The sequence below is a fragment of the Anabas testudineus genome, chromosome 6 (assembly GCF_900324465.2).
Source record: "Anabas testudineus chromosome 6, fAnaTes1.2, whole genome shotgun sequence".
Lineage (NCBI taxonomy): Eukaryota > Metazoa > Chordata > Actinopteri > Anabantiformes > Anabantidae > Anabas > Anabas testudineus.
Window position 1 is genome coordinate 1,739,174 of NC_046615.1, and position 102,578 is coordinate 1,841,751.

A 102,578-nucleotide genomic window follows, 5' to 3' on the forward strand; every position below is an offset into this window, starting at 1 on the left:
AAAGTTTTCACCAGACATGATTCTTCAGTTACGTTATTAAAATCACAAATATCCTCATCTCTGTTTGAAGATTTCAAACTCTCTGAATATGCAAATCTTTCGTTTCACTTAAAAGTCCAATTCCAGACAGCAGAAACTAAAGGCTGAATTCATCTCATACATCAGCACCGTGACAATTCAACCTGGGTCCATTCTGGTCTTAATTCACTGCCAGCTGAACTTTAAAACCTAATCCGGACTAATCCTCATCCAAACATGTGGTGTACTGGTGACATCTTGTGGACAAATAGAAAATCACTTCACACTAGTGAGCAACTTTATAAGATCCACTACAATCCAGCCCAGCAGCTCTGCTCTGCCATGAATTCTACTTTTACACAGTTAGAACTTCCCAGTTTTTGTTGAAACTGTCGGAAAGTTAAATATTTGTTGAGACACACTGAAGTGCATGATGTTAACAGGTGATTCTAATGTGTAGGCCCTCATTTATGTAATAAGGGTCTTCTTCACTTGTTTCAGTGGAATATGACAGTATGTCCTAAATACAGAGCCTGGCTCCAACCAGTGATGATGAAGAGGGAAGAGTAAAGGTAGGACTACAAACTACCACAGTGTAGTAGTACTCAGTTACAAGTAATGGTCTTGAATTCAAAGTATTACCTCCAAACATATTTCTCATTGTCATCATCAATATTCACAGTTATTATCACATATCAAATGCTCATTTTAAAATAATTACTGAATTATAGGTACTGATGAGTTGTTGCATTCCTCCCTCATCACAGCTGGTAACAATAGAGCTTAGTTTAACAACTTATCTAATAATTATCATTTGAATTACTCCATGTACAGCTGCGAGGATTGTGACCTTAACACTGGGCTCGATTTTGTCAAAAGATTTGTGATTTTACTGTATTTTGGAATAAATACAGCCACTAGTAACTATCAATGCTGTAAACGCAGTGTAAAAGTAAAAGAACGATATCTGCTACTAACTGTAATGAAGTCAAAGTATGAAGTAGAAGAAAACGTCAAACTTGTACATAACACAGTACTCAAGTGTCCAAGAATTCTGCTTTAGTTAAAGTCACAGAACGTTTCTTATTTACACCAGACCAGCATAACATTTTACAGTGAACATGTCCCAATACAAAATTACAGAATCACTGATTTTGAACTTGCTTCCCATGGTTAGTTTTGGATACCATATATACTGCCGTGTATTACATTTCTCTGTGGTTTGAGCTGAAGCTTAAAACTCCTCCTGACAACATCATCTGGAGGAGTGTTTTCAGATAAGATGTCTCCTAAATGATGACCAAGATGACAAACTTCCATAGTATGATCAACCATGATGTCATCAGAAGCAAAGACTCTTCTGTAAGAAACAGAGATATTTTCATATTCTTATATTTATGTGCTCCCCAAACTCAAACCTAAGATGGAAGTTGCAAATCAGTAAAATCACCCTTTAAGAAAAAACAAAACAGATTCAAGTACACTGAGCTGCTCCTAAGCATGACTCAGACCAAACTGTAGCAACAGAAACAACAACTGGTACAACAAGAGACCCGTGTAATGAACGTGGAGTTAAGTGACCTCGTTCCTGGCTGACGATGTCTGATCGGAGCTTGCTGACGTGTCATGAAAACTTTCTATTTGCTTTGGAGCAACAAGAGCCCTGACGGCCCACTGCAGCCACGATTCCTCAACTCTGAATCGACTGAGGTCCTGCAGATTCTGTCCAGACACCTGGTAGGAGTAGGAGAAGGGACTGCCATCGCTGTGCACTGTGGACGTCTTTCTTGAGATGGCACCTGAAGTTTGATCCCAACTATGACCGCTGTCATCTCTGGCCCCACGCCATGCCTGAGTGTCAAAGAGCCAAGACGGAGGGCTCCCACTGACCTGAGCGTCCTCCTCCCCTGACGGGGTGAGTTGTTCTGGCGTGGTCTCACTTCTCTTTCTCTTTCTCTTTGTCTTACTGTGAGCTCCCTCAAAAATCTCCTCCATGTCCTTCACCAGCGTCTCACTTTCTCGTTTCAAAGCTGGCACACTTTGTTCTGCTGCACGGGTGCGGTGTTCATCCGTGGATGATGATGGAGCAGCAGTTGCACGGGGGCTAGTTGAATCTGGCGGTTTCTGGTACGGTGGAAGGAAGCTCTGCTCTGATGGCTGCTGGACCTCTTTTGAGCTGTGGACAGGAAGTTGCGTGCTGGTTAAGACTGCAGCTTGATCAAGCTTGGGTGTAGCAGCGGAGGGCTTCTCCGGAGAGTGAGCTGGTGATGCTTTGGGGGAAGAATCAGAGGAGGAGGAGGTTTCACATGGTGGAGGAAAAATGTCCCAAGGGTTTGCTAAAGGCCTGATGTCGCTGTCAAGCATCCCTACGACCATGTCCTCGTATAGCGTACAGTCCTCTACAAGAGGAGCTGAGTCCAATTTGCAGCCTCTCTCTGCGACTGCTGGCATGGCTATTTGCCACTCTGCATCATCAACAGATGGCTGTGTGCTGCTTAAAGATTTGCAGACTTGAGGTAAAACTGTCTGTCTGTCCTCAGAGGCAGCACAAAGTCCACTTGGTGTCCTGCTTCCGACATTAGGTGATGCTTGCAGCTGCACAGCTTCTTCCTCTGGCATGACAAGACACTTTATGGGGACACTAAAACTTTTGTCTCCTTTGTATCTGACTCTGTCGACATCCCATCTTGTGACTGCAACTGGGTGGGCTAGTGCTGGGGTGAAAGTTGATGTGGAGGGTTGTGGGCTCATGGCACGGCTCCTCTTTACCATCAGCCTCTCCTGAACATCCTGCAGTACAGCCTGCAGACAGTCGTGCTGCCACTCACCCAGCAGCTCTGACAGATCAAACCCACACTGGCTCTTCTGAGAGTCCTCTGCCCCCAGCAGGGCCCTCCACGCCTCAACGATCTTCAGCCTGACTGAGGGCAACGTTGTGCAGCAAGGGGTGCTGCTTTTAACTGGACCGGCTGCAGTCGTAGCCAGTTCTCCAACTGATAAAAAGAATCTGCATTTCGTCTGTTCGGGGGCCATGCTGAACTGCAGCCGGTAGTCCTGAATGCAAACCGTGGTGTTCACCAGGCTGGTGAAACACTCGCGGTCCTCCTGCTCCTGAAGATGCTCCCAGGCTGATGCAGTGAGAACGGCGGGGATCTGGAGGACGCCGTCGGACAGGAAGAGGATCCCTGTGGGGCCCTCGGAGCTCTGAGCCTGGGATTGAGACATCTGACCCACCCCGATGATATGAGCCTTCAGCCGGCCGCTGCTGCTGTTCCCCTCCTGACCGTCATAGTTCAGGATCAGCTGCTCGATCCAGGGAGACAGTTTGTTTCGAGGGGGTCGAGGCATATTTGTAGTTTTTAAACTGTGCGTCTTTAGCTTTGTTCCGACAGGCAAACATTGACTTAGCTCTGTGGTTCCTCCATCACAACACCACCAAGAGAGCTGAAAAACAAACGTCACATGAGTTACAGATCTTTAGAAAACTCTACCGATGTAACATGACATTATTGTTACATGTTACATGGAAACTTTGCTAAAACTCGCACATTGTTGATTTTTCTACTAACGTTACGCAGATCGAGCAACTTTTCGTTCTTAGCGAGCGATAGTTAGCATAGACGTAATGTAGCGTTCCGTATAATATGTAACCGTGAATTAGCATGAAATCAGCCCAGTCTATGTTAGAAATCAATGAAATGACCTTGATGTAATGTTGCACAGAGCAGATTAATATTTCTCCTCGTTCAAAGTTATGGCGGCAACAGTGAAGCTACTTCAAGTTAGCGACAGATAACCAACCACGAACAGAATGAAGCGAGGCTTCCTGCAAATTAGAATCGTCTTAGTCTGGTATGACAATTATTACATACGCTGAAAAAAAGACTTGCTCATTCATCATCACATGCTCCTGCTATTGGGTCAGTGTATATTACTAAAAACATTTAATCATTCCATTTGATTAAAGTGAAGTAATTACCGTTAGCTGTTGCTCATACCGGAAATACTGTTCACTCGTATTCTTGATCGCTTTACATTGGCAGGTTGGTTCTGCCTCGTTCCACTTCGCTTTTCATCTGACTTGTTCTTGGACTTGTTTGTTCTGTTTTCAAATAATGAAAATCTAAAGAAGAGAAATTCGTTTACTTTGCAAATAAATGTTACATCAATCGTTTAAATAGTCAATTCATCTGGTTTGTAGTAATTTATACTCAATTCTGTAAAGGCACAGGTCGCTAACAAAGTAATAGGACGCTATTTATCGCTTCGCTAATGCTACATTCAGGTGCCAGATGAACTCCACGGTAAAAACGGCTCTGAAAACAAATTACGTGTTGAAGCTATTTTATTAATCTATTGTATTGGTTATTGGTGAGTGTTGCTCACAGACTGTCATCTTACGTAAAGGAATATATTTATTGATAATTTGCATCTGGATATTAAACCCATATAACTATCACATTTAAATAGGAAGTCGTCGTCACTATATTTCCTGAATGCAGCACGGTTCATGTTTTCACGTTGACTTGCTACATTCTCGCTGCTCTAAATGTTGCTCATTAGGTTCAAGCTGTGCACATAAAGAAAGACAAGCGCATTTTGTAGTGTCAAGGTAAGGCATAAAATAAATCAAGTTGAACTGGTAACTGGAGAAACACGGCATCACTTTGAACCTTTGTAAACACAGTGCAGAGCTCACGCCTATGTGACTGTTTAGGGAACATTAGCTGTCTCAGTTTGGAAGTGATTTCAAACAAACAACAACAAACGACCACATCGTTAGCAATCTTTGAAGCTCGCCACCGCCATTAGAACGCATTTTTATAGGGAATGTCGACATGTCGCTTGTTTTGCTAGGAGTCCACCCTTTACTGGACACTATCACCCGCTGCTTCGCCAAACCTAATATAGAAATCTGCTAATTTAAGAAGTTTCCATCCGGTGCGGTTCTGTAAGCAGCTGTCACAAGGCGAGTGATTCGTCCTACGAATCTTCAGGTTCCCACCATGTTCGGCACACAAGCGATTCAGTAAACAGAGGAATTCAGCTGTATGTAGTTAATTGTCCATTACAGGGTGGGTGTGATTCTCTGGGTGAATCTGTTTTCCTGTCAGTATGTGTGTGACCCCAGCCTCCCCGAGTGGCAGCATTTGTTCTACTGGACTGACCTTGGCTCACTCAAAGAGTGTTGTTGTAGATGACTAAAAATGTTTTCTGATCATTTATGTTAAGTCTTAACATGTTCTGTTCCCAATGTGTCAGTGAGCCCGGAGGGATTTTAAGGAGTGAGAAGCCCTTGATCGGGCTGTCACAAGCCTAGACATGCCCTATTCTGGATCAAGTGAACCTGGTTCCAAGGTTTCGGACCCACAGCATTCACAGAAACTCCTCAGGGTCCTTCGCACCTTCTGGCAGGAGCACAGTTTCCATGATGCACTGCTGGTGGTGGATGGAGAGGAACTTCCTGTCCAGAAAAACATCCTGGCTGCTGCTAGCCCTTACATCAGGTCAGTGAGGCCGGCAGTGTCCATCATTTGCCCGTGGACCTTTAGAAATCTGACCAGCTGTTGTCTTTGGCTGGTTTTCAAGTTTTAATATTCATGTTCTGTCATATTCAGTTGTGTTAATGATTTTGCGTTAGGACCAAGCTGAACTATAATCCTCCAAAACAAGACGGATCTATGTACAGAATTGAGCTGCAGGGAGTTTCTATGGCCATCATGAGACAGATCCTGGACTACATCTTTAGCGGTGAGGTGAGTGTGGAGGCTTTAAAAAGCAAAGCTTAGGTTTTAGGTGTGGTACCCATATGTAATTGTTTCCTGCTTATCCTAGTACATTGTTGTGTCCCTACCTGCATTTGTGTGTGTCTCTGCCCTTCAAACACAGATCACTTTGAGTGAAGAGACCATCCAGGACATGGTGCAGGCGTCCGACCTGCTCCTCATTACTGACCTCAAGTCCCTGTGCTGCCAGTTCTTAGAGAGCTGCATCACTGCAGAGAACTGCATTGGCATCCGCCTCTTCTCTCTGCACTACTGCCTTTACCACGTCCACTATGCTGCCACCGAGTTCTTGCAGACACACTTTCGAGATGTGGCGCTCACCGAGGAGTTCAGGGAGCTGCCCCCCGACAGGCTCTGCGAGGTGCTTTCCACAGAGAAGCTGAACGTTGGCAACGAAAAGCATGTGCTGGAGGCTGTAGTCCGATGGTTTGCACATGACCCAGAGGATCGCAGGGTGGGTAACGCTTCATTCAGGTTCAGTGAGGGCAAAAGAGAGATTATAAGAAGGACTATTCACCTGAACTGGTCTAATTTAATCACATTTAATTAGTATTGTAGCTGAGTTCAAAGTAAATGTGGAGCTTTTTAAGTCAAAGTTAATAAAGGGTAGATCCACACTTTGGTTTGGTATCACAACACTGTGTATGATAATGTGTCAGTCAGTCAGTCCATGTTTAATTATTTACACTCTTTTCTGTTGTGTGTAAACCTGCAGCCACTAGATGGCAGTGTTGTACAGGAAGTTACCTTTTTTGCTCATACTCATATTATGCACATTGTGGCAGTGTGTTCTTTATATTACTTTTTTAAATTTTCATAAAATTAAAAAACGTTTTCAAGGATTTAAAAAAGCTTAAATCCAGTCCTATTAGCAGCTACAAAACTGGCATAGAGTGAGACAGAACCAAGGGAAGTGAATGATATTGTTGCATTTGCTGAATGGAGAGAGCACTACAAATAAATGCTAGTGTGTCTAGATTTCTGGTGGATGTGTAAACGAGCAAACTTTTCCCAACTTGTTCACTAAATGACTGTAATAATGTTTCAGTGTTGTGTTTGTGTTAGGTGACTCTTCTGTCCTCTGTATTTGCAGGTGCACATGAAAGAAGTGATGTCTGCAGTATGGCTGCAGGGCCTGGACACGAGTTACCTGAGAGAGCAGGTAGTGAAGTTCTCTCCATTTAGATGTCGGCCTTTGGTACCTAATTTAGATTAAGTTGTAGTCTTTTTAAAAAAAAAAAAAAAAGAATTTAGTTTGTTTGTAGTCAACAAAACTATACAGTAATACATTTGAATGCGTTTTTTATAAATGTATATATTGTTCTATAATGCTGTAATAAAATATTTGACTATTTCAGAACTAAACCGTACATAAAACAAAGGCAACCGTAGCAAACACTACAAAGCAAATTTGAAATGAAAATAAAAATGTGATAAAACCAACAGGACCTGTGAGGGAAAAGTCCCCTTAGTTACTATACCCACAGATCCACCAAACTGCACTGCAAACTACTGTTTCATTGTAAATAAATGTTCGCCAATAAATATTTTTTGTTGTACTGTCAGTAGCTAACATAGTGGCTGGACAGTGTAGTGGTAACATCGCCACCCTGCATGCCTTATGTCTTCCTTGAGTGTCAATTTGGACTTCTGCTAAAAATGACTAAAAGTAAATGGAATCTTGGTGTGTGTTGCGTGCTATCCCATCAGGCCATGGGGGAGCCACTGATGAGAGAGGTGATCAGAGAGTACTGTCAGCCCGTGCTGGGTGATGGTCAGTTACAGGGTGCTGCTCTTCTCGCTGCCTTCAAACCCAGAGGTTACTCAGAGTGTATTGTTATTGCTGGAGGAGAGGATCGCAAGTGAGTCCACCATCTCCAGTTTTTTCAGTTGATATTCTGTTTGGACTTTATGTCAGGCCCTGCGTTTATGATTGACTTTGAAACTGCAAAGAGGCTTTTCTGTCATTAGTTTAAATTTAATTTATGTTATGAGGAATTGCCTTTATAAAGGAACTTGATCTCTTTTTGTTATGTGTGTGTGTTTGAATGAATGAGGCTCAAGACAGTTTTGTCCTTCAGTGACAATGTGAAATGTCACATTTAGAGGAAGAGGTTCAGTTAGTGCTGAGTTCACCTAAATCACACCAGCGACTCACATCCTGCGTGGTCTGATGGTTTTCATCCTGCACAGAACCAGGAAGCCGACTGCTGAGACCCGCTGCATGTGTCCGCTCTACGACAGCAACAGACAAGCCTGGATCAAGCTGCAGCCTATGAGTGTTGCTCGTGTCAGCCACGGGGTGGTCGCTGCCGGTCAGTGTCGGGCTCCGGCCAGGAAACTCATGCACCCTGTGTCATGAATGATTTGAACAATGATTCTTTCATCAAGTTCAACTTAAGAGAGTTCCTCTTTAGTAAAGCAGTGAAAATGACAAGTCAAGCTCATGCTTAAGTCACTGCTGACAATATGTTTCCTGTCTGTTAGAGGGTTTTCTTTTTGTGATGGGAGGAACAGATGAGCACAACACAGTCCTGGACAGTGGGGAGAAATACGACCCTGATTCTAACACTTGGAGCCCCATACCCCCAATGCTTCAGGTATACTCACCTCTACCCACAACCACACTACTCCTGAGGTTTTTCAGCAGTCTATAAACAGCTGAGTGATCATTTCACTTTGTCTCTTTTTTCCCCTCATATTTTATTAGCAGTTAAACCTCACCAGCAGTTCTGTCTATTAAATAGAAACTGAAGATATGACAAGTTGTTTCTCCAGCCATGTTACAGTAAATGTTGTCACTTCCTTTGGATAATTTCCCTTCTTAAACAGTAGGTGTCATTAGTGCTGCAACACAGGTTCAGTCTCAGCCCTTGTTAACACCAACAGATTTGATACCAACTCCCAGTCACATTCTCTAGAGAGAGAAGTGATGTAATTTACATTTACAGTTGAGTAAATGTGTATATGTATTGTTGAGCACTGTAAACTGTGCTAATATATTAACATCTGACTTCAACATGTTATTCATCCATGCATGAGCTACACTCCCCTCGTATTGTGAACATGTATTGGAACAGTGAGGCCAGTTCCTTTATTTTTGCAGTAGACTGAAAGTATTTGGATTTGACTTCAAGAGATTAATAATAATAATGTTCAGCTTTTATTTCAGGTGGTTAGGTCTGGATCTGATACAACTTAGACGATTGCACCTTTTGTTTGAACCCATGCGTCTTTTCATATGAGCAAATGTATTGAAACAGATTAAAAGAGATTAAAGTAAATACCACTTAATATTTAGTTGTAAATCCTTTGCTTGCAATAAGTGCATCAAGCCTGTGATCCACTGACATAACCAAACTTTTGCATTCTTCTTTTTCCATGCAGAAAGAACTTTGCAGACTGATTTTAATCCAACCGAGTGCAGCTGTTGTAAGAGTGTTAATGTTATGATAGTTTATAAGATGGTATAAAATATAGTCATCTTGAATATCAGAAACAGTGTCAGAGACAGAGAAGCAAAAGGGAGAGTCACAAACTGAAATGAAGGTGTTCCACCTTCAGTTTCTGGGACTGTTTTGATTATCACACCACTATTGTGCACAGGCTCGTCAGAACTTTGGTGTGGTGGAGCTGGATGGTCTGATCTATGTACTCGGAGGAGAGAATGAAGTAACAGAGCTGATCACTGTTGAAGTGTTTGACCCTCACTTCAGTACCTGGAAAATGCAGACCAGTATGACCATGATCCGCAAGGTAACAACAAGCGTCCATATAATAATCACAGGACGGCAGAAGATGTTAGAAAGTAGACAACTGGGACGATGCATCAGTAAACTTTATTGATCAGTTTAATGTTGTAGATTACATTTATGGTATGATTGTGTAAAAGGGCTGTAGAATCATTGTTGTTAATAATGTGGAGAGCTCTTGTTGAAGCCTAGTGTGAACCACTCACATTGAACAGTGTGGCAGCATCCCCCTCTTAAAGCGTTTGAGCAAGGCTCATCCTTCAAACCGTTTAGAAAAGGCCAATGCCACAGGGCTGGGCGCAGTAGAGGACTGTAGATTGACTTTGTGTCTCACGCTGCTGCTAGCTGGATTCCCGAAACCTGTATGTGAGTATGTTGTTGGGTAACATGTATTAACATGAGTTATTATTACACATTATGAGTTGTCGTTTCCTTCAGGTCGGGTGCTACGCCTCCATGAACAAGAAGATCTATGCCTTAGGGGGGGGGCTCCTACGGGAAACTGTTTGACTCTGTTGAATCCTTTGACCCCAAAACCCAGCAGTGGACTGGCCTCTGTCCTCTAAAAGAGAGAAGGTACTATAGACACATCCTGTGACGGTATCAACTGTTGTGGTCTGAGCAGAATGAAAGAAAGAGGAGCGAGTTTATGATTTGATCAGCCGACATACAAGCTGCTAAAGTTTTATTTTTCTCACATTATGATGTTATCTTTTCTCATTACATTTAACTTCAACCAGTGTTTCACAACAGGAAATGAAACATGCATATATGGTCATGGTTACCCTCCTGTCAGTTTCAGTTTTATTTTGACATCCCTCTGACAGCACAGTCATATGGACATGTCATGACGCCACTCAGGAGACTGAAGTAGCTCTAACTGAGGAATTAAGTAACTTTTGTCTTTCAGTTGCTGTATCTCTTTATTGTACCATTTTGACACTATGACACTATGGAAAATACGTTGAAATCCAGCCAGTGTGTCTGCTGAGTCCTTATCATACAGCAGTTCTGTTTTGACAGCACCTTCAAACTAAATGGCAACTTGTAACACTACCTTTTGATTTTATTCCTAAAGCATATGAGTTTTTTTTTTTTTTGTTAAATCCCATACAGAGATCTAAACCAGAAATGACTTGTATCTATTCATCACGTAGCATGTTTTAATCCTCAACCTGAGTTTTGTACTATAGAGATTTAAAGCTCTTGAATGTAGCTTCTTAATGACCATGTTTGTCTTTTCTGAATTAGCCATTTCTTGTCAGTACTGGCCTCCTCATTGTCAGATAACAGCTTATACGTCCATACGATGTTGCGTACGTCACATACATACTTCCGCTTATGTGATATGGCAGGAACAGCACAACATCAGGATGTTATTCGTATTACTCACACCTATCTCTTAAAATCCCTCTTATTTTTCTATTGAGGTTTGGGTCAGTGGCATGTGGTGTTGGCCAGGAGCTCTACGTGTTTGGTGGAGTCAGAAGCCAAGAGAATGACAACCCCGAGCAAAGACACATGACGACCTGCAAGTCTGAGTTTTACCATGATGAGATGAGGAGGTCTGACTGGAATTATTGCTTACCACGTACTGTGGAATTTACCACATAGCATTTCCTTCATTAGCAGCTGGATTGTGTAAAAGCTGTTTTTCAAAGAGAGTCCTCTTTGATATAAAATGTTAAATACAGTTGCCTGAAAAAGTATGTGAACCTTTTTTTTGCATTATTTGTCATAAAATGTGATCTAATATTCATCTAAGTTGAGATATATTAACAAATATGTGTGTCTAAAATAATAACGTAAAAAATGACCTTTCATCTCTTTATTGGAAACAGCCATAAAAATCTTATAGTGCTAGTGAAAAAAGTATGTGACGCTTTAGCGCCATATTCTGTGGATGTTCTTTTTAATAAGCAACGGCCTTCTTCATGGTGTCCTGCTATAGACACACTGCTTGTTCAATGTTTTACATGCTGTAGACTTATGAACACAGATGTTAGCCAGTTCCAATGATCCCTTCAAATCTTTAGCTGTCACTCTTTGTTGTTTCTTTACCTCATGAATTAATACCTTTATTTGACTGGTCACCCACTTCTTGGTAGAGTAGCCACAGTCCCAAAGTGTTTGTTAATATTCTTATACGACGAAGATCAGATCACTTTTTTTTGCCAAATTAATGCAAAAAACTATGAAGTTCACATACTTTTTCTTGCCACTACCTGTTTTCAGATTAAATAGATTAAAGGACAGTGGGGGTGTGTTTTTCATTCCAAACGTCATTTGGTAGAGATTCTCCAAAGTGGAAACAAAATGTTCAAACATTTGTCTTCAGCATATTCTAAAATCTGAGAATCAAGAAACTATTAATAATACTAAACATACAGAAGTGCTGTGTGTGTTTTTGTCTGAGATCATGTATGTGGTATGATGGATGCAGGTGGATGTTCCTGGATGACCAGAATCTGTGTATCCAGACCAGCTCGTCCTTCGTCTATGGTGCTGTGCCAATCGGAGCCAGCATCTATGTGGTGGGAGACCTGGACACGGGTCTGTAAAAAGAACCATTCAAAAGAGATGTTATGGTGTTACAGCAGTGTTCGTATTTAAATGTGTAATGCTGCTGTTTCCTGTGTACAGGCACGAGCTTCGACTACATCCGGGAGTTTCGCCGCAGCACTGGGACATGGCATCGCACAAGACCTATGTTATCCAGTGACCTCTCCAAAACCGCTTGCGCCGCCCTACGTATTGCCAACTGTCGACTCTTCCGTCTTCAGTTGAACCAGGGCATGTTTCCAATCAGAGTCTGACTTCAGGACACCAGTGAGCCTGTGTCAGCACCATACTCCTTCATGTTTGCACACTGGTACTGTACCTCTGTAAGTCTGGGTTTAGGGATTTTATTAGCAGCAAGTATTATAACCGCTAGGTGTTGAGGATTGTTGCTTTCCGTTCAGGGTTTTACACTCCAGACCCTTTTTCACAGACATACAGTTTAAAGTCAGAAGATTTTTTTAACATTATAGGTTTTATGACTATTTTATTATTAACTTTAATATTTTTTCTTTTAGAGTGGGAACTGATTGTTTTTTGCCTTTTAATTTTATTGGACATTTTTCATTTATAATGTTCACAGGTGATCTGCTGTTTGGTGAGGGGTTTAACTCTAATAATTTAACTAACATATTATTCACCACATGAGGAATTATGAAAACGTTACCAAAACGATTGTGGTGCAGTTTGCCTCTTGGGATCTATTATACTGTTTGGTGGTGTGTTCTTTGTTGTTCGCGCTTATGGCCCAATGTAAACAACATCAACTTTTGTCCACATATGTGCAGCAGCTGTAGGAGAGGTGAAGGGTAGTAATTCTTTCAGTTATCTAAATCTTAGGTGGGAAGTCTCTCTTAGAATGCAAGAGCAAAAGGATGTTTTTCTCAACTAGTGACAGTCTCGGTCGAGACCAGAACACAAGATAAGACATACCGTCACGCAAAATCAGTGATCTCACATGTACAGAAAGTCGTGTGAGGCTGTCATAGAGCCATACAGCCCACAGAGGGACGAGGAAGTCAGGGTGGATGAATGCTTGAAATCCTGTGACTTCTAACACGAGACACTGTTACTGTTTCCTGCTGATGTACAGAGTTTGTTTCTTTTACCTGGGACCATGCTGCTTAGCCTCTGATAACCAAGAAATCACTTTTTTAACCATGACAATGAAGGTCACCTTCCGCTTTAGGAATATAATCATTTAAGCCCCAGCCATGGTCTTTCCTCAACCCAAATCAGAAAAAGGGTTTGGATTATATTTGTTATATTATATAGACCATTACACATGGCCTGTGTTGTTTGATTTGGAGGAGTGTCACAATAGCAGCTGCCAGAGCTCTAAATCAGTCATTAACGGACAAAATTAACCACATTTTTCCTTTTTTCTTGTCACTTTTGTCCTGAACAATCCAAAAACACAGTGTGTGGGGATCATAGCTATAACTGGGAACACTCCAACCTACAGATTCAAACCTGCAGCTATACGGCACATCATGTATTCACATTCATTTATTTTTTTAAGATCATTTTTGGCAGAGATTGACAGTGGAGAAGCAGTTAGAATACATGGACAGCAAGCACACTAACTATAAGGCTACCAGTGGGCTTCAAACTGTTGAGGAGGAATGTTGAGGAAAATGGTTACATTAAAAAAACATAATATTTGTATTGATCAGAGGATGGATTCTCCACAAAAGCTATAACACTAGTAAGAAACAGTCACTGCGGAACCTGTTTTCTGCATTAAGTCCTTTACTGATAACCGCCCAGGACACAACTTGCACATTTCCAAAACTGAATGTTTGTTCATCTGAGCACAAACACTTTCCTTGATTTTCAACTTTTCTGGCTGACTGAGCTGTCTGGGTTCAGCCTGTTCACAAACAGACGTTGCAGTGAGTTACAGTCTTGAGTTGCTGGATGAGTGTCTGCCTGCGTGACTTCTGACCTGACTTTCCTGTTAGTACAGTTTTGGCCCCTTTTGGCCCTTGACCCCATTTGTTCTGTGTGAGTTACAGCTGCTGCAGCTCAGGGGCAGCACACTTAAAGTAGACCCAAACATATGGAGAGCCATCATACATCACACAGAGACAACCCAAAGTTGAAACGTGGGGTTGGCTGGTAGAGTAAAGTAAAAGTACACTAAATTAAATTGAAAATGAAAAACAGAGAAAATGGCTCCATTAGAGTCAGTGTAATACACCTCCTCTATAACAAATGTGAAGACACCATTACCAAACAGCCCTCCTCACCAAAGTTAAAACTGTTCAACTTAGAGAGACAGCATCTTGTTGCTGAAGTTTTGTCACCATCAGTATGAACTAATACACTGGCTCAGCACAAAACTCTTTTTTGTACTTGGATTATAATTATAACTTATGAGTTGACTGTGATCCAGAACTGTTTGTTGTCTGGGGAGAGTTATTTATAGAAGGTAAGAGACATACAGTAAACTGGTCAATTCAAATAGACAAAGTTGTGCATGCTATCACAAAGGGCCTGACGACCTAGCAAACATCAGGCCCTTTCTCTTTTTCACGAACCTGACAGCATCTGAATGTGTCGGCTTCATGTTCAACTGAGCACTCCTGTAAACTCATTGTAAATGTAGCTACAGCGATCTAGTAACATTTCTGCATAAAATTTCAAAACCGCACAAATCTGAATCATAGCTGTAATATAGGATCTGGATACGAGCTTAAAACACTGGCCCTAAGTCATCTGATGGTTGCTCAGTGGTGCATAGGACAACAGTAGTTCTCATTCTTCTGGATCCCAGTCTTATAAATTACTTGGATGGATCTCTCCATCAACATTGCGGTTATGTTAAAGAGGGGACATGAGTGGCATTAAAGAATGACTTCACATTTTTTAAAGTGTTAAAATCTTGAAACAACAGCCAGGTGCCCTTATAAACACTGAAACAGGTTTTACTTGCTGTAATCATTCCCCCTGTTAGTGCAGGCCTTTAAGAGATCCCTCCAAAACAAAAACTATCTAGTGTGTGTATGTAACAGGACCAAAATCCACTAAAAAGGCTTTAAAATGTTAATCTAAAGACAAAATCAGGCAGATATCCACCTGTTTTGGTTAGACCGCCATAAAAACTCTTGAAGAGTTCAAAGTAGCCTGAACCCCAGTTTGTTTGTATCATTACTGTATGAAAATAGTTCATTCTCCTCATTTGCCGTTACTAATCATCCCAGCTGAAGCTCAGCTATCAAGACAAACTTAACACAGCTGACGGTGTTAACATTAGGTAACAACAGGCTTCAAGTTCTTCTTTTTCCTGCTGTAAAGGCTTTGTTTTTATATTATGTGAAACAGTGAAAGGTCAGTATTGCCATTGTTTCACACAATTTCATGAAGCTCATCATCACTGTCAGAACCCTAAAATCCATCCTGACTGTGAACACTCAGCTTCCTTGTTTCTGGGTAGACACTCGACATTTCATTGGGTCTTATCTTTCACAGTAAATACTACATAAGGTTTGCGAGCTGCTACGTGCTTGGTTCTCACACTTTAAAACCTTCTATGTCACTTGAACACTTTGTAAGGACAGCAGTCTCAACTAACACAGATTTTATCAAATCATGTGATGAAAGATGGGGAGTAAAACAGTTGATTCAGTTTGTACTTGTCTAGCTCATATGTGAGGAAGTTTTGTAAGATGTTGCACATGAGTGTCATTCATTTACGTCAAAGCAATTAAAACACCAGAGTGGTCAACTATATATCCTCCTTTATTTGTGTGTATTATTTGTTTGGATGTTTGAAGTGCTTATTCTGAAAACCAAGGGTTTTAACTTAAAATCTCTTAGTCATTGTCTTACTGCCCGATTTATATTGGATGATGCAGAAAAATGCTAAACGCTAAAAACATTCGGAACCACTGTTAATATTAATATTTTTTATATGTTGTTTCATATACACTGTTTATAAAAGCTTAATGTAACAGAGGGGGTTGTTAATCTGATTGTGTAAAATTAACAACAGGTGAACTAGAGGGGCAACAATGAGACAACCCCCAACACAGGAATGGTTTTACAGGTAATTACACTACAACACCGGACAGGAACGTCAGGATGTCGAAGACGTTACATGAAACTTTTCAAACTATTTTTATGGCAGTAGGAGATTAGATGGTGGTAAAGTAGCATGTTTATCTGACACCATTATAACTTAGGGACGCTCAATTGTGTCTGCTGCTACCACAGAAGCTCCAGAAGGACATAATACACTGTGTGCACAATTATTAGGCAAGTTGTATTTTTGAGGATATTTTTTTGTTATTGAACAAATACAGTGCTCTCGGTCAATCCAAAATGTTAACAAACCTCATACCTGAATATTTAAGGAAATAAAAGTGAGGTTTTGGCTTTCTTATAATATCTATGTGTGCACTATCCAACTAAATAAAAATAAAAAAAAAATGTCCCATGTCACTTGTTTATTTCCATCTCTTGAAATTTTGAAAACCATAAACAACTCAAAATGTACAAATAAACATTGCTAACATTGAAAGTCAGGGACCAATATAGCCGCCTTTCTTTTAAATAACAACCATAAGCCTTCCTGTCGGTAGGAGTCTGTGTAGCCTCCCAGACACTGTTCAGAGAGGTGTATTGTTTTCCTTCATGGTAAATTGCTCGTTTAATACGGGGCCACAGGTTCTCAATAGGTTTTAGGCCAGGTGAGGAAGGGGGCCATGTCATTACTCTTTCATCTTTAAGGCCTTTACTGGCTAGCCACACAGTGGAATACTTTGACGCATGCAAAGGAGCATTGTCCTGCATAAAAATCATGGTCTTGATGCTGAATTTTCTTGTATTGAACTACTGCTTGAAGAAGGTGTTTCCTAAAAACTGTCAGTGGGTTTGGAAGTTGAGTTTGAGTCTATCTTCAATGCCAAAAGGTCCAACTAGCTGATCTTTGATAATACCTGCCCATACCAGTACCCCACCTCCACCTTGCTGGAGTCGAAGTGGAGCTCTGTGCTCATTACTGATCCAACCCTGGGCCCATCCATCAGGCCCATCAAGAGTCACTCTCATCTCATCAGTCCATAAAATCTTTGAAGGAGATTCACATATTACTTAGCCCAGTCTTGAGGTTTCAGCTTATGTGTCTTGTTCAGTGGTGGTTTCAGGTTTCATCTATTAATTTGCTTCTAAATACAGTGACTGGATGCTAAATGCTTTATGTGTAGTTCTTAAATGTGAACATGCTAAAAAGCCAAATTTAGCTCCGAGTAGTGTGTTGGTCAGGGCTTTATATATCTAAAAAGTCTAGACAAGGGATTTACAAAACAAGAATTCCTAGTATCACCATGTTGGAGGTTAAGCAGCTCATATGACCACTCCCAGAAATCCAGCTAACCTAAGTCCTGTGATTAATGTGGGGGTTGGGGAGCACATGGTACTTTGGAATTTACTGTGGAACGTGGTTTACGTTGAGGTACTGCATGTGGTGACAACCAGCTGGATGGTGCCATGCAGAAATCCATCATATGATGATGAATGTTTCTTACCGGACACAACACAAAAACCTCATGTGTCATAGTTTAGGTGACAATATGGTCAATTTTATAAATGAAACTGAAAAAAAAAAAGAAAATGAAATAAACTACTAAAAGTTGAATAAAAATGTAGTGGTATTCTTTTTTCAAATGGCTTAACACATTTTCAAAAGCTTTTCTAAAAAATATATATTTTTTATAAAAGATTTAGGAGTATGAAAAGGTGAAATACAATAAAAGTATGGTAAAATGGTTTGTATACTAATTAGTGATGGTACACAATATACAAAAAATGTCAACAAAGTTACGTTAAAAAGTAGTTAATTAAGTAAGTAAAAAATATAACAAAAAATATACAACTGGTAATTATGATTGTTCAGGATGTTTAACCCTGATTTATTGTTGTCAGATATTTCAGACAATCTTTACAGTATTGCCAAATCATTTAATTAGTCTAGTTCAATGACACATTATATTCTTAGTGCATAGATTTGTTTCCCCTTTAGCTTTTACAGACTCTTAACGCAACAGCGGATTTGCTTGGCATGTTGCAGCTTGCCTCCAAAACAGACCTGGCTGCAGTGCCATCGGCGCTGCAGCAGGAAGACCTCTGCTGATTGGGGATTGCTGGCAGAATGGAAAAAAAGACGAACCTTGAGAAGAACTGTGGGACATCCCAGTGCGAACATGTGAAAACCTCTGAGGTGACGCTGAGGTGGTTGTTGTTGCGAGTTGGGACCCTTGAGATAGGAAGTTGTGAAGCACCTGTTCCCTGGCACTTTTGTTCAGTACGGGCTGCTGCACCAAGCTCCTCCATCCCACTCATCCATGTCTCAACTTCACTCCCTTGGGCTCAGTCTTCGGGAGTTTCATCATGCAGGTTTTGTTCCACTTGCATTAAACAGATAATAGCATGTCCCATGAAGAAGAAGCTAAGATAAGCCATGTTTGACCAAAAGGCCAATGGAAATGGTGAGTTCCCAAATTTGTAAGTAACAACCAGGCAGGTTTTAAAATAACTACTTTAACTACTAACAACTGAGGTAACTACTTTATCGTCTCTCAGTTACTGCTCATCAGCCTGTACCCTTGTTTTACTGTATGCATATGAAAATGGACTTACTGGAAGGTGAGGTAGCTACGAATGCTATGTCAAAGGTCTAATAATATTGCATATTCATCAAAGTCTTTCTGGGGTTTTAACAAATGCATATTTGTTTTCTAAATAAAACAACAATGATCACTTGTATCTCACTTAGTTTAATTAAATTCTGTTTATATATCACCCAATTACAATACAAATCATCTCAAGGCACTTATAATTTAACCATATACTGAATTATATAAAAAAACCAACAACACCACTTGAGCAGCACTAGGCGACAGTGGAGAGGAAGAACTCCCTTTGGAGGTAGCATTCAGATTTGAGCCCACACCAGTTTTCCTTCTTTATGGAGGCAGGCTTGTTAAGCTGCTACTCCCATGTCCACCATTAATACTAGTTAATGATAAAATATTGCTCTATCATAAGAGGAATATTTTGTTCTCATGTAAGCTAAGTGAAGGACTATTTTAAGACCACTTCTCTGTCGTGCTTAAGGAAATTAGGGAGTGAGCTCTCATCTGCTCTGTGTTTAGCCGGGGGTCAGGGTTGAGCTCCTCTGCCACACACACTCAGCTGGCAGCAGGCCAGGGGGCCCGGGAGGAGAGAGGGGAGGGCCCGGGAGGAGAGAGGGGAGCCGCATGGATACATTTTCTCACGTTGACGACAACTACGCTGTGCAACAAACCTTAATGAGCAAAAAGGTCGTACCTACAATCGAGGTGATTGAACTGGGGGGAATGAGCGGAAGCTGTTTCGAACAGTAAGAGAAGCAAAGCTAAGTGTTAACAAACATCATTAGGCATTTCTATTGCAGTGTAATGAGGAATCCTTCAGAAAAACCACAGACTTGCCACTTAGTCAGAGGGAGATTACACATAATTGCAGTCGTCACCACCTCCCACCTGTGTTTGTGGGCCCTCTGTGTAGACATATGCACGGATGGATTTCTTCAATGTGCAATGTTTACATGCTGACAGGAACAATTACTAATACTAATACTAATAATTAAAAATTAGTCTTTAGGGACTTTTGGTGACTGTGTTGTTAGACACTCATTACCATGGATCCAGGGTTGTTTGGACAGCTATGAGCATCAGCTGTTATCACTGCAAAACACAGGGCTGCTGCCAGGGTAGAGGGCAGGAGTGAAGCGTTTCCTCATCTGCCTTATATCATTATTATTTCACAATGACAGCAGGAAGTAAACAGCATACTGCATTCTGGGATAGAATTATTAAAATTAGAGCTGCAACATCTATTAGCATTATGGCTAACATTAAGCTGTTCATCCTGTTTTGTACGTAGCCGACGCGGTTTCAGTGTGTAACCCTCAGCTGTTTGTCTCGTCTTTAGCCTGTTTACTTTCACCTGCCGTTGCAGCACGTTTTCTGTTCCTGCTTTGTGGGACGAACCTGTAGAACCCTCAGTAAGACGTGTTGATCTCAGTCGATGAAGCCTTTCAGATGGAGGCGGACATGTCTTCCAGAACTTAAAGCTACTCCAGTTGATGCTGAACGGCACCTTCAGGAATTAAGTTTCTCTACAGCATCTGAAGGTCGAGTCATGGAAACTAGACTTCTTTCTTGTTAAAAAGTCCAGTTACTGTGACTTAACTTCCAGATAACTTCATCTGGATGACTGAGAATCTTCACCTACATTTCTCTACAGTAATGAACAATTGATCTGACCATGGAAGCCACGTGATACATAACTGGGAGGAAGATATACTAAGATCAGATATACTGCCAAAGCAGATCAAGACTTTGAAAGCAAGGAAAAGGAATATTCTTCAATGGTCATGTTAGTTGCTTGATCTCAACTCAGTGTTTCACTTATTGAATTAAAGAGGGACCCAGAAAGGAGCTACAGTGAAGGGCTGGCAAAGCACCTCCAGGGAGGGAACTCCGAATTTGCTGATGTCCATGGGCTCCAGGCTGCAAAGTGTAAAAAATTGTGGTAATACTTAAAACTATATCACTCTGTCCAAATACTATGAACTTAAAACAAAGCTGAAAGTCTAATGAAAATCGGAATTTGAACTACCAACATATTGTCCATGTATATAAAGATATCTGAATCGAGTATTTTGTCTAGAATATGACTGAATCTGTTGCATTTCAGCAGTATCCAACATATATGGTGGGATATGATACTAAATAACACTAGAACACTAAAAGATGTATTGAAGCAGATTTTCTACTTCTATTGACTCATATCTCTACAGAGACTAACAAAGGCACTGTGTCCTGCAGAATACTGAGTGCATTAAGTATTTAACTCAAAATCTATCAGTATGAACTTGAACTTGTGACCTTACATGTTCATAGTCTTGCAATTTGCAGTACAAATCCTAATTCCTGCTTCGTGTCTGTTACTCTCTCATCTAATTTCTTATGCCTCTGTGACAGTGACATCTGTGGCAAGACACATTATGTTTGCAGGTTCTCAGCAACACCTTGAGGAAATGTCTTGTAAATCTGAACAATGTCCACTTGACCTCAAGGATGAACTGATTAGACTGTGGTGGGTCATAGGTCAAAGTCACTGTGACCTGTCCAACTCAGTATAACTATATCTCTGGGATACCTTGAGGGAATGTCTTTAAATTTAGCACAACTATCATCCTCAAGAATGGACTAGATATTATTGGTCAAAGGTCAAGATAACTGTGACCTTGTCCCATTCTCTTAAACACAATTTTGTTTAAGAGTTTGTACAAATGTGCATGTCAGCTCCAGGTTGATGGGTCCACAGATGCAAACAACAACAATGAGGCTGTGACAATATACAGTAACCTGAAATTGACATGTAAATGCACGCTCAAAGCTCACCATGCATATTTTTTTTTAGGAGAAATTCCCATCAAATCAAAAGATGTTCTTATCCAACATTTTAAAGCTACATAAAACATGGTCTGAAATTAGTTATGTATATTCCATATGGTCCAATTAAACTCCATCTTTGTTTTCCAGCTAGATTTTGAATATATTTCACTATTTCTTGTGGTTATTTTTGTGTGGGTTTCAGCAGTGACTTGGTCGTAGCTGTTAACACTGAAAATGAAGGGAAGAAAAAAAAGCATTATTTTTACATTAACGCAACAGTCTTTGTGTCTGTTCATCTGTTCCACTGAAGCGTATGCTTTATGACCAGATGTGACAGTCAGTGCTTTAGAAAACCCACAGAGTTAACACTTCCTCAGAGATTCCGCATGATAAATATAAATAAACCCCCTAATGTCTGTGTTTAGTGTATCTAACTCACTTTATACGATGATGCTTTTGACAGAAGGATATACAAGCTACATCAATATGATGGAAATAGGAAAAATGAATTCAAAATACAGAGTCTTACAGTGAACTCAGTCAGTGATGCAGTTTAAACAGCCTGCTAATATTCTGAGGAGATAGGAACACGAGTGTTGCCTGATTCATACGTTTTAGGTGTGGTTCTTTAAGATGAAGGCATGACTTCAGAACTGTGTTCAACAAACACAGCGTCAAAGTATCCATGACAAAGACAATAAATCTCTATCAAGGTGTGGCTGTACTGCAGCACATCATCATGAAAAGCAGCTAACACCCCCTACACCCCCAGAAGCTGTAATATCCATTATACACTCCAATATAAATATGCTGCTGTTCATCCTACATTTACATAGATGCACTTGAAATACAAACTCTAATGCATTATCACATGTCATGTATTTAGTGTTTAAATTCTCTGGAGGGCATGAATGTGCTTTGTACAATCACAATTGCCCATTTGATTTGGTTGGTTTTGTGGATAAATGATGATATAAATGATTTAGGAAGAAATCATCATAAGGTTTGTTTATAGGGAACATATTTGGGACATTTCTGAAACACACACATGTAAACACAGTGGAAATAAGCATCAATTATAAGTTTCTGTACTGTGGACTTGTATTGAATATTATCCTTTATAAGCTGATTCCAGCACTGTTTCTAAAAACCCAAGCTATGGTCTCCACAGAGACACAACTGAAAGTCTTAGTGGAACAGGTGACATTATATCAATACTGATATCCAGCACTGACAGAGGTGTTGTGAAAATTAAGAAAGTACAGGCCACTGATCAGTAGTAAACATAAGGAAGGTGATTAGATCGAATCAGTCTTCTATTAATCTGCATGTTTCATCTTAGAAATCCATCCAGTCTCGTTTGATAATAACGCACTAAGTGACCATGAATTCTAAGCCTGCACTTTAATATCATACCCACGAGGGTATAGCGCTTCTTGGAAAATGCTGAGGATATCTCCAAGCTGCATCATTTCCAGTGAAAGGAAAAAAGAGGCGGATTCCCGTGAAGTCCCTGCGCCCTCCTCCATTTTTCGTGTAGAGGGAGGGAGGGGAAAGAGAGGGTGTGTTTAAGCGAGAAGGGGGGGGGGGGGGGGGGTGCGTGCGTGCGCCCTCGGCAGACAGTCAAGCGCAAAAGACACAAGGCTCATCCGCTCGCCTCCCCATTGACGTCAGTCCGGTATCACATGAACGAGCAGCAACCAATCGGCGCTGCGCTGTCGGAGAGCGCTGGCTCCTGTACGCCAAGATAGGGGAAAAGACTGAATAAAAGGAAACCGTGCCAGTGAGCTTGTAATGACCACAAAAGCCCGTGGAGGAGCCTAGAGCCGCCGCCATTGGATATTTCGGGACTTTTCTGATGAATCTCATGCCCTCGTCGCTTTGGATTATTCTGTTTGGCACCGGGGCGATCGGAATGGATAAGGCCATGGCCCTAACATATTGAATAGCTCGTTGGTGGTGGGGGGGGAGGCGAGACGCGCACCGTGGAGACAATTCATGGGGCATTGTGCGGGGAGGAAAATGGTGGATTATTTGCTCTGTATCATAAAAACCTTCCCCCGTGTGGATACCCTGCCTTAAGACACAGCTTGGTGGCTTTTCTGCGCCTGTCTTTGCCGAGCCTACTGTATCTGAGGTCGTGTTATAGCGGTTGGTAGGTAGGTACCCCCCCCCCCCCGTCAGCTCGATCCGAACGACCTTATCTATTTCTATTTTTCCTATAGGCCTACATGTAGGATCCTTGTGTCGCTGCGACGCGCTCGCCCTCCCCACCCCTAAAGTAACATTTGGAAACAAGGAATTGTTGGATTACTGAACTATGGATTTCAACAGCGGCAGCGGCGGCGGAGGCAACGAGCTGCACAACAACCAGTTTTATCAGTGCGAGGAGAACAAGCCCCTGCTGGGAGAAATGTCGGAAGGGAATAATAACACCAAGCTGGGCGCAGGGCCGTGCAAGAGGTCCCTGCACCACTGCAGCAGCAGCGGGATGCGATACAAGCTGCTCCACGAGGGGGACATCCAGGTGTGCGTGGTCAAGCACCCCCGCACCTTCCTCAGCAAGATCCTCACCTCCAAGTTCCTGCGGAGGTGGGAGCCTCACCACCTCACGCTCACAGACAGCAGCCTGACCTCGGCCACCGTGAGTTGCTTTTTTGGCTTCGCGTGTGTGTGTGTGTGTGTGTGTGTGTGTGTGTGTGCGTGTGTGTGTGGGGGGGAGAGACAATATATAGTTCTGGGTTTCACATTCCACAGGCAGCTTTGGTGTTTGTCTTTTCTTGTCTGGACGCAGCAGACGCGCATCGAGATTACGCACAGTCTGTTGTTGACGCAGTTTACGAGACGGCGGCGTGTCACTGGTTTTCACGGCCCGTTCAGCTTCTAATGTCGACAGTGCTGTAGCCGTGGCCTGCACCCTTTCACCCCCCCCCACATCCCATCTTTGCCCATCACGCACCTGAGACCGCAGCCTTCTGAGGACAGTGGAAGTCTCCGCAGTCTGGATGAGTGCATGTGGGACATATGTGCACGCATGTGCGTTTTCGTCTCCTTTATGGGTCACTGTGTGGCCGCAGGAGGCTTTAAGCAGAATTCTAACACTCCTAACTAAATAATTTACAAGAAGGATCTGCTCTTAATATTCCATGGGGATAAAAACCCATCAGCTGGGGAGGAGGGGGGGGGGGGGGGGTTCTTGGCCAGTTAGGCATGACATGAAACCAGTTCAGAGCCCCTCCTGCAGATGTGTGGATCAACACAACAAACAGGTGTTCGTGTTTCTTCTGGCTTGTCAAACAGCAGGTTTGCATACAGGAGGGATAGGATGCCATGGTGATAATACTGGTTTTACTGCAGTTCTCATCATCTTACATGTCAGTTTTGGCTGTTGATTACCTGCTAGGCCTGTTCAGTGTATCAGTCTGATGGTGGAGTGACAAACACAACACAACACAACACAACACAACACACAGTGAGAGAGACTAAAACTGCTACTTAACCATCCAGACAGTGGCACAGCAATTCAGCATAACATCCGACACAGTCACGAGTGTGGATACTGTTATTTGAACACATTTACTACGTGTATATATGCCCCGGGCATCAGAGACAACATGTAATTGTTACCCACAGCTGGAGTCGTGTCTATCAAATGTCAGCAGAATAATGCAGAACTAATAGAAGCCTTCATCTCGCCTGCTGTTATTATCAACACTTTTCACTAACATTTTCCACAGCGCCACAGCCCATTGTTTTATCAAAACACCTTGGTAGAGGCTTTTTGGATGTCTGCCTATCACAGCCACACTAGAGGAGTGTGTGATGAAGTTCCCACTGCAATGTTGTTATTGCAGAACAGACCTGGGGATGTGGTTTTGGTTTAACCTACCTGAACTTAGTTGACCTGCTAGTTTTACTGGAGCCTTCTGCCTTTTTGTGGTCCGCTACAGTGTCTCAGTAGTGTCAGCCTATTTCATTTCCTTGTGAAAGGATATCTGTAGGCCCTATCTGTCATTATGGTTTATATTGGCCCTTCATGCTAATCACTGAGCGGAGGTCATAGTTTAGCCTTCTTGTCATTTCCCACCAACACTGATTACTTTTTGATTCCTCTTGTGCATTAACTTGTTGTGGGTGTAACTTTATGATGATAAGTCAATGACGCATTCAAAGGATATTTAGTTTGAATCGAAGAAACATGCGGGGCTAGATAAGGCTTGATGATGCAGCAAGGCGGCTGCCTCCTGGCGACCAAATAACACAGCAATCTCACACTGCTTACTAGAAAATCAGCGAACAAGTTGCTGCTGGCTTTTTGTTGTCACCTTCCTCCTTCTGATCAACTCTATGTTTTCAGACCTGCTTTGTTAAAGTACACTGCCACAATCCAACTTGCTGATTAGCAGTGTTACTGATGGGATAATATTTTAAAGTAGTAGTTTAGTAAATGTATACATCAGTGAAGAATCCTCAAAGAAAAACCATACGAGGGGGGGATTTCCTTTTTACTATCCAGGACTGCAAAAGGCGAGGGTTGACGGTTCTGGTCCTCAAGATCCACTGTCCATGATTTTCAGCTACTTCACTGTCTGTGGTTGTATGACACCACCACCATATGACACCATATAATGTTATTTTATAAGTTGTATGTGTGCTCAGTGAGTGCCTGCTCCCGTTGCATTGTTTCCAATTAGACATAATGTTTTAACATTGAGTTACAATAAAGCTGAGTCACATATTTAGCTTTTAAATGGAGGCAGACAGAAAAGAAGAAGAGCTTTGGAAGAAGAGGAAGGAGAATAAAGGTGAACAAAACAAGCATCCACATCATTTGAGTGGTGGATGTGCAGTCAGTGCACCTTAAGTGGACCCAGGTTTGTGCATCCACACGGACCTTCACACATGATGATATTTATGTCACACATACCCATGTGACATTGTGATAGACAGGCAACCCGTCCAGGGCCTCTCAGTGGCTCATGGGTTTGGCTCCAGTACACCCGGACCCTTAATAGGATAAGTGGTTTGGATTATGGATTGACTGACCCATATGGATTCATGGGCACAGAAATCATGAATTGGCCTTTGGAGTCTTGTTTTGGTGACAGTAGCCGTGAACAAACACTGTTTCTATTGATGTCCAGTGAAATAACTACTTGTCGGGGGGGCTTGCTGTATTGTTCTGATCACATTTTCTAGATGTGGTTCGAAGTGGCGTGCTGTGATCTCCATTGTCAGTGATTCTTCATCGATTGTGGTTGCAGTGGGAAATGGGATCAGCCTTCAAACTCTGGCCAGTCAGCATTAGCCCTCAGCAACAACCAGGAAGTCGTCTGTGTGAGCAGGAATTAGGCACTGTTGCTACTTCCCAGGGATCTCTGGTCACTCAGACAATGAAGGGTGTATTTTTTTCCTGGAATTTTATCTGTTGCTATCGCTTATCTTCTGTATTTGGTACTAGACTCCATGATTTACAAGCAGCTAATAATAATGCTTACATGACATCGATGTAAGTTGAATCACTTTATGTCCAGTTTTTGCTGTTTTTGCTGACACTGTCAGAGAGGTGTTAATTCACCTGGAGTACATGGTAATTATTGAGGTTGTAGTTAGTGCTGTTGTAAGCACTTTGTAACGTATGATTAGAAAAGTGCTCTATAAGTAAATTAATTTATTTTTTATTTATTCCTTGATTTCCAGCCCCAGTATTGTTGAGGAATTATGTCCATAGTGTATCAGATGATTCTGCCCATCACATTTACAGTAGGTCCAGTGACAGCATTCAGCATCAGTGTAGAACATATGTCAGTTTGTTTCCAACTCCCTAAAGCTGTCTTCTAAAATATGCTTAAACACTCACAAACACTATTGTCTGACTGCCCTCTGTAAAGCAAGTGAGACTACATCATTTCCTGTTGCCAAGAACCTGTCAACCACGAGAAACGGAATAAAATGACACTTTTCCAGAAGACAAGCAGATCCTGTTCGACTCCCACCACCTAAAAGAGTCGAGGAATTCCTTCAGAATCTGGGTGAATACTATAAAACCGTGTTAGAAACAGTGTGAGTGTTACTTTAAATGACTTATGTTGCCATGTGCTGTCGTCCTTCTCAAGCTGATCTCACATGATCACTGCAGGTGATTTATTGTTCTTGTTTTAACATCTCATAAATCACTCAAGAAAATAGGAAATGTTGTTCTCTGAGGTAAAAACGCATCGGAGTGCTTGGAAGCCCACAAACGCATTCACACTGCACCACTTGTTGACATAGTAGAAAATATGAACACTACTCAGAATTGTTATTTATCATAAGCTGCCCTGTGGTGAACCATAGCCTGCTTCGTGTGCATGATGGTAAACTGATGGAAAAGAAACAGAAAGTCTAATGCTAATTTTTGGTTCTGATTCCAGTCATGTGAGGTCACTTGTGTGTTTGACAATCACACATATTCACACATTCTTCACACTGTACAGCCTGAAACATGAGGAAGAGGGTTTTATTCAGGCCCAAGCATGAATGTGCATTTCCTGAGTGGAGCCGTTGTTGTGCTTGTCGTCGAACACAGCGCCTATGTGGGCAGAAGAACAATGCTGACCCGTTTGCTCTTGCAGAGAGACTACTTCCAACAAGGAGGCAAAGAGCGTTGACTCTGAGTCTCCAACAACATCCCCACGCACGGCGAATAGCTGGGATGACAGAGAGAAGAGAGCTTTGTGAAACACAGCATAACTGCCAAGAGGGCTTCATTAGATCCCGTAACAATATTCACATGAGTCCTGTTTAAGTTGAAGCAGTGTCCATTGTCTTATTCTGAAAGTTTGGAGTTATCATCAACTCGTAGTTTCTTAGTCAAGGTAATAACATATGCAGTGTGATATGAATGGAGTCTGTGTGAGAGCGAGAGAGAAAGCGATGCATGTGGACAAGAGGAGAAAGCTGTGACGCACGCCTTCTTTTGACAGACCTGCCCGCCGCTGTGACTGCAGTCAGAAACCCAACCTGCATAATATTTGTGTAAGAATGGTGCTGGTGCGAGCTACTACTTCCTGTGTTGTGCCTCGCTTACAAAAGACCCGAGATGAAAGAAATCTGGTGAGCGCAGGGGGCACATTACACTGTATGTAGCAAGGTGAGAGGTGGGGGGCCTTTTAGAAATCAATTAGCACGGCTGGAGTGGCTTCTGGTCGTGTATGGGGTCTGAAGTGTCTTATAATTAAGCAAGAAGCAGGGGTGGGCCCCGTTTTAAGCCATATCTCCAGTTTACTGAAGTGATGTCACTTAGGGTTTGTGTGATCCTCTATGTTACCTTCACTTTCACTCAAGATCTTTAATTAGCAGAACTAATCAAACATCTCCCAAAGGTTAGTCACGGTTAACACTTTATTTGGTAATAATATGTTCCGCGCACACAGTTCGTTCTGATTTCCTTGCTCGTCTTTTGCTGCCCTCAACTGCTGCAAGTAAATTCTTTTGGCTTCAGTGGTGATAAATATGGCATGTCATTCACTGTGTGTGTGTGTGTTTAAACTCACAGTAGGCGTTCTCTGTTTATGTAAAAACAACTTGCATTTCATTTACTGGACATTGGGGATTGACCTGTATCTAGTGGTAAAACAAACCTGTGGAGATACACAGTGGGGGCAAACTATTAGTTAGGATTTGTTATTAAATGCATATGACACTGGGCTTTAAGGGCAACTTTACCAACTTGCTTCCTGTGGTTAAACATCTGTTTGTCTTCTATATATATTTAAATATCTCTTCTGCTTATAGCAAAAAAAAAAAAAAAAACCCTCCAGATACCAAAACTTATGAAAATTGGTGAAGTGGAGTAATTACACACAACTTTGCACTTTACATGCATTTTCAATATACACATCTCATGTTACCACAAATTCTCATTCATTGTCTCGATGAACCCAAAACATACATGAACCATGTTGGGGTCAATGTCATTTAACCGCTGTGGTTCCATATACTGCATGAACAAATGCTGCACCTCTGTACACCCACAGCGCGTGCTGGTAACCAGCAGATTTTGAAAATTCCCATGGGAAATGGCCCAAAGATCCACTTCACTATGTGAAGGGAGCTTAATCACAGTGGACATATTATCATAGAGGTCTCTGGCTTCAGCATCACACGCTGCAAAGCTGGAGGCTGCACTGTGTGTAAGGTAAACACCAGCAGTAAATAAAAGTGTTGAAGTGAGGCCGCTGAGCGCTGCTAACATTTACAGGAAAATGATAAAAAGCTAAACACAGCGTAACAGCAACGTAAGCGGAGTACATTAAGAAAGAATGAGTAATGGCTGTTTCACAGCAGTATCTATCTCAAGTTTTCTAACATTAGTTACTATAAGCTACTTGGCACAGTTCCCCAAATAAGGCTGTAGCAGCAGAACCCAAGAGCAAGAGTGCTTTTTATCACTTATGAAATAAAGTCTTCATCTGTGAGAGGAAGAATATTTTGTAGTTTGACACAGCGCTAATAAGAGTCCCTTTACACTTTGTGGCATTAACTCCCCCACAGCTATAAAAAAAAGTATAGCAAGTATATACAACTCAGCTTCCTGATGTGGTTGGATAGTGCGTCATACAACCTTGTTCTCTCTTTAAGTAGGCCTACACTCTGAGTATGGTCCAAGTTGTAATCTCAGCCATCTCTGGGCTAGGCATGAACTCAATAGTTTGATTGGTGCCCAGTAGTCACCACATATCATTGCATTTCATATATATATATATATAGATGCATGGGTGCAATCTGGAATTGTTTCTGCATTGTTAATTGTCATTAACTTATGTCTACAGGACTGTTGTTGTTGTTTGTTAAAATCGAAAAGCTCTTCAGAACAGTGAAGGGTGTGTGCATATGTGACTGTCAAAAAAAAAAAAAAAGAGTAGACATCCAGATCAGCTGGTCACACTGCTCGTCAAAGCAGAAGCAGCACAGTATAACTGGACTGCAAGATCTGGGTGGTGGTGCTGTTTTAATGCAAAATAAAAGGGAAGAGAAACAAAAGCAGTGACTACAACATATGAGCACACACACACACACACACACACACAAAGCTTTGGACGGCACTGGGCTGGCCTGCGGCACAGGCTCCAGTGCATGTTCATATATCAAATACTGGATCCTCCCTGTTCTGTTTGAACAATGCAGCCATAAAACAATGATATGAGTTATAGTTGGGAATGATAGCAATGTGTGCCATATGAATTTATGATATTTAGAATAGGTTGGAATTGGACTTGTTGGAATTCTACCTAATGTATGCCTCTAAATACTGGATCATTTAAAAGAAAGAAGAGCAAAGAAGAGTGGGAGGAGTGAACTCTGGACAGGGAATAGAGGCTGCTGCCCTGCTGCAGCGGTCAGTCATAGCTTGTTTTTAACTGGGCTGAAAAAAGTTAGATTCAGCCAGGGCACTGGGAAGACACACACACACCACTTGTTTAAAGCTGGGTGCTATGACTCTGTGCATGAATTTACAATTCAAGTCTTATAGTTCAATGAAATAATTTCATGGGCACCTCTTCTTCTCATTTTATATATAATATTTTGTCAGAGACTTTCTGTTCAATAAATGTCACTAAACACCAGTGATGACTGCTTGATGACTCTGGACACAGAGAGATGACAGACGGTGTTGGATATAAACCTAAAACCAGTGGAGTGATTGTTCTGAAATTGTGCAGAGGCCAAATTGAAATGTATTTCTTGGGCTGAAGAAGGAAGTCACTGCAAACAGCAAAGAAATAGTTCAGCACATATTGTGCTGTAAAACCACAACTTAAGCAAATCAGATTTAAATCAAAGTCAGTTAGTGGTCTCTAGAGATGCTAAGAGGGTAACCTTATTACCTTTGGAGAAGAGACCGCTGTTTCCCAACAGTTATTTTGCCTAATATTATTGCAGTGTCTGTACGGCTGCTGAGTCAATTCAACTGAGTGGAACCATCAGAGCTGTTGTGGTCTGCACCTCCAGAAGTCGCCGTGGCGTGACTTCTGGAGAGCTTTACGTCAGTGTACAATGCAGGGTGCAGACCCACTTACAGTACATGAAGAGAAGTTACAGCACTAAACTGTGGTCTGATGAACTTGTTAGATTATTCTCCTTCAAAGTGTTGGTAGCGTTTTGCAAACAAGCAATTCTTACTAGTAGGCATGGTTTAAATCAGCAGATCATTCTTGTGAACGGCAAACTCAGGACATTGGGGTGTTTTAATGTATCGAAGTAGCTCTTACCATACATCCAGTCACATTTCATTGATTGGGCTCCAGGTTTGCCAGCTCCAAACAGCTTTTATTAAAACCAGTAGCCTAGGGGCTCACTTACAGTTTCACCACCCTGTGCATGTGATTTTGGAACAGGGTTTAGAGGTTAAGTTGTTTTTAACTTTAATGTGATTCCACAGATTAGTGGAAATTAGTCAAATTAGTCCAACAAGCAAAGGCACAAAATGCTGATTTAAAAAAGGACTAGATAGGATGTGGTGGAGGAAGAGTCCAGCCGGTAATGAGACGATGACATGATGATAATCATATAAAAACAAAGAGTCAAGGAAAGCATAAATGATATTCAGTCTCCGACGTCATGGGAACCAGAGCTAGATCATGGGAACCCTCAGTTTATGATATATGACACATTAAAACCATCACATGAAGTCAACGTTGGCCTTGTCATTGGCTCTGTTTAAAATAGTCTGTAAATATCTTTGGTGGAAGCATTGACACTCAGCAGACCCTGTTGATAGTCCAGAGGCTCAGCTCTACATACTCCGCTAATCAGAGAGATCCAGGGTCTGTTTGAATGATGAGCCGGCGTGCTGGAGCAACACAGCGCCCTCGTGTAGTTTGGAGCTTTGGTTGGTTGGTTGGTTGGACAACATCAGAATTTAACAAATACACTAGATGCAATCCTCCGTATTACCAGCAGGGCATCGACTGATGAGCTAGTGTAAGGCACATATCTACTGAGGTTTTATTGAGAGTAGTTGAACAAAGTACAACACTGGAACTTGTAGAAAAATACACTGTATGTACGTGTCAGTAATGGGCAGCATTACTTGATATTCACTGTCAAACTCGTTCATTTGTCTCTTTGCCACAAACATTGAGAAGTGAAACCCACAATAGTAAGAGCCACCTTCTAACTATCTGAGGGACTGAATCAGACTCCTAACATGTACTTTATTAAATGTATGTTTTCGTAAGCCCCACTCTTAAGCTGTATTTTATGCAAAAACATTTATTAGTTTAGAGGAAGGAATGCAAATGTGCCAGGACTCTGCAGTCAGTCTAACTGTTAAAATGCAAAAATGACCATCAGTCTGCATGAATGAAATGACGTACACTGGCAGACCAATGCAAAATAACTTTAGGGCCCTGTTCATCACACTGACAGTGTGAAGCAGAAGGGCTGTGTGGGCGTTATATTTGTTATTTTGCTTCAGGTAGATGCAACAGTGCAAAGTGCAGAAGGTCCGGCCGAGGTAAAATCGAAATCAGAGGGCGTGGTGGTTAAAACATTTCGCCACTTTGAAAACAAACATGAAGTTTTAGATATTGAGAAGTGGAGTTAGTTAGTGTTAGACATTTTCCTCGCTCGGTACAGAGACAGTTGTATTTAAATAGCTGAGCAGTAAAACGATATTTAGGTGTGTTCACTTATTTAACTGTGTGATTGTGCACATGTAGTGCCATGTGTCGCAATACTGTTGACCTACTGCTGCTGCTCTACTGTTTATTTTCTACTGGAGCCGTCCTCGTTCATCAGAACCACACGACACTCTTCACAGTAGGATTTTTGCCTCCGTTTGGGTTAACATTATATTTGGAGGGTGGAGGTAGTTATCATTTTCCAAAGGTTCCCCTCCCTTTTGCTGCTGAGGTATATAATCATGAACGCGTTTGCTGCCTCCATTTGAAACATTGCTCATATCCACAGTTTCTAGCTAGAAGTCATCGTCATCAGGACTGAATGTACCTTAATGCTACATTTCTTCAAACCATTTAAAAAGTCATGTATGGAGATATTTATTGAGTCAAATGATCAAAGCCAGTCTGAGAACTCCACCCTGAATAAGCATCTAAAGACACACATCCAGATCCATACAAAGAATTCAAGGTGAGAGGGTTTAACCTCCGTTACGTTGGTTAAATAAATCATATCTTGAAATGTTCCTGTTTAGAGTTTGTGTTCAAATAAATACATTTAATTTGTTTATTTTTTTTGTCCTGGTATCAACATTAGTATTGAGTATCATGGACTTTCTGTGGTATTGGTATCGACTCTCAGATTTCTAGTACAACTTCACACATCCTTGTGCAGGTGCAAAAATATAGTTCCATCGTGCTACTAGTGGTTCAAACGTCAACAAAATTAAGATTGTGCATTCTTGCTAAATAATTTGTGTTTAACCAAAACCAGTGGGGCCCCACCTTCAGATTTAACCCTGGGGCACCTCAGCTAGTGAGTCCGGCCGTATGTTTTAGATGCAGAAACAACTAAACGTTACTAGAAAATGTGCTTGAACAATTGTGGCAACACTTTCAGAAAGTAAATCCCAGCTAACTTGACAAAGTGCTCCCCATCGTCTGCTCTGTGAAGACCTGCTGCAGCTCACCGGTGTGTTTCCATCTTCCACATTTACCAGCAGCAATTTGGCAGTTTTTTAGTAAATGGAGAAGTAGGGCTGCTCATCATTCAGGGAAGTAACTCTTCGTGCACACGCGCAGCAAACACACAAGTCCAGCAGCTCGACACGAGTTCCACAGCGTGACCAAGTCCCTACAGAGAGCGTATGACATGTATATGTTGTTCAACGATCAATCTGCTCTATGTGTTTCGCTCTGAGAACTGCTGTCATGTGATTATTGGTAAATATGAAACCGGGGGAAACACAGGATGTGAAAAGATAATGTTGGCTTGATGACGGGAACAGGAAGAAATGTGCACTCAGTGGTTTCTTATCCACACAGTACAGTATTTGTCTTCACAGAGGACAGCTGTGGTTGTCACTGAAGGACAGTATGAAGCTTTCACTTTGTTACATGCGTCTGTCATAGCTGGAGAAAATGGGGATGAGCAGTGAAAGACGATGAGGAAATAGGTAAAGGAGAGAGAGCAGTGTTGGGAGAGAGGTGCAGGATAAAGGACGGTAGAAGTAAAAGATGAGTAGAGGAAGAAAATGTATCATTTAGTGATTCATCTGAAGCTGTACAACTCAACAATCCTGTCACAACATCACTAATGCTGTCTCTAGGATTGCGTGTGCATGTCGAGGACTGACCTTTTAAAATGGCTGCTTAGTGTTTTCAGTGCACCGATCCAGGCAGCAGGAGCTCAGTGCCAGAAAGGTGTCTCGTTCAAACGTGCTGCTGCTGCCGCTGCAGCTCAGGCGGACTCCGTCAGTCAGCTGTCTCAGGCCTCACTCTTCCTCCATTGCCCGTTTTCACTTTCTCTTTCTTCTTTCCTGTCTTCCACTCTGTCTTTCTCTCTTTCTCTCCCTATCTGGCTTGTCGATGTGTTTCCTGTTCTGAGTCATCAGAGTCAGAGTTGGAAAGTTTTCCCTGCCCTGCAGCGCTCAGTGAACACAACATATCAGGGAGCTGATAGTGTTGTTGATCAATGACTTTGCGTTTCACATGCACTTAAATCCTTCTTTACACTTATATTTTTCTCTGCGCTTAAAAAAAACTGCACTTATACCCCATGAAACTGAAACAGCTCTTTCTAGAGCACTTTATTTTAAGGTTCTCCTCAGCTTAGATATTTGCGTCCGTACCTCACTTGTAAGTCGCTTTGGATAAAAGCATCTGCCAAATAATTAAAAGTAAATGTAAATGGAGATGTAAATGCCGACACTTCATGTTTTGCAAAGACACACTACACCTGAAAGTTTAAAGAGAAGGCAGCCTTGTTTCTAGGTTGCACACTTGCACGTGGTAGAAATTAAATGGTATGAAAATAAAACATAATAATTATTAGTAGTATCAGAATATTGTGAAAATGTTCAAATAATACACAAACTGCAATCATATAACAAGGACATATTTAATGTATTATTAGTCTCTCACACACTAACTTCTGTGTTGCATTTGAGTACATATGAAACTAGCTTTGGCTAGTTTATAGCAAATGCAAGTTTCCCTCAGCTCTCTTAGAAAAAAACAAAATGCAAACGCACGTCCGACTCAGTCCTCTTAGTCTTTGTAGGAGGTGGAATGATCTCCTGAGCACTGTCGCTGCCTTCACTGACACCAGAACAAGTCCACGTTGCTCCGCTGGACTGTATTTTACCAAAGTGTGGTAATCAACCACAGGTTTAATGGTAACTAACATTTGAAAGAGTAACACCTAACCATCTAATTAACTGAATTTTATTATGGTTTACCGTGAAACCAGTTACTGCGTCATTCCTACTCTGTGGAATCCCAAACCAAAGGCTTCCTACTGAAGATGTGTTGTTAAGTGTCACAGTTAGTTTTTTTTTGTTTTTTAAAGAAGAATCTATACAAATGTTAATTGTGGAATGTTTGCAGACTGTTTCGTTATTTTGCACATTTAGATTATTAATACAACTTAGAATAAGGTCATACGTGTTTGTGTATTATCATGGTTGAAGCAGCTGTCAGTACTTGTAATGGTTAAAAGCAGCTCCACCTTTACCAGCTGCTGTTTTTGTCCTTTTTTTTGTTTGCCATGTCATGGGTTTTCATATTTTGTCTTCCACCTATTAATGATAGCACCAATGTGAAATTAGAATACAATAAATAAGACATTCACTGGTGTTTAATCCCCAACATTTTCTTTCTAAGTAACGGTTACTTAGGAATAGAAGCAGGTGTGGCGGCTGATGGGTGGCCATGGGTTAGACACATTAGATTGCCCACTGGTGCCAACTTTGCCATCTTGGTATTATAAATGATTGACATGGAATTTCAGACTGAAATACCACATAACATTATACAGACTCTTGTATGTATGTAGTAAATAATACCTCTAATTCTAATGTAGTACTTTCTTAGGAAAGTAATGGCACTTTTACTTGAGTACTGAGTTTGTGTACTTCTACTATCTCAGATGTTTTTTTTTCATCTTTTTATTAGATTTGTTGAGCATAAAAAAGAATTTCACCAGTCATACAGTATGTTGTAATTTACAACCTCATATTCAGTGCTACAGTACTACTGCATTAGTATTTTCTGCTATATGTTTTTACACCTTTCAGTCCTACCATTGTTTTTCATTCTTAGGGTATGATGGCAATAAACACAGACATAATGTTAACAGTCATGATTCAGCATAAAAAAAATGTAAAGTTGCTGAAGTGTATTTTCTCACCCTAGTGAGATGAATGGAAGCCAGTGCACTGGTTAAACAGGACACTTTTAAACATCTTGCAAACTAAAAGCTGCACCTTGTAAATGGTTTACGTGATTTATGTGATAGCAAATTGAATTTGTAGTAATTGTTTTAAATCTCAAGAAATACAGATCTGATTCTTGACACTGATACAGTGAAGTAACATATTCTAAATGTCTTGTATTTTCAAAGGAAGACGATTACACTCACTGTGGTAACGTTTTGATACCATAAACTCTACTTTCTTTCTTCTTACTTACATCATTGGTCTCTGTCTGCTTCTCTTTCAAACATATATCTCCATCACCCTGTTTCTATAGCAACACAGCAGTGAAGAGACAAGAGGAGCTGTAGCCTCCTCCAGCCCTCCTCCGCAATGAAAAGCACAACAAAAAGAGAAAGAATGAGTGGGGGGAAAAGGAGGAAAAACAGACGACTGGCAGCAGGAAAACAGAGTTAAACTGAAGAAAGAGAAAGAAATGCATACATTTAGAGGAGGGGGGAGGCAATCGGTGTGTGCTCTCGAGCAGGATGCAGTATCTATGGTAACCTCGGCTGGTTATCAGGAAATTGAAGCTCTTTCTGTTTGTCTCTATTCTTCCCTGGCTCTGTCCATTCAAAAACACAACAGCATTCATTTTATTCTTCAGCCAACAGTTTCATACGTTGCCCTTTATTTTGCCCAACTTGATCAAAAACACTGTTTGGCAGCTTAAGCACAGACAGACTGAAAGACAGACAGATGCAGTGACTGATGTTTACTCTTCCAAGGAAATGAGACATCTCACCCAGATCCAATATTTGCCATGGATGTCATCACTAATGAAAATCCTGTACACATACAGTTTCACAACAGATGTGTATGTACAGTATGTGTGTGTGGAGGGGGTGAGCCAGCTCACTCTATCAGCCGTAGAGGGTGGTGTAAATAAAGGAATAGTGTGTTTGTTCTTCGGTGACGGGAGGGCAGTGGAGGAGCTGCAGAAAGAGTCTTTTGTTTGCTCTGTGGAGAGATGGATGCAAATAGAGAGGAACACCTATCTGCTTGACTCCGCTGCAGAGGGCAACTTAGGCAGAAGCGGGTGTTTGCTGCGGCTGCTTCAGCGTAGCTACTCTGATGTTTTTGTGGTGAGTGGAGCCATAACTGTCTATGTGCCAGAGGAGGCTAGAGACAGGCTGTTTATCTGTCTGGAAGATGCAGCAGGAGCAGCAGCAGAAGAAGAAGCAGGGAGGTGGTGGAGTGATACCAGAACAGCATGTGGAGGCCTGTTTTCCTGATACTCGCTATAGCTTGGCAGCCATGGTTCATTCACATTATAATCATGGTAATTATTTGGACATCTTCCCGTGGTCTGATGAGAGCTATATATTTACATTTGTATAAACAGGTTGCAGTGAGACATCCTGTTTCAATGCTCAAAGTATAAATCATCATACAAATTTGCAATATCCTAATCATCAGAAGTTCATTACAATGTTTTCCTGTCCAGCAACAATTGAAGATGGACAATGCACTGTAAAATCATAAGATGTTAATATTATTAACCTCAGTTAAAAGGGGCAGGGAGATAGTTTGATATTTTTACCTCAAACTCTGTTTTTCAAGAGTCACAGGACTACACAAGTAGCTCAACAGTTGTCCCGTTGATGTGGATGGGGTCATGCGTGCCTCCGTTCTCCCTCCTGAAGTCCACAATGAGCTCCTTAGTCCTGGTGGAATTAAGGAGCAGGTTATTGGCAGTGCACCACACAACCAGGTGCTGTACCTCCTCCCTGTAGGCTGTCTCGCCGTTGTCACTGATGAAGTCGACACCTTAGTGTTTTCTGCAAACTTGATGATGAAGTTTGAGCCATGCACACATCTGCAGTCATGAGTGAAGAGGGATTAGAGGAACAGACTAGTCATTCAGGCACTTCCCGGTGGAGTGTTTTGGTAGTGGCACAATGAAGGTGGATTTAAAGCATGTCGGCACAACTGCTTGGGAAAGAGACAGGTGGAAAATGTCTGTTTAAACCTTAGCAAGCTGGCTAGCACCAACCCTAAGCACGTGTCCAGAAAAAGCCATCAGGGCCAGTGGCGTTTCCTGCATTAGTCCGGGTCAGTGCAGCATAGACTGATCTGTGGAGGTGAGTGTAGGGGTGCTGGTGGTCTGCTGAGGGCGTTGTCTTGGTTGCTGTCTCCTTGTTGTCCCTGTGCATAATAGTGATTGAGCTCATTGAGGAAAGAGACATCTGTGGCTGTCAGGATGGAGTTGCTGGGCTTGTAGTCGGTGATGGCCTGGATGCCCTGCCACGTACGCCGGGGGTCAGAGTTAGTGAGTTGTTCCTCTACCTTCAACTTATAACAGTTTATATTCAGTTTTCAGTTTGCTCTGGATCTACTGTAGACCTGTGTGTCACCTGATCTGAAGGCAGTGTCAAGAGCCTCACCCCCTCGTTCATCCATGCCTTCTGATTTGCGTCTTTGGGCTCTCCGTTAAAGGGGGTGTTTCCTCTCCATTGTCGCCTCGTGCTTGCTCAAGTGGGATTGTTAGGTTTTCTATGTAATTCTGTATACATTTATATTTTGTATGATCTTAAACCTGTAAAATACTTTGAGATGAGATCTGTTTTTGATTTGGATCTATACAAATAAAATTGAATTGAACAAATTTTTGCTCTGAAGAGTCAAAAATGTGATTGGGTTGAGGCACCAAGACATCTATGTTAGATTTATGCACAATACAAACTTGGTTATGGTTGGATAAAATATCATATGTGTACTTGAAAAATTACTACTTCCTTAACTTCACATGATCATCATTGTATGGCATACATCACATGTCTGCTTACAGTAACAGCATCAGCTGTTTCTGAAACTCCAGTCTCTCTCCTGGGAAACTGCGGTGTGTCATTGACCCATCTGTTCACCCAAATCGCCTCGTGACAAATGCTTTTGGATCGAAATACAAGGCAACTCTGTAATGTTCTCTCCAGCCACTAGACAACCTCAAACAATAATATGTACAAATTGGTTGTTTTTGGCTGCTGGTAGTAGGCATCTATTTAACTGTACTTTACAGGAGGACGATCCGGTTACCGAAACAGACAAAATGCCAATTGGTGGTAATTTAACAAGGTGATCTAGAGAAACTGATGACTAATTCCCATTTTTAGACTCAGCTTACCATCAGCAACATGTAATCAGCTACTTTGATGACTGTCATTAGTTAGTTGTCACTACACACGCAATAGTCCCCGAACGCAGGTCAATTACATCCCAATTTGGGAGGTGCCAGTAGATTGCCTATTTAAATATGGAGGGGCGTCGAAAGGTTATCTCACTATACCTGTCGCTTGGTTTCACATTCAACTCATAATACTGAGTCACACCTTCTATGTATGATGATATGGAACAGTACTATGTAGTAAAGTGTTTCTTTCACAAGTACATTTATGAAGAATTCGACCTCCTTACATTACTGCGTCGTGTTAGAAACGGACGGCTCCTCTCCGCTGAAGCGTTCCCGCGTCACTCAGCTGCTGAGAAAGTTTACTTTTCTAACCTCCAACTCGAGCCACGCTCTGTGTGAGCACCCAGTGTTTTAGAAGGAAAATAGCCCCCGAAAATGACAAGTAAAAGAAGAAAAATGCTCATAAATGCCAGAAAGTATTTGTGCCTAATGAGGGCGCAGCAGCAGCAGCAGCAGCAGCAGCCGCTGCAGATGACGTCTGCAGGGCCCATTTGTGTGAATATACAGTTAGTCTCCCATCTACTATAATTGCCTCTAGGTCATGCAGTGACGCTAATGTCTGGGAAATCAACTGGTGATTCACTTACTTCCATTTCTGCGTTGCTGACAGACATGTGTCTCATTGTAGACACACCGTGGCATTAAACATTTCTTTTCAAACTTGTCAGTGTGGGCTCGGTTTCCTTGTGGCTTTGACTTGGCCTCGTTATTTTAATCTGTTTAGGTTCTTTCTCTTTCTTTTTTTTTTTTTTTTTTCTCCTCCCCCATTTTCTCTCTCTCTAAAGATTCTTCTGTTCCTGAGTCCGGAAACTTGTGGTCATTTGTCAGCGTTTCTGTAATCGTTGTGAGACTAGCAAACAGGTTGTGGCCTGTTACTCAGTTGCATCTGCTTCCAGAGTCTCACAATGGTGAGACAGGGATAGCAGCTCTGCTCTGCTGTGTGTGTGTGTGTGTGTGTGTGTGTGTGTGTGTGTGTGTGTGTGTGTGTGTTTACTCTGAAGCTACAAGTCTTTCTTGGTGATGTTTGTGTGTTTCTGTGATTAATGGATTTTGCTAAATTGATTTTCCACTTTGTTTCTCCGTTCACTTGGAACTATATCAAGTGTCTGCACAGCTGATAAACTCTGTGTACTGTATAACAACGTGAGCCAGTCTGCTGTATTTGGAGGTTGTGTTTGGCCTCGGTGTTTACCCAGGGCAGGTTAGCCTAGGATATGTTTCTTTTTGTCTTTCCAGCTGACTGCCAGTAAAAATAAATGCCTTTCTCTTCTTCCTCTGTTTAAATATACAGTATGTAGTGTAAATGTTAGACAGTGGCAGCCTGATATCCTCTTGCTCTCTCTCTCCTCTCCTCTCCAGCCCACCGGTTACATGGAGACGTCATTGTCCTACAGCGCCATAGAAGACCTGCAGCTCCTCTCGTGGGACAATGCTCCAAAGTATTGTGTGCAACTCAGCTTCCCTGGTGGCACCGTCCTGCTGCAGGTAATGCAAACGTCTTTGGTTGTCCTAAAAAGACCTTTTACTTAAAGATCATAGCGCACAACAACAGGAATGAAATAAATATAGTGACTATTTAATTCATGCGTAAAAAAAAATGAGATATATAAGAACCAAACTACTGCTGTTGCTCTGCTAACATGCACATTTCTCCATGGGCGCCATGTTTATTTACTGCTCTGAGGGCTCAGTGGCCTGTATCACCACTTAAAGTGTGATCACCGTCACAGGTACAGAAGAGCCCACACTGAGCTTTGTTTTTTTTTTTTTTTTACCAGGGACACATGTTTGTGTCCCTGGTTTGGGTGCATATTAATGCAGACACAATAATCTTTTGCGTCAGCATGCGAGTGTGAGCTGCATCTGGGTCATAACGCTGATCAAATCAGTAACAACGCTGTAACCTGACTGTTTCAGTAGAAGGGGAAGGACTAAAACTGCTTGGGCGTTGATGTGTCTCAGTGGGTTTGGCCCTTCACATCACCAATTATTCACCTAGTTATATGCCAAAACTGGTTGATGATTTAATGTGATGTGTCTCATCACACCGTTCTCCGTTTGTATCAGCAGTGCAAAGGTGCAAACACATGATCTCAGCCTGAAACATCAGTGTAATCCGGTGCACAGTCACCAGTTCATAAAACCCATTCTAATATCACATCAACCACAACTTTTCTACACACTTGTATAAACACATGAAATGTGTGGGGACAAAGCACCGGCTGATAACAGACCAGATTAGTCTTTGGTCTCATGAATCAGCAGCTTGAATTTAAAGCCATGAGTGTAATGGGAACTTTGGTTCTGACTGCTCCCTGTTGGGATGCATTCAGGGATGCACAATTTGCGGTGAATGTGGTCCAGGGAGCAATTTTCATTCTTTCAAATGACACGAACAAAAAAGGGCCTTATTGGAATGTCTAGACCTATGTAGACTCGGGACAGCAGCAGAGCCTGTGTACCTGCTGAACCCTGCGAGACTGCTTTGAATTCCTGGGGGAAAGCACTCGTTCCCACGTCGACCTGAGCCATTCACTGAGCACATTTGTTTCTGTTGCCCATTAGCCCAGTTACCTCTGATGCACAATCAAAGCCATTAAGGGTGTTAGGGGTCAACAGTGTATACCCACCTCTTTGGTTGTGTTTGCTTACACCTGATGCCAGCTGTTTGGACTGCTGCCACATGGATTCACTTTGTGCTTTGAAGGAAAAGCTCCACTGGTTCACATCCACAAACTAATCTGGCGTTGTAGTGTTCTGGAAACCTGAGGAGGTTTAAAGATTAAGGTATTAAGTCAAGCTGACATCCTTCAACAGAGTGAACACTCAAAGACCACTGGGCCAACATGCTGGTTTGGGCTACAACAAGCTGTTACTCATCAGCACTAGATATTGATAAGTGTGACTAGACTACTGAGGGAATATGAATATTTTCTGCTGCTATAAATGAATATAGGTCAGGTCATCATTATAGACTCTCATCTGAATTGCAGCATCACTTTGTAAAGAAATAAATTACTCTCTACTGTTTAATGTTGGGTCATTGATGTCAGGTATATTTGACCATGTGGTGACTGAAGTGATTCAGAAAATCTCCAGTCAGTTATTCTAGAATTACGGATCCTGCTCTTGAGTGTTGGTTTGATATGGAGATGTCAGCAAGGGTTGTGTCATCTTTTTAATCTTAATCTAACACCAAAATGACAACACTAAGTTTCAGCACATCCTGACTTCATCTCTAAGACAGTTATCTTATAACCAACAAAGTCTTCTGCAGCTGAAATGAATCTTTTGTCTGATGTCTGGCTGAAATCTGCACATACTGTACAGGACACTTTGTTTCTTCTAAACCCAACTACGACACGCACGACAGACGTACTTCCACTAAACACACACCACACCTAGACTAGTCTGTTCCTTAAAGCCATTTACATTTTGCTGGGGATCAATTAATTTTGCATTTAAAAACATTTGGACAGGTAGTAAAAACAAAAAAAGAGCAAACATACAAGAAGCATGTGGGACAAGTGGGAGAAATATTTCCTGGTTTTGAAGTTGAAGTTCATGTTTAAAGTCTTGCTACAGGTTACACATGTCTTTATTTGTGGCATCATAGAAGTCAGAATATCATTTTTGAACAATGCCAGTTAATTTATTTAAAGTTTTTATTAATTTTGTTCCAACTCCACTAATATCTAAGTCTGTGCTTCTCCTACCTCAAATATATAATAACATAACATAACATAACATGATTGAACAACTAATAGCATAGTGATACTATAATGACATGGATGACCTCCAATAAATGCCAGTGTCAGAGACGGTGCAGTGTCTGTTTTATCCTGTGTTTAAGGCTAATTCATAAATAAATTTAATTTGCCCATAGTCTAGTAGATTGGTTACATGAAAATAGGGGACCGGGTGTCTGACAAGGTTACTCCAGTCCACTTATGACTGTTTCTCATAGGGTTATGGGTAGAAATAACTACACAGCAATCAGCTTTTGTACTGCTGACCGACGCTGATTCAAAAACTAAATGTTTAACATGTTTGTAAAAGGTGTTTTGTGTCTTTAGCGATGTAGTTCACTGTGTGTGGATTTGCTTTCTGTTACGTGAGATCACATTTAAAAATGTGTTTGTCTCTCTCTCTCTCTCTCTCCCTCATTCTGCATGGGTGTGTGATTATGTGTGTTTGTGTGTGTGCGTGCATTGCTACAGGCGGCAAACGGCTACTTAAGGGACCAGTGGTTTCACTCCCTGCAGTGGAAGGTACAGTTACAGTTTGTCTTTTAACTATTAATTGATTTGTTTCATCAGCCTCATTAAAGCATTAATCTGAGGCTTTGTACCAGTCTCCCCTCCAGACACACATGAACTGAGGGAGCTTTTGTACTGTATTTCAGTTTTATTTGTGTGTATTGTTATAAATACTACCCCACATATTGAAATTTATTACAGCATGATTCTGCGAAAACACCAAAAATAGAGTTTTGTTGTATTGCAGATGTTCTCACAGTCTGACACACCGTTCTATAGCACTTAGGAGAGCTTTAGGAGAATCAAACCTGTCAGCACCAGAACCCTGCTGTGTTCACTGAGTTAAATACAGCTATACAAGGAAGTATGCCTGGAGTGGTTTGCTGGTAGAGGCCACAGTAACTCCATGCAATTTAAAATAATCTGTTGTCTTTGGGTTTAATTTCCTCCACACTCAAGATTGTTTCTCAAGCAGTAATGAAAAGCTGTCGCGCAGAAAGCACTGCCCGTATATACAAAGGTGTCATCATAGGGAGACTTTACACAGCTCTGATTGTTCATTTCCTGTTTGTGTGTTTCACTGCACTGTGTTGAATAAAAAAAACTTTCCATCAGTAAGCAGATGAGAAATGACGACATGAACGAGGCTCAAAGGAGAAACAAAAATCACTCTTTGGGGAAATAGAAATGTGCTAATTTTAAACTACAAGGCTAATGATGAGGATGGTCGTGTTCCAAATGCTTGCTTGGTAGTCACTTCAATATTTCCTTCAGAAAAAGATCTACAAGTACCGTAAGGTTCTGAACAACCCAAGTCGCTGGGACGTAGTGCTGAAGGAGATCAGAGCACTGGTGGACATGGCTCTGACTTCACCGCTGCAAGACGAGTCCATCCACCAGGCTCCGCTGCACATCATCTCCACCCTGCTGGCTGAGGTAGCAACACCAAAACACACACACACACACACATTTCTATTCTTTGCAGAGAATTATTCAATATATAAATAAATAATATAGTTCTTCTTAAGCGAGGCAATAAGACCCAGTGTTTAAAATAAAACTTGTTGTGTGCCTCCGCTATTCAGTGAACTTGTAGTTTACACACGTCAGTCTAGACTTATATTATAGTCTAGTTATTATTATTTATTATATTTATATGAGTAAGTGCAGAGTTCAAGCAGTTTTGAATCTAAATAATATAAACTCGTAAAATTACGTACCCTCTTTTCAAGACATGTGATTACAGTGTGACACACACACACACACTTACAGACACGCCATAATCTATTCAGTTCTTCATTTTTTTTCCCTTTGCTCTCCACAGAACTCCAATCTGAGCACCCAGGATCATGAGAACATCATTGTGGTGAGTATGAACTCCTCTGTTACAAGCTGATATTTGATACCAGGCTGAGGTTAATCATTAACACCCATGAAGCCAGGTGCTTGTTGTTTTAGTCTTTGAAACAGAGGAAATATATAGATTCTCCTCGTGTGTTTGTTCATGTTACAACTGTGTGTGTGTGTGTCTCTGTGTGTTTTCAACTGTTGTGGTCGATGCCAGAATGTTGGCGTCTGGGCACAACAGAAGAGCTCAATGCTGAGAGAGGTGGTGGTGTTTGTGTAGCTCACGTGTAGGCTGCTTTTACAAGGCTCCTGCATCTGACAGGCCAGATCTATAATACTGGCTTCCCGCCAGGATAAATAAAAGATAGGATATGGAAATATTTATCTGTGTGTGTGTGTGTGTGTGTGTACAGGCCATTGCTCCTCTTCTGGAAAACAACCACCCACCACCTGACCTGTGTGAGTTCTTCTGTAAGGTAAGATCATGTGCTGCAGTTAAAAGCTGTGTCTGCACATTTGAATTGTCTATAAGTACACACGAGTGCTCCCTGTTGACTGCTGTTTCTGTGTGTTGCAGCATTGTCGGGAGCGGCCGCGGTCAATGGTCGTGATAGAAGTGTTCACTCCCGTGGTCCAGAGAATCCTCAAACATAACATGGTGAGAAGGGCTGCGTTCAGGAGCAGTAGTAGCAATGAGAACTTTGACACCTGTTTGTTGCATAAGCTGCAAGCCTTTTATTTTGTAGAAGAACAAACACTAATTCCATTTGCGGAAAGGACCTTTTCTAAAATGGAATAAGAACTGAAATCTGTGATTTATTTTCACTGAGCAACTGGACTGTACTTGGACTGGACTGTATATAGAAGCTAATTTAGCATCAGAAAGGACAGTTCATCACTGCAATGTCCATCTGGAAGTTTTTTATAAGGAAGGTTGCTGTTGAATCATATTGTGCTTGTTTGACACTTAGAGGAAGAGGCCAAACTTCATCATTTGAGTAATTTGGGTAAAAAGTAGTAACACAGTAAAATTTGAACATCGACAGCTCTAAAAATTATTTAAGTAACACCATCAAGGAATATTCCAAAATGAATTAATTTGATTTAATCCACCAAAGGCTAAATGTTCTTAAGGGTCTTTCACCCTCTTCAGTTCATAATGATGTGATTCAACGGGATCTGGGAAAACCCCAGTGTGGAAAGGCCACAGTGTGTGAGACCTTCGGGCCCTCAGGCAGCGCTGCATGAGAAACCTTCATGCAACCATGATGAATGTAGTCGCATGTCATAGTCTGCCACTGCACCCAGAAACCTGCAACCTGAAACTCTTATCTTGGTGGGGTTCTCTGTCCCCTCAATGTGTTGAAATTGTTAAATTACAAACTGTAGCCTTTACCATCCTATCAGTTTTTGTTTGGCAGTCACGTAAATTACCAGCAGTGGGGAAACCTTAACATATCTGAATGTTGTCCTCAAAATCTTATTTTATTTTTCTCCGTCGTCTTGTTTATATATTTTAAACCCTGTTCTTATTTTTGTGTGTCTCTTAAACTGCAGGATTTCGGGAAATGCCCTCGACTGCGCCTCTTCACTCAGGAGTACATCCTGGCTCTCAACGAGCTAAATGGTGGGATGGAGGTCGTTAAGAAGTTCGTCCACAGGTGAGACACTATCAAGCGTGTGCCAACGGGTCGTATGAAGCAAACGTAGACTAATTCGATTTTGACAGGTGTGCACTGAATGGTATCTAAGGTGTGCCTATGTGTGTTTCAGCATGCACGGGCCAACAGGGCAGTGCCCTCACCCTCGTGTCCTGCCAAACCTAGTGGCAGTGTGTCTCGCTGCGATATATTCCTGTTATGAGGAGTTTATCAACAGGTCAGTCTCTCTCACTCTCTCTCCACCCTCGACTTGTCATTTTTATTTTCAACCTCTCCCTCAGCTTACCCACTTGATTTCTCTTTAGACATCTTGTTTGTCTGACCACTGCACTTTGAGTAGCTCAGGTCTGTCGGGCCTGAAGGTCAGCAGCATGGAAAGCTAGACAAGCTACAGCTCCCCGGGGGCTCCATGCTGCTATACTGCTTGTATACAAAATGGCTACCTGAGTGCTCTTCCAATCACTTAATGGCAATGTTTGCACATTACATGACTGTTTCAGTGTTCCACTTTAGAGAGATGCTGATTCAGTGTTAAAGTCATTTTGGAAGCTCATGTTTGTGCGTAAGCGTCATATTGGAGTGTATTTTTGTGGTAAAGTAATAATCAATTGGTGGCGGCTGGACAGTGTAGTGGTAGGAACGCTGCCCTTCATGCGGGAGACTGGAGTCCATATACCGGCTGTGGCCTACCTCCAGTAGGGGTCCTTAGGCAAGACCTCCTTACGCTTTCCGTGCCTTTGCCTTATACCTTGTATGTCGCTTTGGATAAAAGCGTCTGTCAGACGACTAATCTAAATGGAAATTGGCATCTGGCTGTAAGTAAATATTCTTGAACTGGTAATTATCAAGGTTTTAATGTTTCTGGACACCTCTGATTTCCACCATGAGGAATTATTGAATCAGTAAAGATCATGAGCAGATCATTTCCTCCCTCACGCTATGAATTTTGAACCACTTTGGTAAAGTCTAATCTGAGTCTCATCCCTTCACAAAGTCTAGAAAACCTGGATGAGACGTTTGACTGTATGTCATTCATCTCCTCTGCTCTGTGGAGGTTGTTGGTGATGTCACTGAGTGATTTGGGTTTTTTTTTTTTTTCACAGCTCTCTCAATGCTTCTGTCATCGGCTGGCCTGGTTTTTCTTGCTAAATTATGTCTACGTCACTCAGTGGTTTCTTTCTTTTTCGAGACGTTCCAAATTGTCCTACTGGCCCTGCCCAATGTTTGTGTAATGCCTGAATGATTATTTTTACAAAAGTTTACAAAAGGCATATTAGCTGGCGTGTCAAGAAGCTTTGCCACAGCAGCAATTGTTTTATAACAGAGCCTGTTTGTTCAGTTGTTATGGTAGTAGGGCCATTTCTTTCTTGCCTCTATCCATTTTTTCATTGATTATACAAACATGTGATCGGGAATTTCCCACATCTTATCAGATTAATATAAAGGAAACAGTATGAACAGTAATTTGCTGATGTTACCAGGAAAGCAGGCTATAACTGTACTGTCATCTGACCACATTGTACCATTTATAACCCTAAACTAATTTCCAATTTCCCATCATGGCATTTATTAAAAAAGAAATGATGCTTCTATCATATAATTACAAAGTCTTGAACAAACATACAGAGTAAAACATGAACTATATACAGAAATATTATAGGTGACACAACTTGAACATGTCCAATTTCCAAACTCTGCTGAAATTGACAAAAACCGCTGCTGCAAGTCAGTGCGCGCAGAGGCGACTGTGAATCAGTCATTGTGAAACAGTAGAATTTCTCATTGCTCAGCATCTGGGGTTTCATTCTTGTCAACACATTCATATCTTGTTACATTAGTGAATCAAACCGGTTGAAGGCAGTTTTTTCATTACCAGAACAAATTGTCTAATTTATTTATATTATATTAAAATGTTCATGTTTCTCTTCAGTGTGTTCCACAGGGGCCTGTTGTTGGTGTGTAACACGGTCTATCTTGACTCATTAGTGTCATCTCCTTAGCTTCGTTCGCCCCACAGAGGAACACTTCTTAGCAAATTTTTCCAAAACTCCAGCACACAAAGGAGTCATCACTGTGGTGCCCATGTCTCCTGGTCCTGACTGGATCCGTTTTCCCTTTTAGTTGTTACACTTTGTTATTCTTAAGTCATTATTCCCAGTTACATAAGCACACTGCTGCTGTACTGTAAGTTAACTTAACTTTAAGTTAAATCTTGTATGTGCTCTGATCACCTTTCCCTCTTCTCCCTCTTTGCAGTCGTGACAACTCCCCCAGCCTGAAGGAGATCAGGAACGGGTGCCAGCAGCAGAACGACCGTAAACCGCCAATGCCACTCCGCCTGCTGCGCCCCGAGCCTCCTACGCCGCCTCCTGCCACCCTCCTCCCCCTCTCCCCCAACCCCAGTCCTCTTCAGCCACCTCCCTCCACCCCCTCAAACCCTGCCCCATCCATCCCTATCTCCTCCCCGCCACCCTCACTACCGCTGTCTCCACCTCCCTCCGTTGTCAACTCCAGCGAGATCCTGGTGGAGCTGGAGCGAAACAACTCGGCCAACGCCAGGCGGAAGGGTGGCCCGTCGGGGGGCGACAGCGAACCCAACCTCATTGACTGTTTGCTTGTCAGCCCGGCCCTCAATACTCTGTCCATCCAGCTGCCTGCGCAGGCCGACCGAGTGCTGGGCTGCTTTGCTCTCATCCTCAAGATGCTGTGAGTTTGCACACAAAGCTACACTATAAAGAAGTGTCCTACATTCTGGATACACTTTTTTATCCACAGCCAGATAAGAAGATCAATTCAATTCAAGGTTCTATGCACAAGTCAAACATGACTTAGATTCCAGTCTTTGTGTTAAGCTACACTTAGCGTGCTCTGACCCGCTCCAGCACTACATTCATATTATTAGTATTATTAGTATTTCATATTACACTATTGGAAACACACTAATATCAAAAAAATATCTTTTCTACAATGTGGCCTATCATCTGTCTCCTAGCCCCAGTTTTTGCCCCTGGTAACTCCCTGGATACTCCAGAGAGCAGTGCACAGCAACCCTTTCTGACTTTGTAGAGTGGTTTTTACAACATTCAGTCAATTTCTTCATTTATTTCCTGGATTTTCATAGACTTTTAGTGTGTTCTGAGTCAAAAACAGTCAGTTTAAGTCCTGGAAAAGTAGAATTTGAGTTTCTTCTCCACAAGAACAAAAAAGGCAACGGTTCAGTCTGTCTGTCTTGACTCATTAGTGTCATCTCCTTAGCTTCGTTCACCCCAGAGAGGAACACTTGTCAGCTAATTCTTCCACAACTCCAGCACACAAAGGAGCCATCTCCCTGATAACAATCTCTCTTGGCCCTCATTTTCCCTTTTGTCACTGCGTTTGCTTTACCAGGAGCAGACAATAGCGTCTGTAAGTGTTCTGTGTTTTAAGGCAATGATCATATTGACAACATAAAGTTATAGATAAAAAATAAAGACTAATGTAAATAATAAAGATTTCCCTTTTTGAATGATGGCATCGTTTCCTGTTGCCATCTTTGTTTTTTGTGGAGATGAAACTGACATTCCAGAGAGACGGATGTTTTGAAAATGACTACAGAATCAGGAGCAGTCACTGTGTACTGCTTTACCGGGTATTGGGAGAGTCGGCACTGAGACTCAAATGTATGTAATACATGAGAGGCCATGCACACAGCAAATAGAAATGTATCCCCTCACCTCATGGATAGAGAAGACACACAGTCTCTGCATCAAAGTCTTGTGCTGCTTGTGGTTATGAAAATGGCTTTCCGCAAAGTGTCTCTGTAAACTTACATAAACTCTAAACCAGTTTGAAAAGAAAGAAACAACATGTTCACAAAGTGTCCTAATTTGTGAAGGTTACATTACGTGACTGTATTTTTGTAAAACTAACCAGTAGAAATGGGTGAAACAACCGTGAGCGAGTGAGTGAATGTGTGAGCTCCTGTGCTGATTACACAGTGTGAAAGTGGAGCAGCAGTTACGAGTGTGTGTGTGTGTGTGTGTGTGTGTGCTTATCATTGTGAGGACCAGTATGAATTTTCAACCATTGGACTGAGGACATTTTAGCCAGCCCTCACAATAAGAAGGGTGTTTAAAGAGCAATTTGTGGGTTAAATTGGGGTTTTAGGGTTAGAATTAGTTTTGGTTGGGGTTAGGGTAAAGTTTAGGGTGAGGCAGTACACATGATAAATGATGCAGGGCTAGGGGAAGCATTATGTCAATGAGTGTGTGTGTGTTTGTCCTGTCAGGGTGGATGTACATCAGCCACACAGGATGGCCTAAAAAGTGATAGTACCCGTGTGTTTGTAGCATTTGTAACAAAGCCCATGTTACTTAACTCACAGTAATGTGATGCTGCTCTAGCCTCTGTTAAATCAACAGTGTCATCCTGGCTACTCATGTTTCATCTGCTGCTCTGTGTTTTTGTTCACCAGCCTTACTTATCCAGGCTACACCCTGCTCTTTACACTGGGAACCTGACTCACATCACCTCTGTTTTCTCTGCTTCTCTTTTTGTGGCTGTCTGTCTCTGTCAGGTCTGACTATGATGACTGGAGACCTGCTCTGGCCAGCCTGCTGCAGCCCATCCCCTTCCCCAAAGAGTGAGTGTCCACACGTGCACAGCTCAGCCCACATAAAGCAGTTCTATTTCACTAATTCATAAATATCTGATTGCAGCTGTTTTAAAAAAAACACAGGTAGGAGAGGTAGCAGCAGATAATAACTGTTAGTATATAATAGTACTGTTAACACATACATAACGTGGTGCTGGAAAATATGAGAATCATTAAGAGTTTAATGTTTCTGTATGAATATGACATAAAACATGACCAGATTCAAAAAGCGAGATAAAGGGAAGACGATTAAAGGGATGAGACAAAGAAATTGAACATCTTCAGCAAGAGAACCATATGCACATTTAGGAGGTTCTGTCTTATATAAAGAGAATCGATGTCTGATTTGAGTTTGGACTCCATCAGCTGACTGTCAGTGTCTCCAGGGGTCTGTTTCTAACAGGGTCCTGATGGGACCCGGCTGCTGACATAGGTGAGGTTACCTCACCACGCCTCCCGGGGAGCCATGAACTGGAGGGGTGGCTCTCCTGTCCCCAGGGGGGGCCGCGCTCTAATTGGCTTCAGGCAGCTGTGAGCCCTTATATTGTAATAGGCTGATCCAGAGCTTCATTAGCGTTGACTGGTGGATGACTTGTTTGTCCAAAACCGCGATACACCTGTTGCTCACCTGCGCCGCTGTTGCCTGGTCGATGGCTTCGGGCGTCATTAGGAAAGGCAACAATACTCCCAGCACCACATAGCTGAAATATAATGAGTCATCACATGAATTTGGAGACACACACACAAACATGGACGGATAACTTCCTGCGCACACACGCAGAACACTAATTATTGTTACATCTCTTGGCGTTACAGTAGGTTACACACAGCAACGCTGTTTACATCAGGCTGTGTTGATGTGAGCTCCATGAAGTTGAAATCTAAAGGAAAAAACGTCCTTAAATGGATTTAGATTCAGACTTCGAAGTTATTTCTTTACTCTGCGATCAGAAATGAATTTATATTCCACACGCTGCAGATGACCTCTAACAGCTCCTGCTAAAACATCTACGTACTGATTCCCCAGAGGGATCATTAAAATATGATCTAAAGTAACAAACAATCCCTAAGTTCAGGTGCTGAACGCGTCACAATGAGCCCTGAACTCCCTCTGAATCTTATCTCATCATGTTGACTGTATGCAGTAACGTCATGCCACTGTATAATCAGCTGTAGGAGGTTATCAAGAACCAGCTTTTCTGCTGGAAAAGCATCACACTGAACGTTGTTTTGTGTTGTAGTATCTTTAGCAGTATCTCACATCTCTCTTTGTCCTCTCTCTCTCTCTCCAGGGCCCTTGCACATGCCAAATTCACAAAGTAAGTAGCTCAGACATCTTCTGTTCATCATGCTCAAACTGTTCTTTGCAAATTGGATTAGATTCCAATTGGAAAACAACCTGACATTTGTGCCTCAATGTGTTTCTTTGTTTAAACAGGGAACTGAAATATGTTATTCAGAGGTTTGCAGAGGACCCGAGGCAGGAGGTGAGTGTGTTTGTGCGTGTGTGTTTGCCACTCTTCCAACCTTGTATAGTGAAGATTTCTTTTTGATTGACTGTAAAGAATATCTGAGTGAGTGTATGTGTGTGTGTGTGTTTTCCAGGTCCATTCCTGCCTGCTCAGTGTGCGTTCGGGTAAAGACGGCTGGTTCCAGCTCTACAGTCCGGGAGGTGTAGCCTGTGATGACGATGGAGAGCTGTTTGCCAGTATGGTAAGTGTGTATACACACACACACACACACCACACAGATCACACACATACACATATACAAAGTGATCATCCTCTGCTCTTCCCCTCCTTCAGGTTCACATCTTAATGGGCTCGTGCTATAAGACCAAGAAATTCCTCCTGTCTTTGGCTGAAAACAAGTTGGGTCCCTGCATGCTGCTGGCTCTGCGTGGAAACCAAACCATGGTGGAGGTGTGTCTATGGAAAATACATGACTAGTAGAACGATGTGTTGTTCAGTAGTGAGTAACAGTGTCAGTAGCAATGATAGTAACAGTGAAAATAACCACAGTACAAGGTCATTTTCATTGTTGATTTTTCAGCCCATTACCTTCTCACTTAACTGGTTTTTAGAATGGAGGAACAATGACTCTAACGACCAGATACATATTCACATTTAACACAGTTTGCTTTGAAAATGACTGGATGTAATTATTGAAATAGTTGCCCATTCATTTTCTGTTGGTTCATCTAATAACTGGTGCCGTATTAGTTGTAGCACTGCGTCTAATTTAAGGGTGGTAACATTGATTGAATTAAAGGGTTAGTCAAGTGAACCAGTGCTGATCAAAATTAATGCAGCAGAGGCAGATTATAAGTCAGGCTTCCAAAGTGCTCCATCCTACATTTCCCATGATGCTGATAACCCCAGTGACATCACTACAGCATCTTCTGGGATCACATTTTCAGTTTTCCTTAAGCTTCTCCAGAGCCACAGAAAGACGTACAGCAGACCAACCAGTTCTCATCACAACTCTCATACTGATCATTGGCATATAACAATTGGTGGACCGCCCCTTTAAAAGCTTGTTCACATTTATGCGTATGTGTGTCCAGATCCTGTGTCTGATGCTGGAGTACAATATCATCGACAACAAAGACACCCAGCTGCAGATCATCTCCACCCTGGAGAGCACTCAGGTGGGCCTGCGCATGTACGAGCAGCTCTGCGACCGACAGAGAGAACTCAAAGAACTGGTGAGTACACACACACACACACACACACACACACAGGTACACTGAAGTCTGAAGTTAACAGCCTCCTGAACGCTTTGATGTCCATCTGAACTAAGACTAACTAAAGACCACTGCAGAGAAAATAAGTTTCTCATCACAAATGAATTCTTCTTTTAAGAGTTGTCAAGGTCTACTCAACTGGATTTGTGAAAAAGTTACTAATATATAATCAGTCCTTGAATGTTACATGTAAATTTCAACGGTATGGCGTCAAAACCAGGCCGTCATATATACCTGAACTTTGACAGACTGCTGGGATTGTCTCGTACAGTATCAGGATAAGTGTTACTGCACTCCCATAGGGTTCATTGTTCATCCCATGTGGTACTCTTCCTCATTTTTCACCAAAATCAGTTTGAAATTCTCGCCTCAACTTGTCCTAAAGGGTCACTGGGAGGCTGGAGCCACCCCCTGCTGTCACTGACGCTCATTCCAGCATCGGCTCTCTAATATTTCAAGTTAATGGTAGATGGATCCAGTCTATGTGTGCTTCTCAAACACTATTTTATCATGATTGCCCTGTAATGTTACATGTAACTGAAGGAAAGAACCAGTCTAGTGAAATCAGTGGACTAAAGCACCAACACTGTCTCTGTCTACAATAGGAGGAACTCTAATCTCATATGTTTTGAATATGTAATTATCTATAAATATGGACTTGAATATCATGTTCCTAGAAGCATCTTGAAACTAAGATGCTTTGCAGTTGTTTGATAGCCTCTGTGATAGTGCAGCCCCGCTGATACAGTATGTCGCCATCATCAGCAGACTGTCCTGACAAGACAGGAAGGAGCCATAGATGAGCATTACTCACTGTCACCATCATGTCACAGTTGAGCAATGACAATTATCTGTAAAAAAACATACCCCTATGTCCTGTGTGGTAGTAGTTATTTATATTACTGGATGCATTTTAGGCCTTTACAATAATAACAATAAATACAAATGATCATTTCTGACCTAATTGTTCTAATGAGTTTTTAAACTGTGCATAAGGTGACAATTCTATTTATGTCAGTGCAGTTCAAATACCCTTTGGAGAAATCTTTCCAAAAATCTATCAATGAAGAACATATGTTTCTTCAAATCCACAGTCACATCATGAGTAAATAAAACATGTATTAAAAATAGCTCTGTTCTGTCCCATTTTCTCAGTATGACATGAATGCAGCGTGCCTGCAGCTGCTAACAAACACCACCTACTGTCTGAAATGTTTCCTGCAGGGCCTTGAACTCGGATATAATTTTTTCCCTGTCTGTTTTCTCCTCAGCAAAGAAAAGGAGGCCCCACCCGACTGACTCTGCCCTCAAAGTCCACGGTGAGATAACGCCCACCCCCCAACTATAAGGTTTTTTCTGTCTCGGTCAACGATCAGTTACGAGGCAGTGCATCAGAAATGCTTCACTGCTTTTACCGTTCAAGTACTGAATGATTTTTTTTATCTTAATATGTCATAGGATGCAGACCTGGCCCGCCTGTTGAGTTCAGGTTCTTTTGGGAATTTGGAGAATCTGAGCCTGGCCTTCACCAATGTCACCAGTGCCTGTGCCGAGCAGCTGATCAAGCTGCCTTCACTCAAGCAGCTCAACCTCTGGTCCACACAGGTAAACACAGCCACGATAAAGTAATGCCACCACAAGCAGCCACAGTGTGTAACTTTTACATTTTTTCCCCCCACGTCACAGTTTGGCGACGCAGGGTTGAGGCTGTTGTCAGAGCATCTGGCCTGCCTTCAGGTTCTGAACCTGTGTGAGACCCCTGTCACCGATGCTGGCCTGCTCGCTCTCAGTTGTAAGAAAACACTCACAAAGTCACTGTATTGACTTATGTATTGTAAAAAAAAAAACACATGTAGTTTGTAAGTGTGTGAGCTACCTGTGGCTAACTGTAACTGTCTGCCTGTTTCAGCCATGAAGAGCCTGTGCAGTCTGAATATGAACAGCACCAAGCTGACAGCGGACACATATGAGGACCTCAAGGTAACGTTGCAGAACAGCTCCAGAAAAGGATGTTTGCTTGTTGTCTGTTATCCTGAGTTGCAAAAATGTATGTTGCTTCTATTCATCATGCTACTGAAATTATTTCAGACCAATTATTTCAGACATCAACATGAGAGGTCAAAACACAGACAGGCAGCCAGAAAGATCATCCATTTTAATGTAAATGCCAGGCTTTGGAATAGCTAGTGACAGGAAGAGACACGTGCTTCCCAAAGTTTCAAGCTGATCATTAGTGTTTGTCTCACTGTGTTGACTCAGTTTCCATTTGTCTGTGTGTTCCCCTGCAGGCCAAACTGCCCAACCTGAAAGACGTCGATGTTCGATACACAGAAGCCTGGTGATCGCCCCCACCCTCCACTCGCACCGCTCTCATACATATCCCGACACACACACAGGCACACAAGATGTGCGCACACACACCGGCTCAGAAACATGACACGAAAACAGTGTGGTGGTGTCGCCTCTATCGTTGCCATCATTAGATCAGGAACTGACATCGACCCAGCACAGCGATCACCGCTGTGACCACCTCTCACACATTAACAGCAGAGCAGGAGCCTTCATCGGCTTCAGACATCATCACCGACCCCTGTAGCCGCGCTATGACCAGGACATTTAATGAGATATCTTTATGAGCCTCTTCGCTCCCCTTACTTCTGTCACTGATGTTTTTTCTCCTGCGAGGACCCGCTGTTATATACAGAGACCCCGTCTTTTTCTCTGCCCCGTTTTGCCATATATAGTCTCTTAGTTTCCAGACTCGTCGGCATCCCACCTCTGTGCTGCGAGGACACCCAGAATCAGCCCCTTCCCCCATCAGAATCTTCTCCCGTCTCCCTGCCCTCGTGCAGGAGGGGACAAGCTGGACAGACACAGCAGCTCACATTCCAGCTCTCTAACCTGATCCGAAGATGATGTAGCTCTCCAGACGGACGCAACCTCGCACTCTCTGGCTTCAGTTTCTCGGGTCACATCCCAACATTTTCAAGTCTTTCGTTGGGAGAAAAATGAGGTGCTACCTCCGAGAAAGAAGAGTTGCAAGACTGTGCCTATTCCTCATATGACACATTCTCACACACACAGACACACACACACACAGACAAATAAGAAAAGGAGAAAAAAAAGTTTTTATGAACTTGAATGAACATATTTTTCCAGACATCAGTGCTTTCATATATTGTGTGTTTCTATATAAAACGTGTATATGAAGACAGACCTGGTGATGACATTTCACAAACAGGAAAGTTCAACAGCGATGGCGACACTTGTTCCTTTCTCATTTCTCCCGTCTCCTGTGTACATGCTGATGCTCTCCCATCACTATTTAATGGAACAGTAGTGTAGCAGTAGCTGGGCGGTCTGGGACTGCCTCATATTTATAAGTTGTATCCTCCTCTACTCGGTTGCTCCTGGATTCCGTCCGAACTGAAATGAAGTACAAGAAGCCAACACAGAGCCCCCCCCCCCCGGATGGATGTCTCTTGACCACACCGTGGTGGTAATCTGTAAAGCAGACTGCAGTGATTCGAACATGGACCCCTCACCAGCTGAGAGTTGTATATTTTCATATCCACTGCTCTTGTTCTTTTTTTTCTGTTGTACAGTCAGTTTGGGAAAAGGACACTTGCCAAACATTAAACTCAGTTGGTTTTTTGTTGTTTTTTATTTTTCTCCTCCTGCACACTCAGTTCACCAGGCCGTCGTAATGAGCGTGGTTTCACTGCTGATCAGCATGAGTGGAACCTGTTACAACCTGTCTGTGGACAGACGCTGTTTGCGTCTCTGCCCCCACCCCACACCCTCTGCTGAGGTCAGACTGAAGGACCACGGTGCCTCTAGTGGAACTGTGGATGACTTGCCTGTTGGTTAGCTTTTAATCTTTTTGTCACACCACCTGTTTTAAATTCTGCTGTATTTATACTACGCCATATTACATGGGTGACTTTTTTAGGCTGTGTGAATGAATCGTCAGAGGATACAAACCTTCTTGTACATATTCTGTCACAGTGGGCTGTAGGGGACAAAATGATCTAGGAAAATCGGCCATATCTGCCTGTCTACATTCCCTTAAAATGTCGTCTGTTTGTTGTGGCTCCACTTGCTGAGATGTGCTAACGGCCCTGACACTGCACGGATGTGAGAATCTCTAACTGTGGTCTGGGGTGATGTGTCCTGTAAGAGTAGATGAGTCAGGTTTCCACCGCTTCTCTCAGTCAGCTTCGCTCTGACTGCATCCATCCATTTTATTTATTTGCGTCGACCTCCAGAGTGCTCTGGACATGTGTCGAATCGAGGCACAAGCTGCAGCAGAGGACAGGATGCCGTCCACTACCAGATGATTTGTTTCCTATTTATTGGGTGCCATGTTTGGCCTGTAGACTCAGTTTGTGTATGGCCATTTTTGGGTCTGGATTTAGGACCTTGTGCTCTTTCATATCCTCTATGATGTATATACAAGTGTATATAACTGTCTCCTTTCCTCTCTTTGAGCCCTTTTTGAATCCTTCCCCCTTGTTCTTCATCCCTTCTCTGCATTTCTTTCAGCCTCCTGTCATCAGTAGGCTGGTGTTGCCTTCATCTTAATGTATGTGGTTGTTTCATTACATTTGTTTTCTCACATAAAGTGCACTGTAATCTAAAAATGTTTTAAATGCATAATATCTTTTTAGTTTCCAATGTCTTTGATTTGATCACATTAATCTAACATTTGTTTCCTGTTTTTCGTGTTTCTTTGTTTATTTGCATGTACATGTTGCTGCGTCTTTTTTTTTATTTTTTTTTTAATGTAATTTAGTTTTATAAAAGGTTTGAATTCTGATAAAGGGTCTGATCACTATCTCACTGAGGGTGAATGACTGAAATGGAGAGATCCCGTCTAACTATTTTCTGATTGCTCATTTCCAGGATCTACCCATGAGCCTTTACAGAGCCAGGATCAATCCTGGTACTTTTAGACTGATGCTGCCCGTAGCTGAGATCTCACAATAATAGTTTGACTTTTTTCATATCAAAATGCTAATATTTTTCTAACCCTCGTAAACATATCAGAAGTGGACTGGACTCACTGGCCGTATTCGTTTTTAAATAAAGTTGCTGTTTCCACACATGAGGAAGTCAATAATTTGACTTCGATCTATTATTCCTATTTATTCCTATTGGGTTTTAAGTCTGAAAGTTTTAAAGGGATAGTTTGAAATTTTGGGAAATATGACAGCGAATCGGTTGCATGGTGGTGTTCATCCAGCCAGTGTTAGGTTAGCTTAGCAAAAAGACTGGGCTAAACAGCCAGCTGGTCATATAGCATCTGATGTCTTGATGCTGAGCTAACTGACCACTAACATACAAACATTAAACTTTTAGTTTGTTTGTTAGTTTTCGTCATGTCATTAAAGCACATATTTCCTTAAATGTGAAACTGTCTCTTTAAATAAGTGGCCAGTATTAAAGAAATCCTGCCACTGAACTCATCCCTCAGTTTTTAGGCCCTAATGAGCTGCCACTGTGTTCATGGCAGGGTTTATTTATATATATATATATATATATATATATATATATATATATATATAAAATAATATTTTACTGTAGAAAATTGTGGTTTAATAGAAACACCTGTTCTGTTCTCTCATGTCTCATTGTCCTGTGGAGCTCACTGTGCTTTGCTTTTCCCATACTGATTCTTCTGTCTGTTTTCTCTCCAATGTTTATTGTTCCATTCAAACTGTAAAGAGTTTCTACCATTTTTCAAGTTGTGTACAGCTGTGCTTGAGTCTTAACACTTGCTATAGAAGGAACAGGGTCAGGTGTGGCACAGCCTGATTAATCTGACTGAAAAAAAGACTCTATTTCCCATGATTCCTTGTAGTAAAGTCCTTTTTGGCAGCTGAAAAAGGGGCGCCCATCATGTTTCTCTCTCTTTTTCAGTCTTTCTCCGCATTGATCTGCTTCTCCTGCTGGGTTATTATTATTGCTGCTGCTGCTGCTCCGTGGCTGTTGTAATAAAAATACAAAAGATCGTCAACAGGAAAAATAACAACTATGATGTTAAATAATTTCAATCAAAAATAAATTGTCTGTGAATATGTTTCAGCTGTGTGTGGCCATGTGTCCTTTTTTATCTTCTTACAACATAACAATTATCCACATCTACTAACTGTGACTGGTGCATGGTGTGTGACCTCATTATGATGTCACCAGTTCACGATGTTCTCACCTTTTGTTCGATGGGAGTCTGCTAAGAAGGTTTTGCGAGGCAGCATAATTTAAAACTCATCTCAACTCAAAAAAAGTTATCAGTCAGAATTCGAGAATAGAAAATAAAATCAATAGAGAGAGTGCCTACACTGCTTCCTCACAGGATAACATCATGAATGAGTTGAGAAAACTAAGATTGGAAATAAGTGGTAATAATTCAGAGGAAAACTCTTCAAGTACAAGGACAGTGCTTTCAGCGAATTCTTAGCCAATCAATTAATAAACAATAAGGAAAGACAAACTATCCATTCAATAACTAACAAAAAAGATAGCATTACCCATGACTCCTACGAAATAAATAATACTTATATATCAAATGTATAAACATCACAAATAGATCCACCTGTTTTAGCAATAGAATCTTTACTTAATAAGTTAGAATTACCTAAATTAGATGACAAACAAACTCCAACTCTGGGTCTATCACTCTCCTTGGTCAAACTCCATGAAACCCTACAGCAGAGGGCAAACAATGACGCCCAGGGGCCAGATAGTTTCCCAGCTGAGTTTCATAAAGAATTCTGGATCCATGCTGGCACCAAATTTTTACAAAATGATAGTCCAAGTTAAACAACAAGGTATGTTACCCCCAAACATGAATTCAGCTTCCATTCTGATCAAACAGGGTTCATTAAAGGTAGACAGTCAACTTAATTGATTATGCTACCACCCATGAGCTAGAGTCAACCATTGCCTCTTCAAATGCAGAAAAAGCTTTACACAGAGTAAACTGGACATTTGTGTTAGCCACACTACATAAATCTGGCTTTGGAAACTCCCTCATAGACTGGATTCAGATACTATACAGTTCTGCAAATGCAGCAGATCTGACACAAGTAAATAATTCCCCATCATTAAAGGCAATACAGGGTGATCTCAAACGATGGCAGTCCTTGCCCATAGCACTCATGGGAAGAATTGCCACTGTAAAAATGACTGGCTCTCTGCTTGCTATTTTAGGCAGAAAATAGATAGTAGATGTAGATAGTGAATGAATGCATACTGAAACAAATAGATACATCAATAAATAAAATAGTATATACATCAAATATGCTAAATTAAAAGCAGAAATACACATATGAATTAATAGAATGAATGTATTACTTTGTTGAAGTACATCTACAAGTATTAGTTTAGTCTGCATTTCCTCTTTGACGTCTACATATATTTCTGTATTTATGTGTGTGAATACTAATATTGCTTCTAATGTTTAGACTCCCTCACTCAGTTTAAATATTGTTACCAAAACGTTATAAATGCCTCTAAATATAAAGCACTCCAGTAGGACTCCTCCAGCTGTTTGTACAATGACTTCCTGTCAGTTTATCTAACACCTCACTCAGTAAAAGGATCTTGACTTGATCCCGACTTGCTCTGACGCCACAGTGACCTTGTTGTGTTGTGATTTTACAACCAGGTGCTGCAGAAGCTCTACAGCGACCACATCTAAGGGCAGGATGGGAAACGCCTGGCTCTCAACTTATCTAAGATCTGTTTGGTTCAGGTGTTGTATCAACAACACTGCTCATTATAGAAAGATTTCCTCTTTTACTTCCTTTGAAAAGTTTTACTTTTATTAATCACTGTGAAGATTGATACTTTTACAGAATAAATGTCACTAGATAATTGTTACTAAATTAACATCTGCACAGATGAAGATCAGTAATCAACAGGTGTACATTGGTATTCTATTGACTGATTCATATTTTGCATTTATAGTTTCATCATCAAGCTGACACAAGCACTGCATTTTATTTTATAATTTAACACATTCGAATAAGAAGCAGAGCCTTTAGCTATCAAGCTCCTCTCCTGTGGAACCAGCTCCCAGTTCAGGTTCTGGAGGCAGACACCGTCTCTACATTTAAGACTAGACTTAAAACTTTCCTTTTTTATAAAGTTTATAGTTAGAGATGGATCAGGTGACTCTGAACCATCTCTTAGTTATGCTGATATAGAAGTTAGTCTGCTGGGGGACCTCTACTGATAAACTGAGCTCCTCTCTCGTTTCATGTCATTAACTTTGTGTCTTCTCTCTCCTTTAGTTGTGTTTCCTCATATTGTTCTATTAACAGTATAATTATAATAATTATAATTGTTGCCCTTAGAGGCCGCGCTGGGTCCGCACGCACATCGTCAGGATGGCCGAGCGGTCTAAGGCGCTGCGTTCAGGTCGCAGTCTCCTCTGGAGGCGTGGGTTCGAATCCCACTTCTGACAAACACCTTTTGGACTCATGCTGCTCAACCAGCTAGAAACACGCAGTGCTGTGTTGTAACCTGTTTACTGCAATGAAACGTCTACTGCCCCTGTCTTATTTCTGTTCATGTACCTGAGAAACTCTTCAGAATTCCAATGTTCTGCATCTTAACTGCAAATGATTACATGTTACCATTATCAGCACAATACCACAAACACATTTTTGTTTTATTTAGTGTGAGATAACCCAATATGTATGTATTGCTCTCCACTCATGGCCTATAGAACCTACACCTGAATAAACCTCCTCCATAAATCACATTCAGCACAGGTACAGTCAAACTCTTAACATTTGAAGATTTAATAGTTTTTTTTGTTTATTATGTTATATTACTGATACAGACAGTATCTATGCTTGTGCTTGCTGTGTGCACTCCCAATGACATCACAGTGATCATCCGTTTTGCTTGGATTGTGACCTTCAGGTTATGTCATAATTAAGCTACTAAATGAAACTGATGCTTGGGATTGTGTGTGAGCTCATTAAGATGTCACCAGTTCAGAGTGTTCTCAGGTCCTGTAGATGGAAGGCCCTGGACCCCCCCCCCTACACCTGTAAACCAGAAACACACCATCACCTGTGTGGCGTCTGACCTCCCAGGATCTGAGGATCTGTTAGAGACTGGGGCTGTGGGTCTTACAGCTCACAAACAGAAGTGTGATGGCTTCATGAACCCTTTGATAGTTTGCAATTTAAACGTCCAATAGACTTCAATGTCCAACTCTCCTCTTGATAAAGTCACAAGTGAAATGATTCAACCCACCTGTGACATTCAACTATTACACTGTATCGTGCCGTCGTTGCTGTTTCAGCGTGTTGTCGTCAGAGGCCGCGCTGGGTCCGCACGCACATCGTCAGGATGGCCGAGCGGTCTAAGGCGCTGCGTTCAGGTCGCAGTCTCCTCTGGAGGCGTGGGTTCGAATCCCACTTCTGACAAACACCTTTTGGACTCAAGCTGCTCTGCTGTCGAAGTCAAGGAGAATATTCTGACTTGAATTCAAGCCAAGAAGTCAGACTACATCCGTTTTCTGACACATCGTTATCACTGGACTTCACTGTCTCTATTCTTCTCCTTGTCCTTTGACCTCTGTCCTCTGCTGTCTCCCTTTTTCTGTTCTACAGACTTCCGCTGTTCACTTGAACTCCCTCTGGTCTCTCCACTGATTTTTAAACAGACAACATGCTGCTGCTAACTCTCCTGTCTCTCGATCTCATAACTTGACTTGAATTCAAGTCAGAATATTCTCCTTGACTTCGACAGCAGAGCAGCTTGAGTCCAAAAGGTGTTTGTCAGAAGTGGGATTCGAACCCACGCCTCCAGAGGAGACTGCGACCTGAACGCAGCGCCTTAGACCGCTCGGCCATCCTGACGATGTGCGGCCCCTAACGGCAACACGCTGAAACTGCAATCTCAGCAACATCTACAGCTGTGTAGCAACTTAGCACCGTCATGTCATTCAACTGTTTAAAGTTTGTTATAGTGCACACGTCCGTGGACTGGCTTGTCCGTGCGCGACAAAGCTCTCGAACAACCCCTGTAAAAAAAAAAAAAGGCGGTCGTGGACACAAAGCTTCAACATTCAGTGTCCACAACATGTGAACAGTAGAATCAGATGTTAGTGTGAAGCACGAACGCGTCACTGCTGCTAAAACAGGTCCCACCGAGATTTGAACTCGGATCGCTGGATTCAGAGTCCAGAGTGCTGACCATTACACCATGGAACCACTAAGGAAGAGGAACATGTGTTCTGTGATCCACTCTGAAATGTTTCAACATTTCTTCTTATTTCTGTTTTACTGTGTCTGTACGTTAAATAGGTAGGTGGTCCTAACCCATAAAAGTAGGTCATTACCTGGGCCTGGGTAGTCTTACATCTTCTGGGGATAGATGAAATGGCAGCATGATAAGTTGGAGATAGATTGTGTGTAAGGCTTCCACGTTAGCTGAGAGAAGAGGTTATTCATTTGCATGTGTATGGCTCCTCTCTTGAACCACTTCTATGGCCAACATGTGTCATTGCATCATTGTTCTCCTCACCTGATTCTGGTCCTGAGGTGCTGCTCCACCTGTGCTGGGCCCTCCTCTTCCGTATAGAAGCTGTTTACTGACTTTCATAAAGTCTGACTATACTTTTTGTTACTTACTGTACATGTGTTTTACATGTTGCTCATTTTACAAGAAAGTTAAATGAAACAGAGAGTTACACCAAGCATACTTTATTGACTCTATTCATAACAAGGTCGCTGAGGAATTAAAGGAAAGCTATAAACATCATTTGCCTTTCTTGTTAAATACATCAAACATTCATATTAGAAGTCATCTGCTTTCATTAGTCCCACTTCTCTTTCAAAGATACAACAAACAATGCCACACAGAAAAAACAGTCACACTGGTGAACTTTCACGTCATCACCCTCACACAGCAGCCTGTGTGCCAAGGTCCATGTCCATTTCTTTTCTACATTCATCAGTGTTAGAAATGAGACAAAATCACTTCAACACAAGCTGCTGTGAAACTGTTCTATTAGCAGACACACATAATTCAAAAATAAATACCAACCAAGCAGAGGTTAGATTACAGACTGAATGCAGATTTATTAAGCACTACACTGGCTGTCTGTGGGGCCGCTTACATATCTGTCACAAGCTCTACATACAGTCCCCTCCAATAGTACTGGAGTGGTAAGACCAACTCTTTAGGGTTTGCTGTGCACCAAAGACATTTGGACAGTTGGAAGACTGTGTTGGATCAGTGTCTTGCTGCATGATGAAACTCTTCTCGAATACTTTTTAAGCATTTCTCTGTAAATGAGCAGAAATTTTGCTTCGGTACACCTCTATATTCATTCTACTCCTTCTATTGCTGGACTGTGATACTGTCACCTTTGCTCTATGGTTGATGATGATGTCACTCCTTACCATTTCTGGATTTTTCTTTACCACTCTCACAATGCTTCTGTCATCCGCTGGTGTTGTTTTCCTTGGCCGACCCGTGCTGTGTATGTTGTTTAGTACACCAGTGGTTTCTTTCTTTTTTCTAACTGTTATATTGGCTACGTCCAGTTTGCAGTGCTACTTATTTTTCCTTCTTCTCTCAGACTCAGAATGGCTTGCTATTCTCCCACTTTATGCATTTTAACAACCAATGCAATCTTTACCAGGAGCAGTCAATAAAAGCTATTTATTATTTGAGCGATCAACCTCAGGACGCACATGTTGCTCACTTAAAATTTGGGCTATCTCATACAAAACATGCTACATTCTCCTGTTGACATATTAATATATATATATATAAAATCAAATAAAAGCTGAAATTCTGAACATCAATGTCTTTTGTCAAGTGTATGGCAAACACAACAGGACTGACCGAGCCATTCCAATACTTCTGGAGAGAATGTATGCTTTCTTTAATAAATAAAAGCCACTTTGGGGGAATGTTGGATTCATGTCTTTGCTGGTATGCAATGAAAAATTGTAGCATGTCACAAGTGGAAAACTATGAGCTCAAATCACATAATTCTCCCAACACTCAGGCAAAAAGAATGTGTACAAGTGAGGTTCAGCTAAGTCCTCAGGAGTAGAACTTGCTGTTGTTTATCTTCTTTTCTTTTGTCCTGCTGCACAACGAAAAGGTAGAGGAATCAATTAGAGACCACACTTCATGTAACCACAAATGCTGTCCCCACCATGTCCCTCGAGTATGAGGCTCACCTGTGCTTCTCACTGGTGCTGAACTCTCTTGTGAGGTGGTTTTGTTGTCGAGGGGCGGCGCGCTGAAGGTTGGTGTGAGTGTCGTACAGGAACGGTTCACTGCTAACCTCAGCCTGCTTTTTCTTCAACTGGCTGGAGGACGAATACAGCTCCTCCTCGGCTTTCTGAAATGAATCACGTGATCACAATGACAAAAATGCCTCTGTACAGACATCGGGTACAGTGGAAATTTTAGTTAAATGAGTCTTGCTGGAGTGAATATGTATGCACTGTCTATCAATATTGACACATACAATCTGTGTATGTACTGTATGTGCAGGTATTCTCACCCCTGCTTGCTGCACATTGATGTAAACCAACAGAGAGGCTAGCTCTAAGTCTTCATTGTAGCCGTTTTTTAGAGGCACTGAGCGGTAACCTGTGGAAACAAACAAGAAATACATTCAGTTCACCCAACTTGCAACCAGTAAAGCTTGTAAATGTCAGTGGAATTCCAAACAGTCATATCAAACAGTCAAGTTATAGGACAACAACAGTCTTTTTGTTTCTTACACATTCCATTAGCACTACAGGGCTGTATAAACCTGCTGGGAGGCCATGAGGGAGAAAAGGAAGTGAGCCCCCACTGAAAACTCAGCCGTCTTCAGTTACGTTACCACGTGCTCACAGTAAAAATAAACTTTGTGAGCAACATATTCAGTTTTTACTAAAACTCTATTTATTTGTACCTATATAAGCTACAACTAATTTTGCTGCAGATGCAAGTGTCAAAACTGCAAAGAGTAACTACACCCTAAACTGTTTATATACAGTATTCACACAGGTGATTTTCTCAACAAAAGTCATACTGTGTGTAAAAACCTTTCTGCTCAAATTTATGTGTGTTGTGTTTGGATTTAAAGGTTTGGTTTGGCACAATCCTGCGGTGCCTCTCTAACAGTAACAAAATACGGGGGACTTCACTGACACCCTAACTGATAACAGCTGTTTGACCAAGTATAACCAAGTATAACACTTTCATTACCACAGCCAAAAAAAACAACAACATTGTGTATGAGTGAAGATTTAGTTCTGCATGGCCAAATAGTTTGAAGGTGTAGCTGCTCCTTAGGCTAAGGACCCCTGGACTAAGACAACAGCATATAACCTAGTTAAAACTAGTCCTGCTTGCAGGAGTAAGGTGGAACCAGTAAAGTGTTACTGATGAATTAACACTATTGAGATATTTAACGGGCATATTTTATAAGTATAGTACACAACGCTGACAATGCGTGTGGTCTTGGTGATTTGGTATTAATTTCTATTGTAATGTAATGTCATTTAATTGAATTTGTGTTTGAAGTAAATTCAGTGTGTCTGCTACATGTGTGTGTTCCCACCTGAACGAATGCCTTTGACAGGAAATGTAGCCTGAGCCAGGAAGTTGGGGTCTGAGAACATGTCCTCCTCGTTAACCACAAACCGCAAGAAGGTTAGTTCAGGCTCATACACGGTGAAGACGAAAGGCTCTGAGGGGGCTTTCCACACTGGGTTCAGACCATTGTCGCCTGCAGTTGACAGAACAACAGCTCAGTTAAAACAACACCAAACACTCGACAGAAAGAATCTGCCATGTCCTTCTCCCTTATTTCCCCCCATTCTATTGATTACACCCTGCCCATCTCCCCCTTGCCAGTTTCCTTACGATAGACAATGGTCTTGAACTTTTCGTCTGTGTGTCCACACAGCTCAACCTCAACAAATGGGCTGGCAATGCTGCGTCCAGGCTTAGGCAGGTGTCTGGCCGCAATTACCTGCAGAATACAAACACATTATACACATTATAAAGTTCAACATATGAGAAAGGTGATTTCATCCAGTAGGAACTTATTCCATTACATAACAAAGCAGCCAGCGTGGCCCTCTGATGCATTTTATTTGTTACAATATTAGACTTGGTCCTGACCATGATAACATACAGTATGTGGGAGTGAGATGTTGTTTTACATACACACGTACCCTGACTCCAATGTTGTACTTGACTATCTTCTTTTCCTGGTGAGGGTCGTAGCTGTCATGGCGCATGAACTCTGGCTGTAGCACATAGCCTGTGGATCCATTCAGACTGAAGAGGGCGCTGTTCAACTGGGTGTATTTATCTGTGTGGACACATACAGCGGACATAACAGAAGTCATCTCAAGGCACTTTACAGTGTAACACTGTTTCCCAGAGCCTTCAGAATGCCAGTATTAAACTTGACAAGGGATGAGGGAAGTTTGCATGTTCTCCACAAAATGTCTGCCCTGCCTTCGCTCATCCCCCTCTCCCACCTTAGAACCTCACGTTTCTTGACCTTGCATTTTCAATTTAGTACTCAGACCTATAAAAGTGGTGGCAAGAGGTTTTGTGAAGGCAGGGCTTCAGCAGCACATAAGCAAATCTGCTGTTATAAAGGATGGTGTACATCTTGTGTCTTCCACATTTTCATTTACAACTGTCCTTATTTGACTATACCTGCAGTCTGGAAGTTGAGAGCCACCATGTGACAGCCAACAGCCCACAGTGGGTAAGGGTCATAGTTGGAGGACTCGACACGCTGGGCTTTGGGGTAAATACGACTCAGAGCCTTACGGTTGTACTGCAGGAAGTCCTTGGTACGGCTCTTTCCTGGTGTCTTGTTCTCCACAAAAGAGCGGACCTCTTTGTAGCTGTAGGATTCTGTAGACACAGAGAAGAGGGCTACTGAAGGTGCAGCTGATAACATCTGTCAGGTCTTGTCTAGAAAATGGTGTTGGCAAAGGACTTTTAACACATTTATGACAGCGCAGCTCGATACCCACTACAGGATTTCATGATGGATCACATTTCATACTGTATAACATGAATACCAGGCTTTCATGGGAATGTTCACTTGACTTTTGCCACACTTCACTATATTAATTAACATTAATTAACATTATATAATTCATTATTTTTAGGTGCTTCTAATACATTTAGGCTATACTAATGGTATAGTACCAACAAACTGCTAAAACAGTTGTGGTATAAATGTAGGTTAGGTTAGGGTAATGTATAACAGGAAGCTGTCCAGTCTTTACATTTTTTCCCTTGGTCACATCCTGTTTGTTTAAGAAACTTGAGATGTGTTGTAAGAACAGTAAAAGTATATCCTCTCTGTGTCTGGTGAAGTGGTTAAACTGAAAAGATTCAGTTTTTCCACTTGCAAGTGGGAGGTGCAGCTATTCAATACATGACTAAGAAAATGAGTGTGAAAACGTGCTTTTAAATTTGGAACTAGCTAAGCTGAACCTGTTCAAAATAAAGAACAAATTATTTACAAAATGGGGATCAAACTTCATCTTACAGATGAAACATTAACAAAAATGCTGCTAAATGTGTGTGTGAATGTAGCTGCAAATGCACCTGTTGCTATGCTTATTAGTGCTGTCAGTTTGTACAGTCAAACTTATTTACACTATGAAGCGGGTAATATCTCTTCCATTTCTAATATATGACATTTTATTTGTTGTGTGAAAGAAATTTCCAATGTATTTAAGAGTTGTAGATGAGAAGACGTTGTTTGGTGCATCAAGCCGAGAAGCAGCAACTGGAAAGTTTGAATTTGTGTGCAGGTAATCTACAAATCTGTGAAAGATTTATGGAGGAAATAATTAAGATGAAGTTTTTTCCTTTGAACATACCAGTAGTTGCAGTGCTTGCTAGAAGTGCCTCCATGTTAATGAAACTGTTATTTTACGCTTTTTTATAAACAAAGACTATACTACACTGCTCATCAAAAAAAAAAAGAAAAAAAGTCACACACTTTAATATTATGTTGGACCGCCTTACGCTTTGATTACAGCACACATTCACCGTGGTATTGTTTCAAAAAGCTTACGCAATGTCTCAACATTTATTCCTGTCCAGAGTTGCATCTTTTTTTTTTGCCATTTTTTTGTATTCATGAGTCAGACAGCCATGCAAAGCCTTTTCCAGCACATCCCAAAGATTCTTAATGGAGTTAAGGTCTGGACTCTGTGGAACAATCCATGTGTAAAAATTATGTGTCATGCTTCCTGAACCACTCTTTCACAATTTGAGTCTGATGAATCCTGTTTACATTCGCATCTTGAAATATGCCCATGACATTGGAGAAGAAAAAATCCATTGATTTTCCTCATTCTTTGGACACATAACATTACTGAACCTAGAGCTGACCAACTGCAGCAACCCCAGATCATAGCACTGCCCCCACAGGCTTGTACAGTAGGTACTAGGCATGATGGGTGTATCACTTCACCCTCCTCTCTTCTTACCCTGATGATCCATCACTCTGGAACAGGGGAAAATCTGGACTCATCAGACCACATGACCTTCTTCCATTGGGCAGTTTTACCCAGTTTTAGTAGTTTCAACAATTTTCTTAGATGTTTTCTTTACTTGATTCATACCAATAACTTGACCCTTCAGAGACAGATTAACATCCATAACATCCATAACATAACATTTCCACGACCACAGGATGTGTCTTCTGACATGGTTGTTTAAGAAATGAGAAGCTAATCACTGCATCAGTTAGAGTTAAATAACTTGCTGAAATATAATCATCCATGCAGTGATTATCCAATGGGAGACTCTTGCATATTTTGCTTAGTTAAATCCAGGTGGTGACTTTTTTTTTTTTGGATGGGAAGTGCATATACTAAAGCTTTCCTAGTAGCAAGTCCAGAGTGTTACAATATTAACTTTAATTTGCATTTAACATTTTTTAAGTGAGGCTCTTCCTTCTAACCAGTAAGAGAATTTTAGTTTGTCCTTGTTTAGTAAGTTTTGTTCATTTAATTTAGTTTGTTTTAATTTCAAAACAACAAACACTTGAAGTATCAAGCGTAGCAGAGTGTAGCAGAGCAGGGACAGGCGGGACTGGGTGGTGCAGAGCCTCATGCTAGCACTAGCTTCAGTTCCATATCGGTCCCTTAAATGTTAATATTTGTACTTTTTCCAGGTGCAGAATATTGCTTAATTATTAGATATTCACATATGAGTTGTGCTTATTTGATTCTAATGTTTGATTCTAACTAACTAATGTATACATATGTAGACTATATTTATTTTGTTGTTGTTCTAGGTTGTCTTTCCAGCTTATATTGACCTATGAACTGACTCAGATACCAAGGTAAGGCCAAGTTTATCATTGATTTCTTATTTAGAACTTTCTCTAGAACAAATGACAGAATCCATCATGATTTGTAACAAAGCTGTACTACACTGTGTGTAGTGTGTGTGTGTGTGTCTGGAGTGTTTTATTGCTGTTGATGTTGACTAGTATATTTTGTCCATTCAGGCCTTTGCCATAACCACTTTGCTTGTGTTCAGGTCTTTCTGTTCCGTATGTGCATCTGCATGTGTTTACCAAAGCGGTCCTTCTCCTTGCTGCGCGGCTGACAGTAGGCCACCAGGTCTGACATCTCCATGGCAACCTCTGCCTTCTTCTCCACTTCCTCCTTCTTTTTCATCTGACGTTGGACAGAAAAAAAAGAGAACTTCCTGTTTGCACAGTGACACTGACAGACCACTGGTGAAAGACCCTGTTGTGGTTATATAGTCAGTTTGTTTTAGTCATATATTGTGTTTATTTATTCTGACTGCCAACATGTAAAACCACAGTGTGAGTTGACGGACGCTAAAAAGACACCTGTTTAACAGATTCAAATAATTATTGCGTAGCAACACAGTTTGTCCCTTCTTAGTTCCAACTATTCAAGGCGGGGTCTTCTTCCACTATACTGTATTATCAGACTGTGTACCGTGAGACACTAACCTTTTGTTCCTTGTTGTACTGCTTGCTCATCTCTCTCTGGGTAATGTCCCAGGCCACTTGGTACCAATCAAACAGCTCCTCCACTGAGTCTGCTGCCAGGTCAAACTGCAGACTGTCCTGCTTTCTGTCCTGCAGGGTCAACACGTGGGGCTTCCCATTTTTACCATTTGTTACTAAAACAAGGAGGGAGGGAAAGATACCAAGTGAGCAATGGCCTTTTAAAACTTTGGATTTTAGAGATTAAACCGTAGGAAGTCACATTTGTGTATCTTTGTGTTTAATGAAGGAATAATCTAAGTAGCATGCAAATGCATAGTTTTGTGGGCGGTTGAATGTTGGGCACTTGTTTAAGGTAATTGCTGCCAAATGAGGTTTACTCTGTTATTACATCCAAAGGGTTGATATTTTCTCTGAAACTGACCCAAACCCTGGGGTACCACTGGGTCCTGTTGGGTTTGCATAGGGTTCAGAAATATTCAAAGTCAACTGTATTGGGTAGGGGTTGGGTTCAGACATGAAATACAGGTTGGGTTTGGCCACCACATTCTGTGCTTCGATGGGGTTTTGGACAGAAAATATGGTCTGATCCATATCGTAATGTTTAATGGGTGTGCAACTGCAGAATAGCAGACTATTTGAGGGTTTCTTGCAAATGTATTGTATTGTTAAAACAGTGTAGTGAGGCTGGGTAAAACCTGCTGCATGTCTACGCTGAATGAGAGGTTTGCAAAAACCAAACATGTACAGACACTATAATAATTTGTACTCACAGTTTTGAATGTTGCACTTGGAGATGTCGACAATACCCTTACATAGTTCACCTAGTGGGTTGTCTTCAATGTCCTGTATCAATACACATTCACAAGTACACAGAGATTATTTTCGTTCAGTCCTAGTGCTGACTGATACTAAGTTAAACTGTTACCAAACCCTAATCTTTACCTGTCCTTTGGTGTCTGCTTGAGTGCTGTTCGACACTTCTTCTACATAATTAGCAGGAAAGAAGAGCTGTAACTTTCCACCATGGTCACCTTTCCACCTGTAGTGAGTAGAATGTGTTCAGTGACAACAATCGCTTTGTTATTTATGTGTTTTGTGTTGGAGTATGAGCTGACTAAATACTGCAAAACCTCAGAATCAGTCATAACCCACCATCCACTGTTCTCCTTTGTTACGTTGTGTATCAAAGCTCCTTTGGCGAAGCTGAGCTCGTCCGGTCTTGTAGCCTGGTAGTTGTACAAAGCCCTAACTGTACTTTGAGGCTAAAGTCGACAAAACAAAATCACAAATGTCTTTATCAATGACAACTGAACGAGTTAACACACAACCAGAGCTGACAGATTAAAGAGGTTTATACACACCAGAGATGCCTCGAGCTCGTTGGGTTCCACATATGTCTTCACCTCGTACAACGAGGCGCAGTCTTTCTCCTGTGGAGTACAATCCACTGTTACGTAGCAGTCATGGCAGAGGACTGTAGAAGCATATACTGAATTGATATTGACTATGCAGAGGTCTTCATTTTTCTTTTCAGTTAATAGAACTTCCTTACAAGGATTTTTAACATTTCATCTGGTCTGAGTATGTCTCCTACAGTAACTCACTGTGCTGAAGCGGTCAACCAGCTCCGGGGTGACAGGGTAACGTAGCTTGATCTTGCGATACAATGGCTTCTTCCTGAAATAGTTGACCAGCTCCACCAGGCTCTCAAACTCTGTAGTGGTGCCCAGCAGGTACATGTTGCCCTCCTTCTGTATCCGGCAGTGTTTCACCTTACCATCTCCTCTGAAAGATGGAAAACTCCATTACTACAGGAAAAACAAACTAATCGGGCAAAGGCATGTGAAGATGTTAAGCGTGGCTGCACCTGAAGGTGATGGCGAAGGAGTCTGGTTCTCCTTCTCGCTGTCGGATGAGGAAAGCTCCATCTCTGGGAATCCTCAGAAGGTAGTCCTCAGCCTGACCTCTGCTCAGGTTACTGTAGAACCACCTGCACAACACACACAATAACTGTAACAAGAGAGGTGTAAAAGAGGTGTTTTTTCCTTTAATGTGAAAAAGAATCTATTTAAATTGATTCATAATAATCTGAAAAAAGTGAGAGGGGATTACATATGTGGGTGTATGTGTGAAAGTGAGCACAACAATAGAAACCTTAAGTCTGTGGTTCATACTAAGTCAGTGGGACACAGATGACACAGGTGACTCATAAAGCTTTAACAAGCTAACAGATCAAAGACTAAGCTGGAGTAGATTCACAGATGAGATTCAATGCAATATTAGTATGAAAATCATTAAAAGTTTTAAAACACCCACTGTGTCCTATACAGAGACAGAAATGAAATGAAATGTGATGTTGAGCCTAGCTTAGCACATACACGAAGGAAAAAGGAGAAAAACTGTTTACTACTGTATCTCCCAACTTTATAAATGAAACATAATTAAAAGCTAAATCAAACTTCCAGTGACATACAAAACAGAGCAGGCTTTTCTGGACCAGAAAAGGTCACAAATCCAGCAACAATTGCAGTATATGGAACAACTTCTGCTGGACACACTGTGTCTTTGACACAGTGTGTTAAAACTACACAGCAAGAAACATTTTAACACAGCGGATGGAAAAAACAAAACAAAAAAAGAACACAACCAGGGCTTGAAATGACTGTTTTTGCTCACCAGCCACTGTGGCTAGTGGTTTTCCAAACATAGGAGCCACTCGGCATTTTCTCTGGCAGCAGTTTTGTTGATGGGAAATTCAATGTTATATAATTAAAGTTAAATATGATTTGCTAGCATTTACTTGATCTAGATTTACAACTCCTCTGAAGTTAAGACTACATAACATGTCAACTCTACAAGTCATTTTCAAATATTCAGCCTGTGATATTTATTTAAAATATGCATTCTATTTATAAAGAATAAAAAAAGAAAGAAAAAATGAAGATGGGAGTTTGGCCATTCTGAGAACACATTTTCGTGTTCATGCGTAAAATAGTAACTTCCTTCTGTAAATTTAGAGTCATTGCATTAGAGAGGTTGTGACTTCCTCCCCATAGAAATGAGAAGAAGGAATTATCTCTGCGTTGTTTCAATCTACGCATATGAGTTTTCCTTAACTCACTTGGCATTTAGCATGCTGAATGACCAGCGGACCAGTACAGGCACGGAGTGCATCTCACACACACACACACACACACACACACACACCGGCATAAACGCGCTTGTGTGTGCTGCACACAGTCACACAGTATGCCACATATCAATTTATCTGTCTGAATAACACAACTGTTACAGTGCGTAATGATGGTCTCTGCTCTGCCGCCATCGGTTTGGCTGTGTGAGTTCTTCACTGTGCACATCCACTCACAAGGTGATGATCCCAGCAGCACAAGCATCTGCATATAGTGTTGTGGTATCACATGTATGATTGGTAGCCTTTCAGTTTTACACTTTTCTGTTTCTCACCCACTGTATTTAAATGTTCTTTGCTATATACTTCTACCAGACTGTGAAAGGCTAAAAGCCGTGACATTGTTCATTAGACACATTGTAAATGTTGTGTGGAGTTGTGAGCTTTCACTCAAAATCCTCATCATTTCAGCTTCCAAATGAATGGTACTGTAACAGATGTTCATTTCTCTTAGAGCATGGACATCAAACAGCCAGGAACGTGTTTATTATTGACACTGACTAGGTTATTTTGCCTGTGAATAATACACTACATGTAGGTAGGAGAGAGTGTCAACATTTTGGAAGACACTGCTTTCACTTTTGGCAAACACTGCTAAATATTGTGCTATTGTTTTGTATGATATTGCATCATAATCATAAAACTCTTTTGCCTGATGGTAAAACCAACAATCTGTTTTTTTACTCTATTGATTTTTCTGTTCATCTCATTTTATTAGGAGTCACAGGTTTATTCAAGAGGCAGACCTCAGACCGGACTATAACACGAAAAGCCACAGACTCATAGTGTTTCATTAAGGACAAACCCTTCTTTTAGATGTGGGTTGGGCTGTGGTACAGCGTCAGTGAGGCGCAGGTCAAAGTCTTGGCAGCGCAGTGGGTTTTCTCTGTAGTGCTGGATCAGGGCGAACACGCTGGAAAAGTGTAGGTTAGGTGTCAGGTAGAAGTAAGTGTGTCCTCCCTCTGAACCAGAGCGAATACGGCAATGCTGGACTCTCCCACTGCGCCTGAAACGCGTGCAGAAGATACAAAGTAAATTACATAATTTAAAAATGTTTCTTCTCTATTTACTTGCTAATTAAAAATTACTTCATTGATTCCCTAGGGGAAGATGACGGCACTACTACGAGACTTTAGTGTCCTGTCCTAGGATACTTTCACATGAGGAACCAGGAGACAAACCACTGACCCTGGGCTTCATAGACAATTGCTCTGTCAGCTGAACTACTGATGCCCTAATCTTGTTTTGATCTTGGTGATTATTTTTATTTGAAAAAACTACAGACAGCAAGAAGTTACACATGCCGTCCCCCCGACAGTGTAGTCAAACCTATAACTTATCAAGATGGTCAAAAATGGTTTCTCAATGGGATACCACAATAGCTTTACCATAACTGAATGAGGAGATAGAAGGAAACGTTGTAACTGTTCACATTTTTAGCTCACAAAAACGTATAGAAGTTGCATCATATTACATTGCTTCATAATTGTATAAATCTTTTGCCTGATGTTGATGAAAAAAACAATTTTTCAATGCAGTGATTCTTCTGTGGTTAATCTCATTTAAAGAGGAGGCATAGGCTCAGCACAGCCTTTGTAAGAGGCAGACCCCAAACAGGACTATCACACGAAAAACATTTACTTTATGGTGTTTGGCCACAAGATCAAGAAACAGGAAGTTATACCAGAAGGAGAGGGTAAAATCTGTGACATAGGTGTCACTTTGTCGGACCAAGAAGGTGCCGTCCGGTGCCCCAGTCTCTGCGCAGTAATCTTGGATTAACCTCTCGGCCATCAGCCTGCCCTCGGTCATACGACCGTGAAACCACGGCTCTGAACAGTGCAGTTCCTGGAACAGACAAAGAGATGAAAACTGGTTATAACCCATATATGTTTTAATACATGGATAATATCTATTCATTTTCCTTCACTATATATGATTCAGTTGATCACTTCTTGTAAAAACAACCACTAGCCGAAGTTTGTCTCTCCCCATTCACTAAAATCCAAATTAGTTATAGCATAAAATTATTTCAGTTAGGAAGTTGTGTGCTTTTAATATCTTACTAAACAAAACAGTTGTGGATGTGTCATAATTGATGAAGACCTACTTAAAGTTGACCAACTCTGACTCTGTATTGAAAACAACACCATAAACCTTTGCTGGCGAAGTTTCCTTTCACTCTTTTACCTTCCGAGAATCTTCTTCCTGCTCTTCCCCCTCCTCTGCATAGTACAGCTTGTCATCACGGATCACACAGTAGTGCTTGTTCCACCGCTGAGGAAGAGAAGTGGAAATTTACATATTTAACTTGACATGTAAAACCATGCTGCTCATACAGAGGGCTTTTCAAACTTCCATTTTAACTTAAGTTTAAATATTTAGTATTTCTGTATGTCAAGAAAGCAACATGTTAAGTTTTATGTTTCATAATTCCTCATTAATCATGTTGTTTCTTTCAGTGATGACTCCCCTCAGACAGAACTACTGCGGCTGCTCTACTGCTACAGCCACAGCCACAATTGTGCTCATAGCTTTACAACAAATGACTGCTTTAAACAGCTGCATACGGATGAACACCAGCAATTCTGGTTGGACTGAAGCAGGTCCTCTTGTGCCCAGCACAGTGCAGGTCTTAAGATGGCAGGATGAGTAATAGATGAGCTTTATATCTCCAAAGTGCAGTTACTGGCCAACCTGTGCAATGCTTTTCCTGCTTGTTGTTGTTCTTGTTCTGTTGTTTCCTGCTGTTTTTTCTCTCTCTTCTTTCCACTCACCCCAACCAGTCGAGGCAGATGGCCGCCCACCCTGAGCCTGGCTCTGCTGGAGGTTTCTACCGTTTAAAGAGGGTTTTCCCTCTTCACTGTCACCTAATGCTTGCTCAAGTAGGATTGTTGGGTTTTCTCATAATTCTGTATACAATTATATTATATATTTTAAACCTAAAAAGTATGATATGACTTTTGTTGGTATTTGGCACTATAGGAATAAAACTGAACTGTATCAATTAATAGCTGTTGAATTGGAAGGAATGCAGTAGAAATAGTAGAAGTAGTGGTAGAAGTAGTAGTTCACCACTCTAACAGTCCAATATATATAAATTTTAGCTGCGTATTGATTGTGCACACTGCAACAGTTCAGATTTCCATGATAATTTAAATATTTGACAGGACCAGACAAACATTTTTTAACATTATATTAGGCAATAAATGCTGTCTAATGTCTCATCTTGGTGTTAATGGAGGAGCAGGTGCCCATTCATGTCCTCTGAAAGTACCTGGTCCACAGGGTCCCAGATCTCCAGGTCCCCTTGTTTCTGCCCCTTCCTCAGGTCTCTAATGCTTCCTCCTCCCTCCACACTGAGCTTCTTGTGCTGCATAGGGATAAGAGGGAGAACACAATTATTAGCAATAACGCAAACACAGTCTTGTCTCACTATATATGAGACATAATAACATACATGAGGCTAATTGTATTACCTATCCAATTACCCTAACCTTTACAACTAAATGCTTAACCCTTAAACAGAACTTAACTCTACCCTTAAACCTAAAACCTAGTCTGCCCAAAATGCTCTTTGAACTTCTTAGGACAAGCTAAAAAGAAGAATAGTATACGGCAAAATTTGTCCACACAAGGAAATAAGGACGTGCACACACACGCACACGCGACATACTTTAAGTATGATCTTGCCCTTCAGCTGGGTGGGGGAGGGGAGCTGCTCAGCCATCTGCTCCACAGGTTCAGTCAGCAGTTTATTTCCGAACACGTCTTTGAAGATGCGAGCCATCTGACGCTGCTGCTCTATGGGACAATGCTCCTCTATTGACAGGATCACTGGGTACCTGAGAGAGACGAGCATGAAAAACAACCATAACAGCGAGTGGAAGTGATGTCACCTCACACAGTGAATATGCATATTTAACCCTTATCCTAAACAGCAAAGGCGTAACATGAGCTCATACACACAAAAGCATTAGGTTTAGAGACCCTTACTCTGAGGTGACAAAAGCATGATCATTTATGGCTTTGACCACATCCTCAAACTTGATCTTGGTTGTTCTTGTCCAACCGTGGTAGATGACTGGCTCCCCGGGCCCCTCCCAGCAGTCCACTAGATGGATTCAGTAACACAAAAACCACACATATTGTTTAGTCAGATCAAGTCAAGTGAAATTCTCTGGTAGGCCCACACCGAAACTCCTCTTAAGGGAGTTTTTCCTCTCCACTGTCGCCTACTGCTTCTCAAGATGGGTTGTTGGATTTTCTATTTAATTCTATATACATTATACGTTATATTTTGTAAGGTCTTAAACCTTACACTCTAGAGTGCTTTGACATTACTTTTGTTTTGATTTGGAACTAGATAAATAAAATTGAAATAACTATTTGGCATTTTTACAGATACAGATGTATGTATATTGGAATTCAGCTAACAAATATATTAAAAACTGTTAAAAAAAAAAAGGCAACAATCCTATTTTGTAAGTAAATTATTACTGGAATTGATGCCAGTTGGAAAAATGTTGATAATGCCTCATATGTTAAGCATTTAAAAGAATCAGTAATATTCTTTAGATGTACTGTCCCTGCATGAAGCTGATATTGCACTGAGAAACAAATTATAATTTGAATATTGCACAAAGTAATAATGCAACATGAAGTTCAGAGAAAGGGACTCAGTTTGCATTGTCTAGTTAGGTATTGTAATAATCCAGGCCCAGGATGCATTGAGTCTGTGATTACAGAGCAGCTACAGAATGCAACTCACAAGCTGTGTTGTCATTATGAGGTTCCCACCTGACATCCACTTAGAACTGAAGCCCAGCTGTGGACCAACCGTTGCCCTATGACCTCTGTTGACATGTGCACTTGGTGTAATACAACATTTTTCTACCACATCGTATCACTTCAACTTGACTCAACTCTGCAGTACTTGCTTCACTTTTAGTAACAGGTACTTCATTTCCCTAAAATAGCACTACGTCAGTTTGGCTAGTTAGGTTGTCATAGCCGCCTGAAACTGCTGTGAAACTGCACACAAACACAGGAACAATGGAAATGCTGTTCTTGTTTCTGGGCGTGCGGCTGTTTGTTTGTTGTTTCAGAAGAGACTGAAGGTAGCGAGATGCTGAGAAAATCAGGAGAGTTTGGGAAATACAGTTCAGAGAGTAAGAAGGCTGTGGTTGCTGTGGTAACTCTCTGACCAATCAGTCAATTTTACATCATATTTTCATGCCACCTCAGCTCACTTGACACCTAGAGATGATACCAAGCTGGTACCATGTAGTAGAAAAGCATTAACATATAATACCTAATTGGATCATGTGTTAGCCCTCACTACTTTTTATATTAGGTATGATGACTCAACTGCTACATGTAAAATATCTATGATGACAAAGCTGTTGTGTACTGACATTCCACACAGCGGCATCCCAGACGCAGACAGCGCACATAAGCCTCTGTGGACGACTCGCTCTGAAGCTGATCACCTGTCAGATAGCTGTGGAACAAGACACAAAACAGATGTCTAGTTTTATTTCACAACCTCTGTACCTCTGGTGAAGACATTATGTTTCTGACCCTGTTTGCTTGGTGGTTAATGACTTTCCAATAAATAACTGGCTAATGGTCTACACAGGAGATTAATTACACAAAATAACTAAAACATTCTTTGGGTTGCCAAATGTCAATTACCAAACAACAAAAACAACAACACAAAAACACTAGAGGAGAGGAAAATATATTACAGTATGACAACCCACAAGCTGTTTAGAGTGACAAGTCATCTACAGCAGCATTATTGTAGAGGCACTTTCTGAAAATATATTAACAAATAAAAGCAACATTTTAATGGTATTATTATTTAATGACTGCTAATGAGACACTAACATTTAAATTCTGAGTTGAATGATGAGCACACACATTAGCCAGTGGATGATGAGCGTGACTGACAAAACAATAGATAGTCATACTGACGTGTTGTGTGAGGAGCTGATCCAGTAATGGGACAGTGGATTGTTCATGTCCAGGTTGCGGATCTCTGTGAATCTTTCATCCCACACAGAGTTTTCCTTGGAAAACAGAAAACTGAGGAACTAGAAAAGCAGAAAGAATTTGAAATGAACAAGAAATCTGCAATATGTTCATAATTATAACACACAACTCTAGCCTGGGTCGATGAACTACTAATAAATATACTAATAATATACTTTTGCATATGCCACTTCAGTAATACAGCATACATGCAGGCACAGAGCAGAATACCTCGCTGACAGTGAACTCAGGATCATTGGTTTTTCTCATGGTGTCGTCAATGAAGGTGGTCATCACTTCTCTGACCTGATTCAAATCATTGGCCCAGGATTCCTAGGGGATTAAGGGACAAAGAAAAAGAGTGAGAGAAAGATACTTAAGCAGCTGTTAGACCGGCAAATTAACAAATAATCAAGAGTAATTGAATAAAATAGTTGGTTGTTGTCTTGAAAATACAGAGTCCTGTTGGATTCCAGCATATTTAAAAAAGAGCCAAGAGCAAAGATTTCACTGAAACATGGTTTTAGAAAACTTGTAAAGAAAACCTTTAATTATAAAAATAATAACTAACCAAATGATATGCAAATGACTAGGAAAGCGGTAATAAATGTTATAATGACATGCACACAAAGTCAGACATGCAAAGTTATAATAAAACTGCTCTTGTCTGGAGAACGTTGGAGTGATCATTTAGTGAAGCTTATTGTACCTGTTGCTGGTAGATGAGGAATCTTTGAAAGTCATGGAGCAAAACTGCTGAGGCATCTGGTTTATCTGTGTTACTGTGTAATGGAAACGCAAACGCACAGTGAAACCTTGCTGAAAAACTACAACCTACTTTTTTATTTTTGCCAGAATTTCTTAAGATTAAGTGTTTAATGAAGAATAACAGGAAGCGGACTCACCCGAGAATGAAAGCACAGGACTCCTTTTTGAATTCATCAAGGATCTAATAATAGTAATATAATATAATAACGTGAATTAAAAAAATATGAACAATAGTTACAGTATATATCTTAAGTTGCCAATTTAGACATACCTCATTCTGTTCAAACATTATAAGGTTGTACAATTTATGAAACTGCTCGAAGTCAAGGCGGTCTTTCTTTGCTCCTACTTCCTGTGAAAACACAATTTAAAAGTGTTGATTGAAGAGCACCTGCAGAAAATTGGAACATGTATTTCCAAATGAGGTCACATCTAATCAGTCACCGTTAACATTTGGTATGACAGAAACCACATACTCTCGGGTCCATAATTATTTGGACAGTGACACAGATTTTTGCATTCCATATGCCACAACCAATGATTTGAAAACATGATTTGAAAATATTTGGCCTTGAACTAACATAATCATAAATTAAACATTTGGGTACATTTATATGACTCTACGGTGCATTTATACACCACCCACGGAGTATGTTAGAAATGCACTTCCTCCTTTTTTCCTATGTTGCTGTTTAGTCTGATCCTCTCCCAGAATGGTCCTTTCAGAGTCCTTTACCTTCCTGATGTCAGGAAGAATTCACATGCTCGGTCCGATCTCCGCCTCGACTAGTTACAGTGCTGCTGTGAATTGTTCTGAAAAGACTTCAACACCCAAATACAAACTATCAAAGATGTCACCTGGACTTTGAGTGGGGAGATTCAGCCTGAGAGGCTGTGAGGGAGTCAGCAGACATGTGTTATTCAAATTTCACCCAGATCATCATCTAAAATAAAGCTCTCCAATTCAAATTCAGCAGTCTCACAATATTTCCACCCTGTGTGAAGCTTCTTATGTTCTGTTATTAAGAAGATTCAGCTGGAGACATGTGTTTAGCTGGAGACCCTCAAAGGACGAAGGAAGAATGCGGGTGCTCAGTCCTCAAACCAATGAGGACTGTCATTCTGTAAGTTTTATTTCCCTTTATTTATTTATTACAGCACCATTGTCATTTACTGTGGCTGAAGCATCATGAGCGGCAACCTTGACAGCCTTCCATTGTGAAGGGGACAATAAAAGTATATCAAGTTGTTCAAAAGGGATAATGTCAGGGTGGCTGACATTGCTTGAAGCTCATTGGAAGCAGAGTGATGCAGCAGGACAATAACTAACGCCTATACAATAACACACACGAGGCCGTTGTACAGCCAGGCATCTGTAAGAAAAAATGTCTGTAATTTTCATGCAGTTGATTCAATATTTTCAACCAAACCCTTAGATCAAAAGTCTACAGTCTACATCTTAATTATTATAATTGAAATGCAGAAACTAAATCATGGCAACTGTGTCACTCTCCAAATATACACATACCTGACTGTAATTACGTTGTAGAAGTAACTACACGCAATAATGATAAGGACATGGCGTATGCAGAAGTTGGGTACCTGGACTTTATCTTTGAGGACACGTGAGTTGGGGGCCTTGTAGTTGATCAAAGGAAGCAGAGCCTTCAACTCCTTCATGGATATGCTGGTAAAGGACACAAAACAGCTCTCATTATGCATCCTCCTGGCTGTATCCTGTTATACTGTTATTTTTCATTAATTGTAATATATTTAATATATGACAGGTTCTTTGTTCAGGTGTATGTAGGTGCAAAGCAAGCTTTTGTCAGTTTACATGCAATTTTCCTCTGTGCCAGTCTGTTTTTCTAAAGCTATGCCTGCTTTTGCAATTTTCCTTGCACAAAATAGATTTTTTGCCACCGAAGGGTGCAGAGCAACTTGATGCTCGTTTTGGTCCAAAACTGCATTTTCACACATTTTGGAAGTTCCCTTTGATCATAGAGATAAACCTTCTGTCTGTCCAGGACCTCAGTCTCTCTCCCTCACTTGCTGCTTTTTAAGGAGATTAGAGGAACTGGTGTGGTTAGCCATTACTGAGTTCCGCCCTGACTCCATCTGCTCACAAAGCAGCACCTGGTTCAAGGAAATAGGGCTCTTTTTGTAAAATATTCAGAAAAATCCTACTGCGACGCGTTCCTACATGTTTTTTCTCACACACTGGAGGTTTGATTTGACAGAATCCTATTATGGCCTATTAGGATTTACATATCATATAATACCAGTCATAGAACCCAATTTATCATTTACACACAAAGGTAGCATGACTGAGTAATTTGTTTATATTGAGATATACAGTACCTGTTTGTTTTGGTCTGATTGATTGAATACATCTGCTTCCTCAGCCAGCTGAAAGGAGAACAACACAGGGTGATCAGTTATTGGACTGGAGTCTTTATGCCTAAGAATTCTAGGAATATGTGTGTGTGTATGTATGTGTGTGTGTGTGTGTGTGTGTGTGTGTGTGTGTGTGTGTGTGTGTGTGTGTGTGTTTCTACCTCTCTATAAGAACAGGAGTTGGAGCAATCAGTGTCTCCTGTCTCAACAGTTCCAACCCTATCAGCCATTTCTGAGCCTCATCCACAGAATCGGCTGGAGAATGAGGAAAACAGACGATATTACGGTAATATACAGTCATTTGTCACTGGGAGATAATGTATCTGCTAGCTAAAACATAATAATCAGATGGGCTTTTTGAGCTTTTTACTCCTTTTTTTCACATAAGGAGAAGTTTTCAACATTTCCAGAAACTTCCTGGAACACAAGGTACATTATACAGAAAATGTGAATATACTGTAATCTATACTTGATCAAAACACTTGATGCTAGAGATGCAGGTGTATGTCCTGTTACACATCTATGCTGCTTCTAGTCTGAATCAAACCTAACATTAATCTGTTAGTTTCCTCAGTGTCAAATTGTTTTAGAGTTTTATCTTCTGTCCTGGAATATGGAGCATTAAAAGCATAGTTAAAGATAGAACTTAGTTAGCCTCTGTGTCAGCAAGACAACTGTGGAGATCAAGTGATCTTAGATCAAGTGATCAAGTCAGATGAAAATGGTAAATTATTCTTTCTTTTTAAGGAAATATGTCACTTTGACAAATATTGAAAACATAAGGCCTAAAAACAACTGCAATTATATAATGATTAAAATCAATTAGAAATCTAATTCGGATTTTACACTAGGCTGGAAACACACTTAAATGTAGACTTCACCTCCCACACTGAGGGTGTTCAGAACAAACTGAGATCCATAGAAGATTGTGAAACAGGTATTCTCGTCGTGTTTGTCCTTGCCGTCTTTAAAACGTTCAAAGTCCTTGGAGTTCCTCCCTGCACGAATTTCTCTGATCTCAAACAGGTCCACTGAAACAAAGCACAAATATATCTAGGAATTAGTATTTTTCTAGTCATTATCAGCATCATCTCTTGGGAGGACATCATTTCAACTGTAGTCACCACAGCAAAACAGCACACTTGTTTTTCAGTTTCACACATTTTCAGCTCACAATGTCACTTTGCTGTTAGATGAGGACATGGTTAGATTTACACTTGAACACACTGCAATAAAGCAAGTCAACATATTCAAAGACTGACTAAATATCAACATATTTTCAGTATAACTGCTGTCATGATAGAATTTAATGGAGAAAAAAATGTTCCCTAGGCATATCTACGACTAAAGGGTTAAGAACTGGAGAATGGCAGCCGGTAAATGCATTACATAAACAGAAAGGTGTTTATAGCAAGCAGATCATAGTTTCATTGTTTTAAATTTTCTATAAACAACTTAGCATGCTGTTGCAAAATGGCATTATAGAATAGCACATCAAATGGCCTCAAACTGTGTGATTCAAATGTCGACATCATTAGTATGCCAGTGATGATTCAGATACAAAAAAGCAGAGCTGAGAATCAGGTTTGTGACCAGCTAAGAAATGTGGGGAAGGAAATGACAAGAGCAGCTTTTCTCTCCTCCCTTTCATCTGAAGAAAACATACCTGTGTTGTTGAAGGCAGTCAGCAGCCAACAGGATTAATATAAAAGTAAAAATGCACTTTAACAGAGATGAGTCAAAACGTGACTAACAAGGTCTGCAGGAGGCATCTGTGTGTGTGAGACAGCTTACAAGTCAGGTAAAATCAGCACCCCTCTCTAAACTCAAAATTCATAAAATATTAGTTTTCAAAATCCCATTAAAATACACTTAACTGGTAAAATGTAGCTATTAAAGCCAAGCATTTAAATGATGTAGTATTTCTACTGTAGCCAGTAGAGATACTACATCTTATTGCACTTGCACAACAAGTTCAACATTCAGCCATTTCCATTTTATTTCATAACTAACGTGTTATGGCAAATGACACAAAACAGCGTACCCATTCTTTTGAATGTGCAGCTTGTACTAACCACTGATCAGATTTTCTGCAGTTGTAATCTTCATTTGTTGCTGAACACTAAAACGCCACTTTAAGAGCTGGTTTTCCCCAGTCACACAAAATTCCCACTATGACCTAATGGTATGCAGATAATTTCTTTTTTCAATTATGCCCTATTGGAACAGCACCATCCTCTTGCTGTATACTATGGCAGGTTATGAACAGTTATCCGTGAACTACTGTAAACATTGTTCAGAGTTCATTGTTGTTTTAAGGCTTTTTCTTTGACAAAAGTTTGGTTTCGCATTTAGAAAAAACCCAGTGAACTGGCCAGACTGAAACCTGGCTGTTTCACTAGCTCCCAGCTTGCAAACACCTGTTCACCTCAAACTTTGGGCCTCTGACTATGTGTAACATGGGCACCCAACTGTGTCCTTGATACAAACAGAAACAACAAATGTTTTGCAAATAATGTAAAGAGCACTGCATAGAAACTGCATCAGACAGCTGACAAAAATGATGCAGGATATTCCACTCAACTAATACTAATATATTGTTGCTGTGTTTAAAAAACATAGAAGATGCTGATAATGCTAATTTTTCTTTATGAATCTACTCACAGACACCATCAGTTCTGTCAGCGGTGCGTGTCCAAGCCACCTGCCGGGTCTCCATTATGACTTGGACAGTGAGTCGTTCTGCCTTTTGTCGAAATAGCGTCATGACCACGCCCATCTCCAGGTCCCGTTTGATCAGAATCTTCTTGTACTCCGTCATCTCGCCCTGCTGCCCCGAACGAGCCATCTCTACAGCTGACACAGGACCGAAAGAAAACAGATGTTCATCCACTGGCAACTAACAATTGCTGCCACTGTAAAAGAGTAAGACTAGGAACTCCAGAAGTCCATGTTCAGCTCAAGACTTTTGAGTTTTGAGACTTTTAAAAAGAAAGCCTGTTTTACAGATTGGTGCTATGACCACGGGTGGGTTTTATGAATCAGTAATTTCTCAGAAATTCTGACTCATTTTGATCTTCTTAAAGCACATATAATTTTAGAAATTGGATTTTAAATAGTTTTTTACTTACAGTTATATGTAAAATAAACAGGTTTCTGGTCCGTCGTTGTGTAACCTACAATACCCCTTGAAGTTTGGTGTAACTTACGGATGTCTATGCAGATATTCCATTAAGAAAAGCTGCTTCCAGTTACAATAGTCATTGGCAAAATTAAGAATATCTACACTGTATTTCTGATCAATCTGATGCTTATCTTTTAAACTTTAGGACATTTCTAACTAACCCCAAATTTTTAAACAGCACGCAATGTATACTGTTACATGCTAAACCATGCTACTGTATTAAGCAATTAACGAACTACTGAGGACAAACTGGGCTCAAGAGCGTTCCACAACAGAGAGCTCCAGGCTCAAGCTGGAGTATCTTGCATGTAGATTTTGTTTGAAACAGCACATATAAGTAATTTAAGTCAATACTGGTCATTCATATATAGTATTTTGTTGTCCGAAGAATTTTAGGTTCACCATGAATAACATTCACAAGTGGTCAAGATCTGCAAGAAAGTAGGAAACTCTTCTCTGTCCTGTTACTGCCTCAAGGTATCAAACTCTGTTCCTCTGATCTAACACCGAAGCCCACTGTTAACAACCATGAACTCACCTTTTTGCATTTAATCCTGCTAGTGGTTGTTGCAAAAACTGCCAAAGACTTTTGGCACCTTACACCAAAGGAAGTTTGTGTAACCCATGTACTGTATGTGTTATACAAATCTTTACATTAGTTCAGAGAAATTGCAACATTACTGGAAATCTGCCAATGATGGCAATACGTGAATCATGAGGCATGAGACGGCAAAATAAGACATAGGGCCTAAAGTGCAAAGACGGATAGTGTAAAAAAATATATAAACATACAAAAAGCTGATATTTAACACACCTATATACATAAATATATATAAAAAAACAGTCAGCAAAAAACACAAAAGCTTTAGACCACAAAGCTTCGAAGCTCAAAGCCACAAAAGTCCAGTAATAAAAATATAGTGTAATGAGTAATGTATTCGCCTACTTCCTTTAAAGAAGTCAACTGATCTTATGTTGTCATCTCCTGTCATTTTAACTCGAAAAAGCAATGTGGTCAGTTGAGTCAGGATGACAGAATTTGTTTGATCCAAATTGTGACAATTTCTCATATTTACCTAAAATAGACTGCCTAGAATGTGTATATCTGAGGCAGTCTTATGCTTATTTCTTCCCCTAATAATGCTTGCCAAGAATTAAATGACTCTTATTTTAGCATTGTTGCTACCTTAGGCTCAGCCGGGGGCTCAGAGGGCCATATACTGTACATAGGTCTGACTTTTTTACTGGTTATTTTCCTGATAAGTGAACGAATTAATATCTAGTTATCTGTAAAATGTCCAAGGTAAGATTGCAAGGTTTTACTGTCACAACTTATAAAGATGAATTGTTCTGACTGTGTTTTAACTTGTAATGATGACAAAAACAAGTGAAATTCTGAGAGTTCACTCATTAAGTTAAGTTCAGTTGGTAAAGAAAACAAACTAGAGTAGTAGTGTAGCATCACATACACAACCCACAGGTATTGGCTGTTATAAGATATCATATCTCTAAATCAGCACCCAACAGGTTTGTGAGGCTTCAAGGATACAAACACCTGTTCTAGTGAGCAATATCAGAATAATAACAAAAACAGTCCATTCAGATTTATCAAAGGATTAACAGGTTTCCAGACCAGACACACACTGAGCCACATGATGATCTATCAACCTCCCTTCAGTGGAACAGGCTCCATAGGAAGATGACCAACAGATTGCGTATGGTCTAAAAGAACATCACTAGTACTCACTTCCCAATTAACCTCTTACTCATATCAAATCAATAACTTAAATGTATCACCTTTCTAAATGTTATTTTAGTAAATAGATCAAGAAACGTATAGAAAATAAAGTGTGTCAGATTTAGCAGGCTATTCAGTTAAATCAAGAAAGAAATCAGACATACTGACCAATATCAGGGAGAAAAATACTCAATAAGAACATCTCTAGTTTGTAGTGTGCTCCAAAAACACTACATCCTATACATCTCAACATTGCTTTTATTAGCCACTTCCTGCAAAAATGCTGCTGTGTACTGGCATTTTTGTGTGTCCTCTCTCTGTCACGTACAACAGCAGTATAAATATCACATTCAAATGGCAGAGCTCAGATGCCTATCTTATTGTGCTGATATCAGCCCTCTGCATTAGTTTGTCAGTGGCTGACCTTATTGTCATTATAATCACATATTCTGTATGTCGACAGTTTATTTACTCACACAGTACATATATATGCTGTATCTTCATGATTTAGTTGCAAACATCATGAAGATAATTGTCTAGTGATTTTTTTGTTTTCAAGTTAGGTAGAACTCAAGTGGGCAACAAAGATCTGGAATATGAGTGTATAAGATAAAAACTATAATTACCACCTGATGGTTGTATGTCTTCATCAACCAGTCAAGTTGGTGTTTATGCGCATGTTTGTCCAGTTTCTATTCAAATTAGTTAATCTATGAGTTTTTGTACCAGTTGTAATGAAATTCTCTCTGGCCGTTCCTGATATATTGCATTGATGAGGATTGGTGAAACAAGAATCTGATGAACATGAAGTGACTGCGACATTAACCTTTGGCAACCAAAATGTAAACAGATCATCACGGAGTCACAAATTGTACAGCTATGGCAAATTTGAGAAAAAAATAACTTCAAGTGTTCTTAACATATCACATTCACTAGTATGGGCCACAATTAGATTAGTCAAGTCATGTACCTCAGCACATTTTTTAAGGTGCTCGTACCTCATTTCTTTACTCCATTACATTTCAGTGGCAGATACATTTCTTTCTACTCAACTACATTTATCTGACAATTTGAGTTACTTTGCATATTCAGATTCTTAATACAAAAGACTATTCAGCTAATAAATGTCAGGTGTTGACCCTATTGTCTTATTATTACGGATTACCCCGTTACATGAAGTGCTTAAAATCTGCTCCACCTTTACTAGTTGCAACATTAGTGATATTTATACATAAATGCATCATTAATTGTAATACAGTGATAGGGAAGATAAAGTATATTGTTCTGAATCCATGTATCATCTGTTCATTTGTTTCTCAATTTAAAACAAAAAATCTAAAATCAATCAAAAATGAAAAAACAGATAAGAAGTGCTCATATTCCATTTGAATTTTTTCATTGGGAATTAGTGACATAGTGCCAAAAAGTGACACTGAGTGGCGTCCGCGGGACCGTGCACAGCCTGTTAAAAGATGTATCTCCCAGTTTATCTGCGACCACAGTTGCAGAATATGTCAGCAGCAACAATTCAATAGAGTTAAAAGCATTTCATTTGACAGGTTTCTTTAATAGTAGCTACTCTGTCAGTTTATACTTGTACATAAAGATATAAATTGATTTCATTTTTTAAACTAAGACTCAGCCCTTTACACTTTTTGCAGTTCATCCACCTCTGGTAATTGGAAAGGGGTATTCGACCTGGTATGCCACAATAACTAATATTTAACTTGCAAATGACCCATAAGATATAAAAACAAAGTAGCACCGCAGGAAGACGATGGTAGGAATACAGTAAATGTCAACAAAAGATAGAGGCAAACAGAAAGCCTCAAACACAAGTAACACCAAAATCTATTTACTCTATTTACTCAGTCTTCATATTTACATGGGACAGAAAAGAAATGTGCGTATATATAAGAGTTCAATGTAATCATTTTATCAAATGATGACATGTGCACTTGAATAACACATATGAAACCACATATTTATTATGTAAATAATCTATTGTCTGCTTTCACCAACACTAAAAGGAAACTTCAGTGCTAATGTCACAAAGTTAATGATTCACTGACATTACTACACAATTATTTTTCTGTTTTTCCTGCTAAAACTTTACCCTTGTAAAGGGATTGTCCCCTGTTGGGAGCAGGGCAGCTTTATTTTAGACTAACAAATTTCCTCCTACTGATGAAGCAGAAATGAACACTAATAACACTGTGTGAGAGCAGCCATGCCACTGCTGTATTAAGTAACCTGCTTCAGATAAACCTGCAAAGGCTACTGTATGAAACCAGGATGTAATAATCCACTGAGCTGTATTTTGTACAACAAAGGAGTAGCTATGTATACACAGGCACCTGAAAACTGTTAACAACGAATTTCAAGAGAACTTCATTTGTTTTGCAAGCAGCTCTGCCTGTTGAATAGCACCATAACCACAACTGCAATGACTGCATGAGATTAAAAAACTATTTCCACACAGAATTTAGAATCAACGTAACAAAAAGACCAGAAGAAGTGGTTAAATGGCAACATGGATCATTTTTGCATGACAAACCAAATGTTTGTTAAACCACAGGTCACTATGTCAGTGTGGTTTTAGATTAAAGTAAAAACAAACATAGTGTCAACACGAGTCTAAATAATAATGTAATAACCAACATTATATACATAATATAGCTATATTCATTCAAGTAAAACATCTCCAGACCAAAGACAAGGACAGAAAATCCAGCAAATACAACACATGCAATAGATCAAAACACATTTTCTATTCCCATCAACCCTGAATAAAATGATTGTGTTTCATGTCTAATAAATATCACAGCAAATATCTCCTCAGCCCTGTTTCGCCCCAATCTTTGGCGTCTTTCTGGTTTTACAGCACATTGAGTGGCAGAACTGGTAAAGAACATAACACAGTTAATTTGTTAATTTGTGGTCATTCTGTTAACACAAATACACTCAAAAAGGTCTTTTTGCTTGAGACAATAGGATGTTGATGAGATCAAACCAAAAGGTCCTTGTACCTAAGTGACCATGTAAGTTGTCAGATTACCACACCTTCATCATCAAACTGTGAAGGTTTGGATGGGTTTTAAGAAACAAACTTAGTTAGGTTTAGCTAAAAGATCATGGTTTGGCTTAAAATTCTTTAATGACATGACAACAAATAAACATTTGAGGTTAAACAAAATTTCACACTGGAATTAAATGCTGACCCCCCCAGTGGATAATGCTACCTCGACCTCTAACGCAAAAGTTCACGCTCCAGTGAGCATTTTTAACACAACATCATCAAAGTCTGCCAAAATGGAAATGTTGCCAATTGTCCCAACCATATTCTGTATGTCCAGTGTATGGTCCCAGTATTCAGCTGTTTGCTCTGTCTAAGGTCTAATCCAAGACCTTCATGGATTAATCAAACTCAATGTTTGACCCCTTCTAAAACTATCATGTCTGCTGAAAATGATTTGCAACTAAACCAGACCTGTGAACTTGTATCATCTTAATGTTGTTGTTTATTGTATTAAGGAAAAGTGGGGTGGATGGAGCGCGTATAACGTGTTTGAGTCCAGAGTCCTGTGTGACATTGGGTTTGATAGCTAGTAAGGGGATTGTTTGAAATAATAATAAGAATAATGATAATAATTGGTTGCAATTACATTCCAGTAAAAAAGTCATCACAGTTGCAGTTTAGTTGGACAGAAATGTTATTTTCAGGAGACAAGGTTGTCTTGATGATCTATAATAGACCTTTTCACAGCAGACATTTTGACATGATGGCAGGAAAGCACAGGTGTCACTGACAACACTGACAATGGCTGCATTTATTCAGGTGGGCCGTGTCAATGACCCTTAAAGGAACCCAGCCTTTGTTAACCTGGGCTTTGTCTGCTATGACAAATCAAAGTGTCCACTGTGGAAAAGGGTGGACTGCTGGAAAGAAAAGGGCTATTTAAACCGTGGAGCTCCAGGCCATGAGGACCATCACTGCTCACTTACAGAGTGAGATCTGACTCTCCCACCAGGTCCTAGAAGACATGACAGAACTAAACCAACACGTTTCCGGCTCAGTCGTGACGAAGCCGAACTTTCTTTCCTCTGGATCATCAGGGCTGTGTGTCGGACAGCTGGACAGTGGAGGCCTGCTGTACGAAATGCGTTAGACTGCGCTGAGGTCGCTCATGTGTAACTGTGCATGGTTCAACGTTTCGTCGTTTTCTCCTCTTCATCTGCCTGGATCGCTTAAATGAACAACATGAGAGCAGACAGCTGTTCTGACAGCACTGTCAGCCTCCCAGCCTGAAGTCTGATCCATGGGATTGAATATCCTGCTTAATAAAGACACACTAAGGTGCCCGGAGCTGTAGCCGACTAACAACTGACGACTAAATATGACTGATCTCATGACTGAATTTGACTAAATGAACAGTATTAACACTTGTTCTGTGTTTCAAAACCTTCTGCAGACCAACCAGTCTGAACAAAGACCCAGCATTAGGACAGAACAGTCTTTCTATCTGATCGAACTGAGCTAATGTCATGAATTACATCAGCAAATGTGAAGATCTATTAAAAATGAAGCAGAATGGCGAAAACTAAAATCCAGTGGCTTCATAACAGAGCACTGGGGTTCAGGAGGAGTTCGGCTTCATATTTTATTCTGATAAGCCACTTTTCAGTCAGTCCAGAGAACAGCCATCACCAGCCTACACACACTACAGGCTGGGTAACACTGGAGCGGTACCCGCCGCCAGCAGCAGGTGGACCCGGGCGGCACCGCGCCAAGAGCCGCATCCAGCCGCTCGGTCATCTGCAGCCCCGCAGATACGCTGCTAGCAAAAAAGCGGATTTCCCCTCAGCTTACTTCACTTTGCTGAAGCACGGCCACTTTATCTTCGTATGTTTTTTTTTAATTAAAGAAATAAAGTAAGAGGCTCACCTTCCAAGTAACACGGATCCGTTCCAGTCTACTAAGCAGCCACTTGTTTTCTAGCTATCATGGTTTGAAAGTTGTCAAATTAAGCCGGAGCGGATGTAGAGTGTTGACAAAAAGGCCAGACGCAAAACGGTCAGTTCCTCTCTCTCTGTACAAGGAAGTAAAAGTTAACTTGCATTATAGGCACAGACGACTAGTTTTTTTTTTTTTTTTTCGGGGACGGAAGCAAGGACGGTATCTATGCAAACTACTGTCGAGCAGGCAGTGGCATCGGGCGGAAGGGTACGAGAGAGTCCGCTGTGAGCTGTCAGGATGTGAGCACTAACACTGTCCGATGTTAACATGTGCGCTGAGCGACGTCTCCAAACTTCTCCAAACTTCTCCAAACGTCTCCAAACTTCTCCAAACTTCTCCAAACTTCTCCAAACTCCAGCTGTCATCGATCGTTAACCGGTGCGTGAGGAAACGTTCCCACATGTGCGCAGCTGGAGGGCGCAGACCCAGACCGGGCTTCACGCACCATCAATTAACAAGTGGTGGTTCTCAACGCGTGGAGCGAGGACTCCCGGTGGTCCTAAGCGAACACAGTCAATTCCCTTGAAATAAATAAGTAGATTTTACTATTATCTGTTATTAGTGGTACAAGGAGTGGACAATTCAGCACTACCATGGGTAGAAGTACTTTAATATACTTTAATATTTATCTGTTACATTTAAATATTTAAATAGTTTTTGAAGGACAACATTTTTTAAAAGACAACTTTTGTAATTAGGCTACTGCTGGTGTAAAGTAGCTATAGCATGTTTGATTGATGTTTTTATTTTATTCTGGGGCTGTATTGATCGATTAGTTAAAACTGTTCAAATACATGTTATAATGCCTCTCTGGCCTTGTGTCTTTACATTGCCTATCTACACTCAGCACACTCGACACTAGCCATTATCAGATTACAATGAGAGATGATGCTCCCAAACCTACTAATCAAGCAGGAATTGTTGAAATTCTCTCATTGGTTTGAAGGATGTGTCTCACTCAAAAACGTTTACGAGTGAATATCCAACACTTTCTCACCCCACAGAGTCAAATAATAACACGTCCCACCCACGCACTGTTTGCTGTCACTCCTTGATGCCAGGGCAATGACAAGAATCTGTCAGACCTCTAATCAAAACTGTTTTGGGGTAAAAACATGGTTTGATTGACATTACAGAGGGTTAGAGTTAGGCACAGAAACGTCAGTGTTAGGGTTAAGTTAAAAAATCAAATAAGTACTTCACAATCTTGTTACAATACACAATGTTACACTGTGAATTCTAAACAGTCAACATTACCTAAAACAAGCTTATGTAAAGATTTTACTTTACATAATTCATTAAATCACATTTATTAAATCAGGCTAAGTTGGAAGTAATGTGACATTTGTAGCAACTTGGAATTTCTAAGTTATGTTTACTTGATCAGCAGTCAACTTTATTTGTCTTAACCAAGCTACTGTTACTTATCATTATTAGGTGCTTCAAAAATGACTTTCCATTTCATTCACACTGCCTCGTTTGCCACTCTGACCGAGGACACTGCATCCCCTCCTCCTCCTCTCAAACCATCCTACCACCTGCTCTCTAGATCCCATCCCCATCCTCACCTTCAAACAACTGCACCCACAATAATCCCAGCCATTATACAAATCATCAACACATCTCACAACAGGCACCTTTTCTACTTAATCTAAGCAGGCCCAGATTACACCACTCCTTAAGAAACCTACTCTTGAACTATCCCATGTGGAGAATTACAGACCTGTCTCTTTTCTCTCATTCCTGGCCAAGACCTTTGAACGATCAGTCTTCAATCAACTCACTGACTTCCTTTCTAGGAACGACCTTCTGGATGTCAACCAGTCCGGCTTTAAGAGTGGCCACTCCACAGAAACAGCAATCCTGAGGGTCGTTGAATTCCTGTACACTGCAAAAGCTGCAGCTCAGTCTTCCATCTTAATCTTACTTGATCTATCTGCAGACTTTGATATAGTCAACCACCAGATCCTCCTGTCTGCACTTTGATTTGGGCATCACTGGTACAGCGCTGGCCTGGCTTCAGTCTTACTTGTCTGGGCATATTATGTTGGCAGGGGCAGGTTTCTCCCTGTAACTGCTTCTCCACTGTGGTGCTGCAGGGCTAAGTTCTTGGTCCTCTACTTCTGTATTACATCCCTAGGTTCCATCAACCAGTTGCATGGCTTTTCCTATTATTGCTAAGCTGAAAACACACACTTGTTCTTTCCACTGGATGACTCCACTGTACCATTACACATCTCTATTTGTCTCTCTGACATCTCTGCTTGGATAAGAGAAAGGTATCTTTAACTCAGCCTCTCCAAGACAGAAGTTCTTGTCTTCCCAGCCAGACCTTCAATACAACATACAACTAACAATACAAAATCAGCATCAACATAGGATTTTCAGTGATTGTGCCCACTGAGTCTGCCAAAAAAAGACTGGTAAATGACTGTATAACTCTACAAAGGTAAAAAAAAAAAACACACATACAGAAACATGGGAACCACCCATTCAGATTGTGACAACAAAACTGGGTATCAAATCAGAGATGTGGCAAAGTTGATAACATTTTAAAAGAATGTAGGATGAATATAAGGATGAAATCACTGTATCACAGAATTAGAGAAATTGCTACATACAATTAGTAGCTATAAAAGAAACTTGACTTAGACGAATTTGTTTGTACCCTACTACAAAACAAAACCATGTGAAGGTCACCTGTGGATTGCTGTTCCACCTGGCATCCACCTGTGTTGTCAAATTCAAGTTATTTCAGAGAAAATGATGGGTTCTTATTTTGTTGTGGACGAGTACCAACACAGTCATCCACCTCTGTATATGAATATTCAATGTATAGACTATGTAAAGAAAGAATGAAGAATTTGTTTATTGTTTTATTGTCTAAAGTATACAGTAGTTCTGCTATGTATTGTTTGCTTTAACTATATGAGAGGTGCTAAAAAGTTTATAGACTGACAAAGTGATTGAGGATGACCATCCAATATCCTTGCAATGTACAGCTGTTATAAAGACTGTTTTATGTAGCTTGGGGGGAATAACAGTAGTGAAGCGCATACAATATAATGAGTCCCAAAATATCTTCACATCTCTGGGGATAAAAAAAAAAATATTTCCATACACAAATGTGAAGACAAGTACAAATATTCTTTATGGACCCATCATGCCACTGTGTGAACTGCTGGAAGATTATTTAACAGATTTGCATGTGTAACTTGCCTCAGTCATTTGCATGTTAGCAGAAGTCAGGGTGGGGGTGAATACAAAGTTTTATCACTGAGCAGGTGTCTAGATTAGTAAAATTACAGATGTCAAAGTGGAAATCGTGTTATTTTTTATTTACAACAATTTACAGGCTGCCTGGGAAAGAGACAGAGAGCATCAGCTTTCGACTGCAGTACACCTTAAAATGATTATAAGAGACAATACAAATGTGGGAACTTATACTAAATGGCCACACTATGCATGTCTATTCACTTTTGTTCCAATGACTTCAGGCATGATACGTAGAGATTGAATTTATTTTGTAGCTCCCAGGGCACTGACAAGATCTAAATGTGCCACTTGACTTCAAGTTTTACATCTGTTGTAAGTGCTCATCAAACAAAGTTCTGCTTAAAGCAAGTGACAGAATTTCACCTCTGCACTAGGTTAAGAAGTCAGTTAAATCCTGCACGCAGTAAATTGCCTTAGTCTTTTAACATAATGCTAATTTGTGACTATATTTATATTTATTTTGATGCAACTACTTGGTCTCAATTGATAACAATGTAGTGCATAGTTTGACATGAGCTTGGACAATACAAGTCCAATAAAATGACAGTTGGATTTGTTGTAGTGACAGATCTACAGATTTTTACATGGGATGGTATGAGTTTTGGAAGGGTAACCAGGGTTGTGACTTCCTGTGAGTGAATGAATGTTTGTTGGAGCTCAGTTCCAAAGCAGCTTTGCTTTATTTTAAGCTTTTTTCATGCATTTATCCAGGTGGATCCAATCGAGATTTCAGACAGTACAATCCAACATTAATCACACACACACACACACACACACAATATTAAAACTAGTAACCCTTGAGAATGTTTGCAATTTTAATTAAATCTAGAACAAATGTATTTATAATTCTTGAGTTCTCAGTTCTGTCTGCATCAGTGATTTAAACAGCTTATACACTTATTTATCATTTTATTGTCCAATTACAGCTACAATTAGGTGGAGGGGGGGGGTTGACACCTGTCCCCATTTACTACCCTGTAAATCCAACTCAAACTTTTTGTATATTTTGCTCCAGAAAGATCAAAAACAATGATGAGCCAATCAGTTAGCTGATTAGCAGAAACAACAACAACAACAACAACAACAACAACAAATACTAATAATAGCTTTGCCTTTTTTTCCCCCTTTGAATTGAAAATAAAACTCCTGGAATACCTACTAAGCATTTCAGATGGTTAAAACTCCAATAATGTTGTCATTAGTGACATGTTCACACATAAATACAATGGCTAAGAAAATTAGCTGAGACTGACGGGCTCATGTTAAATTATATGTCTGAGACACTGGAACGTTTTGTCCAACACTGTAGAAATTCATCAGTAATCAGTCACCTAGTTTTCTTGAAATGAGTTTACAGGAATATCACATTACAGATTTATTTTAGTTTAACTTACGGTTACACTAAAAACTATTTAGTCAATTCAGTTTCCAACAGACTTCAACCACAGTCTGAGTCGAGTTGGTTTAACTGCCTCATCTCAGGTGGATTTTGTGTAGTATTTCTTGTCATTTTTTTCTGTTAAAGCCACTGGTTGGTGGAATTAATTAATTACACCCATGACAGTTTATTCCGGTGGTGAAAACTGGCTTAAAGCCTGTGCCTGCATGGTTTTCAGTTGTCAGGCTTCAGCAACCGACTTTACTGTAAAGTGGCTTTAAGAGAAGCATCAGTTTGTGTGGTAAAAGGAAGGCAGGAAAAGACAGAACTGATTTTACAATGTACCAGGTGAAGTGGGAGCCTCAACACTGTACACCTGTTTTGTTCTATCTTCCTCTTACTGCTCCTGGTCTTCCTCTGGCTCCCTGAGGCCCTGACTGTGCAGCGTCTTCCCTGTCATCTCCATAATGGCCTGGACCTCTGGATCTATGTCCAGGACACTCTTCTTGCCCTTCCCCTCCTCATCCTGTGACACAAAACAAAGTAGCATGCAGAAATGCCAAGTCTTCATGTTCTCAGTTTAACATCTGTATAATGTGAAAGAAACTTATTGAGGTTCTCTATTTGTTCAAAAAATGGTTCAGTTTCACTGAGGTTGAGAGAGAGGGTAAAAAACCTGAACAAGTGCTCTCACCTCATCTAGTTCTGGGGGTTTCCCAACTGCCCACACTTCCACTGAATCCAGGGTGAAGTCCTCCTCTCCAGAGAGTTGGGGGCTGCCGTAGGTGGTGCACTTTGGCCGTGCACGGCTATGACCACGACCAAAATCACTGTCCAGCCACAGGCCAAAGTAGCCATGCTGACCTCCCATACCCTAACGAAGACAGGAAGACACAACACCAACACCAACACACCCAGAATGAATGAAGACAGGCATGTAAAGGAAATATCCTGTAATTCTCTGCCACTGTGACAAAGACAACCAAGTTTTCTAAGAAAACAATGAACACAAAGAATAAAGAATAACACTGTATTACGTTTCATAACATGTAAGGTCAGAGGAACTGTTTTCCAGGAAAGTTGGAATTTTAAAAAAATGCAATTAAAACTAAAATCTGGGTTTGATGCCTGCAACACATTGAAGTTTGCACACTGTCATGTTTACCACTGTGTCACATTACTTTTTCTTCTAACTACATTTTTCAATACACCAATCGCTGCAGCCTTCAAATGGGACCCTGATAGATGTTGGCTTTTGCACCTTTCACTGCAGGTGGTCTCGTTCACCTCTGTCTAAAGCTGAAACGTGGATGTGTTTTCACCGTCCATCTCACATGAGGTTTGGCCAGGAGAACACAACAGCATTTCTGCACATATTTGATGTTTAGCTTTCTCCTTGCATTATAAAGTTTCAGATTGCCTTATGACATTTCCCTAGAGTCCCTGAATCTTTTCACCATTTTATGAACTGTAGATTGTGAAATTCTTTGCAAGCCTGCACTGACAAATACTTAAATTTACAATTCTCTCATGAAGTTTTGAATTACAAACCATCTTTGTCTGACATCATCTAGAATGCTATTACTTGAATCTTTTCAAAACTTTACTTCTTATTTTTATCTCTTACAACTTCTGTTCAGTGTGCTTTCTGGTTGTAATAAAGGTTGCCGCATCTGATACTAACAGGCCATGGCAAACAGAAATACAGTTTTCCTCTGCTGAGCTTATGTCTCACCAGTCCATTCGGCATGGTCTGCTGGTTCTGGTTTAAATACATAAAGTGGTCGTTGTATCCTGTTGCTGTATAAACTCTCAGTCTGGGGAACACAGTGAACAGGAAGCATCTGGAGTCACCTGCATACACACAAATATACAAATTATGAAGATCTGAAAGAAAAGTCAAGTGACAGCCCACGGTATTCAAACAAGTAGTGTTACTTCCTCAATGTCTTCTTTTATCAGTGCTAGTCTTGATCTGGGGTCCGGTAAATGATATTATAGATGTTATTATAGAATTAAATGGCATTGCCCATGTTACCTATCATGGAAAATGCATTTTACACCAGAATGGCAGAGTTCCATGAATCTTTATGGGAGATGTTCCTGTTGTTCTGTGATGTTCTGATCTTCATTCAGCAATCAATAGTATCATCTGTTAAATTTTGAATTAACTGGAAATCTCTAATTAATTAACTCCTCTGGTACAGCTTTGGCCTCTCACAATTTTGTTTGTATGAAGATCAGTTTTAGTGATGTTCCACACTTGGAGAACCGCATCAGTGTTGGAAATCTGTCATCTTAATAGAACATAGTACATAGTAAAGAGTAAGTATAATTATTTGCATTTGCATGATCCATAAACTACATTTAACATTTAACCTTTAACTTTGTATGACTTTAAAGTATATAGCTTGGAGTATCAGTTAAATATATGAATTAAAAATATGAAGGTGTGTTTAAAAGTTTAAGCTTTATCCTTTGATAATGTAATGTGAGTTTTTTCAGGTGATGTTATCTGGAAAAGCAGATTAACCAGGACTATATCCACCATAATATGAGCAACCACAGGTGAAAATCTGAACTGAGATTTGTCTCACTTAAAGTGTTACATTTACTGTAGTGGCTAGAGTAGTATTTCAAATGCTATAAAGTGTGGCTGATGGATAAGTGGCATAGTTTCATTGTTTGGTTGAAGCTGCAGACAAATGCTGACAAGTAACAAGAAAAGACTGAAATGCCAATTGACTTGTTGAT

At 40.8% G+C, this 102,578-nt stretch overlaps 5 protein-coding genes and 4 non-coding genes across 13 annotated transcripts; 4 read left to right on the top strand and 5 right to left on the bottom strand.

Moving 5' to 3' along the window:
- Positions 1–1,062: 1,062 nt before the first annotated feature.
- acd (ACD shelterin complex subunit and telomerase recruitment factor) lies at positions 1,063–4,305 on the bottom strand. Of its 3 annotated transcripts, none has more exons than XM_026365239.1 (2): positions 3,998–4,305; positions 1,063–3,462 (listed from the first exon to the last, which is right to left on the bottom strand). In XM_026365239.1, the coding sequence occupies exon 2, from the start codon at positions 3,364–3,366 to the stop codon at positions 1,591–1,593; it is 1,776 nt and encodes a 591-aa protein (XP_026221024.1). In that variant the 5' UTR covers positions 3,367–3,462; positions 3,998–4,305; the 3' UTR covers positions 1,063–1,590. The 3 variants fall into 3 exon arrangements, with proteins under 3 accessions (XP_026221024.1, XP_026221026.1, XP_026221025.1); XM_026365241.1 differs by lacking the exon at positions 3,998–4,305 and adding an exon at positions 3,891–3,990; XM_026365240.1 differs by lacking the exon at positions 3,998–4,305 and adding an exon at positions 3,722–3,875.
- A 90-nt stretch (positions 4,306–4,395) lies between these two features.
- gan (gigaxonin) lies at positions 4,396–15,850 on the top strand. Its single transcript, XM_026365238.1, is given in 14 exon segments — positions 4,396–4,630; positions 5,281–5,525; positions 5,660–5,774; positions 5,908–6,258; positions 6,898–6,966; positions 7,515–7,666; positions 7,998–8,119; positions 8,292–8,404; positions 9,411–9,560; positions 9,995–10,036; positions 10,038–10,132; positions 10,987–11,121; positions 12,000–12,109; positions 12,200–15,850. Coding segments are annotated over 13 exon segments (1,812 nt in total). The 5' UTR covers positions 4,396–4,630; positions 5,281–5,340; the 3' UTR covers positions 12,373–15,850.
- A 7,418-nt stretch (positions 15,851–23,268) lies between these two features.
- Positions 23,269–58,050, top strand: cmip (c-Maf inducing protein). 2 transcript variants are annotated; one of them, XM_033326022.1, is made up of 22 exons: positions 23,269–23,723; positions 23,790–24,208; positions 41,532–41,657; positions 44,393–44,443; positions 45,206–45,367; positions 45,756–45,797; positions 46,192–46,254; positions 46,356–46,436; positions 47,336–47,439; positions 47,552–47,656; positions 49,696–50,145; positions 51,995–52,060; positions 53,365–53,391; positions 53,511–53,559; positions 53,678–53,785; positions 53,878–53,994; positions 54,639–54,779; positions 56,090–56,137; positions 56,277–56,423; positions 56,505–56,610; positions 56,728–56,798; positions 57,107–58,050. In XM_033326022.1, exons 2-22 carry the CDS (start codon positions 23,885–23,887, stop codon positions 57,158–57,160), a joined length of 2,442 nt encoding a protein of 813 aa, XP_033181913.1. In that variant the 5' UTR covers positions 23,269–23,723; positions 23,790–23,884; the 3' UTR covers positions 57,161–58,050. The 2 variants fall into 2 exon arrangements, with proteins under 2 accessions (XP_033181913.1, XP_026220931.1); XM_026365146.2 differs by having other exon boundaries at positions 23,269–24,208.
- Positions 58,051–63,205: 5,155 nt separating this feature from the next.
- On the top strand, positions 63,206–63,288 carry trnal-cag. Its single transcript has one exon. It is a non-coding gene; the product is annotated as a tRNA-Leu (tRNA).
- An 893-nt stretch (positions 63,289–64,181) lies between these two features.
- trnal-cag lies at positions 64,182–64,264 on the top strand. The gene has a single exon. It is a non-coding gene; the product is annotated as a tRNA-Leu (tRNA).
- A 352-nt stretch (positions 64,265–64,616) lies between these two features.
- Positions 64,617–64,699, bottom strand: trnal-cag. Its single transcript has one exon. It is a non-coding gene; the product is annotated as a tRNA-Leu (tRNA).
- Positions 64,700–64,981: 282 nt separating this feature from the next.
- Positions 64,982–65,053, bottom strand: trnaq-cug. The gene has a single exon. It is a non-coding gene; the product is annotated as a tRNA-Gln (tRNA).
- Positions 65,054–65,529: 476 nt separating this feature from the next.
- On the bottom strand, positions 65,530–95,471 carry plcg2 (phospholipase C, gamma 2). 2 transcript variants are annotated; one of them, XM_026365264.2, is made up of 33 exons: positions 95,099–95,471; positions 87,896–88,087; positions 86,113–86,262; positions 85,393–85,486; positions 85,196–85,243; positions 84,437–84,521; positions 83,106–83,186; positions 82,972–83,015; positions 82,776–82,848; positions 82,298–82,399; positions 82,010–82,128; positions 81,448–81,533; positions 80,027–80,144; positions 79,707–79,875; positions 79,308–79,403; positions 78,221–78,307; positions 77,715–77,878; positions 76,836–77,036; positions 74,708–74,830; positions 74,445–74,625; positions 74,202–74,270; positions 73,993–74,102; positions 73,783–73,879; positions 73,611–73,683; positions 72,841–73,013; positions 72,433–72,535; positions 69,534–69,737; positions 69,038–69,177; positions 68,724–68,832; positions 68,419–68,586; positions 67,369–67,457; positions 67,040–67,203; positions 65,530–66,942 (listed from the first exon to the last, which is right to left on the bottom strand). In XM_026365264.2, the coding sequence occupies exons 2-33, from the start codon at positions 88,077–88,079 to the stop codon at positions 66,900–66,902; spliced, it is 3,747 nt and encodes a 1,248-aa protein (XP_026221049.1). In that variant the 5' UTR covers positions 88,080–88,087; positions 95,099–95,471; the 3' UTR covers positions 65,530–66,899. The 2 variants fall into 2 exon arrangements, with proteins under 2 accessions (XP_026221049.1, XP_026221048.1); XM_026365263.2 differs by having other exon boundaries at positions 65,530–66,945; positions 95,099–95,470.
- Positions 95,472–99,576: 4,105 nt separating this feature from the next.
- On the bottom strand, positions 99,577–101,880 carry meak7 (MTOR associated protein, eak-7 homolog). The gene is made up of 3 exons (XM_026364852.1): positions 101,560–101,880; positions 100,519–100,698; positions 99,577–100,350 (listed from the first exon to the last, which is right to left on the bottom strand). Exons 1-3 carry the CDS (start codon positions 101,599–101,601, stop codon positions 100,222–100,224), a joined length of 351 nt encoding a protein of 116 aa, XP_026220637.1. The 5' UTR covers positions 101,602–101,880; the 3' UTR covers positions 99,577–100,221.
- Positions 101,881–102,578: the final 698 nt, after the last annotated feature.

What these genes read in the sequence shown, in the direction of transcription:
- acd (XM_026365239.1), bottom strand. Translation starts at nt 3,366, where the DNA reads ATGCCTCGACCCCCTCGAAACAAACTGTCTCCCTGGATCGAGCAGCTG.
- plcg2 (XM_026365263.2), bottom strand. Translation starts at nt 88,079, where the DNA reads ATGGCTCGTTCGGGGCAGCAGGGCGAGATGACGGAGTACAAGAAGATT. An exon ending in AGGAAGAAGATTCTCGGAAG is followed by an intron (nt 77,879 to 78,220) that starts GTAAAAGAGTGA and finishes TGTCTGTTCCAG; the next exon opens with GAACTGCACTGTTCAGAGCC. An exon ending in TCCTTCGCCATCACCTTCAG is followed by an intron (nt 74,626 to 74,707) that starts GTGCAGCCACGC and finishes TCCATCTTTCAG; the next exon opens with AGGAGATGGTAAGGTGAAAC.
- meak7 (XM_026364852.1), bottom strand. Translation starts at nt 101,601, where the DNA reads ATGTATTTAAACCAGAACCAGCAGACCATGCCGAATGGACTG. An exon ending in AGACCATGCCGAATGGACTG is followed by an intron (nt 100,699 to 101,559) that starts GTGAGACATAAG and finishes TGTCTTCGTTAG; the next exon opens with GGTATGGGAGGTCAGCATGG. An exon ending in AACCCCCAGAACTAGATGAG is followed by an intron (nt 100,351 to 100,518) that starts GTGAGAGCACTT and finishes TTTGTGTCACAG; the next exon opens with GATGAGGAGGGGAAGGGCAA.
- cmip (XM_026365146.2), top strand. Translation starts at nt 23,885, where the DNA reads ATGGATTTCAACAGCGGCAGCGGCGGCGGAGGCAACGAGCTGCACAAC. An exon ending in CCCATCCCCTTCCCCAAAGA is followed by an intron (nt 52,061 to 53,364) that starts GTGAGTGTCCAC and finishes CTCTCTCTCCAG; the next exon opens with GGCCCTTGCACATGCCAAAT. An exon ending in CAGAGGACCCGAGGCAGGAG is followed by an intron (nt 53,560 to 53,677) that starts GTGAGTGTGTTT and finishes TGTGTTTTCCAG; the next exon opens with GTCCATTCCTGCCTGCTCAG.